General features: G+C 38.1%; 8 protein-coding genes and 4 long non-coding RNA genes across 12 annotated transcripts; 4 read left to right on the top strand and 8 right to left on the bottom strand.

Moving 5' to 3' along the window:
• Positions 1-9,085: 9,085 nt before the first annotated feature.
• LOC126599983 (uncharacterized) lies at positions 9,086-10,530 on the bottom strand. Its single transcript, XR_007615320.1, has 3 exons — positions 10,450-10,530; positions 9,594-9,972; positions 9,086-9,438 (listed from the first exon to the last, which is right to left on the bottom strand). It is a non-coding gene; the product is annotated as an uncharacterized LOC126599983 (long non-coding RNA).
• A 12,185-nt stretch (positions 10,531-22,715) lies between these two features.
• On the bottom strand, positions 22,716-24,391 carry LOC126599982 (uncharacterized). The gene is made up of 2 exons (XM_050266474.1): positions 24,156-24,391; positions 22,716-23,565 (listed from the first exon to the last, which is right to left on the bottom strand). The coding sequence occupies exons 1-2, from the start codon at positions 24,303-24,305 to the stop codon at positions 22,918-22,920; spliced, it is 798 nt and encodes a 265-aa protein (XP_050122431.1). The 5' UTR covers positions 24,306-24,391; the 3' UTR covers positions 22,716-22,917.
• Positions 24,392-24,772: 381 nt separating this feature from the next.
• Positions 24,773-27,316, top strand: LOC126600328 (uncharacterized). Its single transcript, XR_007615423.1, has 2 exons — positions 24,773-26,626; positions 26,664-27,316. It is a non-coding gene; the product is annotated as an uncharacterized LOC126600328 (long non-coding RNA).
• Positions 27,317-35,868: 8,552 nt separating this feature from the next.
• Positions 35,869-38,810, bottom strand: LOC126598470 (mitochondrial fission 1 protein A-like). The gene is made up of 5 exons (XM_050264835.1): positions 38,551-38,810; positions 38,229-38,367; positions 36,818-36,939; positions 36,313-36,376; positions 35,869-36,225 (listed from the first exon to the last, which is right to left on the bottom strand). Exons 1-5 carry the CDS (start codon positions 38,695-38,697, stop codon positions 36,143-36,145), a joined length of 555 nt encoding a protein of 184 aa, XP_050120792.1. The 5' UTR covers positions 38,698-38,810; the 3' UTR covers positions 35,869-36,142.
• A 4,437-nt stretch (positions 38,811-43,247) lies between these two features.
• On the bottom strand, positions 43,248-64,143 carry LOC126599333 (DEAD-box ATP-dependent RNA helicase 13-like). The gene is made up of 15 exons (XM_050265697.1): positions 63,897-64,143; positions 63,328-63,729; positions 62,244-62,422; positions 61,966-62,160; positions 60,398-60,574; positions 59,329-59,717; positions 48,044-48,224; positions 46,981-47,103; positions 46,779-46,895; positions 46,546-46,650; positions 45,083-45,223; positions 44,908-44,973; positions 44,026-44,184; positions 43,660-43,741; positions 43,248-43,541 (listed from the first exon to the last, which is right to left on the bottom strand). Exons 1-15 carry the CDS (start codon positions 64,063-64,065, stop codon positions 43,489-43,491), a joined length of 2,538 nt encoding a protein of 845 aa, XP_050121654.1. The 5' UTR covers positions 64,066-64,143; the 3' UTR covers positions 43,248-43,488.
• LOC126599336 (uncharacterized) lies at positions 49,991-57,241 on the top strand. The gene is made up of 3 exons (XR_007615074.1): positions 49,991-50,130; positions 52,245-52,721; positions 57,108-57,241. It is a non-coding gene; the product is annotated as an uncharacterized LOC126599336 (long non-coding RNA).
• Positions 64,144-83,001: 18,858 nt separating the features above from the next.
• Positions 83,002-99,232, top strand: LOC126599335 (uncharacterized). The gene is made up of 2 exons (XR_007615073.1): positions 83,002-83,077; positions 99,050-99,232. It is a non-coding gene; the product is annotated as an uncharacterized LOC126599335 (long non-coding RNA).
• A 762-nt stretch (positions 99,233-99,994) lies between these two features.
• On the bottom strand, positions 99,995-111,895 carry LOC126599334 (pyrroline-5-carboxylate reductase-like). Its single transcript, XM_050265698.1, has 7 exons — positions 111,533-111,895; positions 111,396-111,444; positions 111,081-111,172; positions 101,955-102,027; positions 101,044-101,164; positions 100,703-100,808; positions 99,995-100,336 (listed from the first exon to the last, which is right to left on the bottom strand). Exons 1-7 carry the CDS (start codon positions 111,728-111,730, stop codon positions 100,148-100,150), a joined length of 828 nt encoding a protein of 275 aa, XP_050121655.1. The 5' UTR covers positions 111,731-111,895; the 3' UTR covers positions 99,995-100,147.
• A 2,615-nt stretch (positions 111,896-114,510) lies between these two features.
• LOC126599012 (uncharacterized) lies at positions 114,511-116,862 on the top strand. Its single transcript, XM_050265399.1, has 3 exons — positions 114,511-115,585; positions 116,255-116,397; positions 116,479-116,862. Exons 1-3 carry the CDS (start codon positions 114,511-114,513, stop codon positions 116,860-116,862), a joined length of 1,602 nt encoding a protein of 533 aa, XP_050121356.1.
• Positions 116,863-123,425: 6,563 nt separating this feature from the next.
• On the bottom strand, positions 123,426-126,314 carry LOC126599882 (AUGMIN subunit 1). The gene is made up of 6 exons (XM_050266344.1): positions 125,930-126,314; positions 125,692-125,824; positions 125,384-125,518; positions 125,155-125,278; positions 123,913-124,050; positions 123,426-123,828 (listed from the first exon to the last, which is right to left on the bottom strand). The coding sequence occupies exons 1-6, from the start codon at positions 126,192-126,194 to the stop codon at positions 123,721-123,723; spliced, it is 903 nt and encodes a 300-aa protein (XP_050122301.1). The 5' UTR covers positions 126,195-126,314; the 3' UTR covers positions 123,426-123,720.
• Positions 126,315-126,978: 664 nt separating this feature from the next.
• Positions 126,979-131,487, bottom strand: LOC126599884 (DNA-directed RNA polymerase V subunit 5A-like). Its single transcript, XM_050266345.1, has 4 exons — positions 131,151-131,487; positions 129,558-129,734; positions 128,344-128,457; positions 126,979-127,315 (listed from the first exon to the last, which is right to left on the bottom strand). The coding sequence occupies exons 1-4, from the start codon at positions 131,421-131,423 to the stop codon at positions 127,190-127,192; spliced, it is 690 nt and encodes a 229-aa protein (XP_050122302.1). The 5' UTR covers positions 131,424-131,487; the 3' UTR covers positions 126,979-127,189.
• A 4,822-nt stretch (positions 131,488-136,309) lies between these two features.
• LOC126598354 (uncharacterized protein At3g28850-like) lies at positions 136,310-138,067 on the bottom strand. The gene has a single exon (XM_050264709.1). The coding sequence runs from the start codon at positions 137,681-137,683 to the stop codon at positions 136,469-136,471; it is 1,215 nt and encodes a 404-aa protein (XP_050120666.1). The 5' UTR covers positions 137,684-138,067; the 3' UTR covers positions 136,310-136,468.
• Positions 138,068-144,179: the final 6,112 nt, after the last annotated feature.

The raw sequence follows: 144,179 nt of genomic DNA on the forward strand, positions 1-144,179 counted from the left end.
TTAGACACAGAATCTGACCCTTTCTTAATAGTTTGCGAATTAGATTTCATCTGAAATATGCTGGTTCTTGAAATAGTAGATAACTGTTCTTTCAATCTATTCCAAATGTCACAAGCACTAGAACTACCAATAGCACAAGAAATGGTAGCAGGTGATAAAGTCATAGTAGTCAATTGCATCAATGAACGATCATACATTTTCCAAACAACATATGCATCATTCTCAATTTGAGAAGAAGAATTACCATATACTATACTAGATTCACTCGAATTAACAATAAATCGAAGAGGACAGAAATTAGAGCAATCAACAAACTGCATTATTCCATGACCTTCTAACAACAATTGCATTTGAAATTGCCAATTCAAGTAATTCGTATCATCAAGCTTAATATTCACAAAAGTAAGAATTGTGGAAATGAGAGCAGTAATTGGAGATTGAAGAATCTGAAGTTGTAATGTAGTTACCATATTTGCGATCTTCGAAGAAAAAATTTGTCACTTAGACAACAAAACAAACAACTGGTGTGCATCAAACCTTCAACACAACGTCAAAGATCTCAACTTGCAGCAAACCCTAGAAATTGAAAGAAGAAAAAGATCGGCAATCGTACAGAGAAAGGACACAATCGCGAGCAGAAGCAAACCCTAGAAATGGAGAGAAAAAGATGGGCAATCATAGAGGCTATATCAAATTAGAGAAACGGAAGCAACAGAAGGATCAAACAAATTAACGTTAGCTGATCCGGCGATTGATACCATGTTAATATGTATACAGATATATCAGAGAGAATTATCAAGAACTTAGAAAGAGAAAGTAAGAAGAGAGAGAGATGTATGTATTATTGTGTATATTTCTTACACAGGAAGTCGATACACTTAGACTTATATAGAAGCCAAATACATGTAACAAACTAACTAACTAAATGCACAATCTATTGACAAGTGTCATAATCTCATAACACTAATATATATCCTAACAGTGATAGAGTTTGAGGATTGAAAGGTAGAAATTGAAAATTCTAATAGTTATGCCTACATGATAGGGATTGAAAGATTGTATGGATCTTAGTGTCAACGTAATATTTTACCCTCGTAAAGTGGTAAAACATGGACAAGAGTTGGTTGACAATACCCCAAAATTTTGAAGCGTATACAGCTAGAATTAATTTGTTTTTGGATCAAGCAGTTGCAAATGGTCTTGGTCCTGATAAGTTTAGATGTCTTTGCAAAAGATATTGTAATCGATGTACTTTTGTTAGGAACACTATTGTTGAACATCTCATATTGTATAATATGGATAAAGATTATAAAAATGCTTGGTGGTGACATCATGGCAAGCAAAACATTGGAGAGCAAAATGTGGCAAATGGAGAAGAAGAAACATGAGATGAGATGATTGGCATGCATGATTTTCTTAATGATGTATTTGTCCACCCATTAACAGAAGAAGGTGTTGGGCCGTCTACTGAACCCCCTATTAGGGAAGGGTGTCCAGAAGAGGTGGAGACTTTGTTTAGGTTGCTTGAAGAGCCAAATCAAGATTTGTGGCCAGGTTGTAAAGAGTTTAAGAAATTGGAATCAGTTGTAAAACTATATTAGATCAAGTGTTTAGCGAGAATACCAGACGAGATCTTCACCACTTTATTGGAGTTAATTAAAAGAATGTTGCTTGAAAGGGAATGTTTGCCTGAATCCTATTATAAGACAAAAAAACTTATAAATGACTTGGGTCTGTCGTATGTGAAAATTGATGCATGTCCCAATGATTGCATGATCTATTGGAAATATACTTTGGATTTGATCGTGTGCTCGGTTTGTAAATAAACCAAGATATAGAATTACCAACGCAGAGGATAGCTCGAGAAAAAAAAATCGCAACTAAGGTTATGTGGTATTTTCCTTTAAAAGCACGATTGCAACGATTTTTTATGTCGAAGCATATGGTTGAACATATGAGGTGGAACGCAACTCAATGTCCTAAGGATGAGTTTATGAGACATCTTTCAGATTCTCCAGCATGGAAGCATTTGGATAATTTATATTCGGATTTTGCGTCAGAAATTCGAAATGTCCAATTAGGGTTGGCCAGTGATGGATTTAATCATTTTGGGAAAATGAGGCATAACCATAACACATGGCCTGTGGTGCTTTCTGTTTACAATTTGCGGCCTTAGATGTGCATGAAGCAACCGAATTTGTTGTTGTCTCTGTTAATACCAAGATAGCGCAGTCCTGGTAAAGAGATTGATGTATACATGCGTCCATTGATTGACGAGTTGAATGAGTTGTGGGAGGTGGGCACTCCCACTTATGATGAGTATTCCAACCAAATATATACGATGAAAGCTGCTGTCTTATAGACTATAAGTGATTTTCCAGCTTATGGAATGTTGTCAGGATGGAGTACACATGGCTATAAAGCCTGTCCACATTGCATGCATGATAAAGAATCTATTTACTTGCCGGCAAGTCGTAAGATTTGTTATATGGGGCATCGACGCTTTCTTGAAGATAATCATAGGTTTCGAAGGCAAACCATAACTTTTAATGGTTGCCGAGAGCATCGTAGTGCACCAAGGCAGTGGACTGGTTTACAATGTCTCGAAGAACTTTCTACATTGAGATTTACTTTTGGAAAACCAAACAAAGATGCTTCAGTTGGGCAACGCAGAAGAAGAACTTCAAGCAGTACAAGTAGTAACAATCAGTGCAAGAAGAAATCTATTTTTTATGAACTACCTTATTGGAGGTATCTGTTGATTAGACACAATCTTGATGTTATGCATATCGAGAAGAATATATGTGACAGTGTGGTGGGAACATTGCTGGATATAGAAAAGTCTAAAAATGGATTGGTTGCACGTGCAGATCTTGAATTCTTGAACATAAGACGTAGTCAACACCCACGTAGAGAAGGAAATAGAACATTTTGACCTCCAACATTGTTCACGTTGAAAAGAAAAGAAAAAACTACATTTTGCAAAGTGTTGTCTACTATTCGGGTCCTCGATGGATATTCATCAAATTTGTCGCAATGTGTGCACATGAATGAACAAAAAATACATGGGTTGAAAGGTCACGGTTGCCATGTTTTAATGCAGCAATTACTCCCACTTGCAATACACTTGGTTTTGCCTAAAGTTGTTACTATGGTATTATTAAAGTTGAGTGCAATTTTCAAACAATTGTGTAGTAAGAAGAAGTCTAAGGAAGGATTCAAGCAACTGAATTCAAGAATTACCTTGACATTATGTCAACTTGAAAAAATATTCCCTCCTGCATTTTTTGATATAATGGTGCACCTCCCAGTTCACTTGGCGGATGAAGCAACTCTTGCAGGGCTTGTTCAATATAGATGGATGTATCCAACTGAACGGTAATGAATAAATTTTGATAAATGTTTTACAATTGTAGTCATAACTTTAATTAATAATTATAATAATTTGTATTTTATTTTATAATTGTAGGTATTTGCAAACACTGAAGCGCTATGTTCGTAATAAAGGTCGTCCTGAATGTTCTATTGCTGAAGCATATTTGGTGGATGAGTGATTGTCCTTCTGTTCCATGTATCTTAGAGATGTTGAGTCTCATCGTACCCGTAGAGGCTAAAATGAAGAAGGTATTGGACGTGGAGTATCTGGTGGACTATCAATTTTTCACTCGAAATGATGTTATATGGGCTCAGGAGAAAATGTGGAGCTCAATCTAAATGTTCTTGATCAGTGCCATAAATACATTCTAAATAATTGTGATGAAGTTAGCCCATTTAGAAGGTAAGAACGTTTAATCATACCTCTTAATGTTTTATTGGTTTTCTTAACTTTTGAAAAATTAATTATTTAAATTTGGACATAATTGTCTAGGCAACATGAGGAATTCTTGAAAACTAAACATCGTCAGGAAAGGTTAACTATGCGACAAATTAAGGAGCTAAGCAAGAAAGAATCTCTAGAATGGTTCAAGCAACATTATTTATTTATTGTTTTGCATTTTAATTATAACATGTTTATAGTTATTCTGTCAATTTTTATCTTCATACTCATTACAAATGAATTCAAGATGTCATGCTAATGACACGTTGATATCTCAAAACTTGCATTGGCTAGCTAATTATCCTAGTAGGGTTGTGAGTAGATATAAAAGTCACATTGTTCATAGGTTCAGATTTCATATAAAATTTGTGGATGATAAGCATAAGAATCAAAATTGTGGTGTCTTTGTACCTGCAAATGTTCCTGGTGCAATTGGGCAAGTGAATTGTTATGGCAGAGTTGTAGATATGTTCGAGGTTAAATATTGTGGTCCTACTAAAGCAAGAGATAGGGGTCGAGCTGTGATGTTATTTAAGTGCGAACGAGTTAATAGTGAAAGTCCACAAGGAATGAAGACTGATCAATATGGATTTACTATGGTGAATTTCAATCGATTGGGATTTAAAGAGGATCCTTTCATATTAGCATCACAAGCATTACAAGCATTTTACGTGGATGACACAATTGAAAAAGATTGGCACGTAGCTGTTCAAACCCAGCTGAGGGATTTGTTTGACGTATTAGAGGATAGTGATGCAATTGATGATTATACCATACCTAACTTGGATGATCAAATTCTTGATAATGAAAATTTCCATACAAGGGTTGGCGTGGAAGAGACTCATTTTCTTGAATCATTACCGTTGCCTACCAAGTTCATTAATCATGCTAATGTTGACGACGAGCTAACAGATGATGACAGGGAATAAATATATTAATTATTTTATGTATTAATTAGACTATGTTTCAATTCGTGTGTGATGATATCTTATCATAAAATTATATTTATGTTTTTTATTAAGTATTGTATATAAGTTAAATTTTATTTATTAAAATATTATATGAGATAACATAACTGCTTATTTTTTAACTTTGGGTTAAACTTTTTTTCTTTTTAATGCTTGTTTCCTGTCGCTTTTAGCCGACGGCATATGTCATATGCATTGGTTAAAGTGAAATATTTTGGGCGGGAATTTTCCCGGTTTTTTTTTTGCACTCAGAAATGGATTAGAAGAGCTTTTTCAGTCAATGTCAGAGTTGGCGTCAGTTTTAACCGACGCAACCTCTGATTATTTCAACGCAAAGTTTTCTTATTTTGATGCCACATCCAATCACTGATTCACTGACATGTCTCTCAGACATACATCGATTTGAACTGACACAATATTACCTTATTTCAACGCCACTGGCCTTTTAGTCTCAAAAGTGTGTCAGGCCTTTCAGTCAAAAGTATGTCAAACTATGTGCATCTAGGTCGTGTCAGACTTAGTGTCAATTTGAACCAACGTGAAGTCGAAATATTTCGACGCCACGTACGTTTATGTCAGTGTGTCAGAGAAGGTGTCAGTTTTGACCGATGCAATGTGTCATATTTCGACACCACTTACAGCTACTGTCGGTGTTAACTGACGCTAACCTTTCATCTATATTTAAAGCCCCTTCTTTCCCATTACTTCTGTGCTTTCATTTCTCTCTCTCGTTTACTTCTTTGGTTTTGTCCCATGCGTCCTTACTCCCTCTCATTCTCCCATTTCAGCCTTACTTTTTCCCTTATTTCAGCCATACTCCTTCTCCTTCCACTAACTTTTGCTATGGATAATTCTAGTGAAGATCAACGTTCTGAGGAACTTCATTTGGAAGAGGAAGAGTTCAAAGCTGGTTCTTTTTTGAATTATTATTAATTTCAGTTTTTGTTTTGTGTTTAAACTAGTATTATGCTTAAAATGAAAATTTACATCTGTTTCCTGGTTTTTAATTGTTTTTTTTTTTTTTTGTATTAATAAGGAACATCTCAACGGAGGCACGGACCCTTAATTCCCAAATGGACAAAACAGCTTTGTTCATTTGATTATAGAAATATGTAGTAGGGGAGGTTAGAGATTATAGAAATCTCCCGTTGACGAGGAATTGGTGTAAGATTAAGGAAGAAGATAAGGAAGTTTTCTGGAATAGAATAAAGGTATAGATATTTTTATTTTTACTTAAAAATATAAGAATAAGTCAATGATTGTAATAATAATTAATTAGCTTGTTTTTTTCTTTTTATGGATGTTGGGAAATATTATTTTTGAAGATGCAGATATAGTAAAAATGCCTATGATCCGCCTTATGACGCTTCAGGTTGCGGAGCATGCGCACAAAGAGTATAGAAATAAGTTAAAAAAAAGTATTATACTAAAAGAACAGCCAAGGTGCGCAGCCACCCTCCTCGTGATGTGAATCTTGCACAGTGGATTGAGTTGGTGGCATACTGGAATAGAGAAAAAACAAGGGTAATCGTTATATGATTTATTTCGTTATAACTTTAAATTTGTCTAATAAATTCATTTTTTTTCTTCATGACGTTGCTGAAAAAAATAAGAATAATCGGCTATTGAAAACAATGAACCATACTACTGGTTCAAAATCTTTTGCAAGAGTGCGGCAAGAATTTGTATGGATTGTACATTTTGAAGAAATTTTATTAATTTTAAATAATCTATAGTTGTTAGAAATTTTATTTTTGATATGAAGTTTGCTTAAAAGTTTTTGTATGAAATTTTATTTTTGATAAAGCAAAAGAAGCATGGGAAAGAGGCAGATCCTGTTACTTTTTTTCATGAATGTCATACACGAAAAGATAAAACTTGGATTGATGAAACATCGGAGCGTACATGAGTAATTTATTTTTTTGTGTTAGTATTTCATTGTTAATAATTTTTATTATCTATAGCTTATTTTTCTGTTTTACGATTGTTTGAATTTTTATTTTTAAAAATTGTAATGCAAGGCAACAATGGAGAGTAATCTGCAAACTTTAATTGAGTCAGGCCAAGAGGATAATCATGAACTTAGGACCCGAGTTTATGTTGATACAATGGGTCCTGAGAGTCATAATAGAATTAGAGGATATGGTCATGGGGTGACTCCTGATATGGTGTCCTATGCATCTTCTTCATCTTCTACATCAAATTCCTCCAGGAGGTCATCTAGGAGTTCAATGGCACTGCTAATGACTCAAAACAATGAGTTGAGAAGGAGGGACGAAGATAATGCTAAACGGTTGGCAGACCTAGAGCTTAAGATTGAACAAACAGACAACCGGCAGAATCAATTGTCTATGTTGTTACTACAAAGACTTTAGCCGCAACCACTGCATAGCCCGGGAACCCAACAATCAGGCCAGAGTCAGCCTCCTCATCCTCAAGAGTCGGGCCAAAGTCAGCCTCCCCCTGCATATCCGTATGCAGGCCATAATCAACAACCTCATTCATATCCTATGTATCTGATGCCTACGCAGCCCATGACTTACATGCAACAGTCGCCCATGCTATATATGCAGTAGCCTCTCATGTCATACATGTAGCAGCCACCTTATCAAGTGCTAGTATATCGACCTGAGATGGTTGCTCCTAGTGGATTTTGTCCTGAAGTTCCAGCTGGGGGGTTTTCTGGAATGCTTGTGGGTGCTGGATTTGATGTGGACTTGACGAGGGTTTTTGGATCAGATAGAGGAACTCAAGGAGGAAAAGGATCTGGGCCACATTCAGGCTCAGATTCAGTTGTGTAGTTTATTCGGTTCGCTTTCTTGTCGGATAAATATGACACTTTGGTCGTTCTATCTTTTTGTTTTTGTATGTTGTGTATGTAATGTCGGATTTAGTGTTCGTTATGGCGGATGAGTTTTTGTGTATTATGTGGAATGTTGGATGTAAAATATTTGTATATTTTAGCACTATTTTTCTTGTTAATTATTTTTATTAATGTTTGTTTTGGCCTATACTTGAAATTTATTATTTTGGTTATATAATTTTTTTTTTAGTTACAATTAATTGAAAACAAATGCAGAGACAGATCTTCACATATTTTTGTTATTATTAACAAAGGTGGTGTCGGTTAAGACCGTTACTAGTTTGCATATTTTATTTATTTAATTGTTATCTGACGTCGGTTAAGGGATATTTTATTTGTTTAATTTTATCATGAAGTCGGTTAAAACCGATAGTAGGTTGGATATTTTATAGTTTAATTGCTAGTGCACGTCGCTTTAAACTGACGTCAACATTGGTGTCGCTTTCATGGCAGTTTAAGCGGACAAACCGACATTGAAGCCATTTCGTGACGCTAGCATTGATGTCGCTATTCCAATCCGACATTACATTGTTTTATGTCAGATTTTTGCCAAATTTGCAACAGAAATTGAATTTCTTGTCGGTTTTTGCTTCGCCGATGATAGTCTATATTGTAGTAGTGATCAATGGGGCCTATGCATTAAAAAAATAAACTAAAGTCATTTGACTTCATCTTTATTTGCTGTAAAAAAAAAGTTAAAAAGCGAGGAATCAAATGACTTCACTACCACGTCAATTATGACATCTTTTGGAGAAAACCTTGATGTCATTTAATCATAGTTGGCATATTTGACATTTCTTTTAGAGATGATCAAATATCATTCTTCGAGCTCTTATTTGGGGGCTTTCTCTGTTGCCCATATGCTTCCTTATATAGTGTTCCTTGATGCCCTCGATCTTCACCCATTCTCGTTGAAATATCTTCACTTTGTGGCTACAATGACAAGCTCACATTTACTACATTTTTCACCACACAATGACTGGTATGCCCATAATTATTCTCAAAGCTTTAGGGCTACAAATCAATATTGGGCTATCTGATAACATGACAAAGTGAAAGTTGCTTTATAAAATCCACTAGCTATTAGTATCCGCGCGTTGCCGCGGGTTTAAAAACAAGATCAAATACTACGTTCAAGACTTGAAAAAGTGTTATGCAGAGCAGCAACAACAGTAATAACAGACAAATTGGAAAAGCTTTATAGAGAAAATGCTGAATTCGGAGAAGACAGGAATAAACATCACAGTTATCGATTGAATTGCAGCAATTGCAACCATCTTTGGATCAGAATGATTATATTCAGATACAAAAAATTAGCGGATATTGTCATATGCATATACAAAAAATGTTATAGCAATACATTATACTTCAATAGCCCTATGTGCTCTGAAAGCTAAACCAACATTTGTATACAAAAAATTAGGAAATGCCGGTGTATGGAGGTGCAAAAAATATTGTCTGCTTATGAGCAAAAAATGATATTTACAAACCATTAAACAAAAGTCAAAACATTTTAGAGCAAAGTAGCTAAAGTCTTGGCGCAACACTATTGCCATTGAGAAAGCAAGCTACAGAGAGAAAAAGGATGGAAGACATCTAGACAGTGATTAAATCCACATTTGAATGGGTTTGACGCAAAAGATCAAGAAAGATGAAACCATACTTACCTAGTCCTTTTTTTAAGCAATGGCATCTGTTTTTGTAGCAGTCGGAGGTGATTTTTTTTAAATGACTTGATAAGGACCTCATCAAATTCTTTTGGATCAGCTTCTGAAATTTCCTCTGCCTCGCTGTTTTAAATGAGCATGAAGCATGAGCACATTTGAATGCATAAAAAATAAAAAATGATGGCTAACTATAATGGGGAGAAGATGTAAATTTTTTAACGCATGCAAGTAAAACGAAAGCATCAGATTTGATGACAGCATGGAATTCGAATGCAAACCTTTGTCTGCCGCCAATAAAAAAGCTCTCCTCACAGATTCCCACTTTTGTTTATACTATTGGCCGCTTGTTTCAGGTGTTGAGGTCGAAGATGACACAGTAGTGGAAGATATTGCGACTTCTCTTGACAACATATTTGAGGTTATTGGTTCCATAGTTGTATCGTCGGACACATTGTAAATCAGCACATTACTTGAGTTGAAATTAGTCCTCCTATTTCCAAACCGCAAGTGAATCAGCTTCTTTTGGCCAATCAGTCTCAAAAACCCATTTGGCAGCTGTTGTTGGTCGATCATTCATTGATACAAGACCAAATCTTTATAGGCCATACCAAAGAGATTTTCTCCAAATTGTCTTCAAGAACCAAATTAGCATTATACCTACATTTAAAAATTAAATTGCATGAGTATTTTGTGATTATAACTTATTGTTAACATGCAGAATAAAGAACTTGAACCAACATAGGTTACAAATTTGAACTCATTTTTCATTTGCAAACAAACACAGTGCAGCTGAAAATCCAAGAAAAAATGAAAAGAAACAAAACAATAAACTCGCATATTAAACGTTATCAAGGTATTGGAATTTGGTTGGGGTGTTTCTAACAAATGAGTTGTCTGGTCGTTGGGTGCTTATGCATTTGCTTGACACAGTTGGGGCAAGCACTATACCACCAATCATAGCGTGTGTCAAAACATTTCACATATGCCTTGCACATAAACGTATCATACTGCAAAATGTTTTATGACACATTTATATGACAAAGAGCAACAACAGAATAAATTTTTGTTAAGCAAGTAAAAAATGCAGGTACATGCTTTTAAGAAAAGATGGCAATGCATAATTCGTTTTTATACCTTGTGCAAATCATGATCTAAAAAGGCCAGCTCATCTATTGTTACTCTCCTTGCAGTGCGCACAATTTCAGCCTTATTCACCTACCTTGAAGGAGATAGTAGCAAGTTTAAAAACATAATACAGGCTGAGGAATTTTGAAAAATCAGCCAAGCCCGGGTAAAGGAGGAGGGGGAGGGTGTCAGGTAGTCGACAGCCGGCACTCCACAGTTACGTCGAATCCTTATGAAAATGAATTCAGAACGAAATCGCGGTAAAGCTAGGGCGTCACCCGTAAGTGGCGCGCTGTGTGGCCCGAGCACAGTAATAAGTGAGCAAGGGTCGCTGTATCTCCATAGGCACCCAGATGCAGTGTTAAATGAGCAAGGAGGCCATAGAAACTTCTTTTCAAACGACTCCACTCAAAGTTGTTTGGGAGCATATGCACCTATCAACTTTACACAGGACACACAAAAGAAGTACTTTGATTCCATTCGACGGGGGAGGGTGAAGAAGCTAGGACAGAAGGGTAGAGTTCAGGAGAGTAGAATGCGTTTAGGAACGTGGAATATAGGAACCTTAACGGGAAAATCTATGGAAGTAGTGGAAGTTATGGTGAGGAGAAGGATAAATATTATGTGCCTACAAGAAACTAAGTAGGTTGGTCTTAAGGCAAAGGATCTAGAAAACTCAGGGTTTAAACTTTGGTACTCGGGCACAAATAGAACGAGAAACGGTGTTGGCATCATCGTGGACAAGACCTTGACACAAGATGTTGTAGATGTCAAGAGGGTAGGAGATAGAATCATGGCAATCAAGATTGTAATAGGACAAGAACTTATCAATGTGATTAGTGCGTACGCACCTCAAGTAGGGTTGGATATGAGTTCGAAGGAGAAATTTTGGGAAGACCTTGGAGACTTGGTGCAAGGAATTGCTCAGAAGGAGAAGTTATTTATAGGAGGAGATTTAAATGGACACGTGGGCAGGGATGACAGGCAACTATGGAGGTTTTCATGGTGGCCATGGTTTTGGGGAGAGAAACGAGGATGGGGAAGCTATCTTGGATTTTGCAATGGCATATGATCTCTTCTTAGCCAACACCTTCTTTAAGAAGAGAGAAGAACATGTGATCACCTACAAGAGTGGGTCGTCAAAAACACAAATAGATTTTCTTCTAATGAGGAAAGGGGACCGTATAACTTGTAAGGATTGCAAAGTTATACCAGGAGAGAGCGTGGCTAATCAACATCGCTTGTTGGTGATGGATGTACATATCAAAAGAGTGAGAAAAAAGAACAAGACTTGGAAGTGCCCAAGGACTAGATGGTGGAATCTAAAAGAAGAAAAACAAGTCATTTTCAAAGAGAAAGTAATCACCCAGTGTGTGTGGGATAGAGAGGGGGAAGCTAGCCAAATGTGGGATTCCATGGCTAGTTGTATCCGAAAAGTAGCAAAAGAGGTATTAGGAGAGTCCAAGGGCTTTACCACACACTAAAAGGAATCTTGGTGGTGGAATGAGGAGGTACAAACAAAGGTGAAGGCTAAGAAGGAATGTTGTAAAGCCTTATACAAGGATAGGACCGATGAAAATGGTGAAAGGTATAGAAAAGCGAAGCAAGAGGCGAAGAAAGCTGTGAGAGAAGCTAAGTTAGCGGCTTATGACGATATGTATAAGCGACTAGATACCAAAGAAGGAGAGTTGGATATCTATAAACTAGCTAGAGCAAGGGAAAAGAAGACAAGGGACCTAAACCAAGTGAGGTGCATCAAGGATGAGGATGGAAAGGTTCTTGCTACAGAGAACGCGGTTAAAGATAGATGGAGAGGTTATTTTCATAATCTTTTCAATGAAGGACATGAAAGAAGTGCTTCTTTAGGGGAGTTGAGTAACTCAGAAGAGTGTAGAAACTACTCTTTTTATCGTCGAATCCGGAAGGAAGAAGTGGTTGTAGCTTTGAAGAAGATAAAGCATAGAAAAGCAGTAGGCCCAGACGATATACCAATCGAAGTGTGGAAAGTTTTGGGAGAGACAGGTATAACATGGCTCACTGACCTTTTCAATAGGATTTTGAAAACGAAGAAGATGCCAAATGAGTGGCGAACGAGCACTTTGGTGCCTATCTACAAGAATAAGGGCGACGTACAAAATTGCATGAACTATAGGGGTATTAAGCTAATGAGTCATACAATGAAGCTCTGGGAGAGAGTCATTGAGCATAGATTGAGGCAAGAGACACGGGTTTCGGACAACCAATTCGGGTTCATGCCAGGGCGCTCAACCATGGAGGCAATCTATCTCTTACGAAGATTGATGGAAAGATATAGAGATGGGAAAAAGAATTTACACATGGTCTTTATAGATTTGGAAAAAGCGTATGATAGGGTCCCAAGAGACATTATTTGGAGGATTTTAGAGAAGAAAAAAGTACGAGTAGCATATATCCAAGCTATAAAGGATATGTATGAAGGAGCAAAGACTGCCGTAAGAACTCATGAAGGATAAACCGAAAGCTTTCCCATAACTGTAGGATTACATCAAGGCTCATCCTTAAGTCCTTACCTTTTTGCGTTGGTAATGGATGAGTTAACATGACATATTCAAGATGATATCCCTTGGTGTATGCTTTTCGCAGACGATATAGTGTTGATAGATGAAACTCAGGAAGGGGTAAATGCAAAGCTTAACCTTTGGAGAGAAGTGTTGGAATCTAAAGGTCTTCGCCTAAGCCGATCAAAGACAAAATATATGGAGTGCAAGTTCAGTGCAAATGGAAGCCAAAACGAGTTAGGGGTGAGGATCGGAGATCAAGAAATACCAAAGAGCGATCGTTTTCGTTACCTAGGATCTATCTTGCAAAAGAACGGAGAATTAGATGGAGATCTCAACCATAGAATACAAGCTGGATGGATGAAGTGGAAGAGTGCATCTGGCGTGTTGTGTGACCGTCGTATGCCACTGAAGCTCAAGGAAAAATTTTATAGGACGGCAATAAGGCCGGCGATGCTGTATGGCACAAAATGTTGGGCGGTGAAGCATCAACACGTACACAAAATGGGTGTAGCGGAGATGAGGATGCTTCGTTGGATGTGTGGGCACACAAGAAAGGATAAGATTAGGAATGAGGATATCCGGGGTAAAGTAGGAGTAGCCGAAATTGAAGGAAAGATGAGAGAAAATCGGTTACGGTGGTTTGGACATGTGCAAAGAAGGCCTACTGACGCTCCGATTAGAAGATGCGACTATGGGACAGAGGTTCAAGGCCGAAGGGGTAGAGGAAGACCTAGGAAAACTTTGGAAGAGACTCTAAGAAAAGACTTAGAGTACTTGGATCTAATGGAGGACATGACACAGGACCGAGCACAATAGCGTTCAAAGATTCATATAGCCGATCCCACTCAGTGACTTGGATTTTCCAAGTCTCCAACCGAGAAGTTTTCCTCACTCGGGAAATTAAGGGAATACTACCTCAACCTACATGCTCCACTCACAAAGCTTCAACATACAAGCTTCAACAAAAGAAAATTGAGAGAACTTAGCGAAGAAGGCTTTGGTGTATTTAACACAATACGTTGAAATGAAGGAAAGCTATTTATTGATATCCCCGATAAGTCACAAATATGTACATATACATGAGTCAAAATAAACAAACAAGAGGGAGCCTTCACAAAGGTTGCTTAGGAGAAGTCTCAGCAGTCGGTAGAGCCTCAGAAAGAGCAAGCACTAGAGGAGGATCATTTGGAGCCTCAGTACTGGACAGAACCCTAGAAGGAGGAGGCAGCAGAGGTTGATCATTTGGAGCTTCATTACGCGGTACAGCCCCAGAAGACGAAGGCAATAAATGCCTTTGGAACAAACCCACAAATCTCTGATGATCAAGTAAAACCTGACCATCAAATTCCTTCATCTGGTCAAGCTTCCTCTTCATGTTTGTAGCATAGTCATGTGCGAGCCGGTGCAACTGTTTATTCTCATGCTTGAGCCCTCTAATCTCCTGTTTGAGACTCATCACTTCAGCCGCCAATGATTCAACTTGACGGGTTCGAGCAAATAGGCGTTGAGCCATGTTAGACACAGAACCTGCACACTGAACACTGAGAGCCAGAGAATCCTTAACAACCAACTCATCAGACCGTTTGGCAAGTAGTCTGTTATCTTTGGGAGTGAGAAGGTTCCTAGCCACTACCGCAGCGGTCATATCATTCTTCATCACGGAATCCCCAACGGTAAGAGGACCAGTAGGGGAGACGAAGGATGGGCGCCATATGTTGTCTGGAGAAGGCGTGGCTGCCTCTTCAACAAGGTTCAAGTCAAAACGACGGTCGAAGGGGCCAGACATTTTCAAAGGTGTTGAAGAGAGAAGAGGTCGGACAAATCAAGATCTTAGAAGTGCAAGAATGGAGCTTCTACTGGTGGAGATTCAAGTGTGCTTTGGAACTTAATGCCAGCCTCTATAAAAATCTGCACTCGACGGAGCTTCAGAAATCGAAGAGGCGTTTGCTTTCTCAAAAGCTGGGCTGCTCAGAGACCACGAGACGTTTGCTTTCTCAAAAGTTGGGCTGCTCAAAGACCACGAAGGCCGATCTCAGAAATCGAAGAGACGCTTGCTTTCTCAAAAGCTGGGCTGCTCAGAGACCACGAGAGCCGATCTCAGAAATCGAAGAGGCACCGACTTTTCCAGCTTTGTCAGCACCTGTCAGCTTTGCGGAAATTATGGGCATTATGTCGAAGATTTCTGGTGAAGTAGAAAGCACATGAATCTTACTGTTCAATCACCCACTTCCCACATGCAACATTAGCTCATGGGTACCACAGATAACTTTGCCAAAGTTCTCTGACAAAGTTGAGACACGTGAAGCTTGCAGCTCCCACTACACCGCTCTGACCAAGAAGGGTAAAAGAATAGCAAAGAAACAGCACTAACAAAGTTTAGACACATAAATTTTGAAGGTCTAGCTACCATATTATTACCCACAAGGGTAAAGGAACAGTACCACTGCTGGATAATTGGAAAGTCCCTGTGTGTCAACCTCTGTGCTTCGTGGCAAGATAGACTAGCAAACATGCCCAACCTTTTCTCACATTCGAGAAAACACTCCCAACAAGATTGCTTGCTCCAAAATCGAAGAGGCACCGCCCTCCGAATCTCGAGAGCCAGACTCCCAACATGATTACTTTCTAAAAAATCGAAGAGACACCGCTCTCCGAATCTCGAGAGCCAGACCCCTAGCAGGATTGCTTTCTTAAAAATCGAAAAGGCATCGTTCTCCGAATCTCGAGAGCCAGATCTCCGACAGGATTGCTTGTTCGAAAACCGAAGAGGCACCACTTTCCCAACTTCAAGAGCCGGATCTCCTTGGATAAAGCTTGTTTGTAATCTTTACACGCAACATCAGCTTTCCAGATACCACAGACCACTTTTTCAAAGTGCTCTGACAGAGTTAAAACATGTGAAGCTGGCAGCTCCCACTACCGTGTTATGACCAAGCAGGGTAAAGGAATAGCATTACTACTTGTTATTAGGGAGACTCCTATATATGTTGACCTCCATCCCCAACAGACAGGCAGACCTGCAAAAATGCTCAACCCTTCCTCATATCTGAGAGGGCACTCCCAGAGAAGCCTTTCGAAATATTCAGCTTTCTTTCCCCCCCGATAATACCTCTGTAAACAAGCTATACTAGAGCAAGAATATCTCATATCATCAGGGTTAAAAGCAAGAGTATCCCATATCATGTTTTTTCCCTGTCTTTTCCTTTGGCCTTGTTCTTACCTGCAAGACAAGGAGAAAGAGAGCAATCAGTCACCACTTGGAATCAAGCTTCCAGTCAGGAACTGACTGCCTGGAACCCCTTACTTGATTACTTACCTGGCATTGCTCTCGAGTACTCATCTTCAACATCTTATGCTTCTAGGGAAGATACCGCATCTGCCTGAGGAACATATAGGGCAAGTGAGAAGGATACAAGGAAGCATGTGGAGACAAGCGTAACAGCACACGTGCCGATACATCCACTACTCTGTCAAAAGCAAAAGTATCCCATATCAGCAGGGTCGAACGTACTATAGATTTGATGGACTTGTTTTGACCCTCAAATTCTTCAGTCGGCCTTATACTCTGGAGGAAACCGGAAAACCCTCCAGCCCAGTTCAAGAATAAGCCTGTGGAAAGTTACTTCTTCAAAAGAAAAAGTATCCCATATCATCTCTTCTCATTTTTCTTCTCTTTATCCTTCATGCTGCCTGCAAGATAGGGAGAATGTGAACAATCAGCCGGAACTCGAAATCAAAGTTCTGATCTGGGACTGATTGCTTGGAGCTCTGATTGCTTACCTTGTCTGTCACCTCTTTCAGCAGATCCCCTAGCTCGGCGACTTGGATGACTCCTACTACATGGTTGGTATCGCGCTTGACCAAGCCTGAAACTACAAGTAAGCTTCAAGTGAAATTGATACATTACCTTGTGCATCTCCACCAGTTAAAGATACCACCCCTGGATGGAGGAAGAGTACTTCCAGAGAAGATGTCACATCTACCTACGAGACAGATAAGGCAAGTCAAGACGATACCACACTCCGGAACTTAGAAGTTTCGTGATTACGAGATCATTCTCCCACAATATTTCCTAATGTCATTTGTATTAAATCATTCACTTGTACTCACTAAAAGAGAGCTTGAACCTATGCACTTGTGTAAACCCTTCACAATTAATGAGAACTCCTCTATTTCGTGGACGTAGCCAATATGGGTGAACCACGTACATCTGGTGTTTGCTTTCCTATCTCTATCCATTTATATACTTATCCACACTAATGACCGGAGCAATCTAGCGAAGATCACAAAAAGCGACCGTTTTCGCTACCTAGGATCTATCTTGTAAGAGAACGGAGAATTAGATGGAGATCTCAACCATAGAATACAAGCTGGATGGATGAAGTGTAAGAGTGCATCCGGCGTGTTGTGTGACCGTCGTAGGTCACTGAAGCTCAAGGGAAAATTTTATAGGACGGCAATAAGGCCAGAGATGTTGTATGGTACAGAATGTTGGACGGTGAAGCATCAACACGTACACAAAATGGGTGTAGCGGAGATAAGGATGCTTCATGGGATGTGTGGGCACACGAGAAAGGATAAGATTGTGAATGAGGATATCCGAGGTAAAGTAGGAGTAGCCGAAGTTGAAGGAAAGATGAGAGAAAATCGGTTACGGTGGTTTGGACATGTGCAAAGAAGGCTTATTGACGCTCCGGTTCGAAGATGTGACTACGGAACAGAGGTTCGGGGCCGAAGGGGTAGAGGAAGACCTAGGAAAACTTTGGAAGAGACCCTAAGAAAAGACTTAGAGTACTTGGATCTAACGGAGGACATGACACAAAACCGAGCGCAATGGCGTTCTAGGATTCATATAGCCGACCCCACTTAGTGGGAAAAGGCTTTGTTGTTGTTGTTGTTGTTGTAGCATCTTTCTAGGTTCAAACAGGAAGCACGGTTTTAGAGATGCACTCACACTGATTTGAATAAGTTAACCTCTAGAATGTTTGGGTCAATAAAAAAAGCGATGAGCCAGTACTATTCAAGATGATGTTGTCTACGGATCCCAAAAAACAAAAAGAAAATATAAAACAAACATTAGTAAATATTTTGAATTTGATGATGCATGTTTAAAAGGAGACAGAAATTGTAATGAATAGATTTAAAAGTTTGGTCAAACAATTTCAGCCTGTACGTCTAAAAATGAAACACAAATTGTAATGAACAGAGTCAAACAGTAGCAAATTAACGAATGAGAAACGAAACAAATACTCTCCCATAAAGAACATGAACCCAATAAACTAAAATCACATAATCATAAAACACTGGAATAGTTTATACCAAGTAATGCAAAAAGATAACAAAACAAAGACAGAAAAAATGGGTTTCCAGTTAAATGAGCTACCTAGGTAGAGCATGACTTTTAAACTTGTAAACATAACAACAATCGGCAAAGACAACGTCTGGACCGATAAAGAACAAAAAGCTTCTACAACATCTGCGCATAACGTAACACACAACCCTTCTTTTCTGTGCACAAAACAAATTAGAAACAAAGACTGAAATTTTTTGCCACCGTAACAGAAGAAATACTGTGAAGAATTTAGAACTGCAGCGGTCAAAACAAAGGAACAACCTGATATTCTCAATGTGTATATCACACTTCTTTGCTATTCTTTGATGAATTTGTTTTGGTTCCAAGTGTTGGACCACATTTATATGGCCAATCACATCTTACAATTTAAAAAGTTAATACAAAAAACTTGTCAAAACTCATTTCACTCAAAAAAGAACTGAAATGTTTTTAATCCATGCACATGTGCTCGCGCACACACACACACATATACAGAGACAGATATTCACGTATTAACATTACCTGTAAGAATATCAACTCTATTCAGGCGGGGATAGAGCGTGTTAAAATCTAGAAGAAAGAACGTGTGTCGAGGGATGGGTGGAAACACGCTAGAGAGTTTTTTAAACACTACCTTAGCGGTGAATATTACTTGGGTATCATGCGGTACCACTTTATACTACCCTCTGATTCTAACCGTGCGAAAAATTCATAATTTCATAGCAACTACCAGACTCAATCTTTGAGGTCACAAATTTGTAATCAATGTCCAATGTAGAGGCTTCAACTGCATTGTTCTTCATAATTGATCACACCCAAAAAATAAATAAGGAAAAAACAAAAGAAAAAGAGGGTAAAAAGGTAATGAAAAAACAGACGATAAAAGATATTATATTTTGATACAGATAGATTCAATTGCCACAGCAGGCAAATACACTCACTGAAAATAGCTAAACCATCTGAACTAAGAATAAAACATTTCACACATGTGAAAAAATCAAACTGGAAAAATATAACAGTCTAAATATAAATTAACAAACTAATATATGGGAAAAAACCATGACAAAACTATTACAGTTAAACTCCCTAATTAAAATCATAAGACAATGACCAATCACCATTTCATCAACCAAGATACAGTGCAGCGTCACTTATTTATGAACAGTTCCGGGAATGCTCAATTTTCATACCCTACACATACAAATCTTTATTTTGTCTGCTTTAGTGTACGGGTGCAATTGAGCAATAGAGGTCACCTTTACAGCCTCCATTTAACATGCCCAAAGCGTTATACAAATTTTATAAACTTAAGAATCACCGTAATACAAACTTGAAAACAAATACGAAAGGAGTGATTTGTTCCATTCCTAATTCAGCAAATTGTTAAATAGTTTCCAACATCACTGTTACAAAATTGATAACCACAACATATACTGCAAACTCCCAAAACACAAAGGACTCTAAAAAGAAATAAGTCAACTAAAAGCAATTAAACAACTAAATTTCACAAAGAAATACACTTGACATTATGACAGCAACACAAATCAACACGCGTTAACAGATGAGATACAACAACTATTATCAAACACTCAACATTTTACGAAAGCAGCAAAGTAATGGTTGCAAAAGCCAAACTAAAGAAGACACCAGATATTACAAAGACTAAAACATTACTTACAGAAAGTGGAACAAAATGTCAAGCACTTGTGCAAGCAGCAAAAAGCAGGGTAAAGAAGATAATCAGCTACTTTCCCACACTATAAATGCATAAACCAAAAAGAAAAATGCTTAGCAAGTCATTTTTAATAAGTTAACAAAAAAACAAAAGACTACTATCTTTCTCAGGTGGCATAGGTGGAAACTCATTTTTTGCTTTTCCATAAATATAACTTTAGAATAATGTGAAACCGCAATAAACAAGAACAAGAAAGGATTAGAGATTCACGATTCTTACTTAAATTTGAGCGTACCCATAACAAATTTAGTTTGTATAGCCTCAAATGAGCACCGCATACTTAACCAATTAATCAATAAAGCATTTGACCATCACATGACTAAAAACCTAAATCCTAAGCTCTATATAGTAATCTGCACCCAAAAGAACTAACCACGCCAACAAACAATATTAAAGTCTTCTTACTGCGTGCTTACTTTTCAAGAAACAAATAACATCATGTCAAAAACAAAACTATTAAACCAAAATTTACAGCTGCACAAAGTCAAGATCTTCTTAGGTCACATCACATGGACCGTACCATAGCTGGCCATAGGCACAATAACATCGTATTATTTGAGGATATATAATTCTTCTATTCACAGGCTATGCACGCATAGTATATTATCCAGACAAAAGACGTATGCAACAATATCTAAGTGAAGCTTAGATATAAGCAAGGAAAAAAAAAATAGAACTATTAGACCAAAATTGATGCCTCCACCGAATCAAGATCTTCTCAGGTGGCATCACCTGGGCTATCGCATACTAAACGAAACCTACATATAAGGGAGGAAATCCGAAAAATAGAACTATTAGACCATAATTCATGCGTCCACAAAACTGATATCTTCTCACGTGGCATCACTTGGGCCATCATATACCCAGCCACAACCACGATAACATCATGTTATTGAATGACATATAACCTTTCCACTCAGAGGCTGTCCACACACAATACGCTATCCGGAGAAAAAAAGTATGCATGAATATCTAAATTAAACCTATATATAAGGAAAGAAATTCAAAAGGTGCAAACATAATTGCTGGACAAAGCACATCATATTTTCACCTTCATTTCAACCCCCACCAACAATTTAATACTACGAAGTCATTCAAGTTCGAAAATAATATAAAAACCGACATGCCAAACTTGAATTAAGCAGTTATACGACATGAATACAGAATTAAAAAGAAATTATACTAAAAATTTTGAGCCCACTACCTTATCACTTACATCCCCTGATCAGTCAAAGCATTTCCAATACATTAGACCTGCGACAAACACAAACACACATCACTTTAATAATCACGATTGCAAACAAAGAACAAAACATATTCATATAAGAGATCAAACAAACAAAAAATTGAAAACACAAATGATAAATGCGAACTAAGAGCAAACAAATAGGTAAAAAAAGGGCACAAAACTGGAACCCAACTCTCTCTCTCAGACACCACGAACCCAATTCCCCGTCTCAAAGGTCTCTTTGCTCTTTAAAGAAGAATCCAGGTCCCTCTCTCAGACACCAAGAACCAAACTCTCTGTGTCAACAACTGTTGTCTTCTCCAAACAAAAGCCTAAATCAATTTAAAAAACATCTAAGCACAAAAGAATCCAATCCGTTTTTGTCTTGCATTCTTCCTATTTTGTTTCTCTCGTCCTCAAGTCCCTATTTCTGCAAATCACACACCTCTAGCTCTCTGTGCACTCCCCGCCTCCCTCAACAAATAAAAACCTTCGAACCCAATTCAATCCCTCACCAAGACCCATAATATCACCAAAACTATAAAACCCACACAAAAAAACGTAGCAAAACCAATATTTTTGTGGCACTTTCATTTTGTCCCTTTCTAAAGTATCAGTATTCAATTTTATTATTATATTTTGTTCAATGTTAAAAAGCTTCGTAACACACAAAACTAAAAAATGGCACATGGTTCATATAGTCAAATTGATTCCACCAAATATTTGATTGGAAATTTAGTGAGTGCCAAAATATTAACTAAATTGGTGAGAAATGATGTATAGGCAATTATTGTTTTTCATCATTGTAGTTAAGCTCATTTGCATACTTGTTTTTTAGAGCATCTCCAATAGGAGATACAAAATGTTTTTTTTTTAATAATCGATATTATTAATTAGAACCTATATTTCCATTTTTTTTACATCTTTTGGTGATGGATTCCGGTAATTAATTAGAGAAAATTTGATGGGATTTCTATTAGAGTATAATTTTTTTTATCTCAAACTTGAGTCTTTCGAGGATTGTTTGGTTGCAAGTACTGCCACGACAACACGCACTCGTTAGCATCTAAACTACATATTAATAGAACTTTCATTGTCAACCAAAAGAAGGTGAAATGACTACTTAGTCTTTTATCACAACAACAAAAATTAAGGGTAGTAATGTAATTTCACCAAACAAAGTTTTGTTATTTTTTGTTTAAGCATCACCTACATGTGATTTTAACATCTCTAATTTTTAAAAAAATTAAATTAAACCTCTCTCCCTACTCCCACGTTCTCTCTCATACGGTCTAGTGATATTCATCTTCACTTATAAGTCAGAGGTCTAAGGTTCGATTCTCGATATAGAAGAATTTAAACCACATTATTGCTAACATATTGTGAAGCTTAGCCTACTTCCCCACTATTTTAGTATAGATAATATTATTTGTTAAAAAGGAAAAAAAAAGTAACCACATTTATTTAAGCAATAAAGTAGGAAAAAAACATAATGTTGTTTCTCTTCAAATCACTTTTTGAACATGTGGCAAATAATTATTTGACCATGATGCCTCTGAAATTAAATCTTAGTTCCCCACTTTTCTAATATTGTGAAAAGACAGGCTCTCGACCTTACGTGAGAAACTAGAAATAGGAAAGCTTAATATTGCTTCTCCACTTTTCCAATTCTTAAATTGACTGGAAACTTGACAACCTTCTGACCATGATCTCCACCTTCATTCCAAGTTTGCTTAAATGCCTCGATCATATGACTACTCAAGAGCTCAACACCCTTTTCTTTTGCCGTCTGATATGCAGACCATGACCTTATGTATGTAAAAAAGCCATCCAAATCCATTAACTGCTCTGTCACGAACTCAAATGGTCCTGTGTTCTCTTCTCCGTCCACCGGCTCAAATGGAAATTCGATACTCTTATACTTGTCGTCAACCAATTTACGTGCTGGATCCCAGTAAGGATCAGAATCAACGGTGTAAAAACGATCAAAGACGGTGTCTACAATGCTGTTAACCCTAGGCACTGTATAGCACCATGCTGCAAGGACACCATTAGGTTTCTTCAGTACATGTTTCACTTGTTGATAGAAATTGGGGAGGTCAAACCAATGGAGGGCCTGAGCAACGATCACCAGATCAACACTTGATTTTGGTGTCAACTTTTGTTCAACCTCGGCTATTGACATGACAGGGGGGGTGTGTTCGTAGCTAATATTGGGCAGCTTGGGTGCCAACTCGAGTTGTTTTTGGCTTGTATCTGTGGCTATCACATTCTTGAAGATCCCGGCTAGCTGCAATTTAGTTTAGCATGTTACTTGTTACGGTTCGATATTCATGAAAGAACAAGAAATACCCATGTTTTGAAACAATAATTTTTTTGGTTAATTTTGATGAATGTACCCATTTATGTATATACACACACAATAGTATATTTATTTTTTTAATATTTTTAATCCCTCAAATTATGGTTTTTTTAATTTAAAATATCATTTATATAAACAACTAAAATTTCTAATTTTTAATTTCAAAAATATAGTAACGTACATAAAAATAAATTATCACATTAATTTTAGGGACCTCGATCAAAAATTAAAAACCAACAATGTTTCAATAAAAGAATATTCATAACTAAAGACCGCATCCAAAGTCTCCCAAGATTAAATGACATAAATTAACAGATGGTGTTTGGAAAGTAAAAAATAGTGTGCAGATACCACCACCCAAAATATATAGTGAAGGAGGTGCCTCGGCAAACCTAGGCAAAAACACAATACAGAACAAAAAGGTTTCAGATGACCTAAAGCTTAAATTTGTGCTATAATGGATCTATGTGTAAACCGCAAGAAGTGAAAGGAAGATGTTGGAAAGAAGAGAAACTTACGGATCGGGCAGCCTGGCCACTGCCGGTGCCGACATCCCATGCGAGGTCGTGACAAGGGGTCTTGGAGGCAATGTATTCAAACAGCTCTTCGGGGTAGCATGGCCGAGTCTCGGCATATTGCTTTGATTGTTTTATGAACAGCTCCGACATTTCTCACTGATTTCTTTACTGCAAGTCGATCGTATGAAGTTTTAGATAAGATCAATAATATTGGTTTGTAATTCTATTGGGTTCAATGCTACCAATTTAAACTGGTTTTCGGTTTAGACTGCGATTGTATTTTGGCCCAGGAGAAGAGTTCTAAACGAATCTCTCTGCTGAAGAAAGTGAAAGAGAAATTCGAAACGACTGATCGTGAGTGGTTAATAAAAGTGGGCCATCATTAGGAGCAGATGAGTTGGAACAATTCAACTTGGCAACTTCCCTCCAGCAACAAGAACGAAGACTTGTTCTCTTTGACTTGTTGTCTTATCATCATGCATCCACCCCATTTTGTGCCTATTTTATGTACAAAACTTGACGTTAATCTATTTCTTTCCAAACAAGAAACAATATATGCCAATTAATAGGGGAGTGATGACTACGCACCACCTATTTTATATACTGCAGGACAAACTTGACTTCAATCTATTTGTTCCCGAACAAAGAAATAATGTGTTAGTTGTAAAGGGGAGTGATTATTGTGGTAGCAAATTTCTGTCATCTTCAATTTTGATGAAAAAGTACTTACAAAACAATCAACACTTTTAATCAAAGACCAAAGCCTCATATTAAGGGTACAAGTCAACAAAACAATTACACATACAGTTAGTAAGGTTGTTAGTATTTGGTTAAAGTAGTTAGGATTTCTTTTATAAAAACAGTGTATGTAATCTTCATTTAGTCAATTAATACAAATCATATTTCTCTTTCTAAACTCTCTCTCTCTCTCTCTCTCTCTAATATCTCTGTATTCATCCTTTCTTCTTGATTTTCCCTTCAATTCCCAAACATTGCAATGTAGTTAACATGGTATCAAAGCCACCAGGCTCATGCCATGGATTCTAGTGGTTCCGTTTTTTTATTAGATTTCATCTTCTAGTTGTATTTTCTCTTCAAATTTTCTTCAGAAATTCGGTCAAGTTCTTCGGTGCTTCCGCGACCATCCTGTAACTTCTAGGTTGATTTTTTATTCTTGAATTTTTCGTTCTTAAATTCAGGAATTTTTCAGATTTTCATCAAGTTCTTCACCTCGAAAGAAGATGGAATGTCAAATAAATGTCAATGCTTTGGGAGGAAGACGACGACCATTGTTCCTTCACCACCGCAAACCTCACCACAGTTGAGTGCTGCCTCTGGGTGGTCATGTCGTTCATGACCTTTGGCTCTCTGCAATTCGTAATAATCGCCCCATCTGCTTTCGATCTGGGGTTGTTGCTGTTGTATTCCATAGTTCTATACATGATGGTCTGCAATCTTTCCATGCGAATGTCACTGCATTGGAGCATTTATTGGCTTATAATGATTATGGTCATCAATTTATGGTGTTTTTTCTTCAGTGCTTTCGATATTGTCTGCGAATTTGATATGTGCTCTGCTCTCTACTGTGGAAGAAAGTTTAGACCTTTGTGTAGTCCAAGTGTTTGTCGAAATACCCAGCTCAGAATTTTCATGTGAAGGTTAAGATTTTCAACCACTTCTTCTAAATTTCTTACGATGATTCTTTCAATATTTTGTAAATCAATTAGTTTGTTGTTGTGGGCATGAAGTCATTCAGTTGATATGTTGAGTATTAAAGAGCTCAGAGCTATCTTTCTTGTGAATCTTTTATGAGTTCTTCCAGTTGTTTGTGATATTTTCTTTGAAGATTCTTCATTGTGTCAAGATCAATGTTTGTGATATTTGGGATATTAGGATTCAAGAATATTGGTCATTGTTGGATTGTGCAATTTGTATGGTAGTGTCTAGTTCTTTCTCTGCTTCACTGATATTCTGCAAGTTTGTTGGGTTTGATCTTTGTGAAACTCTTGATATATTTGGAGAAATGGGTGTGAATTCTTGAATTCTGGCATGTACAATTTTGTGGTTGTTCAAATTATGGTTTGTGCCAAAATGAGAAGTGTAATGTCTGCGAAGATTGTTCAAAGTGCTTTTCCTTTCACAACTAAGGAGTGATTTGTGAAAAATGTCCTGCAAAAGAAGAAAATTGCAATGGAGACTTGGAGTTGAAGAGTTTATTGATGATGCATACAAGAAAAGAGTACCTGTTGTCGTACTGACAACCTATAGTAAGAGTGGGAATCAAATTGCCAGATCAATTGTTGAAAAGCTTGGCGAGGAAAGAGTTTCAAAGCTAAAGATGCATCTTATTAAGGAGTTTGTGCAATATATTTCCTTTCACAGCCTATAAGGTCGAGTCTAACCAACTCAGTTGTTAGCATGAATCTACAGTAAGTCTGGTTATACAATGAAGTTTGAAGAAGTTGTACACGGTAAATCCCACGAAGGGTAATTCCATGATGTGAATAGGTAAATCCCACGAAGGGTAGAAGAAGTTGTTACCGGTAAATCCCACGAAGGGTAATTCTGTGGTGTGAATAGGTAAATCCCACGAAGGGTAATCCTACATAGATGTTGATTTTCTATTATTGAAATTGTGAAGGTCAATGCCATTTAGGAGTAGTTGTTTTTGGGTAAAATCCACAAGGGGTGATCCTATGGTACTATAGTTAAGGTCGATGCCACACTATAATTTGTTAATTTTATGTTTTTAAAGGCCGAAGCCAATGTTGAATGAAGTTGTTGACAGTAAATCCTATGAAGGGTAATCCCACAAGAAATTGTTATAACCGGCATGAGGGTGTGTTACAACTTTATAAGAGGCTAATCAAGGCTTGAGAGTTCTTCACACATCTCAGCAACACAGCCATTCTTCCAGAGCTTGAAATCAGGGTCTGCGAAATCCGTGAAGGTTGTCACAAGAGCAATGTCAAAAGCAGCTGAGAACACTCCACTACCAGGATTGCCTATTGATTTGAGAGGAAATAGAGTGTTCGTTGCTGGTGTGGTTGACTCTCATATTCAACTTTTGCTTTTGAAATAGGTTTTGATATTGCATCATTGGTTAGAAAACAGTGTGTGTAATCTTCATTTAGTCAATTAATACAAATCATATTTCTCTCTCTAAGCTCTCTCTCTCTCCTCTCTCTCTCTCTCTCTCTCTCTCTCTCTCTCTCTCTCTCATATCTCTGTGTTCATCCTTCTGTTCATCATTTCTTCTTGATTTTTCCTTCAATTCCCAAACATTGCAATGTAGTTAACACCTCACAATTTCCCTGAAAAGAGTGAGTGTTGAAGGTTTTCTGTATGGCGAAAAGCTTACCACAATTTGGTGGAAACGGAGGTATTTATAGGAAGGTGTGGCCGGCCTAGGTGTTAGGGTTTTACCCTACACATGGCGGCATCCTATTGGCCATGGTGTGTCATCCGTTGGATGAATGAGGTAAGAATATTCCCAAGATATTAGTTAGGAGATAATATCTTGGGATAGTGATGAAAGTATTCCTAATTGATTGCAATAAGGATTTCTTACTTGATGGAGTTGATTTTCAATTGGAAATGTATTAAAGATAGGATTTAATAATTAATCCTAACTTTAATGCCCTTGATTTTTCCTTGCCACGAGCAAGGGAGGTTTGAACAGTCATAGTCTGCTGCTTGAACTTCCAGGGATGTTAAGTTGCGCATGGGGACGCTTAAGAACCTTGCCCATTTAATGAGGGAATCTTGTCTTTCTTGGGTAAAGGTCCATGTGTTGCCTTGTGGATTTTTGGGATTATTTTTTGCTCCACAAATGCTCCCACACCTGCTGGCATGTTGGCAGAAAAGGCCAGTAGGTATAGAAATCCCAAGCTGCTTAAGTAAGTAGAGAGTTATTTCCCAATTTGATGTAGATCTTCTACTTTGACTTAGAGATAAATTCTTCTAGGAAAGGGAAACAAGTTACCTCCAAAACCTATTTAAATCTACCTTAAGTAGGGAGTTAAATAAATTTGGAGAGCAATTTTTATCCCTACAAGAAAGAGAAAAAGCAAGAGGAAAAATTGATTCCCCCTTCCCTAGCCTTTTTCTTCGCTTTCCTATGCAAAGAATTGTTTCTCGTTGCTTTTCTTCTTCTCTGCGAAACACCAAGGTAAGAAAAAATTTAATTTTTCTTTTTCTTAATTTTCTGAAACTCCGAAGCTTGAAATTTTGGCTTAGCAGGGGCCGAGGATTTGAATAAAATTGGCTGGGAAGCCACGGTTTCTGCAAGGAATAGCTTGGGGCTGATGCAGACATGATGGCTCGAATGGGAGTCGAGGTGTTGGCTCGACGCAGCGCAGATTGGCTGGCTTACGCCAAGTACCGGCTCAACTCAAGCCGAAGAAGTGTTGGGGTACTAAGAAGGCAGGCTGGGTTTAAGATTATGCCAGCGAAAAAGAAAAAGAATGAGCGAGGTGTTAGGGCACCAGCCTCTTTTTCCTGTTGGATTAGGTCGTGAAGGCCTTTGTGCCAAGGGAGACTGAGAGCAGTGTCTGGCGTGCTAAGCCTCTTGGCGCGCTGGGGCATTTGGCGTGCTGGCCTAGTCCGTGGGGTGACCTAACGCGCTGCTCTACTTGTGTTTTCATTTTTTTTTTTTTTTTGGGCAATCATCTAATATTTTTTTTTCCTTGCACTTTTGTAGGAACTTTCTGAATATGTCTCTTCCAAGCTGTAAAAGTGATGGGTATCCTTCGCCTTTGTATCGTCAAGGATGATCTTCTAGTAATGTGGGCTAATTCAAGGCTGCTCATATTAAGACCAATTTGAATAGTTGTTCAAGGACTTCCACGAGGTGTACAAGCAGACGATTATGTTTAGGGTCCGCATGAAGCGTGCAAATGAAGAGCCATGAACCATGCAATGGGTTTCCTAATAAAGCCATCAAGTTTCATCCTTACTACCATGCCACACTTCTTCCCAGAGGTAATCCGCTCCATGAAGTGCGCTCCTACCCAGTGTTCTCCAAATGCAATTCACATGATGGTGGGATTCTTCAATCTTAGTAGTTTCTTTGACTTGGACTTGCCTATCGATGAGTTCTAGCACTTCTTCGACATAGGTCATATTGACGAAGTTGGACTACTGAGAACTCGTCATAGGCTCTTTGATCTCTTGAGCAAATTGGATCACGATTATTTCAAAGACACCTTAGAGATAAGCAGAGAGTGGGAATTCGACTCCTCCCTGAGTTGTATGTTCTGACTACCGTCATTGATGGTAAGTGATTTGTCTCATCTTTGGGCTATTTTGGGTTGCTTTGTGCTTTTGTTGAGCTGCTCTTGACTTTGATTTATTGAATGTTTTCTTCTGCTTATGTAGATTCAGAATTTGGCTCAACTTTAAAGATTTTGTTAGATATGAAGATGGTACATGTTGCCTTAGGCATACTTGCTGAGTATCGTGAGTGGCGGTGACTACTTAGTCATTTTCGTGAGGAGAAAGATAGGCTACTTTCAAGAGAAAAGATTAAGCAAATCAATGATGAGACGTTTGCTCGACCAATCACTGTTGTAGAGTTTACTACCAGTAGAGGTGGAAAAAAGAGATATTCCACTACTCGCGAGAGTTTGCTCGCTGCTGAGAAGCTGCTCATTCACTTGACTTCTCCTAAAGGGAGGAAAAAGACTGCTGATTTTGAGCTTTCAAACGTTGTTGTTCCGAAAATGGCTATAACTATGGCTAACAGGATTACATGGTGAAAAATTCCATCGTACCCTCAGCATCTGGGTCTACATCGAGATGTCCATCTGGAACTAATTTTGGTTTGGCTTCTGAGAGGCTCGCCGTTATGAAAAACGGGAAGGTGGATTCTGTTGCTAAGGTGGCGCCTAGGCATGTTCTCATTCTACTGTTACAACTGATATGCCTGCTGAGAATAAGAAAATTGATCGTGTGGGTAACGGTGAGAAATCCAACCAAGTTTACTTCTAGATAGTTTGTCGAGATTTGTGCCCTGCTAAAGGTTGACCTACTCGAGGACCTTGATGCTTACACTAAGTTCGTTGATAACGTCAGGAATGTGGTTTGCTCAAGTTCTTTCAGGAAATGTCCTGCCAACTATATGAGGACTTCTTTGCTTACTACGACGCAGAAGACTTTGATCTTGGTTACCAAGTCAATGAGTGTCAACCAGAATGTGATTGAGGCTGTTAAAAAAGTTGAGGCAATGATGGTAGCTCAAGCTCGCTCAACTGCTGAAAAGATTGAAAAGTTGAAATTTAAACTCATCGTTTTAAAGGGTCTAATGTCTCTGCCCCCACCTCTATGCAGCTGGAAGCCATCTTCCAAGAAGATAGTAGCTTGAAGGCTAGGCTAGATGCGACTCAGGCGATGTTGGAGGCTGCAAAAAAAGAAGTCAATCGCTACGTGCCTCAGATCCAAGACCTTGAGCGAGTCAATTCAAAACTTCGGTCAACCTACTATGCAAAAGACATGGAACTTATCTCCACTTATAATGATATGACTCATCTTCAGAAGGTTGCCAGTATACTTAAGTCCAAGAAAGTTGAGCTGCAAGATGCGTTGTTTATGAATGAGAACCTGAAGAATAAGTTGGATGAACTATAACACGCTCATACTAGGCTAGTTGAAGAAAATGAGCAGTTAAGGAATGAGAATGTCGGCCTCGAAGTCATAATTACTCAGGGTCAAGCTGATTTCTACAAGTTAGTCTATGTAGATCATATCCAGGGTAGACCGTTTGATTATGAGTTTTCTGAGAAGAACTTCAAGACATTCTCCATATCTCCAAATAACCTACTTGACTTTTCTTTCGAGGCTGCTGTTGGTAAAGCAGTTGATGATGGTGCTACCTAGGATGGGGTAACCAAAGGTAAAGTGCTGGAAGGTGTCGCTGCTGAGAGCGGTGCAGCTGCTAAAGACGTGGCGACTAAGTAGCCGAGAAGTGTCCTACAGTTGTTAGACACGTGATGGGCGTTGTTGCCTTGGGCCTGGGCATATTGGACTGGTGGTGCTACACCATGGGTCTGTTGCCCTGCAGCTCATTTACCATGGCCTGAAGGTGCACTGTGGACCACTGCAGTGGCGGCTGCCACTGCTTGCATGGTCACGGTGGTCCTAGTGGTGGTAAGGTTGAACCCTTCACAGTGATAAGCCTTGAAGAACGACGGCGTGGGGCCACGTCACGATCTCCATTATCCAGTCTGTATCCTTTAACATAAGATGTTCCGTTAGTCATGGTTTTAGAATTTCTCATCATCGTATTTCTTACAAATGGCTATTTCAAAGAATTTATAAAAACTTTAAGAATAGGAACATGTGGAAAAATTTACGTATAAACTAAAAATTTGAAAATTTGAAAACGAGAGTCTTCTTCGAGCGTTTGAATCAGGCTCTCAATGAAAGCACCAATTTGTGGTAGCAAATTTCCGCCATCTTCAGTCTTGACAAAAAAGTACCTGCAAAATAATCAGCACCTTTGATCAAAAAGCAAAGCCTCACTCCCCTACGAGGACCTCCGATGCCTAAGTTAGTCTCTCTGAAAAGAGAGTGTTTAAGGTTTTCTATATGGCAAAAATCTTACCAAAATTTAGTGAAGATTAAGGTATTCATAGGAGGGTGTGGCCGGTCTAGGTGTTAGCGTTTTTCCTACACATGGCGACATCTTATTGGCCATGGTGTGTCATCTGTTGGATGAATGAGTTAAGAATATTCCCATGATATTGATTAGGAGATAATATCTTGGGATAATAATGGAAGTATCCCTAATTGATTGAAATAGGGATTACTTAGTTGATAGAGTTAATCTTTGTCACATCCCGGCCCGGGCCCCCACCACATCCCGGGCTCTACTCCACCGTAGCACGATATTGTCCATTTTGGGCCCAACCACGCCCTCATGGTTTTGTTTCTGGGAACTCACACGAGAACTTCCCAGTGGGTCACCCATCCTGGGATTGCTCTCACACAAACTCGTTTAACTTTGAAGTTCCGATGGAATCCGAAGCAAATGAGCTCCCAAAAGGCCTCGTGCTAGGTAGAGATGGGAATATACATATAAGACTTACAAGATCCACTCCCCTGGGCGATGTGGGATGTTACAATCTTCAATCGGGAATGTATTAAAGATAGGATGTAGTAATTAATCTTATCTTTAATGCCTTTGATTTTTCCCTGCAGCGAACAGGGTAGCTTTGAGCAGTCATAGTCCGCTGCTTGAACTTCCAGGGATGCTGAGCTACGTGTAAGGGATGCTTGAGAATCTTGCTCATTTAATGAGGGCAATCTTGTCTTTCTTGGGTAAAAGTCCATGTGTCGCCTTATGAATTTTTGGCTCCACAATTACTCCACACCCTTTTTTTTTTCTTTTTTGCACTCTCTTCCGTCTAACCTTCTAGGCATTTGTTAACTATCGACGTTGCAAGTGTGGGGTCCATTTTTATTAACTTAATAGGAAAGATGTCATTTTTTATCAATAATAGCCAAAATTTAACACCCAATTTCATAAATATCATTATTTATAAATTCTTTCAACTATAGCCAAAATTTAACATCCAATTTAACACCCACTTAAATTGACCTAAATACCCTCATAATTAAAACCAAATAAACATAAGAGACAACACCCTATTAGATCAGAATGAAGAAAAAATGAGAGGCACATTTCGTGATGTCAAACCAACTGTAAATTGAAAAGAAAAAGAAGTCCTACGATGAAATTGAGAAACTCCATGTCACCAAGAAGAGAAGAAAAGAAAGACTTAAGAGGAGTACAAGAAACAACGAAGGCAAAAATGTTAGGACCCATGCTAGTTCTACCGACAAAAATTTTGATGCCAATGAGAATTCAAAGTCCAAAGCTGAGATGGAAAAGAAGAGTAGAGGGCCTAGGCTTGGAGGAGTTTGAGTTGTTGCGAACAAAATTAGACCATAGGGAGGTGGTACGGGATACAAGGATGTTCAGGGCTTCCATCTTTTCATTTCAAAACCTTGAGTTCCTAGCTCCCCAAATTTGCCCAACTTAACACAAAAAAAGAGGTCAAAATTTGGGGATGATATGTGAAACATGGACACGGATACGGCGATATGATACGACATGACACGATGATACGAAAAATCTCTAAAAAAATAGGATACAATACACAATGTATACGGCAATTACAATTATATAATAATAAACAAAGATAAAAATATATAATTTAGAACATATTTTGATAATACAAGTTCATCCAAATTCAAGTTCATTTGATTTGTTGGAGAAGAAAAGTTAAAAATCTAATTCCCTTGATATATATAAAAGAAGGGTGACAGTTGTATTCATAGTTTCAATTAGAGGTTGGCTCTTCATAATTCATATTCACTGATTTCAAATATAGCTATGTCTCTTATTAATTTTTTCTTTTTAATTTCTTATTTGGAAGTGTAAAAGTATTCTAAAAGCATGATACTTGTACCCCAAATGTGGGATATGTGTACTTGTCAAGTCAAAGTGTATCCGTTAACCATGATATGTATCCAACAAGTATCCAAGAGTATCCAACAAATATCATATCCGAAAAGTTCGGATACGGGATACACAACCAAACCAAAGTACCCGTGCATCATAGGGGATGATAGTTCCTCAAACAAAGATGCAGAGGAGATCTATTCAATTGTTTTGGTTTTTCTATGTAAATGGGTTTTGGATTTTGAGGGTATTTAGGTCTATTCATGTGAATTTTCTATTATATTTGAAAGATTTTATGAAAAGTAACATTTATGAAAGTAGATGTTAAATTTTGACTATTATTGATAAATTCTCGCCGTAAGGCAACTGGTCGTGCATGCTAACACATCAGCACAACGGATGTTGGTAATCGTTGACAGTGGCGAAGCCACGTGAGGGCGAGGAGTGGCTACCGCCACTCCCCTCGCCGGAAAACATTACTGGAGCCCTGGTTCAGCCCCTCCCCTCACTGGAAAACCCGACTGGTTTAGGCTTCAGCCTCTCTCTGTTCTCCGGTGATCTGGTTCTGCTGCTGCGCAGCAGCTGATTGCTTTTTTTTTTTTTTTTTTTCAAACATCCGGTTTGATGCGAATCTCGGCTTTAATAAGACAGCCATGGTTGCAGTTGCAAAGCTTAGTGCGGTAGCAGATTGCAAAGTTTGCATACCCACCATCGGAAAGAAGAAGACAAAAAAGTTAAAACCCTATTTTATTATAACTTAATTACACGACACCGTTTGAGTGCTTTGAATTTTGTTTACATTTTACACGTGGCAGAAGAACTGATAGCACTCTAATTGAAAGAAAATGATATACTAATCGACAAAATAGAAAGAAAGAACGATTATATTATTGAATTTTGTAATTATATTTCTTTTTTATTTTTTATGGTACACACTATCATATAAATATAATCACTATATCCTTTTTTTTATATGAGTTTCAAGTCACACATATACAATATAAAATAAATTCATAGATTCACAAAAATATTTCGTAAAGCTTTACGAACTCATAATCACTTGAATTTTTATCTCATACTATTAGATTTACCAAAGTACTAAGGAGAATTTTCAATATTTTTATATATTAATATTTTTATTATTATTATAATAAATAGGCATTTATTTATATGAATATAATAAATCAAGGTTATGCTTAGGCGCTAGGCATTAGGCTCTATGCCGCCGCCTCACTAAAGCCTAATGTCTTTTAGGACCTTTCTCATTATACATTTACGTAATGGACCGATACTATAAAAAATGATACTTATATCCTCCTTCAAATAAGACGGTTAATGCACAAATCCTCATTTGAATATTTCAAATACTCCAAATCCTCTTTTGAATATGTCGAATAGTCCAAATCTTCTCAATAAAATGTGCTTACTCAGTTGAATGAAATATCAGCTAACCTTCTAGCAAACCCTAAGACCTTGAATGATTATCTAAATTCTTTTGGAGCCTTTTATTCCTTTTTAAATTTCGCCCCTCCTGCGAATAATTCCTGGCTTCACCACTGATCACTGATCAATTGTCCCTTTTCAGTACTAAATAGTTGACCTCTCCATATGACGCTCTCCTAGCTAGTTATATTCGGGTAGGCCAGTAAGTGAGACTGCAAGAGGAGAACCAAATTCTATGGCAAGATAAACCCCCATTGTGGCATCTCGTGTCAATCAAACAACGTCATGTGAAAAACTCATAAATGACGTATGATTCACACGAGATACCACTTACCAGTGCTAAGAAAGTCTTTCTCATAAGAGACACATACCTCTCAACCTTCAATGTGAAAAACAAAAATGTTCATTTACCCCCAAGTAACCGATTCTTTTTCTTTTCGATCTAACGAAACAAAATTTCCTACATGATCCACTCATGTTGTAACCTTCCTTCCAAGCTATATACAGTAATGAGCTTATGCCTAAGCAGCACAAAGGGAGAAATGTTGGAAAAGTTTGATTTAACTCGAGCCGACTAAGCCAGTCCCCTGATGCCGCATAACCAAGTTTTACCAAGCTTCCCACAAATGTACGAGATAACTTATCGGCCTCCATCTGGTATAGTTGTAAAGACCTCCATCTGGTATGGCCTTACAACCGTTGAAGACTATTAACAGTATTGAACTAGATTGATAGAGTAACCAGAGTCAGGCCAACATACATAAAAGAATATTAATCGGACATCTTCAATAGCAACCAGCCAACTGACCAAAAGAACAAGATAGCAGAACTTTCCATATATATTTGCAGTGTAAACTTGCCGAAATGATGGCAAAACATAGTAAGCATTATCAAATTATTAACATAGCAGGAGGGAACGAACCTATTAATTCCCGCACAAAATACATTGGATTTAAAGTTACTTTTTCCCCAGAAAATAAAGGGTGTGGAGCTGGAGAATTTGTTACCCTATTCTCAGTCTGACAAGGGTAATTGATAGCAAGTCATTATGAACACTGTTGGCTTATGGCTGTCAGTATCACCTACGAACCAATGCGGCAATAATCCCAACTGCTATAAGCCCAACAGCACTAGCAGTAATGCCAATTCCAACAAAGCCATCTGCATTTAAAACAATGTGTTTACGATCCATCTGATTTGACGCTACAATGCAGCCACAAAAATATAAACTGGAATTCTAGTTAATACCTTTAGCTATTTTATCCTCGACGGTCTTCTTAAGGGTCAGAGCCTGTCTCCAATCAGGGGCAATCTGCAAATCGAGCATGAATATTGTGCAAACGTTAGAAATCAAAATAGCAGGAAAATGCAGGAAACTCATTTGTAAGCCAGCAAAAGGTCAAAGTCACAAAGTTTCTAACTACAAGACTGCGTTAAATAATAAACGACAAGTAAATATCACCATGTTAATAATCCGCTAATTACGAAAGATGCTCAAACACAGTGCACACTCAACGTTCCAGAAACGGACCACGCATTTGAAGGATACCTTCAAAATGTCAACTTTTATTGATGGTTCAATAAACAGATCCTACGTACAAATAGCATTGTTCTGGCTAGACTTTCACTGAATGATGGTCACCAATCATATGATCGCAAGACACATGAACATGTCGCGGGTAAGAGTGGTGACTATGTCCCTACAAGTTTTCTAGTAAAATTTGGTACAATCCAAAGAAAGTTAAGAACAAACCTCTAAGCATTGCTCCACTAGATGCCGACAAGTTGAATATTCCCCGGTTCTGAAGTATCCAACAGCCAGAAGGTAAAGCTTCTCTCTTTGATGCAAAGGGGAGCTACTGTTGGCCAATGAAGCTGTACTAACAGAAACATACTCAGGTCATATGAGAAATTATATAATGGGTCGGGATTGGAGGACAACTTTTTGACAAACATTTTGACACCCATTTTTGTAGGGTCCACTCTGTAACTTTTTTCCAACAATCTGAACCGTCTATCTTTTTAAGTGTTCCTTCAAAGATCATGTCTACTAAAAATTACCCAAATCCAAAATCATATGACCGTTGGATTAAATGATAGTCATTTTAGCGTTTCTTTGCAAAATCGTATTCGTCCATTTTCTTCACTACAAATGAATGTCTTAATGGTTTTGGATTTGCCTAATTTTTTGCAAAAATGATCTATGAACGATGAATAGAAATATAAACGATTCGAATCGCTGAAAAGCATTGCAAAGTGGGCTTAACAAAATGGTTGTCAAAATGTGTCTCCTAACCCATATAATACTTTAATTTTTCTTTTTAAATGAAAACGTTAATCAATGAAATAAAAGATTGGTAGAATTTTGGGATGCAGAAGTTATCAATTACAAGAAAAGGGGAAAGGCTCAGCTTGTTGTAGTTTATAAAATTTGTTGTGTCAATTTTTTAAGACAGAAAGAAGCAAAAATCAACATTACTATAGTTAATTTATGGTCCAACATATCCAGAAAATACGAGGCGAAAAACGTCTTCCCCCTTTCTCCTTCACACCTCTCTCCTCGTTTTCATCTCCATGTCCCCTCTCCTTCTTCAATAATTATAAAACAAAGACAAAGGGTCCATTTGATGAACATTTTGTTTTTGTTTCTGTGTTTGAGATATATAGGAAATACATGGAGAAATGAGGGATTTAGAAGAGTGGAAGAAGGGATAGTACTAGAGATGAATAAGAAATACATAAGGAAATGCACACAATTAAAAAACCAAAAATCATAAATTATTATGCGTTATTTTCACTTTTCAAGATTTTGTTTTTATTCATTGTTCTCTATTTCTTCCCCACTCTCCCATCACCCCTCTCCATCCCTCCTTTCCCCGTATTCTTTCCTCATATCCCAAACACAACAACTGAAAACGAGATGATTATCTAACCCAGCAAAATGTTGTATAAACTTGGAAACACTTTTAAACAATTAGAGATTAACCTTGAAAGTAAATCATGAATTCAATGGTCGAAGAAGAAATCGAAAACACCAGCTCAAAACCAGAAAATTAAATTAACAAAAGCAAAAAGCTTAAGCCAAATTTGCAGAATTAAATTAAAAATTAGATGCAATGCAGCTTTTGGCTATTAAAAATAATAATTATCAGCAAAAATGTTACCTTCAAGCATTGCAATTCCACGCTGCACATCTTCCGGTTGCCTTGAGTGAACAAGCGCCCATGACAGCCGCATAATGCTTTCGCTCTTGTGTTCATCCGAGTCACCCTTGTTGGCCTCTGCTACTTCTTTCTCACACCCCTAATAATTTTAATCAATTCAGAAAAGAAAAGAAAAAAGAACAAACGAATAATTTGGATGAACAAAGAGGAACCCAATAGATTAAAATCAAAAGAAAGAGGAACCCAGATCTCTGATTGGATTTTCTTTGAGAATTTTCCCGGGAAACAAACGGAAAATGAGCAATGTAATGTATGAACTCACGTGGATGACGTCGCCATCGCACCAGGGGATCTCATCGCCACCGCCACCGCTGAAAAGGTTAGCGACGGAGTCGAAGAACTTGTCGAACAACTGTTCCATTCTTGTGAGATTGTCAACGATGAAAAATGGTCGACTCTCAATTTGCATGAATGGTCTTACTTCGTGGGGATTGGTTTGGATTGGATTGCTATTTATAGGTTTCCCCAAAGATATTTTCGAATCATTTTCTAATTTAGATATTTAGAGGTCTTTTGAAAGAAAGGCTGAAATTTGTCGAAATTAATGTGAATGATCCACGTTGAAACAACGAAGAAATAGGAAGCACTAATATTTTGACTCGAAAAGTTTGTTGTATTCCGCTTTATGGCATGCACCAGAACAACAAAGAGTAATGAATTTTTCTCATTTTTCTAAGATTACGAAAGAAGATTGCTATTGAGAAAGCAACACTCACACTCACCACAAATTTTCGGTAGAGATTCTCTCACTCTTTTCTAATTCATAACACGTTATCACCGTGGTAGTAGTCGATTTAATTTATTTGAATGCTTTCCATAAGGGCATTGTTGTTGTTTTATACATCTCTTCATCACCAGCTATGTGCTCACGTCTTATTCCTATGAAGACATGAAAATGCTTTGTCTTCTCATAGTTTTTATGTTATTGCCTGCTTGTATGATTTCTTATTTGGTACCACCGAGTTAATTATAATGTGAATGGTGTGGTATTATCTAGGGGTGGGCACAATTCGGTTCGGTGCGGTTTTGAAGCCAAAATCAAAATGAAACCAAACCGTTTGGTTCAGTTTGGTGCGGTTTCAAAAGGTATCAGTTCGGCTTTTACGAAAAAATATACAATTTAAATACGAAACGCTCGTTATCTCACGCTTTACATGAATGCAATCAACAAAGAACCATTTTTAAGAAAACTTATCTACAAGAAAAGTAGTTTCTAGTAAGATCATAAATCAGAACTCGAAATGAAAGATTAGAACATATTATTAAGCATTTCTCAATCTAGACATGTTAGAGAGTGCTCTGAAAGAGCATAAATTAAACTTAAGCAGTAGCTAATCGAACTGCTACAAAATGTCATAAACCCGTATATAAAATGAAACCAATCCCTTATTAAAAACTAGTAAAAAGTCCTCACAAAGCAACCTTATTAGCTAGCTAGGTACCAATTGCCACACAAAAATTTAAGGCTTGGGAAGAAGAAATGAATGAACGGTTTGCAACTTTACATGCATACTCTATGCAGTAGATAACATGTATCAATGATCCAATGTCATGGACTCATGGCAGATATATATTATAACTGCCCAGCAAACATACTTGCATGGTTGCACCCTCAAATCTATGAGGAAGCTATGCATTATTTCCCTTGCAATTTCGATTTCTCAACGTCCTTTGTGTGGAACATTTTACCCATTGATCACATATCCAATGTAGGACAATGCATTCAAGTGCCCACCCCTACTGATGAGTGATGATATTATGTAGAAGAGAAAGAAAGTGATAAATGATGATATTCTAGTGTGGTTGAGTTCATACTAAATGTATGGACTCTTAACAAACAACCAATTAAAAGATGACATCTAATATGGGCATTTAATTAAATTCTTATTAATATTTACGGTGCGGTTTCCAAAAGTCAAAACCGAAACCAAACCGTTTCCTACTTTGTGGTTCGGTTCCAAAACCGAAACCATTCCAAAACCACAAAACCGAACCATTCGGATCAGTCCGATTTGGTTTGTGTTTCGGTTTTCAGTTTTAAGTGCCCACCCCTAGTATTATTGATCTTCTCATAAGATAACTACCCACACGTAGTCTTTTAATTGTACTCAAAGAAGGAAGTATAACTACTCAACTTTTAAGGGTGATTTCAAATTAGTCCAAACATTTTAAAACATTCAAAATAACTACTCAACGTTCTAAAAAAATGAATATTTATTAGGTCACTAGCGTTGAATTAATGATGGTATAAACAAATATTGAAGCATATTGGAACTCTCTCACTTGTGGAGCTTTGAATCCCCATCTCGAGCCCTTTTAGCCAATCAAAAATTAGCGTTTAACTGGGCTAAAGGGGCCGATTTAGAGCTTCAAAGATGACTATCAATGAAGACAAACTTCAACTTTTGTCCATGTTTGACAAAATAAAAAATAAAAAAAATTGTCCATGTTATTATTTAAAAATAATGACATCATCGCTTGACGTGGTAACATCATCCCCTTACATTGATGGCTTAACGAATGTAATTATTTAAAAATAATGTCTAATTTTCAAAATGTTATGTAAGTATTTTAAATGTTTTAAGAGGTTGGGGCCAATTTGGTTCAACCCCAAAGGTTGAGTAGTTATGTGTACTTAACCCTAAACTCAAAGCCATAATGATATACACAACTTGGATGGTGTTTTTTTTTTTTTTTTTTTGTCTCAAGGGGAAGATTTTATTAAAACATCAAACGCACACTTACAAACAAATAAAGGCCCAACTTACACCTATAAACAAACAAAAAAAGGGGCCTAAAACAAAGAAAAAACAAAAAGTGAGCCCAACAACAGGCCCAAAAACAACAGAACTTCCGAGAAGCATCTCTTGCTTTCTCCATTGCCAATCCGAGAAGCATCCAGCCATCCGTTCTTCATCCACCGCCGATCATCACCTCCTCAGACGCCACCTATGCACAGCCATAAGCAAGAAATAGTCGGCAACCAAGAGAGAGAAGCCAACCACATGTATGAAGCTCAGGGAAATCCCTAAGCTACACTGTGAAAAACGGCAGACAACAAGGAGAACGTGGTGGTGTTGGAAACACCCAAGTCAGTGAAAGCGCTGGAACTTCACACGAACTCAACATAAAACATGGCTAAAGATCGAAGCAAGGAAGAGTTGTGAAGAGGTATACTCGCGAGGTTGAGGAATTGGACGGCCTAGATTGAAAAATTGGGAGAACCACCAGTAGATGAAAGGAGAAAAGAAGGAAAAGAGTGAAAAGAAGACACAACAACATACCACAACCGAAGCTAGGGCCAGTGCCACCAGAGATGCTTAGATCTAAAAGTCTCACAGAAGCAGTGAGAACGACTCTCACTTCGGAGAGAAGTATGCTTATGGATGGTGCAATCATGCATCTATAAATACTAGTGTCTACGGCGAAAATTTGGAATATAAATGGTTTTTCCACATTACTGAGTTATTATTACTCGTACTTCTTGCAAAACTAAATAAGAGCCCAAAATGTACATAATGTTAGGAATGTTAAAATGAATAATGATAGGGAGACAAAAATTTTAAACCAACTTTATAAACTAAATGATATGTCAGTGTCACCAATAAGAAACAAAGCACGTTAATCGACACTTAATTAATAATTCAATCGTCTACAACCACATCATTTGGTTTGCAAATTTGGCTTAAAATTTTGGTCTCCCTAGCATTACCCTTTTAAAATTGCTAGCTATTAAACATGGGGGTGTAATATCCACACACCCCATTTTACTTCTCACACACCTTTTTAATTTTCGACCGTCGGATCGGATGAATTGAAGAAGATCAACGGACAGAAATTATCAAGGGGTGTGTAAGAAGTAAAATGAGGTGTGTGGATAACACACCCCTTAAACATGTGTATAATTTTCAGTTTATTGCAACAAAGGCTTGTAGCTTTCTTGATTGATTAAAAACATTTATCCACACCCAAAATCCTGTGTTTTGAGTTTTCAATTTTTGTGAATGGTTGGCAAGAAAAAATTGGCTCACGATGTTGGATGATCTATCGAAGGAAGTCTGGTGAAGGAAAATAATCAATTTCTTAGTAAACTCGATTTTCAAACAAAGTATCTAACTATTTGTTACAATTGATTAACTAAACACAGTCTTTTGATTAATTTTTTGCAAAGATAATCTTTACATAGTGATTTATAATATGACTGGTTATAATCATAAACACAAAGTCCTGTGAATCGGCCACGAAATTTTTTGAGTAGAAATTCCTACTCATCCTTGACTAGTCAAGTACTATTCAATTTCAAGTACTGTCCTAAAGTACTAGTAAAGCCTGTTGATAAGTTCCAACATAACAAAAGACACTATTTACTAAATATCATAATATACTTAGGTGACGTGTGGTGTTTAGGATTAAACTGGATAACTCACTCATTTGTTGAACGAAAAATAAACGAATGTCAACTACCTAAACACCAAACGAGGCCTTATAATGTCATCTCTTGTTCCTATACTTTGTGCAAGGCTGGGTGAGATACCTTCATCTTTTCCTTAAGTTTTGGTAGGATTTGGGCAACATAAGAAGGCAGGTCTTTGGTTGTTCGTGGGCGCTGTTCTAAAAAGCTAGCCTAAGCACTGTTCTAAAAAGCTTGCCTAGATGGGCTTAGGCTGTTGGGCACCATCTCAATTAGTCCCTAGACGTTTAAAAATTAAGAAAGTGCGCCTAACACTAAATCCTAAACACTAAACCCGCCTAAGCACTAGGTCCTAGCCCACAGCCTGACTAGTGCCTAGTGTCTTTTAGAACCTTATTCGTGGGGTTAGTTTTGGCAGATCCAGTTGAGACGTACCTCTAGTGCCGTCCCTTTGTGAACCGTGTGTTTTTGTTACCACAACAGCATGAAAAATACCTAACTGAAAGCTGAAATGATAACCCGAATAGCGACATTAAAAGCACTTCACCTTTCGAAAAGCTTGCATTGCATGCTCATCAAGCACATTACATTACCAAAACACAATGAGGAAATTGCCGCCGTTTACTTGGAGCTCCATTGTTCTTAATTCGCAATCTTAGTACAAATTTGAGATGATAACTCGTCCTAGGATACAAGGCCAGGAAGTTACTCCTGAACTTACAATTACGATACGTAGTTTGACCTAGATTATCAACGTCAGAGCTACAAAATTTCAATTAGCCATTCAGCTCAATCTCCTTCATTCATCTGTTTCTTCCGCTTTCTCCGTTGATCTCTCAAACCTGAAAGGTGTACCAATATCAACACAGAGTCAAACAGAGCCCACAGAAACCAAACACCAACCACCCCACACATCCTCCACCCAAAAACACACAGAAAGAAAAAGGAAGAAGAATGTACGTGTTTTCTCCTCTTTTCTTTTCCTCCTCAAAGTCACCATGTTTCTTCTCTTTTGAGCCACCTCTTTCCCATCAATGTGTACCTGAGTGAGAAAGAGAGAATAAAATACTGGAACCGAACGGACATAAAATAGAAAATGAAAGATCTTACTCTGAAGGCTTATTATTCACCACAATAAAGTTTGTTAAATGAAAGTAAATTCCAATAATTTTTCATGTAGTAATTTCAGTATCACGTTCTCATACATCTGCCGATAATCTTATGGTAATTATATTTTATCATGCATCATCAATTCATGCAATAAAACTTTAAAAATCAGATCACAAGGAGAATAAGTACAGACTGACTATAGCATCTAGATACTACCTTATGCCCAGCACTCCGAAGTGCCTGGAGTGGTTCCACGCAATCCTGACCAATAACTACCAATTTGCTTCTTTTCTTGTCTCCCAAGTCACTGCTATCACCAAATTTTTGCTTAGCCAATTCTTCGAATTGATGTAGCAGGAAGGGTGAAACACCAGCCTAAGAAAATAATAATAAAACAAAGGATCAATCGCATGTGCTCAAAACTAATGTGATTAGTGGCCATAGGTGCAAACACAACAATGCTGAATCCCCTTATAAAGTTACATATGTATCAATCAAAATACCCCTTGGTGGAGATCATACTCATATTATTTGGTGGAGCCAACCAATCAACAGTTCAATTCCAAAGCTCTCCAAAACCCCAAATGGGGAAAAGAAAGTTATTAAGAAATGTCAGGTTACAAACAGAAGTGATTAAGCAACTAAGAAAAAGGTAGGAAAAAAATGTACAGCGTTACTAAGATAGCCCAATATTAGAGAAAAAAATCCTAGTGCATTCTACATTAAATGGCCTTTCAATTATGAGGCACCATTATTTGGCCCTTCCTTCGCGAAACAGTCTATACTCATTTTCTGACCATTTCGAGGATACTCCATTTAATGCAATTAATCTCATTAGGTGGGTGTTTTGAGTTGAATGTTACGCTCTCGCTGTCAGTCAAGCTTTAGGCTGATATCCTATCTTTCCTTGTAACTCATCTTTCTTTTCATGGATATTAGTTTTTGTTTCTACATTTAAACAAAATGATAGCATGAAAAACTCATTCTGGCAAGATTAACAACAATTAACAACTAGCTTCTAGAAAGGGACCGTCAAAGTGAATAAGATCATTTCCTATCAAAAAGGAAGAAAGTCATTTAAGATCCTGAGATAGTTACCCCTGTCAAATAACGATGTGAAAATGACTTCGGTTGTAATGGGCACGAAAGTAACATCTTGAGCTCCTGCGTTTCCAAACAAAAGTAGATCAGCTGATATAGCTCCAAACCGTATGCATACTTAACAATCATAAGAGGCACTTTCAGAAATCAGAATGTTCATATTATTAGCAACCTGCTGCAACTTCTTTAAACTCGCAGAGCTGGCTTTCTTTTGCTTATGACTTTTCACCCTTTCCTCCTCACTGTCATCATACTCCACAACTAATTCAATCAATGCTGCATTTCTTTCGAACCAATTTTTCTTTGATTTCTCCTGAAAAATAAAATAAACAATAAGTCATCACGAGAAAATTTAATAATAGACATGAAGGGGAATTAAGAGCAGACTCAAAAATTAAAGCTATGCAGATGAAGCATAATATAGAGAAACGGAAAATAAATAAATAAATAAAAAAAAAGAAGAGAGTAATACGATCGTAATGATTTAGATACAGCAGAGCAGGTAAGGCACAAAGAAGAAAGAAGAATTAGCAGATTAATAACTTCTAATCTAAGAAAGAAAAACAACAAACACCCAGCAAGTCAAAGGACCAATAGAATGATACCGGTTAAGAAGATTGTGTGGGAATAACTAATCAATGCTTCAATACCCTCTTCAATCAATGCAACCAGTGTCCAGTTACAAGATAATAGGTTTCATTAGGACTGTAAAAATTAACCCAAGGCATGATTTCTGACCCAAGTTATTTTATTGATCAGGTATGAATGCATGGAGCTGGTCCAATGGCATACAAAAGCAGGACAGTCTATATCAAGTTGATTGAGACTGAGCTAGAGCCAGCTCAAACGGCATTAGGAACAACACAAGGCCTATTTGGTTGGGCCTTTTGTTGTGCCTATTGGGTTGAGTCTTACATTACAACATGTTGTATTTATGTTATCCTTAGATTATAAGATATAGTTTTGTTAAAGAATAAATTATTGTACAGTGATACCTTAAGTTATTTGTATTTGTTCAACAAATATTAGTAGTAACTTATTTCTAGACTAGAAACATCACATTCACACCCGTGTAATGAATGTGCAATGTGATAGACGTTTCTGTAGTGAGATGGAAGTTACAAATAAGAGAGAGAAATAGGATATGGTATGTGAGATAGTAATGGAAAGAGTTTGTTTAATACCATATTAACCTTCATCTTAAAATAATATCATTTAATAAATTTTAATGTACAAATGATATACCTGACATTTTCGATATTTAGGTTGACAAAAGATTCACGTTTTTTTTGGGGGTGGGTGTTTAAGGAGAGTTCACTTAGTAATAATCTAGATTATTTAACTATTTAATTAGTCGACTTTTTAATTAAAAAATGTTAAAAAGTCAGGTAAAGCTTTGTGAGTTCTAGGCTTGTTCTTATGGCCCATTCAATTGTTTGGACTAGGGCATTGGCCAAGCTTTTACTCATCTGGGTCAGAAATTTCAGCCTGAACAGGGTGTTGAATCTTATTGAACCCTAGGGTGGGTAAGGCCTAGCCCTTCATGCCTCAGGCCAAGTCAGACAGGACCAACCAATTTTGCAGCCCTGTTGAACACTAGAATTGCACAGTAAAAATCTAAATTGATGTAAATACCTGGGAATCTTTCTGCATAATCTTGTCTATTTGACGTGCAAGAGATAACCGTTTCATGACCTCAGGCAAGTATGCACTGTCCATGGGAAATCGCTGAAAACTTTCCTGGGTACGGAAGAAGAAACATAATAAGGACAACTGTGGACAGAAAGACTGAAAACATTAAGTGCTGTCACTGCTAAATTCAAAGTAGCACTTAATTTTTCCTTAATTTTTCCTTGATGTAATGCTACCTTGGAAAATGATTTGCACAATGAAGCAAATTTGGAGGTCTCATTTGGTGCAATTAGTGCAATGCTGCACCCATCAGCAGAAGCCCTAGCAGTTCTACCACTTCTGTGAACATAAACCTAGTGAACAGAAAAAGATCAAACCAGCCCAGTCAGAAAATGTAAGGACCTCATCAAACATGGCGAAAAGCATCCAGATGTTTACTTCTGCTGAATGTGGGAGCTGGTAGTGAACAACAGTTCGAACACCAGGAATATCCAGGCCTCTTGCTGCAACATCAGTGGCCACAAGTAAACCATGTTCATTTCCACGAAAACGATCAATTGCCTGCATTCAGCACCATCAAGAGCGGTAAGCCTTCAAGTCCATAACCAGGGATCTAGAATCAGGATATACTTTTGAGTTTTGACACAAAATCAAAGGTATCCAAAGAAAGAAAATACCACATCATAACTAAACAGAAAATTATGTCTGCATCTCCATGTGTCTAGAAGCACAGTACAATGTAGGAAGTTCACAATAACAATATTTTTCGATGAAGCCTTTCAAATTTTCGTTCTCTTTACCAAGCATGAAAAAGAAAACAAATAGTAACAGTTTACTATTCATGTACGATCGTTTATCATAAAGAAAGGAGAAAGGAAAAAAGCCATCAGATCTGTCCATAGTCATGTTGGCTAGGTCAAAATATTACACATTTCAGATCGAACTCTAGCAGGTTTGGTAAGATGATTGTAAAAGTACCTAAAGAAAAAGAAAAAACAAAACAAAAGAAGAACCCTTTGCATTTCATAGTTTGATTCATTGGAATTATACTAATTTAAAATAGGTATTTGTTTCTTCATATAACTGCTCTCTTTAAATTACACCTACTGGCATGTGGTCCAATATCCTAGTGGATAGGATGTTGAGTTTCTACCCATGTGTCCCAGGTTCGAAACTTCCCCTCCCCTAAATTATTGTAATAGTTTCAAACTCTTCCCCCTCCCCTAATAATAGTAAATTCAAAATAATTAAAAAATTACACCTACTGCCTTCAGCTCCTCAAAAACTTGAACTGAAAATGTTGAAATTCAAATTTTGTTTCCTAAATAACCATTTTAGTAGTATTGAATACAAACAATTTTTATCAAGCACTCACATCACCAAAACTTACACTGTATATCTGAATTTGTCTCTCACCAATAAAATTTAAACATAACTTTTTCTTCGCAATATATATCTGGTACAACCTTATTTAACTTAATTGGAAAAGTGAAAGTCAAACCTTCAAGCGAGCTCGCTGCTGCATCTGAGCATGCAGTGTCCAGACATTGATGCCAAGAATGCGCAGGAGTGATGATATGTGTCGCAAAGCTGCAACTGATGTACAAAATACGATTGTGCGACCTTGTCCATGAACACTTAAAATATAATACAGGTAGGCGTCTTTATCTTCTTCCTTGCATCTGCAATCCTAAAATGATTAAGTAACATTCCACTGAAAGGCTCATGAACTAAAACCAGAGAGACAAAATGAAATGGCTAAGCAACTTTATAGCACAATCCAAGTAGTCATCTCACTCAAATTGATATTTGGAAAGTCAACCACATGATAAGGGGCTAACAATAACACCGAGTTAAAAGCTTTGAGGAAAACTTCGTGATGTAGCGTAACAAAGGCCAATGCCTACCCAAACTTTGCAATAGGGTGCTATCTACAAAAGTAAATATTCGTAAAGATTATTCAATCTAACACACACACACCCCCCCCCCCCCACTGGCGCCCCAAAAAAAAAAGTTAGAAACAATACTTCAATAAAATAAAAAATAATCACTTGACTTTGACTTTGTAACTAATATGATTTCAGAGAAACATAAACATCTATAATCTATTAATCTCCCATGACACTTATCAAGATCTGACAATTTCACCCAGATAAATGAATCTATAATACAAGATTTAACTACATACATACAACTATTAGGCAACTGAGTAAGAAAGTTTCCTCATTTCATAGGCAATAAGAAGCCACGAAGGAGTGCAGGCACAATAGAGAGGCAAGAGCATATTGAAGGTACACTGGCCTTCTGATATGCCAATATTTGTTATCAGGTCCTCTCCACAAAAAAGTAGACACCCTTCCACGCTTTGCACTAGAGGAAACAACACTCAGTGTCCTAAGAGGACCTATTTAACACTTATTGCGTACCTCTGTATTAGAAAATTTTCTTTATTCTATAAACATTTGGAAAATATGAAGAGTATAGGAATCATAGTGAAGCAGATTAAAGTATAGAGCACTGTTTTTAGTCAAAAGAAGGGACATTTTTCCTCAGTATCTTGTGAAGACTCCTTTACAAAGTAACTTGGTGTAACAAAACTTCCCTTGTTTAAAAATGAAGGAAACTACTAAAGAGTGTAGTCATCATAGCGAGCCAAGAGCAGATTTGAATATACAAAGCACTGGTTTTCTGAGATGCCATTATTTGTTATCATGTCCTCTCTTAAAAAAGGAAAGAAGACAATCTGAGGCCTGCATTGGAGGAAACAGCACTCCATGTCTTAAGAGGACCACTACTTTGCCACTAAAGCTATTAGGCAACACATTGCAAGAAAAATCTCTCTATTTTTTAAGAAAAAGGAAAACATAAACTGTAGGCATCATAGCGAGCCAAGAGCAGACTGAAAGTACAGAGCATTAGCTTTCTGAGATGTCATTGTTTGTTATCAGGTCCTCTTTTAGCCAAAAAGGGAGCCACCTTTCCGAGGTCTGCATTAGCAGAAAGAGCAATCCTTGCCTTCCAAGGACCTTTTCTTGGGATTCACATTCTTACTATTAAGCATATACATACAGTGCAAACTTAGTGTAGGATATCAGCAAATGACAGGAAGACAACAAGGAAAAAGATGACCAGGCTTCACAAGTACGAATGAATGAAAACAGGGAGAGGAATTCTCTGTTTGAGCATCTATGTCTGATCATTGAAAGACCTATTGCCCATATCTTCTTGTAATTTAATTTAATTTAGGAAAAAATATTATTGCTTCCCATCATAAAATAACAAGGATGCAGGAATGGGAGATAAACTAAAGGAGAATGAAGGAAATAAAAAATGAAGAGAAAAAGATTACAGGAGGAGAAAACAAAAAGGGCAGAATGAGAAAAGGATAAATAATACAAGGAGACAGAAAAACTGGGATAAGTAACTTCAAACCAATATTTGAATACAACAACAACAAAGCATTTTCCCACTAAGTGGGGTCGGCTATATGAATCCTAGAACGCCATTGCGCTCGGTTTTGTGTCATGTCCTCCGTTAGATCCAAGTACTCTAGGTCTTTTCTTAGGGTCTCTTCCAAAGTTTTCCTAGGTCTTCCTCTACCCCTTCGGCCCTGAACCTCTGTCCCGTAGTCACATCTTCGAACCGGGGCGTCATTAGGCCTTCTTTGCACATGTCCAAACCACCGTCACCGATTTTCTCTCATCTTTCCTTCAATTTCGGCTACTCCTACTTTACCTCGGATATCCTCATTCCTAATCTTATCCTTTCTCGTGTGCCCACACATCCAACGAAGCATCCTCATCTCCGCTACACCCATTTTGTGTACGTGTTGATGCTTCACCGCCCAACATTCTGTGCCATACAGCATCACTGATCACTCATATATTTCATGCATTTATACCATTCATTTCTATAGTCTTTGTGATGTTTTTGTGTTATAATTGTGGCATTTTATTTTACATTGTGTTAATGTGCAGTTAAATCTCTTTTAGGATAAATAAAAAAAAAAAAAAAAGAAACAAAGAAAAGGGAGACTGACAGCAAGCAGAAAAGAAAAATAAAAGGAAGAAAGAAGAAGTGCATCACAGCAATACAAAAACCAGCGAGAAAAGCAGAAAACAGCACAGCAAGCAGAAAAGGAAAACAAAAGAAGTGCGCAGAGAGATGGGAGACAGATAGAAAGAAAAGAATATAAACTGCAAAGAAATAAAGAAGAGGGAGTGGAAAGACGTGGACTGCAGAAGGAATAAAAACAGAAAAGAGATGGGACTCGGACTGGCTGGCGAAGAAACGAAGCGGGACAGAGAGTTAATGGCAGGGAAAGAAAAGCATAAAATAAAAGAGACAGCGCGGATATAGACACGGGAGTGAGAGAGCATGTGCGGCGAAGAAAAATAGATATAGAAAAAGAAGCATAAGGCAGCAAGATGGAGACAGGATAGAGAGTGCACTGGCGGGACAGACTGACAGAAAAGAAAAGAAGAAGCAGCGTGCAGAAAAGAAGGAGGTCAGAGGGGGAGAGCAGAGAGAAGACTGACATAAAAAAAATATATATATATAGAAGTGAGGGACGGGATTTGGGGGTGGAGAGAAAGAAGAATAAAACGGGAAGGGAGAGACTAGGCAGGGATAATGACGTAAGGCGCGGGAAAGAAGGAGAGGCAGGTCAGAGTGCATGACACGGGGAAGGACTGGCTGAAGCAGCAGAGCACAGAGAGCAAGGCTTCAATCTAGTTCCTTGGTTTTATCTTCTCAAACCCATGTTTTACTTTTGGTTTAATTTGATAATAATGTGTAACTAATTTTTAGTAGTTAGGGGCTGTTTTGAAGCCCCAAATATGATTGTAAGTTTGTTGTGATATTTTGTTTGAATGACTTTTATGAAAGGATGAAAATTGTTTCACTACTTATGTCATTGATGAATTCTTTATGTGTTTCTATGAATGCATACATAGTGAGCATATCTAGGATTTTAATGCTATGAATATATGTATGTCTGCCCTTGTTGAATGAGGACCTACATATGTTCTAGAGTAGCACTTGTTAATTGTGGTTAACATGTGAACCGATTTCTAGGATAAGTAAGACAACGCCAGTACTTACGATGCCTTGTGATGACTCAAACTCTTTTTATTCTTAATGATTTCTACTTGTTAAATCTATGAACACACCATTCTAGATTGCATGCTAGGAACTAAGTTAAGTTGAAAACGTCATTCTCTTAACATACTACATAAGAAAGAGTAATAGGTTGAGTTCTAACAGTGAGCCAACTTGAGCATCTTCATCCGGAAATAAAAGGAATTTGAATGAAACATAACATGTTTACATGATTATTTGGTGGTGGATAGCATGTCCCCTAACTCGTTTTCTTAACTTGTGAATTAAAATCTATTTGTATTATTTAAAATCTGTTTCTGTACTGTTTTTGTACGATTTAATTTAAATAGCAAATCAACTCCAAAAATCCCAAAAATTTGTGAGACTGTCGTACTGTGTGTCTAGTTTATGTGTATAAAATTTCGTTGCATTTGGATAAGTGTAAGTTAGTTTAATAATTATTGTTCGGTGGCTGGTCAGTGGAGACAGCCACCCTGTTTTTGTGACATTTTTAAGTATTTGGATAAAACAATCTTCTGCGGGAAAGACCCTTATTTTCATATGCTACAAGTCATGTCCTCCGTTAGATCCAAGTACTCTAGGTCTTTTCTTAGGGTCTCTTCCAAAGTTTTCCTAGGTCTTCCTCTACCCCTTCGGCCCTGAACCTCTGTCCCGTAGTCACATCTTCGAACCAGGGCGTCATTAGGCCTTCTTTGCACATGTCCAAACCACCGTCACCGATTTTCTCTCATCTTTCCTTCAATTTCGGCTACTCCTACTTTACCTCGGATATCCTCATTCCTAATCTTATCCTTTCTCGTGTGCCCACACATCCAACGAAGCATCCTCATCTCCGCTACACCCATTTTGTGTACGTGTTGATGCTTCACCGCCCAACATTCTGTGCCATACAGCATCACCGGCCTTATTGCCGTCCTATAAAATTTTCCCTTGAGCTTCAGTGGCCTACAACGGTCACACAACATGCCGGATGCACTCTTCCACTTCATCCATCCAGCTTGTATTCTATGGTTGAGATCTCCATCTAATTCTCCGTTCTTTTGCAAGATAAATCCTAGGTAGCGAAAACGGTCGCTCTTGGGTATTTCCTGATCTCCGATCCTCACCCCTAACTCATTTTGGCCTCTGTTTGCACTGAACTTGCACTCCATATATTCTGTCTTTGATCGGCTTCGGCGAAGACCTTTAGATTCCAACACTTCTCTTCAAAGGTTAAGCTTCGCATTTACCCCTTCCTGAGTTTCATCTATCAACACTGTATCGTCTGCGAAAAGCATACACCAAGGAATATCATCTTGAATATGTCTTGTTAACTCATCCATTACCAACGCAAAAAGGTAAGGACTTTAGGATTGTTGATGCATAAAATCAGTGAGGACTTTGGTACAACAGAAAGTATTAAGTTTGTGATCTTCGCTAGATTGCTCTGGTCATTAGTGTGGATAAGTATGTAAATGGATAGAGACAGGAAAGCAAACACAAGATGTACGTGGTTCACCCAGATTGGCTACGTCCACGGAGTAGAGGAGTTCTCATTAATTGTGAAAGGTTTACACAAGTACATAGGTTCAAGCTCTCCTTTAGTGAGTACAAGTGAATGATTTAGTATAAATGACATTTGGAAATATTATGGGAGAATGATCTCGTCATCACGAAACTTCTAAGTACCGAAGTGTGGTATCGTCTTCACTTGCCTTATCTGTCTCATAGGTAGATGTGGTATCTTCTCTGGAAGTACTCTTCCTCCATCCAGGGGTGGTATCTTTAACTGGTGGAGATGCACAAGGTAATGTATCAATTTTACTTGAAGCTTACTTGTAGTTTCAGACTTGGTCAAGCGCGATACAAACCATGTAGTAGGAGTCCCCCAAGTCACCGAGCTAGGGGATCTGCTGAAAGAGGTGACAGACAAGGTAAGCAATCAGAGCTCCAAGCAATCAGTCCCAAATTAGAAATTTGATTTCGAGTTCCGACTGATTGTTCTCATTCTCCCTATCTTGCAGGCAGCATGAAGGATAAAGAGAAGAAAAAGAAGAAGAGATGATATGAGATACTTTTGCTTTTGAAGAAGTAACTTTCCACAAGCTTATTCTTGAACTGGGCTGGAGGGTTTTCTGGTTTCCTCCAGAGTATTAAGGCCAACTGAAGAATTTGAGGGTCAAAACAAGTCCATCAAATCTAGAGTACGTTCGACCCTGCTGATAAAGGATACTTTTGCTGTTGACAAAGTAGTGGATCTATCAGCCCGTGTTCTGTTATGCTTGTCTCCACATGCTTCCTTGTATCCTTCTCACTTGCCCTATCTGTTCCTCAGGCAGATGTGGTATCTTCTCTGGAAGCATAAGATATTGAAGATGAGTACTCGAGATCAATGCCAGTAAGGGGTTCCAGGCAGTCAGTTCCTGACTGGAAGCTTGATTCCAAGTGCTGACTGATTGCCCTCTTTCTCCTTGTCTTGCAAGTAAGAACAAGGCCAAACGAAAAGACATGGAAAAAGCATGATATGGGATACTCTTGCTTTTAACCCTGATGATATGAGATATTCTTGCTCTGGTGTAGCTTGTTTGTATAGGTATAATCGAGGAGAAAGAAAGCTGAGTATTTCGAGAGGCTTCGTTGGGAGTGCCCTCTCAGATATGAGGAAGGGTTGAGCATTTTTGCAAGTCTGCATGTCCGTTGAGGATGGAGGTCGACATATATAGGAGTCTCCCTAACAACAAGTAGTAATGCTATTCCTTTACCCTGCTTGGTCATAGCATGGTAGTGGGAGCTGCCAGCTTCACGTGTTTTAACTCTGTCAGAGCACTTTGAAAAAGTGGTCTGTGGTATCTGGAAAGCTGATGTTGCGTGTGAAGATTACAGACAAGCTTTATCCAAGGAGATCTGGCTCTCGAAGTTGAGAAAGCGATGCCTCTTCGGTTTTCGAACAAGCAATCATGTCGAGGGTCTGGCTCTCGAGATTCGGAGAACGGTGCCTCTTCGATTTTTGAGAAAGCAATCCTGCTGGGAGTCTGGCTCTCGAGATTCGAAGAGCATTGTCTCTTCGATTTTGAGAAAGTAATCATGTTGGGAGTCTGGCTCTCGAGATTCGGAGGGCGGTGGCTCTTCGATCTTGGAGCAAGCAATCTTGTTGGAGTGTTTTCTCGAATGTGAGTAAAGGTTGGGCATGTTTGCTAGTCTACCTTGCCACAAAGCACAGAGGTTGAGACATAGGGACTTTCCAATTATCCAACAGTGGTCCTGTTCTTTTACCCTTGTGGGTAATAATATGGTAGCTAGATCTTCAAAATTTATGTGTCTAAACTTTGTTAGTGCTGTTTCTTTGCTATTCTTCTACCCTTATTGGTCATAGCGATGTAATGGGAGCTGCAAGCTTCACGTGTCTAAACTTTGTCAGAGATCTTTGGCAAAATTATATGTGGTACCCATCAGCTGATGTTGCGTGTGGAAAATGGATGATTGAACAGTAAGATTCACGTGCTTTCTACTTCACCAGAAATCTTCAACAGAATGCCCGTAATTTCCGCAAAGCTGAGTGTGCATGTGACAAGTGCTGACAAGGCTGAAAAAGCAGGTGCCACTTCGATTTATGAGATCGGCCCTCGTGATCTCTAAGCAACCTAGCTTTTGAGAACGCAAGCACCTCATCGATTTCTGAGATCGGCCTTCGTGGTCTTTGAGCAACCGAGCTTTTGAGAAAATAAACGCCTCTTCGATTTCTGAGATCGGCCCTCGTGGTCTCTGAGCAGCCCAGCTTTTGAGAAAGCAAACGCCTTTTCGATTTCTGAGCAGGCGCCTCTTCGATTTCTGAAGCTCCGTCAAGTGCAGATTTTTATAGAGGCTGGCATTAAGTTCCAAAGCACACTTGAATCTCCACCAGTAGAAGCTCCCTTCTTGCATTTCTAAGATCTTGATTTGTCCGACCTCTTCTCTTCAACACCTTTGAAAATGTCTGGCCCCTCCGACCGTCGTTTTGACTTGAACCTTGTTGAAGAGGCAGCCACGCCTTCTCCAGATAACATATGGCACCCATCCTTCTTATCCCCTACTGGTCCTTTTACCGTTAGAGATTCCGTGATGAAGAATGATATGACCGCTGCGGTGGTGGCCAAGAACCTTCTCACTCCCAAAGATAACAGACTACTTTCCAAACGGTCTGATGAGTTGGCTGTTAAGGATTCTCTGGCTCTCAGTGTTCAGTGTGCAGGTTCTGTGTCTAATATGGCCCAACGCCTGTTTGCTCGAAACCGCCAAGTTGAATCATTGGCGGCTGAAGTGATGAGTCTCAAACAGGAGATTAGAGGGCTCAAGCATGAGAATAAACAGTTGCACCGGCTCGCACATGACTATGCTACAAACATGAATAGGAAGCTTGACCAGATGAAGGAATCTGATGATCAGATTTTACTTGATCATCAGAGGTTTGTGGGTTTGTTCCAAAGGCATTTATTGCCTTCCTCTTTTGGGGCTGTACCGCGTAATGAAGCTCCAAATGATCAACCTCCGATGCCTCCTCCTTCTAGGGTTCTGTCCAGTACTGAGGCTCCGAATGATCCCCCTCCGGTGCCTCCTCTTTCTGGGGCTCTACCGACTGCTGAGACTTCTCTTAAGCAACCTTTGTGAAGGCTCCCTCTTGTTTGTTTATTTTGACTCATGTATATGTACATATTTGTAACTTATCGAAGATATCAATAAATAAGCTTTGTTTCATTTCAACGTATTGTGTTAAATACACCAAAGCCTTCTTCACTAAGTTCTTTGAATTTTTCTTTTGTTGAAGCTTGTATATTGAAGCTTTGTGAGTGGAGCATGTAGGTTGAGGTAGTGTTCCTTTAATTTCCCGAGTGAGGAAAACTTCTCGGTTGGAGACTTGAAAAATCCAAGTCACTAAGTGGGGTCGACTATATGAATCTTAAAACGCCATTGTGCTCGATCCTGTGCCATGTCCTCCGTTAGATCCAAGAACTCTAAGTCTTTTCTTAGAGTCTCTTCCAAAGTTTTCCTAAGTCTTCCTCTACCCCTTCTGCCCTGAACCTATGTCCCGTAGTCGCATCTTCTAACCGGAGCGTCAGTAGGCCTTCTTTGCACATGTCCAAACCACCGTAACCGATTTTCTCTCAGCTTTCCTACAATTTCGGCTACTCCTACTTTACCTCGGATATCCTCATTCCTAATCTTATCCTTTCTCGTGTGCCCACACATCCAACGAAGCATCCTCATCTCCGCTACACCAATTTTGTGTACGTGTTGATGCTTCACCGCCCAACATTATGTGCCATACAACATTGCCGGCCTTATTGCCGTCCTATAAAATTTTTCCTTGAGCTTCAATGGCATACGGCGGTCACACAACACGCCGGATGCACTCTTCCACTTCACCCAGCTTGTATTATATGGTTGAGATCTCCATCTAATTCTCCGTTCTTTTGCAAGATAGATCCTAGGTAGCGAAAACGGTCGCTCTTTGGTATTTCCTGATCTCCGATCCTCATCCCTAACTCATTTTGGCCTCCATTTGCACTGAACTTGCACTCCATATATTCTGTCTTTGATCGGCTTAGGCGAAGACCTTTAGATTCCAACACTTCTCTCCAAAGGTTAAGCTTCGCATTTACCCATTCCTGAGTTTCATCTATCAACACTATATCGTCTGCGAAAAGCATACACCAAGGAATATCATCTTGAATATGTCCTGTTAATTCATCCATTACCAACGCAAAAAGGTAAGGACTTAAGGATGAGACTTGATGTAATCCTACAGTTATGGGGAAGCTTTCAGTTTGTCCTTCATTTGTTCTTACGGCAGTCTTTGCTCCTTCATAAATATCCTTTATAGCTTGGATATATGCTACTCGTACTCCTTTCTTCTCTAAAATCCTCCAAAGAATGTCTCTTGGGACCTTATCATACGCTTTTTCCAAATCTATAAATACCATGTGTAAATCCTTTCTCTCATCTCTATATCTTTCCATCAATCTTCGTAAGAGATAGATTGCCTCCATGGTTAAGCGCCCTGGCATGAACCCGAATTGGTTGTCCGAAACCCGTGTCTTGCCTCAATCTATGCTCAATGACTCTCTCCCAGAGCTTCATTGTATGACTCATTAGCTTAATACCCCTATAGTTCATGCAATTTTGTACATCGCCCTTATTCTTGTAGATAGGCACCAAAGTGCTCTTTCGCCACTCATTTGGCATCTTCTTCGTTTTCAAAATCCTTTTGAAAAGGTCAGTGAGCCATGCTATACCTGTCTCTCCCAGGACTTTCCACACTTCGATCAGTATATCGTCTGGGCCCACTGCTTTTCTATGCTTCATCTTCTTCAAAGCTACAACCACTTCTTCCTTCCTGATTCGACAATAAAAGGAGTAGTTTCTACACTCTTCTGAGTTACTCAACTCCCCTAGAAAAGTACTCCTTTCATGTCCTTCATTGAAAAGGTTATGAAAATAACCTCTCCATCTGTCTTTGACCGCGTTCTCTGTAGCAAGAACCTTTCCATCCTCATCCTTGATGCACCTCACTTGGTTTAGGTCCCTAGTCTTCTTTTCCCTTGCTCTAGCTGGTTTATAGATATCCTACTACAATTTATACAAGCAGTCTGAAAATAATAAGATACCAAAAATACACCAAAAGGAATACTTGAATAACATGACAACTGAAAGCCAACACAATAACAAATAGTAATAGAAATGACTCAACTCTAAATTGTAACGTGGAGATTAAGTTTGTGCTCAGGCCTAAAATAACTATACTTTCATTCTTTGCATCCATTATGAAGGCATAGTTACCAAGCATGAACCAGTTAAACTAAGGTATAGAAGTGATTTGCACTAGCCCTATCTGAAAGAAATAAAATGGCATCAATTGTACAATCACATATTTTTTGGGGGACAAATTACCAGATATCTAGTGTTCCGGGTAAAGTTAAAAATTGTGTGACCAACTTCTGTCGGAATAACTAGAAAACAAGTTAAGATATAAAGAAAACACAAACATATCAAACTTCACATAATTCAATCGACAAACAGAAATTTCAAAAAAATCAAAAAGTAAAATGGCTGAATTAATAAAGTGAATCGACTTCGAATAGACACTTCCAGAAACTATATTAGCTATCTCACAACGTGGTCAAACATCTAATAACTGAGTACATGCTACTACGTGGAGATTTGTAGCTCCAGAGGAGTGAGTACTTATATCCTAATACCTTCAGTAAAAGTTCAAACCCACTCCCCCACTTTGTACCAAGAAAAAAAGTACAATCTATTACTTATGATGCACAATGGGTATGTTAACCTACATATTGGATCTAAGGTGTAAGATGTCCTACTGTTAACTTAGTTACTAACGAAACCACCAACAGGCCTATGTGTATATATGTTACAGAAGTACGCATGAAAGTATATACATAAATATTTTATATATATATATATATATATATGTATGTATATATTGGAGAGAGAGAGATATATATAGAGAGAGAGAGAGAGAGTTGAATGGAAAAAAATAAATTGAAAACACTACTCTAAAATGACAAAGTCAGTAAGGTGAACTGTCTTCTCATGAATAAGAGTTCCACATGTCAGACAATAGATGGATAGGTTCTCATGAAAAAGAGCTCCTCATGTCAGATAATAGATGTAGAGGTCAAAGGCACGTACTCAATGAATGACTCCACAAGCTTATTTGCCAAAATGGATGTATTTGTCAGATCAATGATGGCAACATTGTCTCTCATCCCTGCTCGCTCACTTAGAGCTTCTATAGAATTCACCCCATCAGACATTGATTGGTTGGGTTTTTGTGAACTACGCTTTAACTTCTTACGGAAATCAGGAGAAAGTGCTATAGTAGCAGAGAAAACAAATGTTTGTCTTTTCTTCCTCTGGAAGTTGGAGATCGCAACAGAATTTTGTGCATTTTCAGAATGAGATTCAGTTGATGTATTCCTCACTGGAAGCATGTCAATTATTGACTGCATTTCATGAAAATGACCATTTTCTATCATTCGATCAGCCTCGTCCAGCACAAAAAAAGACAATGAATGTAACTGCAAAAGCAGAAGAAATTAGTCAAAAAACAGTTTATCTATACATGTCAAAGGTGTATGCATGCATGTAGCTCATTAATGAGCCTGAGCACAAACACTACTTGATACCACAATTGACATCATATTTTTTTTTTCTAAAATATGGACCAGTGAAAAAGCTAGAACAGGATAGCCTCTTCCAATCAAGGCCACATACATTAATATTAGCTTACATGTATGACATCACAAGTTACTTTAGAGTGATCAAACAAATGAAAACGTTCAACGTCGTACAAGCTCTGCTAGAGTTCATAATCCTACTAAGATGTTTCCAGTTTTCTTATTAAGTAATTACTTCCACCTTTTTTATAGTGGTAAACTTGTCAACCCGTGGTAACATAGTTATGCCTGATCAACTGGAAAATACAATCAGTACACACATGTAAACAAGTCTAACTAATCTTGAACTCCTAGGTCTAGTCTTTAGTAGTCCAATTTATAGAGAATGAAACTACTATTTGAATCATCACGCAAAAACAAGACATGCGAATACTAACAGCACATTGCACAATAATGATAATTCAGAAACTGAAAATACTGACATGCATCAAAACGGGAAAAAATGAAGGGAAAAGCAAAATTTATTGTGAGAAACGTCTTGTCTTGCATTAAGCAAATGTTATTCTTAGTTCAGTACTGACCTCGACGAGATGCCTTTCTCCACCAGACATAAGTTCCCATAATCTCCCCGGAGTCCCAACAACAATCTCAGGTCTACCTTTTAGAAGTCTCTCCTGCTTTTCCATTGACATCCCTCCAACTATTGGAACCACTCTAATATCAGTATCCTTGGCAACTGCCTTTAGATGATCAGAGACCTGGAAAAGGAAAAACGAAAAATCTCACATTAAAATCTCAACATGCAGATTCCGAATCGAACAAGGTTCACAAAAACCCACATTTTCAACTGATTCAAAAAGAAATTTCAGTATTGCTGTTAAACAACAATATGGCAAGGCATGAGCAAACTGTTGCTTCCCAAATAATGCGAAAATAACCATGAGATACATTACGCTTTTCAGAACCTTTAACAAACTTTTGTGGACGTGCTAATATAAGTGCCAAACAATCCTAACATTGGCTGCAGCCGAACTTTGCATTTTCTTACAAGCTGATATGAAAATATACACAAGAACACCAGTGGCAAGAAAAACAAACAGTGTAGTAGTTTATTGTTTCTTCAGTTGCTACTACATGTTCCCACCGTTGCATTGAGCAATGCGCCAAGCATTGTGCATAGATCAGGAAATATTATAGGAGCTACCGTACAGAAGAGTCCCTCTTGGAAAGCTCACAGGGCAAACTTATATGCTCTAGTCACTAAAAATGACATGGGGACAGAGAGCTACAGAAATTATATGAGGTTACTGCTTAGTGTATTTACTAGTTCTCAAATGGCATCTAAAATCTTTAATCCTCAAAACACAGTAATGCCCTTCTCCTTTGCTTGCATGAAGATTTTAGTCCCAATAACAAAATCCTCAATACCTGTGTCATGGAGGTGGCTTAATTAAGACAAAGGGAATAACAGATTGTAAGGGCTGATGTTATCAAGTCTAACACTATTAAGGAGATATATCTCTTTCAAGTTTTTAGGCTCACAAGTTGGGCTTAAACATGAGTGCAGCAGAATTGTAGACTTCTTGTTTGGCCATTATCAAGGGCCTTCGAATTGTAATGGCTTCTCTTCAAATTTACTTAGCCACTATGTCTGCTTCTTCCATCAAGCACATGTAGCACATAGGAATTACACTATCATTTTCTTCTATATCGTCGTACATTTAGTTCAGACATACAACTTAGGGGAACTTCAGGTACTTGATATACAAGCCTTTGTAGTTCCTACACTCATGTCTTGTTTTAGATACATGGAATTACTAACAACCACGGAATGAAGAAGTAGGTGGGTCAGGGTAGGTTGGTGGGCTGTTTATCATATACCCATTCCTTCTCATTTATTATAAAAGTAAGAAGTACGTAAACATGCCCTCAATGTTAACTTGAAATAAGGAAATAAAAAGACATATGGAGTACATGTCGGCCACACATATAGGATTCCTGATGCATGATTTGGGAATGGAAATCATTCATTCACTAGGAATGGACTTTCATTTATTAGAGAAACCAAACGCTTAATAAAAAGAGTTTCCAGAAAAGGAAAACTGTTGTTTTGTGGAAAAGTACATGAACAGAATCAACTGGCAATTACCTGAAGTGCAAGTTCTCTTGTGGGAGTAATGATAAGGGCCCGTAGAAGACCTTTTGGAGCAAACTTCTCTGCTTCCACCCCGTTTTCATCAAACATCTTTACAGCCTTTTCCTTTTCATCCAATAAGCGTTGCAAAATGGGCAAACCAAAAGCAAGTGTCTTTCCAGACCCTGTTTCGGCAGCACCAACAACATCCTGTCATATAAACCAATTTAATGAGTACCAAACAAGAAATGATCATTGCCCATTAAAAATCTTACATAACAACCTTAACCAACCTTCCCTTGATGAGCAGCAGCAGGAATACAAGCTTTCTGTATTGGCGTTGGGTTCTTGAACCCAAGCCTATATATTGATTTCATGATCAGATGATGGAGTCTCAACTCATGCCATGCATAATACTCATCTTCATCGAAAATCTCTTCGTCAATTTCTTTTTTTCCTTTGCTATCGTCATCTAGAATCACATTTCAGTGCAGAAAGTGATGAGAGAATCTTAACATAGCACGTCCAACAAGCATTGTCAAAATTATGTGTGCTTCAAGAAAACATACAATAAGTTCAAAAACTGAACTAAACGTGTGAATATTTTAATTTGAGTGATGAGAGTGGAAGGAAAAAGTGATCAACCTAATGGTGGTTCACCACCCAACCTGGCTAACCACGACCAGAAAGTAAAGAAATTACACAAGCTAGCATGTAGCTTTAGCTTTAGTATAAGACACATCAAATTTTATACATAAAAAATAAATCATCCATGGCATTCGCCTGAAAAATCAATCAATTGAAATTTGAAAGTGCAACTCTTATCAAAGAAAAGATAATGAAAGTGCAGTTCAAATTCTGAAGAAGAAAAAATCCCTAATTCCATAATCATTAATGCAGTTAATAAATATGCAAGAAGTGATGTTTGACAATAACATTGAATTGAGATTATCACCAATCCATCAACATATTAAGGGCACATTTCATAATTCTTTGTTATTTAAATTATGGATAAAAGAAGAAATTAAAAAGAGTGATGGCAAAGATGAGGGGAAGAGGAGAAACATCATATTGGACGGTCTATAAATAAAAACCAAAGCCAACTTCAAATAGTTGTTTAGTTTTAGTTTTAAGTACTTTCCCCCGTTTCTTCTTTACCTTCTCATCTCACTCTCTCCTTCCCAACATAAGTAACACAAACAATTTTGAACCATAAAATGCTCTAAAATCATACGAATTCAATCAAGTTTGTCGTGGCATGCCCAGTGCTAAATCTCTAACAAACAGCACGGCACCAATGCAGAAAACAAAACATAAACAAATAAAATAACGAAATCAGCACTAAATTTTCTATAAGTACAAAAATACTGGACTAACCAACTGTACTCTCCACATTTTCCAGGGTCTTCTTGGCCTTGCTCTTCTTCTTCCTGTTCTTCTTAGATTTCACATCCTCATCCTTACTTTTGTCTTCAACCTCATTGTCACCATTTCCATCAACATTCTCAATTCCCTGAGCTTCGTCCGGCTTCTTTTTCTTTTTCTGTTTCTGTTTCTTTTTCTTCTTTTTATTTAGCTCGTTATCATCCTTGCCCAATCTCTCTTCGCCATCCACCTCAACCCCATCGCCAGCACCCCCATTAACTCCGCTGCTGCGCTTCCGCTTCTTGGACTTTTCACTTTGCTTACAGTCTTCCTTGCTATTCCTATTTGCTACTTGTGGTTCAGGAATTTGAAATCCATATGCGGCCTCATCAATCTCCTCAAGCATTAGGAAACCTGCATTCATTCATATAACAACAGCAAACTTAAACCCATAAACCCCAGAAATCAACTTTCCCCTATCTTCTTTTCCAAATTTTCCCAGTAACCAAACAGAAAAACAAAACGCAAGTCGTTATCACTATTCAATCAATGGAATTGGATAGAGAGATGGCACGACAAACCTCCTTCGAGCTCGTCGTTGCCGACCAGTTGAGTGAAGGCGTTGTCGTCGTTCGGGAGAGAGGGGTTCCATGGTAGCGAATCGAAGCGCTCGAGCTCTGCGTCTTGCTGTTGAATTTGCTGCTTCTTGGCTTTTCTCTTCAATCCGCGGGAGAGAGGTGGTGGCGCCATTGTAACAGGAAGGAGGCAGCGAGTGAGGAGGCTGCAGGAGGCAGGGTACCTGGTTGAAGGGAGAGGGTTGGCGAATGCAAGGAAGAAAATATCGGTGATATCGGAAATATCGGTAGTCCGAAAATATAGAAATATCGGTAAAATATCGATATCGATAAAAATTACATGGAAACCACGGAAATTGTAAGAAAAACTTGGAAATTTTTATTGAAACTTTGTAGGATGTTTATTTAGTCAATTATCTATTAGTTTATCACAAAAAATTGGAAGGAAATGCATTGCATGATGGATTTAACATTATCAAGTTGATTATATAGTGATCTGACAAACATTATGAGTGTAGAAAATATGTAGTAATTAATGAAAGAAGTCTAAACACACCATAATCATTTATATATAATGAATTAGTACAATATTTTACACTTTAGTACCACATAGAGTTCCTATGAGGTTCAAATTTGTCACTATCTTCATCATCTCTATGTGTAGAATGAGTGTATTGTGAAGAGTAGTTATCAAATGATAAATCCCCAAAATAGTTTTGCATGTAATTGTTAATATGCCACCCATATGGATCTGAGATTGGTTGAGGTTGTCCATAAGAAAAATCATTTGAAGATTGAGGCTGGGATTGTTTCCATGAGTCGCTCGATTCCATCCCAACAGGAATGGGATATGAAGGGTAGGGAAATGGTTGGTTATGAGTATAACTATAGTTACTACTTCCCAATCCAACAGAGTCTGAAGTTCTAGATAACGAGCCATCTTCTTGACTTGACAAAATCCCTTTGCCTCTTTCTCTGCAAGTATAGTCCTTCCCTATGGCACCAATTCCTAGTCCTGCCCGCCTACTGCCATGGTCATCATCCTGTGTTGCATGCGTGAAATTTGCCTCACCAGTGAAGGGGCTCATATATCCGGGAGGTGGTGGTCCATAATAGTTTCCATATCCACCACCACTACCTCCAGCTCCACTACCTCCAGCTCCACTATGTCCTTCATCATTCCCACCTCCGGTGGTAGGTGAGTCTCCTGATCTTGTACTAGAGCTATCATTAGTATCAGCACGATGTTGTGGTTGTGTAGGATTGGAAAAAGGTGGAATTCCAGTGTTGCTTGGTCTTGGGTGCAAAAGTTCTTCGAAAGAGTCAGCGCTGCTAGATCTCACCTCCTCCTCTAATACTTGATGCGCAAAATAACTTGACACACAAATTAAACCCTCTTTTTGACAATTGTAGTATAGATGTAAGTAGGGTATCATTCTAGGCCGGGGATTAGGAGGGATTGCTAATCTATTCTAAATTAATTTAAAAATATTAAACAAGACTCAAGGACACAAAACTAGGCTAAAAACTCTAATAACTCGAAACACACTTAGAATGACTCAAAATAATGAAAACAATCAAATTAAACACTAGGAATTGAAATGGACGGAAATTGAATTAAAAGACTAACAACAATGAAAACTAATTAAATAATATAATTTAATAATGGGAGGGTTTGGTTTTGACGAGAAGTAAATTAACTTAAATAAATTACAGAATTGACAAAAGCATGAAATTAAGGTGAAAGGATAGGTGACAAACTAGCTAGAGGGTTCTTCTCCACACATGACACATATGCAACCTAAATTGATTTTCAGTTGTTCTTTCAATAAATTGTAAATCTCAACGCCCCAAATTAACCGTGAATTGCACTAATTAACCCTCAGTTTTTCCACAAGTTATTGGGTTGGATGATTGCATACGACAACCCAAAACATTCCCTACAAGTTCCCTACATGAATTGCATAATAGAGATACAAGCAAGAATCATTAACTTCTATGAAAAACATAAGCATTGACGAGGCACTCGTTACTATGATTTGCATGAAACTTATGCCAAGAATTTACTTAACGTGATTGTGACTAGCAATCTTCACTACTTGTGAATATAAGTTCATAACGATTAGGTGAAACTCCCTTATATTCTAGCATCGAATTCATGCATGAAAATTAAGCGTGCACTCTCAACCAACATACACAAATAAGTTTTTATACGAACGGATAAGTAAATTGAATTCACAACTTATAAATCACAACTGGATGTAATCAATTCATATTACAAATATATTCATGGCTTTGAATTAACCTCTAGCCAAAATTAATTTAGTTACACATTATTATAACATTTAACCAAAAGTAAAATATAAGTTGGAAAGTTTTAACCGAAAGAGGAGAAGCTTGCTGCTTCTGTTTCTGTCCGTGCTCTTTGAACCCCTGCTGAGGCTCACGCTGCTCCTGCCTTCTCTCTCTGTCCTCTCGCGCAAAGCAGCTCCTCGCAAGTCTCCCCGCAAGTCTCCGTGTTCTGCCAGTCACGCTGCCAAAGGCAGCTTGTGACCTCCCCCCAGCTCTTTCCAATTCCCCCTCTTATATTTCCTCTTCTTCGCACCTCACTGCACGTGTTCTCGCTCACGCTGCCAAGGGCAGCTGTCTCCCTGACTCTCCCTCTATCCCCGCTGCCCAAAGGCAGCCTTTTACAGACCCTTTTGCGTCTCATTGGCCTCCCCCTTTATTTCCTGCTTTTCTGAGCTGCCAAAGGCAGCTATTCTTTTTATTTTATTCTTTTCTCTTTTTCTCTGGCCAGCTGCAAAGGCAGCCCTTTCCATCCCCTTTCACGTTGTAAACCAGCTGCTCCGTCTGGGCTGCCAAGACAGCCCACTGCTGTCCTCTCACATGAGTTACTCTAGCTGCCAAAAGCAGCTCTTTTATTTCTTTATAATTTTTCAAGCTGCTAAGGCAGCTTCCTGCCTTTTTAATTTATGCCGCTGCCCATGTTTGGATTCCTTCATTTCCAGCTGCAAAGCAGCTTCCTTTTCTCTATATTCTCCTCCCGATGTTCTTTAAGACTTTCAGTATATAATCCCACTGACTGCAAACTCTGAATAAAGAGATACTGCATGCAAATTTCACACAAACATGTCAAAAATGAGTTTTTCATTAAATTACTTTTCAGTTTATGTTTTTGGCTAGATAGGAAAGACGTTAATTACTCTATGTACTTATTTTCAACTTATTTTAATGGAATACAATTTTGACGAAGTTATTACATAAAATTTCACTTATTCTATTTTTATTTTCTTTGCATAACAAATCCTATAAACACAAAAATAACGTAAATAGCTCAAAAATATAAGGAACTAACTAAGAAAAGACGAGTGAATTTGAAGTAAAAATATATATAAATATGATCCGATCAAATACCCCCATACTTAGCTTTTGCTAGTCCTCGAGCAAAACAAAGAAAACATGAAAAAGTACTAACATGAAAAACATTAGTTTCCCCCTATGTGACCCTCATAGAATTTTATTTGAGAACACAAATCATCAAGAACCATATCTAGCACCAAACAAGTTAATCCAAGTTCATCTTCCTTATTCAAATATTAGCAGTAATCTTTGAATCATCCTTGAAGTGTAGTGTGTGAGATAGTCATGCTAATGCAATTTCAAGTTTTTATTTTTAAAATCATCATATGCAAACTAGTAACCTTCTCACGGGATATACACTCAATCACATATGTGTTTAGTTTTAATGTGTTTCACTCAAAGAATCAAATGTGAAATTTCTACCATAAGCTTGCATAAAGATCACTTCTCCACAATCATAATTGCAAAACTTAAATCAAGAGGACTTTTATTGGATGTAATGAGGTTTAGGGAGAGGGTTATTGAAACGAAAGAATAGGAAAACACAAGTTCCAAGCTACATTGCAAGCAATTCTTTTGTTTAGATTTATAAGAACTCAATATTTCCAGCGATTCTTCTAGCACCTCCAACCACACCCTTAACTGAAACTTGAAAAACTTTTTATTTTCTTCGTATACAATTTTTTTTTTTTTTTTTTTTTTTTTTTTAACAAACATGAAATACCTCCACACTTATTCTTTTGCCAAACACCTTCAAAGTACTTCACAAACGTTTCTCATAAGACAATCTTGCATTGCTCGCTAGCTTGCTTGGAAAGGGTAAGGAAAAAAATTTCAGGCATAAGGGTAGACATATCTGGTGATAAGAAATAAAAGGCTCAACAAACACGGCTCAAATTGGCAATCTAATGATATCATTTTTCTTTGGGAAAACATGGTTATTTGGGCCATAGTGGTAAACCTAATGCCTCTATCATTTCCAAGTTCATGCAATCAATGACAAACATTTCGAAAGATCGTTATGCAAGTTCTAGAGACATCTCACATAAGTTCATCACACATGAAAGAATAGGAGTGTATGAAAAATGCACACACTTTCAATAGGCTCAAAAACTCACATAGGATATATATGGTCACTAAATTCACATATGAAGCTTTAAGTCATACTTTAGTTTCACATTAACAAGGCTATGTGCATTTGGTTTTTCAAAGATGATCAAACATGTACAAAACTAACAAGAGAATTAGGAATTTCACAAAAAAAAACATGTTAACTAAGTTCTTGATAATCATGATTCAAATTTGATCCAATTATATCATTGGGTCGGGAAACTAACAAAAATCTAATTCAAAACAATAAGGAAAACAAGACAATATTTTTGGATTTTTAAATTTTTCGATTTTTTTTTTTTTTATAGAGAAAACAAAACTAAAAAATAAAAAGCAACAACACAGAAACAAATGAAACCAGTTCGAAGTTGAAGGTACAAAAAATTTCAATTTGGTCATTTTTACCCTTTACCCCCATACTTAAACTGGACATTGTCCCCAATGTCAGAAAACACTATAATGCAAAAATAAACAAAATAAACAAAATAAAAAAATAAATAAATAAATAAAGCAATTGGACTGAAAACTTCCCTAATTTGCAGTAAAATCAAGCGATGACCCCCCAAGCTAAAATTCTGCAATCAACTTCAAGGGTGGAAATAACCAAAAGTTCCTGCAAAGAAAAGAAATAATTCAGTTAATGACGCAAGAAAATGTAGAAAAATGCAAACGAAAAATTGAAAATGAAAATAAAAGATAATGAATAGAACTAATAGGTGATCATTGGTCGCTTGTTGACTTTCCACAGCTTTCCTCTTGAACTGATTTGGAATTCTGAGCGAGGATTGCACAGTCTGCATTCTTCTCTGCTTGTTTCCTCTGCATGGCGGGCAGGCACAAGGTAGCTGTTTTGGTCTGATTCTTTCTTCAATCTTTCCAAGTGCCCACCTCTTGCTTTCTTTCTCCTTGTCCCTAGCTGAATTGTCTCCACATGCTTCGAGGTATCATTTTCACTTCCCTTACTGTCCCCCAGATAGATGTGGTAGACAAAGAGGAAGCACAAGATGATGAAGATGAGTACTCGAGAGCAAGGCTAGGTAAGCAATCAGGAAGGGGTTCCAGGCAGTTGGCTCCAGATCGGAAGATTGATACCAAATGCTGGCTGATTGCTCTCCTTCTCCTTGTCGGAAAACAAAGACAAGGAGAAGGACATGGAGAAAGCATGATATGAGATACTCTTGCTTTCAACCTTTATGATATGAAATACTTTTGCTTTGAATGGGTTGTTCGCAGGAGTATCCCAAGGAATGAGGAACACAGAGTGACTCGAAATGATTCTTTGGGAATGCATTTTCGGAGATGAAGAAGAGTTGAGAGGGTGTGCTGAGAGAGTGTGCTTTTGCTGTGGAAGGCGAAGGTAGAAACTTATAGGACTTGTCTTCACAACCGGAACTGTTCTCTCACTCATTGTCGGCAGCCGGTGGATGGATGAATAGTACAAATTACGCACTTTCTGACAAAGCTGCCCGTAATTTCCGCAAAGCTGCCAGTTGCATGTGACAAATGCTGACTAGGCTGAGAGAGACAGATGGTTGGAATCGGCACTTCGACAGACTGCCCGTGATTTTCGCAGAGCTGAGTTTGCGTGTGACGGGTGACAACACGTCTGGACGAATTGATCTTGCGAAATCCGGGGTTCGGCTCGTGGTTTATGAGCAAGCCCAACTTTTAAGAAATGAACGCCTCTTTTGAGAAAAGAATCCGGCTTTTGAGAACGGAAACTCCTCTTTTAAGAAAAGAATCCGGCTTTTGAGAAAGGTGCCCGACTCTTCGATTTGCGAGAGGACGCCTCTTCAATTTCTGAGGAGCGCCTCTTTGAATTCTTCTTTTTATAGAGGCGTTAATTTTGTTCCACAACATACTTGAGCTCCCTCCTGTAAACACTCCCTTCTTGCACTTCCGAAATCTTGATCAGTCCGATCTCTTCTTTCTTCACCACCTCTGAAAAATGTCTGGCCCTTCTGATCGTCGTTTTGACTTGAACATTGGTGAAGAGGCAGCTCCGCCTTCACCAGACAACATATGGCGGCCATCCTTCATATCCCCTACCGGTCCTCTTACCGTTGGGGATTCGGTGATGAAAAATGACATGACCGCTGCAGTGGTGGCCCGGAACCTTGTCACTCCCAGAGATAACAGACTGCTCGCTAGACGGTCTGATGAATTGGCGGTTAAGGAGTCTCTGGCTCTTAGCGTGCAGTGTGCGGGTTCTGTGTCCAACATGGCCCAACGCCTATTTGCTCGAACCCGTCACGTTGAATCGTTGGTGGCTGAAATACAGAGTCTTAAAGAGGAGATTAGAGGACTCAAGCATGAAAATAAACAATTACACAAGCTTGCACACAATTATGCCACAAACATGAAGAGGAAAATTGACCAGCTGCAAGACACTGATGGTCAAATTTTACTTGATCATCGGAGGTTTGTGGGTTTGTTCCAACCGCATCTTCCTTCGTCTTCTGGAGCGGCACCGCGTAGTGAAGCTCCAACTGATCAACCTCTGCCGCCTCCTCCTTCTGTGGCCCCGCCGACTGCCGAAGCTCCGCCAACTACTGAAGCACCACCTGACCAATGAATGCTATTAGTTTACACATCATTGTAAAATATTTTTAAGTTTATGTTTTTTTTTTTTTTTTTTTTTTTTTTTTTTTTTTTTTTTTAATTATATGTAAATTAATGTAGAAAGACTTTGTTTAACCTGCCCCTACACTTAAACTAAATAACACAAACTCACAGAAATCAACCAAATACACAACTAACTAAACAAAACAAAATGAAAGCAGTAAAGATAAGGGTGTAAGAATGCAAATCTAATCGGAAAAAGATTTGTTGAGCAATTTCAAAATCTCCCTTCGTTGAATGCTTGGGTTGCCTCCCAAGAAGCGCTTGATTTAACGTCTTTAGCCGGACGAAACTTTCCTTTAAACTCCCCTCGGCTCCAAAGCATGGAATTTATCTTTTAATGGGAGGTGATACTTGAAATGATTCGGCAATGGTTTAAATTCAAGAGTGGGTGCCTGAATCATCAAAATCAGAAAAATGTTAGTATAAATAAAAATTAAAATTGGAGAAGATGGCTTACTTTCTTTTTCCGACACAAACTCAATGACAAACACCACATTTTTGAACATTTCCGGGACTTTGAACTTGGCCAGGTTTACTATGATGGTTGTGGCTTGTCCCGTGTCATCAAACTCAACTGCTTTGGGCTTGATTGTCTCATGCACAGCCTCTTGGATGTATTCTTGATATGCTTCAACCACTTCATTTTCTTGAATCCCTTTTCTTGGTGTGCAAGGTTCTTTGAACGTTTCAATACCATCGGGAACTTGTTTTGGTGCACCAAGAATTGGGATATCACTTTGCACCTTTGGAAGAGCTTCCACAATGTCTTTTTCACTCTCTTTGATATTTGGAATCAAAAACCTGCAAGGACAAAGGACATTCGGTGGAATAATGTTAGAATGAAGTGAATTTAGAACTTCCTCACCTGAGTTGGATGACATAGGGATTTGAGGAGCTTGCAGCAAGAATTCTTCTAAACTGCCCAGGTCGTCCTCCTCCTCTTCTGCTTGCAGCAGCAATTCATCCATGTTCGGGTTGTGTTTGGATGGTTCTGGGACAGCTTCATCCTTCATGTCACCTTCCAAAGTGATGGCTTCATCGATTTCACTTTCTGCCTTTGAATTTGCAATGTTTGAGTTGGAAAGTTCACTTTGATCTCGAATCTGTGCCATGAATTCCACAATCTGCCCAACTTGCATCTCCAATTCGTCCACTCTTTTGACTCGGTCTTGCATCTCCTGGTTTCGATTTTCTACTCCCTGATTCAAAGAGGTGAGTAACTTATTAAGTGTATCATTATCCAAGGACGTACCTGAATTGAATTGGGTTGATTGTTGTGGTGGCTGTGACGGTTCATATGGCCACTGATAGAACTCTTCCGATGGCGGCAATTGTTCTTCTTTTCGTAAACCCTGCGCTACAGAAATTAGTCCTTCAAGAATTTCATTATAATTCATGGGCATACTTTGATTTGATTGGAATTGTTGTGGGGGATGCTGTGGTGGCTGCATAGGTCTTGAATAGAACTCGTCTTGCTGCCAATATCCACCTTGTTGAAATTGTTGAGGTTCATCCCACATATAATCTGAATTACCTCTCCAATCTGAATTGTAAGCGTTGGAAAATATGTTGCCCCTTGATTGGTTATGGCCTTGATATCCCCAAACATCTTCATTTGTATAAAATTGAGGACTTTGATAACCTTGCCCATAGGGCACATCAAATGTAGGGACACTTGGCAAGGTGGTCCGTTCGGCATTATGAGTCAATTGAGCAGTGAGCTGTGCCAATTGAGCTTGAATGGTCGCAAGTGCCATGTCTCGCTCCATTTGTACCTAAAATCAAAGAAAGAAAAATAAATCAAATATCAAAAGTAAAATCCACAAACACCAATATAAACATAAACAAAAACAAAAATAAAGGGATTAGCAAAGTTGCTAATCCCCGGCAACGGCGCCAAAATTTGATGCGCAAAATAACTTGACACACAAATTAAACCCTCTTTTTGACAATTGTAGTATAGATGTAAGTAGGGTATCGTTCTAGGCCGGGGATTAGGAGGGATTGCTAATCTATTCTAAATTAATTTAAAAATATTAAACAAGACTCAAGGACACAAAACTAGGCTAAAAACTCTAAAAACTCGAAACACACTTAGAATGACTCAAAATAATGAAAACAATCAAATTAAACACTAGGAATTGAAATGGACGGAAATTGAATTAAAAGACTAACAACAATGAAAACTAATTAAATAATATAATTTAATAATGGGAGGGTTTGGTTTTGACGAGAAGTAAATTAACTTAAATAAATTACAGAATTGACAAAAGCATGAAATTAAGGTGAAAGGATAGGTGACAAACTAGCTAGAGGGTTCTTCTCCACACATGACACATATGCAACCTAAATTGATTTTCAGTTGTTCTTTCAATAAATTGTAAATCTCAACGCCCCAAATTAACCGTGAATTGCACTAATTAACCCTCAGTTTTTCCACAAGTTATTGGGTTGGATGATTGCATACGACAACCCAAAACATTCCCTACAAGTTCCCTACATGAATTGCATAATAGAGATACAAGCAAGAATCATTAACTTCTATGAAAAACATAAGCATTGACGAGGCACTCGTTACTATGATTTGCATGAAACTTATGCCAAGAATTTACTTAACGTGATTGTGACTAACAATCTTCACTACTTGTGAATATAAGTTCATAACGATTAGGTGAAACTCCCTTATATTCTAGCATCGAATTCATGCATGAAAATTAAGCGTGCACTCTCAACCAACATACACAAATAAGTTTTTATACGAACGGATAAGTAAATTGAATTCACAACTTATAAATCACAACTGGATGTAATCAATTCATATTACAAATATATTCATGGCTTTGAATTAACCTCTAGCCAAAATTAATTTAGTTACACATTATTATAACATTTAACCAAAAGTAAAATATAAGTTGGAAAGTTTTAACCGAAAGAGGAGAAGCTTGCTGCTTCTGTTTCTGTCCGTGCTCTTTGAACCCCTGCTGAGGCTCACGCTGCTCCTGCCTTCTCTCTCTGTCCTCTCGCGCAAAGCAGCTCCTCGCAAGTCTCCCCGCAAGTCTCCGTGTTCTGCCAGTCACGCTGCCAAAGGCAGCTTGTGACCTCCCCCCAGCTCTTTCCAATTCCCCCTCTTATATTTCCTCTTCTTCGCACCTCACTGCACGTGTTCTCGCTCACGCTGCCAAGGGCAGCTGTCTCCCTGACTCTCCCTCTATCCCCGCTGCCCAAAGGCAGCCTTTTACAGACCCTTTTGCGTCTCATTGGCCTCCCCCTTTATTTCCTGCTTTTCTGAGCTACCAAAGGCAGCTATTCTTTTTATTTTATTCTTTTCTCTTTTTCTCTGGCCAGCTGCAAAGGCAGCCCTTTCCATCCCCTTTCACGTTGTAAACCAGCTGCTCCGTCTGGGCTGCCAAGACAGCCCACTGCTGTCCTCTCACATGAGTTACTCTAGCTGCCAAAAGCAGCTCTTTTATTTCTTTATAATTTTTCAAGCTGCTAAGGCAGCTTCCTGCCTTTTTAATTTATGCCGCTGCCCATGTTTGGATTCCTTCATTTCCAGCTGCAAAGCAGCTTCCTTTTCTCTATATTCTCCTCCCGATGTTCTTTAAGACTTTCAGTATATAATCCCACTGACTGCAAACTCTGAATAAAGAGATACTGCATGCAAATTTCACACAAACATGTCAAAAATGAGTTTTTCATTAAATTACTTTTCAGTTTATGTTTTTGGCTAGATAGGAAAGACGTTAATTACTCTATGTACTTATTTTCAACTTATTTTAATGGAATACAATTTTGACGAAGTTATTACATAAAATTTCACTTATTCTATTTTTATTTTCTTTGCATAACAAATCCTATAAACACAAAAATAACGTAAATAGCTCAAAAATATAAGGAACTAACTAAGAAAAGACGAGTGAATTTGAAGTAAAAATATATATAAATATGATCCGATCAATACTCTTTCTACATTTATCCCTTCATTACGTGCTTCTTCAGCAACTCTGGGAGCTGGGTTGCCTTCATCATCATCTAAATGAAGAGGTCTAATCCATTGAAAAAGTTGGTTACCCTCCGTATCATCATCTTCACCAACAATATCAAACACATCTAGTGGGTCACCACGGTCGACATGATCGATTTCTGCTTCCTTATCTCGAATTTGAATCTTCATGTTGTAGTAGCAATAAACTAATTTTTCCAAGCTACTATGAGCCAACTTATTTCTTTGCTTTGTGTGTATGAGTGCAAATGTGCTCCAATTTCTTTCACAAGCAGATGAGGAAGCTGTTTGTGATAATACTTTTATTGCTAACTTTCTTACAGTTGGTGCATCGGTCCCATACATGATCCACCATTCAGCTACAATGAAAAATAATGTTGATAAGCCTAATAACTCCAACAAATTCTATTATAAACTTATAGTGAAATATGTTTATACTCACTAGGAGACATATTTGTTCGAGCAGCAACTGATGTTGGTTCTCCAAATGTTCTTCTTGCATCTTTAAACCATGTTAGCTGAATACAATAAATTGTGTTAGTTTAATCCAACAAAGTAATTATTATAATTTAAGTAATTGTGTACCTCATTTCCAAATTGGCCAACTGCTGGTGATGCAGGGTCTAATTTAGAGTATACATTATGTACAGCACGTATAAGGTCACCATCATCTCCAACACCGGGTCTGTATTGGTATCGGGGATTCAAATAATATGTTGTTCAAAGAAACACATACTCTAATAAGATAAATAATACTTATGCAACTAAAGAAATGAATTGCAAATTATGACATAATTTATACCTGCTGCATGCAAATCGTGGTATAATGTTTTATACCATCGGTCTTCAATTATTTTTACGACCCACCTTGCACCATGTTTTCTTTCCAATTCATCCTTCACTACACGCATCAACTCATATACTGCCCCCATAGTAGGATACACTTCTGTGTCAACGATCCGTAAAACTTTGTAAAGAGGTTCAAACACTTGACACACATGTTCTGTTTGACTCCAAAAAGCATGATCAAGCACTATACTTTCCACCATATGACCTGTATTTGAGCGGCTGAAATTGTGGTTGGCCCAATCGTCACTAGTGAATAGTTGCTTCAACCCTGCTTTCTTCTTGAGTAGGCTGTTTAATGCAATATAGTTGGTGGCGAATCGAGTGGTAGCTGGACGAATAATTTATCCTCTGCAAAATTCACGCATCTTTGCCAACAACCAACCGTGATTGTAAATATAATTTGTGATCGTTCTAGCTCTTTTGACCACAGTAGCAACATTCTCTCTCTTCCCCATTGCCTCAAACATAAGATCAATACAATGTGCTGCACATGATGTCCAAAACACATTATGATGCTTCATTAATTTGTAAATATACTTGTAATTCTTTATATGGTCTGAAGCATCAACAGACTTCAAAAAAATTGTCTTTCCCTTGGAGTATACCATGAAGTTGATGATAGATAATCTGGTCGGGCCGGTCCATCCGTCACACATGATTGTGCAACCATTAGTTTCCCACTTTGACCTCAACTTGTTAACATACTCGCCAATGTCTTTATACTCCATATCCAAATATTTGTTTCTTATCTCATAGGGAGTGGGAGGTTGTACTCCAACACCGGCCTGTTGACATCCCACTACCATATTTTTGAAATGATGTGATGATGCCTTCGCAGCAGAGACATTTTCATAGATAAAGAACTTGCTAATTAGACGCCCCATTCCCTCCTTCACATTACCTCCCTTGAAATAACTCCAAACACTCTTTTGACGTGCGTTGGATGACTTATATAAACTTGGGGCTATTGGTGGTGTTGGTTGTGATTCTCTAAGACTGCCTCCCCGTCTCATTTGTGCACCACCACTTGTCCCGGAACCTTGTCCCCTATTAGGAATTTTATGAAGGTGTTCTCTTTCCCATGCTGACTGTTTGGAGGCACGTAATGCTTGTTTCAAACTGCGTCGTTCTTCAGGTCCCATGTCATCATCACATTCGTCCTCATCGTCATCATCATCACTGTCAACCGCTTGGCCATAGACTTCTCCCCGTAGCCCAGCTCGAATATTTTCCATTCCCTGTGTTATCTTTTCCTTCTGCTGTTTTTTATTTTTTAATAATGTGTTGATGAATGCCTTCACTTCTGGGGGGACATTATCGCATCGTTGGACATTTTTTGATGGATCTAATCCACTAAGATGATACTTCAGTCGTGTCACTCCGCCACTCTTCATTACCCGACCACAATATTTGCAAATTGTGCCATGTTTGTTTCCGTCTATTGGGTCTCCATGTTCCCAAGCTGGATCACGTTTACTGGACATCTTAAACGTACCTATATTTATTTTTCATGAAAATTAGACAATTATTTTTTGATACAAATAAGAGAACCTAAATAATAAAGTTATTATACAGAAGAATTAAATACAAAGTAAAGAAAATGATTGTAAAAATTTAAGTAATTATACAAATAATATGGAATAATAAAACCTAATATTAATGAATAATAATCCAATTTGATAATAATTCAATTTGTATAATAATAATCCAATTTGATAAAAAAAATCCTAATATAAAACATGGTGATAAATAATAATCCAATTTAATGAATAATAATCCAATTTAATGAATAATCCACCAATTTGATAAAAAAAAATAATCCTAATATAAAACATGGTGATGAATAATAATCCAATTTGATAATAATAATCCAATTTGATAATAATCCAATTTAATGAATAATCCACCAATTTGATAAAACAATAATCCTAATATAAAACATGGTGATGAATAATAATCCAATTTGATAATAATCCAATTTAATGAATAATCCACCAATTTGATAAAAAAAATAATCCTAAAATAAAACATGGTGATGAATAATAATCCAATTTGATAATAATAATCCAATTTGATAATAATCCAATTTAATGAATAATCCACCAATTTGATAAAAAAATAATCCTAATATAAAACATGGTGATGAATAATAATCCAATTTGATAATAATAATCCAATTTGATAATAATCCAATTTAATGAATAATCCACCAATTTGATAAAAAAAATAATCCTAAAATAAAACATGGTGATGAATAATAATCCAATTTAATGAATAATCCACCAATTTGATAAAAAAATAATCCTAATATAAAACATGGTGATGAATAATAATCCAATTTGATAATAATAATCCAATTTGATAATAATCCAATTTAATGAATAATCCACTAATTTGATAAAAAAATAATCCTAATATAAAACATGGTGATGAATAATAATCCAATTTGATAATAATAATCCAATTTAATGAATAATCCACCAATTTGATAAAAAAAATTCCTAATATAAAAGAATAATAATCCAATTTGATAATAAAAAAACCTAATATTAATGAATAATAATCCAATTTGATAATAAAAAAATCTAATATTAAAGAATAATAATCCAATTTGATAATAAAAAAACCTAATATTAATGAATAATAATCCAATTTGATAATGAAGATGGTAAGGGAAATAAAATAATAAATAATATTAAACATATTAAAATTATCCTAGGGAATAATTATACAACATTACTTAATTACTTAAAACAATTAACATTAACATTACTTAATTACTTACAAAAATTAACATGCAAGTATTAATTACTTAAAAAGATTAACATACGAGTCCACACAAATTTATTTGTTGTTGTATAAATTACAATAATATAAATTTAAGTTTGTAAACTTACCTTAAATATGGAAGCCTTTGTGTTCAAGCTTTGGAATGGATCTGAAATGACTTTGAAAATGGTAAGGAAAATAAAATAATAAATAACATTAAACATATTAAAATTATCCTAGGGAATAATTATACAACATTACTTAATTACTTAAAAAATTAACATGTAATTGTTAACATTACTTAATTACTTACAAAAATTAACATGCAAGTATTAATTACTTAAAAAAATTAACATACGAGTCCACACAAATTTATTTGTTGTTGTATAAATTACAATAATATAAATTTAAGTTTGTAAACTTACCTTAAATATGGAAGCCTTTGTGTTGCTTGGCTTTGGAAAGGATCTGGAATGGTTTTGAAAATGGTATGGGAAGAAGAAGAAACGAAAATTCTGTGAATGCCTCTGATACTCCACTGGATGAAAGAATGTAAGTATATAACAGACATTGACACTGTTTTGCATGTGAAAGACTCTTATTGACTGTCACACGATTTCATTATGAAAGCAGTATTATTTGTTGTCCATGTTCTGAAATTGCAAAAAGTTCTTTGGATCATTGGATCAGAGAGCTAGACATAGGTTTGGAATGATTTGGTTTTGAATAATTTGGAGCATTGGATGCTTTTTTTTTCTTACACGCCACCACTCAGACAGTCAAAAAGACTGAAGAACTCACACTCCACCACACACACACTTCGAGACCCCCCACACCACACCACACACGCACACCACACACGTACACCACACACGGAGCTCAGTCTCTCTGTCGATCATTCATTTCCCACTACCATATTCTCGAATCCTCTCAATCTCTCTCTTCTCTCTTCTCTCTCTCTGAGGTCTGAGCCTTCGTTCTCACTGAGAACTTCTCAGTCTTCTCCCTCCCTTCCCCCTTCTCCAGTTCTTCCACACACACACAGAGACATCATCTCTCGAATCTCGATCCTCCTCGTCCGTGTCTCCGTGTCTCCCTGTCTCCCTCTGCTCCTCCCATCTCACCCGCCCTAAACCCAGCCGTCGACACCACTCGATAACCGCCTTCTAAACCACCTTGATCCATGGAGATCGACCGGAAATCATCGTAGTCCCAGCCGTCGACACCACTGAGGAGCACGACGTTGTCCCAACCGTCTTGGATTCGTGAGGAAGACGATGTTCCCAGGCTCCTACTTCTCTTCTTCTCGGCTTTTACTTTAAATTTTTGTACAGATTTCAATTTTTCTGCATGTTGCACCTTTGTTGTACTGAAATTGATTTTAGGGATTTAGGAATTAGGGTTTCTATTTTTGTACAGATTGCGATTTTTCTGCATGTTGCTTGATTTTTGTACTGAAATCGATTTTAGGGATTTAGGAATTAGGGATTCAGTTCATTTGCTTTGAATTCGAATTTGGGGATTTATGGATTCGGTTCATTTGCTTTGATTTTTGTACTGAAATCGTTCTTCTCGGCTTGTAAATTACAATTTTTGTACAGATTTTCTGCATGTTGATTTTTGTACTGAAATCGATTGTAGGGAATCCTGTATTGTAGATTCAGTTCATTTGCTTTGAATTAGAATTTGGGGATTTAGGGGTTCGGATTATTTGCTCCGACTATGTTCTCCGATGAGTCCATACCAAATATCGTGATAGTTTCGAAAATATCGCGATATTATCGATATTATCGAAAGTATCGCGATATTATCGATATTATCGATAATATCGCGATATTCTGCCGAAAACAAGTTGGATAGTTAATAAAATATCGGGGTCCCAAAAAAACGATAATATCGGCGATATTTCGCCGATATTATCGATATTTTCTTCACTGGGGAATGCTTATAATTTTGGGTTTTTGCATGATTTTCACTCCACAATTTTGAGATTTATTTCATTTTGGTCCTTTTAAACTTTTTTCCGTCCTAGTTGGTCCCTGTATTTTCATTTTGGTCCTTAAATTTCCCTCCTCAATTTGAGCTCTAATACTTTAGGGGCCATCTCTAATCGAGAAAGGTAAAGGTCTACAAACCAAAAGATGGATTGATTTGTCTAAAAATTCATCTCTAATTGATGGATAGGCTGTTACTTAGGGAGCTCACCAAGTTATTATTTGGCCAAATGGGCATCAAGCTGACCAAATGTAGTCCCCCAACCCTTTTTAAGGATACAGCTTCTCAGTTGCAATAATTTATTCAAATGAAAACTAATGAAAAAGGCTTGAAAACATTGAGTTTTTAGTGTAAAAATGCTAAAGTGAATAGTACTATGATTGACTTTTTAGTGTAAAAATGGTTTTTCGTTAAAGTGAATAGTACCGAGAGCTTTTCGTTAAAGTTCTCTTTATTCAAATTTAACAACTAATTTTGAAAACATCAAATGGTAGTTTAATTAAATTAATCAAAAAATTTAAAGTATAAACTTAAAACTAATACTTTATTGAGGAGGTTTTATTTAGCTTTTTCGGTTTGAGATAGTATATGAGTATTGCTTGACATTGTTCATTTAAAAATAATTTTTTGCAGGACTATACTTAGCCATTTTTATTTCAATTAGGGGACATAGATTTCAACTTGAGTGCAAAGGGAATGTGTAAAATTAGAGTGCATGTGGCAACGGAAACTAACAAATCAATCAAGTTGGACTAGCTTGGCTTTAAGTCTGGCAAACGAGTTGTGTTTGTCGTGTTCGTGTCATTTTTGTGTAATACATGTTATCTGAACAAGTTGTGTCGTATCATACCCATTATTATAACGGGTTCTTAAAGGGTCGTATCATTTTACTTGTTAAAATTAACAAGTAAAATGACCCGACCCGATAAGACCAGTTAAGAAAATAAAAAATTAAAATTAACGGGTCGTCTCAAACTTTGTTCTTCATTATATCTCACTATTGTCGTGAATGGCTATTTCTCATTCTTTATTTTCGTCTCTATAAATTCAAGTATGATTAAACTGAAATGCACCATCATTCTTTAACAATAAACATTGACATGTACTAACACAATTTATTCTCAAATTGCCACATAAGACCATCTCCAACCCTTGGGCTAAAAGCCAAATTTTTTAGCCTGGAAAATTTGGCTTTTAGCCTAGAAACATCTTTTCTGCTCCAACCCTTCTGCCCTACAATTTTAGCCCGGAATTATTAAAATATGAACTTAGGCTAATTTTTTTCTTAAATCAATTTTTTTTTAAAATAAATAAATATGTAGATTATTGTAAATTAATTTTATGAACATTTTAATCTAAAAAAAATTAAATTACGATAAACATTTGGCATTTAGCCCGAGGGGAAAGTTGGGGGGTATTTGGCCCAGAAATAACATTTGGCATTTAGCCTAAAATTTTAACATGGGTTGGAGTGTCACAGCCCGTTCTGGATTTTTATATATCGGGGACGTGAAATGACAGAATTACCTTTGGCGGGTATTAAGGTATGCGTGTGTGTGACATATTGGACATATTACATTCATTCCTAAGCTTTTGGAAATAATTTAGGTTGGATTAAAAATGTTGAGTTGTATGTTTTGTGTGGTTAGGGAGTTAGGAAAAAAGAAATGGATGGTGATGGGTTATGATGGACCACACACACACAGTCAATCCTTTTCTGTCCCTCCCCCGTGCCTCTCTCTCTCCTCCCTCACGGCTTTCTCTCTCTCTCCCTCTCGAATTGTACGGACAAGGGTCAATACCCTCCTGAATCGTTTGGTATTAGTTTTAGGACGTGAAACCTTCGAAATCACATGATACCCGAACCCCCATTTTATGTCACTATTCATGCAATCGTAATATGTCGATTTTCAAGGAATTCTAAGCTTGTAGTGAGCTTAGTGAGGTCCCAAGGAAGCTCGGAGTGCTTCGTTTGAAGGTTTTGGACGTCGAGATCACTGGATTCGAATTTGGCCAGTTTTCTTGGAATTTCTCCGATGAGATTTTGTAGTTTTTAGAGCCTTAAAGTAGTATAACGTGAAACTACATGCTTAGGGCTTCATTTTGATATAAAATACGAAGAAAATGGTTGAGAAACGACGGAGAACAAGGAGATTGAAAAACCTCCAGTTTTCCAGCGAGCCGAGGTAGGAGACGCGCGTGGGGAGCGCGTGGGTCCGTGGCCCTCCCGGCGCATGAAGGCGCGTGCGGTCTCAGAAATTTTTTCTAAAAATTTCTCGACGTCCGTGACGTCGAGTAGGTCGAAGTGGTATATTCATATACCCAAATTGAGCACCGTATGAGAAGTTATTTCAAATTGTCGGTTATGTGCTTAAATTAACGTTTTTATAGTTGTTTCACATATAGGTGACACCTATCCCGAGGACAAGCGCATCCAGGGACGTCATGGGGGTTACGACCCATCGACTTACCAGTGAGTGGGCAATTTTGTTTTTGTATATGCCTATATACTATTGATTTTCCCAGAAATTGAATTTAAATGAAAGTATGTTTTAAAATGCCATGCATGCATATTTTGAATTATATGATTTGATAATTGATGCATATATATATATATATATATATATATATATATATATATATGTGTGAATTGGTGATGTGGACGCACAGGTGAGTATCAAGTGAGTTTATATGGTTTATATGAATTAATGATGATGTGATTTGTGTTGAGAGCTCATAACCTGCACCCCTGGTGTTAGTGCTTATATTATTCACCACACCGCACGCTCACCTTGGATCCAAGTAGGTGCATGTCGTACAGACCATAAGAGGGTTCCGACATGCTAGTCGTACAGATCACTTGAGGTGGTTCCGACTAGTAGGTGACCTTAGATTACGCGCGCAGATGATTGATGAGAGAAGCACTAGAGCGTATCATTACACCATCCTTGTCGTACAGACTACTTCAGGTAGTTCCGACTTATGTGCAGAGTATTGCCGTACAGGTCACCGTGGTGACTTCGGCTGGGTTGGATATTGAGCTATGGAATTAACCGTACAGGACTAACTGCAGGGTCTCCGGTTGATTCATTATGTCACCTGTTATTGTGATGCATCCATGTTTTGTTATTGACATTTATGGCATGGCATATTCCTGAATTTGTGATAGATTGGTGATTTGTGACGTATGAGGTTTTATATACTATTATGTTATTTTCTGGGAAAGTATACAGGTTTTACAGTGAGGGGTTAGAAATGTTTTTAATGAAATGTTTTGGAAAACTTTGGTTTTACTGACCCACTCAATTTTGTTTTTGCGCCCCTCCAGGTTCTAGTTAGCGGTTGGTGGCTCTCGAGGTTTTCTTCGGCATTCTGACAGACTTCCTGCATGTAGGACTCACCTGCAAGTGTTGTAATTTAATTATAGTCCTACTTGACTTCACCTAGTTTTTATGCTCTGAAATTGTGTACTGCACACTTAAACTCACTCTAGCATGCTAGTTTGATATTACTGCTAGTAGTTGGTTTTTATTCCTTCGTATTTCTCATATCCTTTGCTTCCGCATCGCACTTTTGGTTACGTCACACTCACGTGACGGCTAGCACGTCTTGATTCTAGGATCGGGGTGTGTCAGTTTGGTATCAGAGCCTAGGTTGCAGTCCTGTATAATTGTTAATGCTCTAATGATCTTTTGATGTTTTCTGTCAGAATTATGCCGCCTCATAGGGAGTCACGCCGTGCTTCTGAACCTAATTTCCCTGATATAACTCAATTAAGGGAAGCGATGGCCTGGGCCTTTCAGAATGCAATCCGCCCTCCTCCTCCTCTTCAGAGGACACCCCTGGAGACTATGTATAATCTGAAATTAGATCGTTTCATGGGTAATGAAGGTCATGAAGGGGCAGAAAATGGGCTAGACCATATTGAGATGACTTTTCAGGTGATGCAGAGTCAAGGGAATTTTCCTGCTAATAGATGGGTTGAGACCACTACTTGGTTTTTGGGACGAGAGCCTGCAGCTTGGTGGAGAAATCAAACTTAGTTTATGTCCCCTGAGATGGCAGCTGATTGGGAAGTATTCAAGGAAAATTTTAAGAAAAGATTTGTCCTTCCGGAGTACATTGATCGCAAGAAGCAGGAGTTCACTCGATTGAAGCAAAAGAATATGTCGGCGCATGAGTACTATAGGAAGTTTACAGACTTGTCTCGTTATGACCCTGATACAGCTGGTAATCAGGTAGAGATGTTTCGTCGTTTTAAGCTGGGAACTAAGAGGAAATGGCGGACTTTTGCCAGTGCGCTTCCTTGCAACGATTATTATGAGTTTTTCGAGATTTTGGTTCGGATGGAAGATTTCGACAACCTTCCTAGTGACAGTGAGGATGATGAGGACAAGAATGATAGTCAGAAGAAAGATGATAAGGGCAAGGGTATCTCCCCTCAAGGACCCCGTAAGACGCAGAATTTCAAGAAAAGTGGAGCGAGTTCGAGTTCTTCCAATGGAGGATTTAGTGTCACAAGCCCGATGAGAGGTGGAAGATTTGCTGGCGGGCCCAGATTTCAGAGACAGAGAGATTTTGGTGGTGTTGGTGGTTCTGGTGCTCCGTTGTGCCGCCGTTGTAACTTTAGACATCATGGGGAGTGTAGGAGAAGTGGTAGTGGTGGTGCTTGCTACACTTGTGGACATATGGGACATAGGGCTGCTCAGTGTCCCTAGAGTCAGTAGAAATCTTAGCAGTCTGCTATGCCACCTCCAGCGCCGATTCAGCAGAACTTTAGATCAAGCAGTTATGGTCAGACGGGTCGTGGTAGTGCTTACCACTATCAGGGGGATGCTGCTCCCTATGCTTCCGGACAGTATCAGTATTCCCAGGATCCTTATTCTCAAACTGGGTATTCCCAAGACCCTGGGGGTTATCCTTCTTATTCTTCCATGCCTGCCAGTGGATCTCAGTGGCATCAGGGAGGTCAGCCCCGACAGGGAGAGGTTGTTGCTAGTGGTGCAGGATCATCTAGGCAGTTTAATTAGTCAGGTCAGGGACATGCTTCTCAGGGGCGAGGTAACCAAGGCAACAGAGGTCGTGGTGGACGACAGCAAGCTCAGGGACGTGTTAATCACATATCACTGCAAGATGCTCAGAACCATCCAGATTTGATCATGGGTACGTTAAATATTCTTGGTCATTTTGCTAGAGTTTTGATTGATTGTGGTGCGACACATTCTGTGATTTCTCATACGTTTGCTCAAATGACTCAACCTCACCCTTCGCCTCTAGGATTTGATTTAGAGTTTACCATGCCTAGAGGGGACAAATGTTATGTTGATAGTGTTTATCTTGGATGTCCAGTGATGGTAGAGGGTGTAGTTATGCCAGCCAATCTTATCCCGTTAGATATTGTGGATTTTGATGTGATTCTAGGGGCAGATTGGTTGCATTATAATCGTGCCCATATAGATTGTTACGGGAAATCTGTTACCTTTTATCGTCCTGGATTATCAGAGGTTACTTTTGTGGGTGAAAGAATCGGGGTGAGACATGGAGTTATTTCTACAATGAGAGCAATGAAGTTATTATCGAAGGGTTGTCAAGGATACTTAGCACATGTGGTGTTAAATGATGTTGTCCCTAACAGTGTAGAGGAAGTTGGAGTAGTCAGGCACTATCGTCCTGGATTATCAGAGGTTACTTTTGTGGGTGAAAGAATCGGGGTGAGACATGGAGTTATTTCTACAATGAGAGCAATGAAGTTATTATCGAAGGGTTGTCAAGGATACTTAGCACATGTGGTGTTAAATGATGTTGTCCCTAACAGTGTAGAGGAAGTTGGAGTAGTCAGGCACTATCCTGATGTATTTTCAGATGATTTTCCGGGATTGCCGCCAGACAAAGATGTGGAATTTTCTATTGATTTGCTTCCAGGTACAGATCTTATATCTTTAACTCCGTACAGAATGGCTCCAGCTGAACTGAGAGAGTTGAAAATTCAGTTACAAGAATTAATTGATAAAGGTTTCATTCAACCTAGTACTTCACCTTGGGGAGCTCCGGTATTATTTGTGAGAAAGAAAGATGGAACTCTGAGATTATGTATTGATTATAGGCAATTGAATCGGGTAACGATTAAAAACCGTTATCTATTGCCTCGCATCGATGATTTGTTTGATCAGCTGAAAGGTGCATGTGTATTCTCTAAGATTGATTTGAGATCTGGTTATTATCAATTGAAGATTAAAGACGAAGATGTACCTAAGACGGCTTTCAGGACCCATTACGGACATTATGAATTTCTGGTGATGCCATTTGGATTGACTAATGCACCTGCAGCTTTCATGAGGTTAATGAATGCGGTATTCCAGCAATATCTTGATAAATTTGTTATTATTTTTATCGATGATATTCTGGTACACTCTAAGTCTAAAGCAGATCATATTCGACATCTTAACTTGGTATTAAAGAAATTGAGGGAGCATCGGTTGTATGCCAAGTTCAGTAAATGTCAGTTTTGGTTGAATGAAGTGGCATTTTTTGGGCATGTAGTATCGGCACAAGGAATTCAAGTAGATCCTCAAAAGATAGCAGCAGTGGAAAATTGGGAACAACCACGAACCGTCATTGAGATACGGAGTTTTCTTGGTCTAGCAGGTTATTATCGACGGTTTGTTCAAGATTTTTCTATGATTGCTTTGCCATTAACGAAGTTAACCATGAAGGATGTTAAGTTCGAGTGGGATGAGAATTGTGAGCAAAGTTTCCAGCAATTGAAATATTGCCTCACTCATGCTCCAGTATTGGTACTTCCTGATGATAGCGGTAACTTTGAGATTTACGGTGATGCCTCTTTGAATGGTTTGGGATGTGTTTTGATGCAGCATAATAGAGTGATCGCCTATGCTTCTCGACAGTTGAAGATTCATGAAAGGAATTATCCTACTCACGATCTTGAATTGGCAGCCATTGTCTTTGCTTTGAAGATTTTGAGGCATTATCTCTATGGTGAGAAGTGTAAGATCTTCACAAATCATAAGAGTCTTCAGTATCTATTTACTCAGCATGATCTTAACCTTCGTCAGCGAAGGTGGATGAAATTGCTAAGTGATTATGACTGCACTATTGAGTATCATCTGGGTCGTGCTAATGTGGTAGTTGATGCACTGAGTAGGAAACCTCAAGGTCACCTCAATGCTTTGTATGCTTGTCGTGTTCCTCTTCTTGCAGAACTGAGAACTACTGGAGTAAAGTTAGAGTTAGAAGATCGAAGAGAAGCTTTTCTTGCTAGTTTCCAAGTCAGGCCAGTTTTGGTTGATCATGTACTTGAAGCTCAGATGGTTGATGAAGAAATTCAAGAAATGATTCAATTGAGAAATGAAGGGAAAAAGAAAGACCTCAGGATTCGAGAATCAGATGGCATGCTTATGCAGGAGAACAAAATGTATGTGCCGAATAATGAGGAATTAAAGAAAGAAATTTTGGATGAGGCACATTGTTCAGCTTATGCAATGCACCCAGAAGGAACTAAGATGTATCATACCATTCGACCATTTTATTATTGGCCGGGTATGAAAAGGGAAATTGCAGAATATGTAAGTAGGTGTATTGTTTGTCAGCAAGTCAAAGCGGAAAGAAAGAAGCCTTTTGGGTGAATGCAACCACTTCCTGTTCCTCAGTGGAAATGGGAAAATGGGAAAATATAACTATGGATTTCGTGTATAAGCTCCCTCGTACACGAAATGGATTTGATGGTGTTTGGGTGATTGTAGATCGGCTTACCAAGTCAGCACACTTCATTCTAGTGAGGGAAAAGTATCCTCTGAATAAATTGGCTAAGTTGTTCATCACGAAGATTGTGAAGTATCATGGAGTTCCAGTGAATATTATTTCTGATCGAGATCCAAGATTTACTTCTAAGTTTTGGGTAGCTTTTCAGGAAGCTCTTGGTACAAAATTGCTTTACAGCACTGCTTATCATCCTCAAACCGATGGACAATCAGATAGGACTATTCAGACGTTGGAGGATATGTTGAGATCTTCAGTATTACAGTTTGGTGATTCTTGGCATGACCGTCGAAACCTGATGGAATTTGCCTACAATAATATTTTTCATTCGAGCATTGGTATGTCACCATTTGAGGCACTTTATGGTAGAGCTTGTCGTACGCCATTGTGTTGGTCAGAGGTTGGCGAAAGAGTGTTAGAAGGCCTAGAGATTGTGGATGAGACTACTCAAAATATTCAGGTGATTAAGTCTAACCTGAAAGCGGCCCAGGATCGACAAAAGAGTTTAGCAGATAGACATGCTACTGATCGAGTTTATGATGTGGGTAATTTGGTATTCTTGAAATTGTCACCTTGGAGAGGTGTAGTGAGATTTGGAAAGAAATGCAAATTAAGTCCTAGGTACATAGGACCTTATGAGATCACTGAGAGGGTCGGTGAAGTTGCTTACAGGTTGGAGTTGCCTCCGGAGTTATCTAAGGCACATAATGTGTTTCATGTCTCGATGCTTCGACATTATGTCTCAGATGCTTCACATGTGATTCCTCCTCAACCTTTGGAGATTAATCCGGATTTGACGTATGATGAGGAACCAGTGACTATCTTGGATTGGAAAGACAAGGTTCTAAGGAATAAGACAGTGAGCTTGGTGAAAGTATTGTGGAGGAACCATTCAGTAGAAGAAACTACTTGGGAAACAGAAGATCGAATGAGAGAGATGTATCCAAGGTTATTTTATGGGTATTAAGCGGATTGTTTGGTCGTATGAATTTCGGGGACGAAATTCTATAAGGAGGGGAGATTGTCACAGCCCGTTCCGGATTTTTATATATCGGGGACGTGAAATGACGGAATTACCCTTGGCGGGTATTAAGGTATGCGTGTGTGTGACATATTGGACATATTAAATTCATTCCTAAGCTTTTGGAAATAATTTAGGTTGGATTAAAAATGTTGAGTTGTATATTTTATGTGGTTAGGGAGTTAGGAAAAAAGAAATGGATGGTGATGGGTTATGATGGACCACACACACATAGTCAATCCTTCTCTCTCCCTCCCCCGTGCTTCTCTCTCTCCTCCCTCACGGCTTTCTCTCTCTCTCCCTCTCGAATTGTACGGACAAGGATCAATACCCTCGAACTTTCATGGATCGACGCCAAAAAGGTATGGTTCTTCATCCTTTCGACCTCCTGAATCGTTTGGTACTAGTTTTAGGACGTGAAACCTTCGAAATCACGTGAAACCCGATCCCCCATTTTATGTCACTATTCATGTGATAGGAGCATATTTATGCGACTTAATTAGCTTGTTTCCTTGCATTTACGTTGCTAGTACTTAGTAATTTTAGTATTTTAAGCTATTTTCGTGCAATTTCAGGTTTTAAGGACAAAGTATGCATACATGTGCATTTTGGAGCCTTTTGGAGCAGTTTTGGGCATCAAATGGATTGCATATGCTTGGAGGTAAGAAGATGGACGAAATTGAAGATCAAATGAGCATAGGATTGAATGATGATATGAAGAATTGGATTCAAGACAAATAAAGAATGAAGTGTTCAAAATTGGAAGCCAAAGTTTCTAAAGTTGGAAGATTCTATTCTTGGAGGTTTCCATTCTTGATAGTTTCTATTCGTGGATTGGAAGTTTCCTAATCTTTCCTCACCTATGTTCCAGCCACAAAGGGATTCCAAAACATATTAGGGAACTTAATTGGTTGTTCTAGAAGCCCTAAACCTTCCTAAAGTCCTTGCCGCACAAAAGCATCATTTCTTTCCTATTTTCTGATCTTAAGACCACATTCCCTTTTATTCAAGCAACCAGCCGCACCTTTCCCCTCTTTCTTACCTATTTTCTGACCCAAAATCACATTCCCCTTTGTTCTAAAGCCTTGCCATACAAGGGGATAGGATTCTTACCTATTTTGTGCCCCAAAACACATTCCTAAATCTGCCCTACAATCTTTGCCGAATTTCCCTTCCTTTTCTCTTTAATTCCTGCACCTTACTTGCCTATTTTCCATTGATTTCTTACTTTTAATTATAGGACAAAATAGCTAAGTTATTTCTTTCCCTAAAACTCATAAAAACCGTACCCTAGCCCTATATAAAACCCTTTTTGCCGCAAACTCTGGAGCTCTCTTCTCTTCTCTTTTCTTTTCTGACCATCCACCACTCCACCCTTCACCATAACCAACCTATATCCATCCACCACCACAAATCACCACAAAAACCTTCAACCATCCCTTGTGCCGCAGCAAAGAAGAAGGAAGAAGACCCTTGGACGTGCTTGCCATTCAAGACGTTGGATTGTTGGAGCGTTTCTAGGTGTTTTCATTCTTTGTTTTCAATGTCTAAATTTATGTATCTTTGTTTTGCGTTTATGAGGAACTAAGCCCTTCTTGGCTAGGGGGTTATTAAATACCATGATTATACTTGCATTATGAATTGATTACCTTCAGTTGTTATTTCATAAGTTGTGAATTCAATTTGCTTAACCGTTTGATTGATAACTTATTCTTGTATGTTTATTAAGAGTGCACACTTAGTTTTCATGCAAGGATTTGAAGCTAAAATATAAGGGAGTTTCACCTAATAGTTACAAACTTATATTTGCAAGTAGTGGAGGTCGCTTATAAACAATCGTGTTAAGTGAATTCTTGGCAAAAGTTTCATGCTTTTCATAGTTACAATTGCCTTGTCAATGCTTATAGTTTTCATGAAACTTAATGATCTTTGATTGTACCTTTATTGTGCTTTTCACGTAGGGGACTTTTAGAGAATGCTTTGAATTGTTGTATGTGCTTTCCCATCCAATTCATTAACTTAAGGAGAACTTGAAAGTTAAAAAAGTGCTGTCACAGTTAACCTGGAGTATTGAGTTTCATGACTTATTGAGAGAAGCAATTGGAAATCAATTTGAATGCAAGTGTGTCATGTGTGGAGAAGAACCCTCTAGTTACCCCATATCTCATCAATTCACCTAAATTTGCTTAAGAATCTGTTTAAATTGTTCTTGTTTTAATTTACTTATTTTCGTCCAAAACCAAACCCAACTTTGTTAAGTCATATTAGTTAGAACTTGTCTTAGATTGTGTTTTTAAGTGTTTTGAGCCTTTAGAAACCCAAATTTCGTCCAAATTGTGTTTAGAGCTCAAAATTGCCCAGTTTGTGTTTTTAGGCAGTTTTGAGTGTTTTTAGCTTGTTTTGAGTCTTTTGAGTCTAGTTAAGTATTTTAAAGCTTAGTTTTATCTATTTGAGTCAGTTTAGAGTGTTTAGCAATCCTTCCTAATCCCCGGTTTAAGAACGATCCCTACTTATACATATACTACAATTGTCAACAAGAGGGTTTAATTTGTGTGTTAAGTTAATTTACGCATCAAAATTTTGGCGCCGTTGCCACGGATTAGCTACTTTGCTAATCCCCCGTTGTTTCTTTTTATTTCTTTTGTGTGTCTTTTGTTTTAGTTACTGATTTTGTTTTGCTTTGTTTTATTTACTTTTGATATTTGATTTAGTTTTGTTTCTTTGATTTCAAGTACTAGAGAAGTAAGACATGGATTTTGCTAACATTCAAGCTCAATTGGCGAATCTTACTTCTCAATTGTCACAGATTGCCGGAAGGACCACAATGCAAAGTGTCCCTACATGTGGTGTGTCCTATGGGCAAGGATATCCAACTCATCAATGTTCTCAATTCGCTGCAAATGAAGATGCTTTGGGTTATCAATGTCATAGCCAATCATGGGACAACATGTTTTCCAACGCTTACAATTCGGATTGGAGAGATTATTCAGATTACATGTGGGGAGAACCTCAACAATTCCAATATGGTGGATATTGGCAACAAGAAGAGTTCTATCAATGGCCATATGCACCATCACAGCCACCACAACAATCTGCCCAATTCAATTCAGGTACGTCTCTGGATAATGATATGTTGAATAAGTTACTCACCTCTTTGAATCAGGAAGTAGAAAATCAAAACAAAGAGATGCAAAATCAAGCAACGAAGACGGGCAAATTGGAGGAGCAAATTGGGCAGATTATGGAGTTCATGGCACAAATTCAAGAGCAAAGTGAACTCTCCAACTCAACTATAGAAAATTTGAAGGAAATTTTTGAAATCCATGATGCTATCAGTTTGGAAAGTGGCATAGAGGTTGGAACAAGCCCAAAAACGTCCAAACCAATCCAAAACATGGATAAACAGCTGTTGTTTGAAGAAGAAGAGGATGACAAGGCCACGGCAAGGGAAGAACCACCCTTGCCGCAGCCTACCCTTGCCGCAGCCTACCCTTGCTCCACTACCCTTGCCACAGCCTCCCAATGCTCCACCACTGTCCAATACAGGTAAGTTGGGTCCAATTTTCATTAATTCTAACCCTATTCCACCCAATGTCCCTTTTCCTCGTAGGTTTTTTATTCCCAAGCAAGAAGAGAGTGAGAAAGACATTGTGGAAGCTCTTTCCAAGGTGCAAAGTGATATCCCAATACTTGGCACACCAAATCAAGTTCCAGATTGTGTTGAAGTATTCAAAGAACCTTGTTCACCAAGAAGAATGATTCAAGAAAAAGTAGTGGCTGGAGAATATCAAGAATTCATCAAAGATGACGTATTTGAAACAACAAAGTCCAAAGAAGTTGAGTTTGATGACACGGGACAAATCACAACCATCGTAGTAAATTTGGCCAAATTCAAAGTCCCTGAAACTTTCAAAGAAGTGGTGTTTGTCATTGAGTTCTTGTCGGACAAAGCAAGTAAGTCACCTTCTCCAATTTCCATTACGTTTTATACGTACATGTTGTTAATGATTCAGGCACCCACTCTCGAATTTAAACCATTGCTGGATCACTTCAAGTATCACCTTCCATTCAAAGATCAATTTCATGCTATGGGACCTAGGGGAGCTTAAAGGGAAGTATCGTCCGGTTGCAAGACATTAATGAGCTTAAAGGGAAGTATCGTCCGGTTGCAAGACGTTAAAGCAAGCGCTTCTTGGGAGGCAACCCATGCATTCAACAAAGGAAGCCCTAGGAATCACTCCAATTCCAGATTTGCGTTCCTCAAACCCTTCTCTTTGTTGCTGTTTTCTAATCTGCCCTGTTTAGTTATTTAAGTTGCTGTTTGTTGGTTTCTTTGTGTTTTGTGTAACTTTATGCTTGAAACATTGAGGACAATGTTTGATTTAAGTGTGGGGGGGGGTAACCAAGTGTTTTTTTAATGCAAATTCGTGGGATTTTATCACCCATTACTTATAGACTTGTTCCTTGCTGTTTTTAAGTAGTTTTGGTGTGTTTTAGTGTGTTTTGACATATAACTCCGAAAATCACATAAAAATTTGAAAAAAAGTGTTTTGGAAAAGCCTAAAAAGAGTGTTTTGATTCGTTTTTGTGTGTTTGTGTCTTAGGGTACCTTCCAACACAACGATGAGGATTCGGTTTGTAATTGCATGGCTGTTAAAAAGAGTTATAAACATGGATGAAAGTTTGATTGACTCTTTGTTTATGCTTGGTTGTGGTTATAGCTTATGAATTCACATGCAATCATAAAGAAAAAAATTAGTTTTTGTAACATGCTTGAAGGAAGGAACTCAAACAAACGCTACAACCTTGTGAGACTTGAGCTTAAACGTTTATTTGGAGAGTTAAAATATGTGCATTATTGTTTTCTAAAGTCGTTGCATGATCTCATTATTCCTTGCTTGGTTACTACTTAGAAGGCGTTTCATCATTATAGATCCAAATACTAGAACTCATGCCCGTTCCATTCAAAGCATGATATTGAGTGCATAACACATATTCAAGATGAAGTTGTTTAGTTACCACCAAAGCCAAAAAGCCTATCCCTTTTGTCATATGTTTTGTAGGTTTAACCCCCATTGAGCCTTCATTAGCCTATTTTCTTTGTTAACCACATTATCCCTACCTAGCCTAGATTAGGACTATCCACACCCTTGTTCTTAAAGAATAGTGAAGCATGACTTAGAGGGAATTTCTTTTGATTTTTGTAGAAAAACAAGTGTGGGGGAAGGGTTTTCAAAGTGTGTTTTATGTGCCAAAAGAAAGAAAAGGGCATAAAAAAAATAAAAATAAAAATAAAAATAAAAGAAAAAAAATTCGTGGAAAAAGAAAAAGAAAAAGAAAAGTGAGTGAAAAGAATGAAAAAGAGTTGAAAAATAAGTGAGAATGAACTCACATGTGTTGGTTGTTGAAGAAAGGGTCCAAAAGTTTGAATTTGACCCTAAGTGTTGCATGAATCTTCCCTTGTGTTTAAAAGTTGATTTTTGCATTCAAAAGTGAATTCTAAGTATCAATTTCCTTACTTTGCTTACTATTTCTTTAAGAACCTTTGTTTATCATTACCTTTCTTTGTTAGCCAATACCCTTAGCCCCGTTACAACCCTTGACTTCAATCTTGAGTGTTGTGTATTTCAATATGTGGAGTTTGGAATTGGTATGAGCATATGATATCACTGGTTCTCGCTTCTAAGTAGTAGCATTCCGTTCATGAGATCATATATATACATGCATTAATATTCCAGAAAAGTGCTGTCTTTGCTATAACATATGTGACTACTAGTTTTCATGTGTACATCAATCTTCTCACATATACCTAGTGTAGGGTGTGTAGTCAGAAAATCTGAGTGAAAATTGAGTGCATATCTAGTAAGGAATTGAGGGAATTCTCTAAGGCATGTTACTACATTCAAAAATGTTGTTTTAATGGATTATATGTGAACTAGTGAATGGTGACTACGATTAAGTATGTGCTCGAGGGTAAGGATGACTAAAATCTGTGTAAGTAATGATTTTTAGCATGTCATATGCATTGGAAATCCCTAAGACAATTGTTGGAAGGTCTAGATTGTGTTTTGTTTTGTTTTGTTTTGCTCGAGGACTAGCAAAAGCTAAGTGTGGGGGAATTTTATAGGAGCATATTTATGCGACTTAATTAGCTTGTTTCCTTGCATTTACGTTGCTAGTACTTAGTAATTTTAGTATTTTAAGCTATTTTCGTGCAATTTCAGGTTTTAAGGACAAAGTATGCATACATGTGCATTTTGGAGCCTTTTGGAGCAGTTTTGGGCATCAAATGGATTGCATATGCTTGGAGGTAAGAAGATGGACGAAATTGAAGATCAAATGAGCATAGGATTGAATGATGATGTGAAGAATTGGATTCAAGACAAATAAAGAACGAAGTGTTCAAAATTGGAAGCCAAAGTTTCTAAAGTTGGAAGATTCTATTCTTGGAGGTTTCCATTCTTGATAGTTTCTATTTGTGGATTGGAAGTTTCCTAATCTTTCCTCACCTATGTTCCAGCCACAAAGGGATTCCAAAACATATTAGGGAACTTAATTGGTTGTTCTAGAAGCCCTAAACCTTCCTAAAGTCCTTGCCGCACAAAAGCATCATTTCTTTCCTATTTTCTAATCTTAAAACCACATTCCCTTTTATTCAAGCAACCAGCCGCACCTTTCCCCTCTTTCTTACCTATTTTCTGACCTAAAATCACATTCCCCTTTGTTCTAAAGCCTTGCCATACAAGGGGATAGGATTCTTACCTATTTTGTGCCCCAAAACACATTCCTAAATCTGCCCTACAATCTTTGCCGAATTTCCCTTCCTTTTCTCTTTAATTCCTGCACCTTACTTGCCTATTTTCCATTGATTTCTGACTTTTAATTATAGGACAAAATAGCTAAGTTATTTCTTTCCCTAAAACTCATAAAAACCGTGCCCTAGCCCTATATAAAACCCCTTTTGCCGCAAACTCTGGAGCTCTCTTCTCTTCTTTTTTCTTTTCTGACCATCCACCACTCCACCCTTCACCATAACCAACCTATATCCATCCACCACCACAAATCACCACAAAAACCTTCAACCATCCCTTGTGCCGCAGCAAAGAAGAAGGAAGGAGACCCTTGGACGTGCTTGCCATTCAAGACGTTGGATTGTTGGAGCGTTTCTAGGTGTTTTCATTCTTTGTTTTCAATGTCTAAATTTATGTATCTTTGTTTTGCGTTTATGAGGAACTAAGCCGTTCTTGGCTAGGGGGCTATTCAATACCATGATTATACTTGCATTATGAATTGATTACCTTCAGTTGTTATTTCATAAGTTGTGAATTCAATTTGCTTAACCGTTTGATTGATAACTTATTCTTGTATGTTTATTAAGAGTGCACACTTAGTTTTCATGCAAGGATTTGAAGCTAAAATATAAGGGAGTTTCACCTAATAGTTACAAACTTATATTTGCAAGTAGTGGAGGTCGCTTAGAAACAATCGTGTTAAGTGAATTCTTGGCAAAATTTTCATGCTTTTCATAGTTACAATTGCCTTGTCAATGCTTATAGTTTTCATGAAACTTAATGATCTTTGATTGTACCTTTATTGTGCTTTTCACGTAGGGGACTTTTAGAGAATGCTTTGAATTGTTGTATGTGCTTTCCCATCCAATTCATTAACTTAAGGAGAACTTGAAGGTTAAAAAAGTGCTGTCACAGTTAACCTGGAGTATTGAGTTTCATGACTTATTGAGAGAAGCAATTGGAAATCAATTTAAATGCAAGTGTGTCATGTGTGGAGAAGAACCCTCTAGTTACCCCATATCTCATCAATTCACCTAAATTTGCTTAAGAATCTGTTTAAATTGTTCTTGTTTTAATTTACTTATTTTCGTCCAAAACCAAACCCCTTTACTTTGTTAAGTCATATTAGTTAGAACTTGTCTTAGATTGTGTTTTTAAGTGTTTTGAGCCTTTAGAAACCCAAATTTCGTCCAAATTGTGTTTAGAGCTCAAAACTGCCCAGTTTGTGTTTTTAGGCAGTTTTGAGTGTTTTTAGCTTGTTTTGAGTCTTTTGAGTTTGTTTTGAGTCTTTTGAGTCTAGTTAAGTGTTTTAAAGCTTAGTTTTATCTATTTGAGTCAGTTTAGAGTGTTTAGCAATCCTTCCTAATCCCCGGTTTAAGAACGATCCCTACTTATACATATACTACAATTGTCAACATGAGGGTTTAATTTGTGTGTTAAGTTAATTTACGCATCATCATGCAATCGTAATATGTCGATTTTTAGGGAATTCTAAGCTTGTAGTGAGCTTAGTGAGGTCCCAAGGAAGCTCGGAGTGCTTCGTTTGAAGGTTTTGGACGTCGGGATCACTGGGTTCGAATTTGGCCGGTTTTCTTGGAATTTCTCCGATGAGATTTTGTAGTTTTTAGAGCCTTAAAGTAGTATAACGTGAAACTACATGCTTAGGGCTTCATTTTGATATAAAATACGAAGAAAATGGTTGAGAAACAACGGAGAACAAGGAGATTGAAAAATCTCTAGTTTTCCAGCGAGCCGAGGTAGGAGACGCGCGTGGGGGGCGCGTGGGTCCGTGCCCCTCCCGACGCGTAGGGCCGCGTGCAGTCTCAGAAAATTTTTCTAAAAATTTCTCAACGTCCGTGACGTCGAGTAGGTCGAGGTGGTATATTCATATACCCAAATTGAGCATCGTATGAGAAGTTATTTCGAATTGTCGGTTATGTGCTTAAATTAACGTTTTTATAGTTGTTTCGCATATAGGTGACACCTATCCCGAGGACAAGCGCATCCAGGGATGTCACGGGGGTTACGACCCATCGACTTACCAGTGAGTGGGCATTTTTGTTTTCGTATATGCCTATATACTATTGATTTTCCCAGAAATTGAATTTAAATGAAAGTATGTTTTAAAATGCCATGCATGCATATTGTGAATTATATGATTTGATAATTGATGCATATATATATATATGTGAATTGGTGTTGTGGACGCATAGGTGAGTATCAGGTGAGTTTATATGGTTTATATGAATTAATGATGATGTGATTTGTGTTGAGATCTTATAACCTGCACCCCTGGTGTTAGTGTTTATATTATTTACCACACCGCACGCTCACCTTGGATCCAAGTAGGTGCATGTCGTACAGACCATGAGAGGGTTCCAACATGCTAGTCGTACAGATCACTAGAGGTGGTTCCGACTAGTAGGTGACCTTAGATTACGCGTGCAGATGATTGATGAGAGAAGCACTAAAGCGTATCATTACACCATCCTTGTCGTACAGACTACTTCAAGTAGTTCCAACTTATGTGCAAAGTATTGCCGTACAGGTCACCGTGGTGACTCCGGCTGGGTTGGATATTGAGCTATGGAATTAACCGTACAGGACCAACTACAAGATCTCCAGTTGATTCATTATGTCACCTATTATTGTGATGCATCTATGTTTTGTTATTGACATTTATGGCATGGCATATTCCTGAATTTGTGATAGATTGGTGATTTGTGACGTATGAGGTTTTATATACTATTATGTTATTTTCTAGGAAAGTATACAGGTTTTACAGTGAGGGGTTAGAAATGTTTTGGAAAACTTTGGTTTTACTGATCCACTCAATTTTGTTTTTGCGCCCCTCCAGGTTCTAGTTAGCGGTTGGTGGCTCTCGAGGTTTTCTTCGGCGTTCTGACAGACTTCCTGCATGTAGGACTCACCTGCGGGTGTTGTAATTTAATTATAGTCCTACTTGACTGCACCTAGTTTTTATGCTCTGAAATTGTGTACTGCACACTTAAACTCACTCTAGCATGCTAGTTGAATATTACTGCTAGTAGTTGGTTGTTATTCCTTCGTATTTCTCATATCCTTTGCTTCCACATCGCACTTTTGGTTACGTCACACTCACGTGACGGCCAGCACGCCTTGATTCTAGGATCGGGGTGTGTCATAGAGAGTGTTTGGGGGGGGGTAATTTGGCTTTTAGCCCAGGTTTGGAGATGGTCTAAATATATTTTATAGTATGTTTTTTAGTAATTTAAAATTATTAAATTAATATTTTTCTTATCGTTAACAGGTTACCCACGTGTATGCCTAAACCGACCCGTTATTTTAACAGATGCTTATTGAGTTATCTGATAACAACCCAATTTGTTAACGTGTGTAGACCCGAAACTTGTTAATTTCATGTTGTTTCGTGTCGAGTTAAATGGTCGTGTACGAAATTATTAGACCTACGTAGCTCAAACTAAGCAGGATAAGAATAGTGAAGTGTTTGGTATTAGGTCTCAGACTAAAATATTTTAGAACCAATGTTTTTGTTAATAGGACAACGAAAAATTATGAAACAAATACAACGCCAGATTGAATACAAGATTTTCAAGGCTAACTACCTTTGAAATCAATCATAACTCCTCATTGCTAAATCAATCACAACTCCAAGATGCAACCTTTGAAGTCTCATGGCCAACCCTAGCTTAGTTTAGGCACTACAACCTAGGGTCGGCCATGAAATAACATGTTGGCCGGGAAAAGTCTCAACTCTAATCGCTGACATGAGCTTGAAATTGCATCCGTGGCGCTACGGTAATGAACACAAAACCAATAAGATGAGTTTATTATTACTAATCTTATTTTAGCTCTGGAACGATTTGTTTATCCCCAAGCTATGGAAGAGAACAAAAACTGGTTTTCATTGCGATGACAGGAATACGTGCTGAAATAAGAATGTCACTATCTATGTCTAGCTCTTCGAAAATTCTTGGCTGCGCTTGGCAGCAGCAACGACCGCATTCATCAATATTCCACGGAATCCACCCTTCTCCAGCTCATGAACCCCGGCAATGGTAGTTCCACCAGGTGATGTTACATCATCTTTTAGCTGACCTGGATGCTTCCCAGTATGACAAGCCATAGATGCTGCTCCAAATACCTGGCAAAAGACGCAAAGAATCGGACCTCCCCACAACTCGGAATTGAAGAGAAATAAATCGACAAAATGTTGAGGAATTCACAAATGCACTTCTGATATTCAAGCCACCAACATGAAGATCCAACTCCAAAGGAAATTGAGACTTGGGAGTAATAATATATTTCAGGTTTTCTATACACCTTTGTTGGTAAAGGTTTAACTTTCAAAAGTAACGTGATTACATGTAGCCATATATTTTATGCCCCTTTTGAGGAAACCGAGATCTATACTGTTAGTTTGTGAGAAATAGAGACACATTGTGTGATGGTTTGATGATGCAAATGACTTCTTGAGTACTAAACCAGCAAACAATACAAATAGACTCACAGTTTGAGATGCTAGACCCAATGCAAGTTCTCGAGGTAGACCTGCAGCAACTCCTCCATCTGCCAAAGCCTCTATCGCCAAATATATATATGCAGGACCACTGCCACTGTATGTTAATAAAACGTATTAATCAACCCACAATTTATGAGTCCACCTCTCACGTTATAGGTACAATTATTGGGACAAAGCTTTATGGTTGACGAACCTAAAAACTTCTCTGTAAGCTAGGGTGCCAGGGTACTTTAAAGGCAAAAAAATGACTCTAATTTCAGTAGAAGATAAGTAATGTTTTGCAGTGGTGTAGGGATCAGAATCATTTTATGATAGACAAAGTCACATACCTCAGGCCAGTAACTGCGTCGAAGTATTTTTCATCAGCTTTCCATGTCTTGCCTATTGAACTAAATACTTTAGCTATGAGGTCCCCATCTTGTTCTGTTGCACCTCCTCCCAAGCTCAAAACTATTTCACCAGAAGACAGAGGTGCGTGAAATTTTTCATCCATTATACAAATATTGGCACACCAAATTACAAATAATATGAAAACAAACCAAGGAAAATGCGCATAAGATAGAGGGAGACTTGAGGAATTCTAAAATACATTGACTAAACATAACTAATCAGCATTTCACAAGTCTTGTCACGATCGCATGTCATAGCAGCATGATCTACAGTGGCCAGATATCATATTCCAAGCTTTTATCTAATTAATACTAAAAATATACTTCTCTTCAGTATGCAAAAAGTAGATATTTTATATAGGGACTTCTATAGGCGAGAGAAAGTATTAACATAAAGCTTATATTGGGAGAGTTCTATAGGCGAGAGAGAAAGTATTAACATAAAGCTTATAAAGGGAGAGTTCTATAGGCGAGAGAAAGTATAACATAAAGCTTAGTAAATATTACTTTAGAATGGCTCGCCAAAAAGAAAATATTACTTTAGAAAAAAAAAATCCTACCAACAACATAAACCGCCACTATATCTTAAATTTTTGTTTTTTGTTTTTTTCAAAACGAGCCATTGGCAAGGAATTGATGCACAGAATCCGCTGCTATTGAAGGAATTACCAGCTTTCACTGAAAAGCTGATAACTATATGGACCATATAATTGTATGTTAGCATTGTACATGTTAACTTAAACAAATCAAACTGTAGCAAGCACAGTTTACAGGCCATAAAGAAAACGATTATCATACATTTTTAACATTCAATATGAAAGACTAAAATATTAAAAGGATAACAGAAGTACCTGAAGCTGCTGCACCGACAGCTGAAGGAGTATTTGGCATTACCCTAATAAATCGGCTGTGACCTGCCCATTCCTGAAAAGGATGGAACAATTTTGTTGAAAAAATAGATGAAAAACTGGACGTCAAGAAAGACAGAAAAGGATGTACTCATACAAGTAGGTATTATAGAACTTAGAGAACGGAGGTCAAGAAATAGCAAGAGATAGTGGGTACAATATATTGTAGTTATACGAATTCACATTATTATTTGCAAAGTATAAACTGATAAAATTATTTATTCCAAACAAATTAGATACTTGAAAGCCATTTCCTGGATCACTCCTCCCTGGTAGCATTAAGAGCTTCCAACCCAATAATTATTTAGAGATAAATGGACCAAAACAAATTATTCTGTTCCTGAAATCATAAAAGTAGAAACCCCAAATTACTAAAATGGCTCTAGATATTTCGAAAGTAAAGGGATAAGAAACTTCATTTATCATTACTGTGTAGTCACAATTTGAAGGGTGAAAACAGGTTAAATTTAGGAGTGGCTAACTATTATAAGTGTAGGCAATTGATTCACGTTGTGGAAAGAGAGAAATGCCTTGTCAATATCTCTCAGAGTCAGCAATGTTATTGTAAAAACAGCAACATACTCTTTCTGGTTGTTGGCACATTCAAAAATGGGATTAATGACCATTACACTGTTATTGACACTGACTTGCAAGGAAAGCAAAGGAGGAGAAATACAACAAAGCCTTTTCCCACTAAGTGGGGTTGGCTATGTGAATCCTAGAACGCCATTGCGCTCGGTTTTGTGTCATTGCCGACCTTATTGCCGTCCTATAAAATTTTCCCTTGAGCTTCAGTGGCATACGACGGTCACACAACACACCGGATGCACTCTTCTACTTCATCCATCCCGCTTGTATTCCATATATTCTGTCTTTGATCGGCTTAGGCGAAGACCTTTAGATTCCAACACTTCTCTCCAAAGGTTAAGCTTCGCATTTACCCCTTCCTAAGTTTCATCTATCAACCTTATATCGTCTGCATAAAGCATACACCGAGAAATAACATCTTGAATATGTCCTGTTAACTCATCCATGACCAATGCAAAAAGGTAAGGGCTTAAGGATTGTTGATGCACATAATCAGTGAGGACTTTGGTACAACAGAAAGTATTAAGTTTGTGACCTTCGCTAGATTGCTCCGGTCATTAGTGTGGATACGTATGTAAAAGGATAGAGACAGAAAAGCAAACACAAGATGTACGTGGTTCACCCAGATTGGCTACGTCCACGAAGTAGAGGAGTTCTCATTAATTGTGAAGGGTTTACACAAGTACATAGGTTCAAGCTCTCCTTTAGTGGGTACAAGTGAATGATTTAGTACAAATGGTATTAGGAAATATTTTGGGAGAATGATCTCCTTTTATAGAAGAGAGTTTCTAGCCTTGTTCTGACATTGACACGTGTCGTGTTGTGATTGGTTTCAGATGTTGACACGTGTCGCGCTATGATTAGCTTCTGATGTCGACACGTGTCGCTCTGTGATTGGCCTCCTGGTTGGAGAGGAAGCTCCTCGGTTGGGGACTTGCAAGATCCAAGCCGCTGAGTAATCACGAAACTTCTAAGTACCGAAGTGTGGTATCGTCTTCACTTGCCTTATCTGTCTCATACGCAGATGTGGCATCTTGTCTGGAAATACTCTTCCTCCGTCCAGGGGTGGTATCTTTAACGGGTGGAGTTGCACAAGGTAATGTATCAATTTCACTTGAAGCTTACTTGTAGTTTCAGGCGTGGTCAAGTGCGATACAAACCATGTAGTAGGAATCCCCCAAGTCGCCGATCTAGGGGATCTGCTGAAAGAGGTGACAGACAAGGTAAGCAATCAAAGCTCCAAGCAATCAGTCCCAGATCAGAAGTTTGATTTCGAGTTCCGGCTGATTGTTCTCATTCTCCTTTATCTTGCAGGCAGCATGAAGGATAAAGAGAAGAAAAGGAAAAGAGATGATATGAGATACTTTTGCTTTTGAAGAAGTAACTTTCCACAGGCTTATTCTTGATTTGGACTGGAGGATTTTCTGGTTACCTCTAGAGTATAAAGCCGACTGAAGAATTTGAAGGTCAAAACAAGTCCATCAAATCTAGAGTACATTCAACCCTGCTGATATGGGATACTTTTGCTGTTGACAAAGTAGTGGAAGTATCGGCACGTATTATGTTACGCTTGTCTCCACATGCTTCCTTGTATCCTTCTCACTGGCCCTATCTGTTCCTCAGGCAGATGTGGTATCTTTTCTGGAAGCATAAGATGTTAAAGATGAGTACTCGAGAGCAATGCCAGGTAAGTAATCAGGTAAGGGGTTCCAGGCAGTCAGTTCCTGACTGGAAGTTTGATTCCAAGTGCTGATTGATTGCTCTCTTTCTCCTTGTCTTGCAGGTAAGAACAAGGCCAAAGGAAAAGACAGGGAAAAAGCATGATATGGGATACTTTTGCTTTTAACCTTGATGATATGAGATATTCTTGCTCTGGTGTAGCTTGTTTGCAGAGGTATTATCGGGGGGAAAGAAAGCTGAGTATTTCGAGAGGCTTCGTTGGGAGGGCCCTCTCAGATATGAGGAGGGTTGAGCATTTTTGCAGGTCTGCCTGTTCGTTGAGGATGGAGGTCGACATATATAGGAGTCTCCCTAACAACAAGTAGTAATGCTATTCCTTTACCCTTCTTGGTCATAGCACTGTAGTGGGAGCTGCCCGCTTCACGTGTTTTAACTTTGTTAGAGCACTTTGAAAAAGTGGTATGTGGTATCTGGAAAGCTGATGTTGCGTGTGAAGATTACAGACAAGCTTTATCCAAGGAGATCTGGCTCTCGAAGTTAAGAAAGCGATGCCTCTTCGGTTTTTGAACAAGCGATCCTGTCGGGGATCTGACTCTCGAGATTCGGAGAACGGTGCCTCTTCGATTTTTGAGAAAGCAATCCTGCTGGGAGTCTGGGTCTTGAAATTTGAAGAGTGGTGTCTCTTCGATTTTTGAGAAAGTAATCCTATTGGGAATCTGGCTCTCGATATTCGGAGGGCGGTGCCTCTTCGAATTTGGAGCAAGCAATATTGTTGGAAGTGTTTTCTTGAATGTGAGTAAAGGTTGGGTATTTTTGCTAGTCTACCTTGCCACGGAGCACAGAGGTTGACACACAGGGACTTTCCAATTATCCAACAGTGGTGCTGTTCCTTTACCTTTGTGGGTAATAATATGGTAGCAAAACCTTCAAAATTTATGTATCTAAACTTTGTTAGTACTGTTTCTTTGCTATTCTTTTACCCTTCTTGGTCATAGCGATGTAGTGGGAGCTACAAGCTTCACGTGTCTAAACTTTGTCAGAGATCTTTGGCAAAGTTATCTGTGGTACCCATGAGCTGATGTTGCGTGTGGAAAGTGGATGATTGAACAGTAAGATTCACGTGCTTTCTACTTCACCAGAAATCTTCGACAGATTGCCCGTAATTTCCGCAAAGCTGAGTGTGCATGTGACAGGTGCTAACAAGGTTGAGAAAACAAGTGCCTCTTTGATTTCTGAGATCGGCCCTCGTGGTCTCTGAGCAGCCCAGCTTTTGAGAAAGCAAGCGCCTCTTCGATTTTTGAGATCAGCCCTCGTGATCTTTGAGCAACCCAGCTTTTGAGAAAGCAAACGCCTCTTCGATTTCTGAGATCGGCCCTCGTGATCTCTGAGCAGCCCAGCTTTTGAGAAAGCAAACGCCTCTTCGATTTCTGAGCAGGCGCCTCTTCGATTTCTGAAGCTCCGTTGAGTGCAGATTTTTATAGAGGTTGACATTAAGTTCCAAAGCACACTTGAATCTCCACCAGTAGAAGCTCCCTTCTTGCACTTCTAAGATCTTGATTTGTCCGACCTCTTCTCTCTTCAACACCTTTGAAAATGTCTGGCCCTTCCGACCGTCGTTTTAACTTAAACCTTGGCGAAGAGGCAGTTGCGCCTTCTCCAGACAACATATGGCGCCCATCCTTCTTATCCCCTACTGGTCCTCTTACCGTTGGGGATTTCGTGATGAAGAATGATATGACCGATGCGGTGGTGGCCAAGAACATTCTCACTCCCAAAGATAACAGACTTCTTTCCAAACGATCTGATGAGTTGGCTGTTAAGGATTCTCTGGCTTTCAGTGTTCAATGTGCAGGTTCTGTGTCGAATATGGCCCAACGCCTATTTGCTCGAACCCGCCAAGTTGAATCATTGGCGGCTGAAGTGATGAGTCTCAAGAAGGCTCAAGCATGAGAATAAACAGTTGCACAGGCTCGCACATGACTATGCTACAAACATGAAGAAGAAGCTTGACCAGGTGAAGGAATCTGATGATCAGATTTTACTTGATCATCAGAGGTTTGTGGGTTTGTTCCAAAGGCATTTATTGCCTTCGTCTTCTGGGGCTGTACCGCGTAATGAAGCTCCAAATGATCAGCCTCCGATACCTCTTCCTTCTAGGGTTCTGTCCAGTACTGAGGCTCCGAGTGATCACCCTCCGGTGCCTTCTCTTTCTGGGGCTCTACCGACTACTGAGACTTCTCCTAAGCAACCTTTGTGAAGACCCCGTCTTGCTTGTTTATTTTGACTCATGTATATGTACATATTTGTAACTTATCGGAGATATCAATAAATAAGCTTTGATTCATTTCAACGTATTGTGTTAAATACACCAAAGTCTTCTTCACTAAGTTCTTTGAATTTTTCTTTTGTTGAAGCTTTGTGAGTGAAGCATGTAGGTTGAGGTAGTGTTCCCTTAATTTCTCGAGTGAGGAACACTTCTCAGTTGGAGGCTTGAAAAATCCAAGTCACTGAGTAGGGTCAGCTATATGAATCTTAGAACGCCATTGTGCTCGGTCCTGTGTCATGTCCTCCGTTAGATCCAAGTACTATAAGTCTTTCTTAGAGTCTCTTCTAAAGTTTTCCTAGGTCTTCCTCTACCCCTTCGGCCCTGAACCTCTATCCCGTAGTCTCATCTTCTAACCGGAGCGTCAGTAGGCCTTCTTTGCACATGTCCAAACCACTGTAACCGATTTTCTCTCAGCTTTCCTACAATTTCGGCTACTCCTACTTTACCTCGGATATCCTCATTCCTAATCTTATCCTTTCTCGTGTGCCCACACATCCAACGAAGCATCCTCATCTCCGCTACACCTATTTTGTGTACGTGTTGATGCTTCACCGCCCAACATTCTGTGTCATACAGCATCGCCGGCCTTATTGCCGTCCTATAAAATTTTCCCTTGAGCTTCAGTGGCATACGGCAGTCACACAACACGCCGGATGCACTCTTCCACTTCATCCATCCAGCTTGTATTCTATGGTTTAGATCTCCATCTAATTCTCTGTTTTTTGCAAGATAGATCCTAGGTAGCGAAAGCAGTCGCTCTTTGGTATTTCCTGATCTCCAATCCTCACCCCTAACTCATTTTGGCCTCCATTTGCACTAAACTTGCACTCCATATATTCTGTCTTTGATCGGCTTAGGCAAAGACCTTTAGATTCCAACACTTCTCTCCAAAGGTTAAGCTTCGCATTTACCCCTTCCTGAGTTTCATCTATCAACACTATATCGTCTGCGAAAAGCATACACCAAGGAATATCATCTTGAATATGTCCTGTTAACTCATCCATTACCAACGCAAAAAGGTAAGGACTTAAGGATGAGCCTTGATGTAATCCTACAATTATGGGGAAGCTTTCGGTTTGTCCTTCATGAGTTCTTATAGCAGTCTTTACTCCTTCATACATATCCTTTATAGCTTGGATATATGCTACTCGTACTCCTTTCTTCTCCAAAAACCTCCAGAGAATGTCTCTTGGGACCCTATCATACGCTTTTTCCAAATCTATAAAGACCATATGTAAAATCTTTTTCCCCTCTCTATATCTTTCCATCTTCGTAAGAGATATATTGCCACCATGGTTGAGCGTCCTGGCATGAACCCGAATTGGTTGTTCGAAACGCGTGTCACTTGCCTCAATCTATGCTCAATGACTCTCTCCCAGAGCTTCATTGTATGACTCATTAGCTTAATACCCCTATAGTTCATGCAATTTTGTACGTCGCCCTTATTCTTGTAGATAGTCACCAAAGTGCTCTTCGCCACTCATTTGGCATCTACTTCGTTTTCAAAATCCTATTGAAAAAGTCAGTGAGTCATGCTATACATGTCTCTCCCAAGACTTTCCACACTTCGATTGGTATATCATATGGGCCCACTGCTTTTCTATGCTTCATCTTCTTCAAAGCTACAACCACTTCTTCCTTCCTGATTCAACGATAAAAGGAGTCGTTTCTACACTCTTCTGAGTTACTCAACTCCCCTAAAGATGTACTCCTTTCATGTCCTTCATTGAAAAGATTATGAAAATAACTTCTCCATCTGTCTTTAATCGCGTTCTCTGTAGCAAGAACATTTCCATCCTCATCCTTGATGCACCTCACTTGGTTTAGGTCCCTTGTCTTCTTTTCCCTTGCTCTAGCTAGTTTATAGATATCAAACTCTCCTTCTTTAGTATCTAGTCGCTTATACATATCATCATAAGCCACTAACTTAGCTTCTCTCACAGCTTTCTTCGCCTCTTGCTTCGCTCTTCTATACCTTTTACCATTTTCATCGGTCCTATCCTTGTAGAAGGCTTTACAACATTCCTTCTTAGCCTTCACCTTTGTTTCTACCTCTTCATTCCACCACCAAGATTCCTTTTGGTGTGGAGCAAAGCCCTTGGACTCTCCTAATACCTCTCTTGCTACTTTTCGGATACAGCTAGCCATGGAATCCCACCTTTGGCTAGCTTCCGCCTCTCTATCCCACACGCACTGGGTGATTACTTTCTCTTTGAAAATGGCTTGTTTTTCTCCTTTTAGATTCCATCATCTAGTCCTTGGGCACTTCCAAGTCTTGTTCTTTTTTCTCACTCTTTTGGTATGTACATCCATCGCCAAAAGCGATGTTGATTAGCCAAGCTCTCTCTCAGTATAACTTTGCAATCCTTACAAGTTATACGATCCCCTTTCCTCATTAGAAGAAAATCTATTTGTGTTTTCTAGATCATATGCCATTGCAAAATCCAAGATAACTTCCTCATCCTCGTTTCTCTCCCCAAAACCATGGCCACCATGAAAACCTCCATAGTTGCTTGTCTCCTTGCCCACGTGTCCATTTAAATCTCCTCCTATAAATAACTTCTCCGTCTGAGCAATTCCTTGCACCAAGTCTCCAAGGTCTTCCCAAAATTTCTCCTTCGAACTCGTATCCAACCCTACTTGAGGTCCGTACGCACTAATCACATTGATGAGTTCTTGTCCTATTACAATCTTGATTGCCATGATTCTATCTCCTACCCTCTTGACATCTACAACATCTTGTGTCAAGGTCTTGTCCACGATGATGCCAACACCGTTTCTCGTTCTATTTGTGCCCGAATACCAGAGTTTAAACCCTGAGTTTTCTAGATCCTTTGCCTTAAGACCAACCCACTTAGTTTCTTGTAGGCACATAATATTTATCCTTCTCCTCACCATAACTTCCACTACTTCCATAGATTTTCCCATTAGGGTTCCTATACTCCACGTTCCTAAACGCATTCTACTCTCTTGAACTCTACCCTTTTGTCCTAGCTTCTTCAACCTCCCCCGTCTAATAGGATCAAAGTCCTTCTTTTGTGTGTCCTGTGTAAAGTTGATAGGAGCATATGCTCCCAAACAACTTTGAGTGGAGTCGTTCGAAAAGAAGTTTCTATAGCCCCCTTGCTCATTTAACACTGCATCCGGGTGCCGATGGAGATACAGTGACCCTTGCTCACTTATCACTGTGCTCGAGCCACACAGAGCGCCACTTACGAGTGACGCCCTAGCTTTAGCGCGATTTCGTTCTGGATTCATTTTCATAAGGATTCGACGTAAACTAGGAGAGCCGGCTATCGACTACCTGACGCCCTCCCCCTCCTCCTTTATCCGGGCTTGGGACCGGCAATGTAAGATAAACTTACATAGGCAGAGTTCAAAGGAGGAGAACTACAAGTCCCCAAAATTTAATTCAATAACGGATGATAAGGTGATGACATTTGATGCACACATGATATATTGCTCTTCCGGTTCATCAAATTATAGTGTGTACGTTTTGTTTTATTTATTGCTCTTTCATCCTCTGTATAGTTATCCAAACATTGAGGACTTCACATTTCTCCAAAATAAAAAAGCCCGTCCTACTTTGTTTTCTATGTCTACAATTTGGTGAAGAGTAGCATCATATTTTCCATTCACTTGACACTGCAAGGAAACCAAACGTGGAACAGAACAACAGATATATTCATCTATGGAACTAGACAAAGAAAAGAGCGACTCTTGATGTTCTATGGGAACAAATGTCCTCTTTTACTGTCATCTTCTAATCAGATCCATAGGGCAGAAGCAGAACTAAGAATTCGCTCAGCAGTCAAAAAGATTATATGCATGAAAGACTTACATTAGCCCAGCCCAGCTCTTTCATCCTCCCTTTTCCCCTTCGCAAAAAGTTAATTTCCGACTCTCTACCATTCTGCGACCACACCCTCTGACCCAGCCCTCTCATAGTCACTCTAGAGAGTTGCAAAAGGGCAGAGATGCAAATGAGGGTTGGCCAGTGTTGAATAACAGAGAATAAGGGGAGCTAATTTTACTGGAAGAAGGGGTATGGCTTGCCAATGTGCTTGCAATAATGTGTTAAAAAATAAAGTTATACATGTAATTTTCTTCTATGAAAACAGTTATAACCACACGAACTCTTAGCTATACCTTGCATTGTGTATTTTTCTTGTTTTCGCTTGCCTTTTTGTGCCCGACAACCATGTTAATCTTTTCTTACGTAGTACTAAGAGTAGAGCTTATTCAAAAACTTGGTTACTCTATGTGCAACACTGGAATCAGCAGTTGACACATGTAAAATGCTTAGAAAATGATTTCATTTTCCTTTCGGATTCCTTTCAGAAGCTGAATAGAAAACAATCAAAATTGACACACTAAAATTGGAAGATAGAGGTTCAAAAATGAAATACAGAGTGTTTTTGGCCAATCCATACAGTCAATGTGGATAAAAGTAAGAAGAGTTGTAAGTGAGAGACCTGCAGATCTTTCAATTTGACACCAGCAGCAATTGAAACAAGCAGCTTCTTCCTGGAAAGCAGCGGCCTCAACTGCAAAACTACATCTTTAACTGCACGAAATCAAAACCGCGACGATATCATTATCTAGTAAACAATCACAAAATCACCACCAAGACATTCATGCCCATATACCTCTACAATCAACCCACATTATTTCAATCGTCCAACACCAAAATAAAAAATAAATTAAAAAACCAATATATAAGAACAATCAAATCTTCCAATTAAAATCATTTTTCCAAACAAATCCGAGACGATGGAAAGTGGAAATACCAACTTGAGGTTTGACCGAGAAAATGACGACGTCACTCTCTTCGACCACCTGCAACGACGCAACTTCAGTCACTCGGCCAATTAGATACAGAGAAGTGTAAAAACAGGAAAATGGGAGGGCGGGAAAGGGGTCGAACGTCGTCGTTTTTGGAGAGGAGATGGACTCCGAAGGACTCGAAGGATTGGCGTCGACTGGCGTCAGGGTGGAAGGTAGCGATGCGATTGGGAGGGAGAACGCCCGATCGGACGATTCCTCTGGCGATGCTCTCGGCCATTTTACCAGCTCCGACAAACCCTAGCTTGTATGTTTCCGTCGGGATGGGTACCGCCTCCATGGCTGCAATGCGACGTCGTATCGTTGCAAAGTCCTCTGATTCAGTTTGCTATGTAGAGGCAGAGGCCCGAGGAAGGGAGGGAGAGAGTAGTAGTCAGTCGCGACTGGTTTGCTTCTTTCATTTTTTTATTTTTTTCTCAAACGATACCAACAGAAACAATGGACGTGGTTTAAATTTATTTTAATGGGAATTGAACTTAATATATCTATCTCTCCTATAGGTGAAATAAAATATAATTACACGTAGTATTTAGTGGCGTCCACACGTATTACTTAGTGGCGTCACGGCTAGTTTGTTGTTTGTTTGTTTTGGAATGATCCTCCAACCCAAAACTAAAGGAAATTTGATTTGGTATTGGATTAATGGATTGGATGCCACGTGAAAGCATGGGCATTGGTGGGACGATGATGTGTGACATGTGTTGTTTTGTTTGACGTTGGATTTAAATGTCAAGTATGCTTTTCATCTGACGTGTGAGGAGAGTAAATTGGTTGATTTTCTTTCCTTAATTTTCGTATTTAAAAGTTTTTAATTTCCTTCAGTCTCCCATTTTTATTGAACAATTATCATGGCATGGTTGCTAATTATTAATTTTTCTTCTTGCTATTTAGTAGTACGATCTAATAGTATTCATTTTTACTGGTAAGTAGAAGGTCCTAGGTTCAATTTTCATCAAAGGTAAATTTGAATCACATTACTGCTAGCGCATTGTGAGGTTTAACACACTATCTGACCTCCTTAGTGTAGATGATTTTGTTTGTTAAAAAAATAATTAATAATTAATAATTAAATCATTAGAAAAAACTATTAATTTTTAGTTCTTAATTTCCATCTTTGTATATAGAGGAATTGAAGATGATGGAGAATGCAAGTGGATTGTTAAGAGTATTTACCTTTGCTCTCGAGGTTCAATATACAATTCTCCCCTTTGTGTAATTTAAATGAATGTAATGTAGATTATCCTATTAAAAAAATGGGGAGAGAATAGTAGTAGATTTATAAGAGAAATGTATAGAGAATAAATCAAGTGGGTGAAAGATTCAGTATCAACTCGCCCTCAACCCTTAGATTAATAGGGCAGACCCCACATCTAATAGGTGGGTAGCGCTAGCAAATAACCTTAAAGGTAGATGACTAAACAAAATGATCATCAAATGTCTTAATATTTGAGCATTTCAACTTCTTGTCAACTAATTTTGAGGTGAATACTCCAACTTGACATGGTGTTGGAGCAGAAGATCTACAATTATTTTTGTTATATTTCGTTAAAATAATCAACTTCACATGGCATTCAAATATACATTCGAGCACTAGGCGAGGACTCAAACAATGAGCAACACGTTACAATTTTATGTGAATGGTTAGTTTCCAACATTCAGATAGAGTTTACATCGTATTTGTCACGACACCACAAGCAACCTTACTATGGCTAAAATTAACATGTGGAAAGCGAAGTCATAGGTCAATCTCATGGCTATGCTTAGTCGTAGCAACAATCGCATGCGTCATGCTTGCACAAAATGCACTATACTCAAGCTCATGAATCCCGACAATGGTGGTTCCTCCTAGTGAAGCAACTTGATCTTTCAGTTGACCTCGATGTTTTCCTGTTTTCATTATACCATGGATACTGCTCCATAGAACTTCAGCACAAGACAAGACAGATTGAAATGAGAAACTATAAACCAAAGGCTCAGGTTGTAGGCAAAAACTGTAGCATATCATGAATCTGCCTAACGTTTTTTACTTAAAAAACGGGCTTTGGCAAATAACTGCAACTACTATGATCATGCGGTTTATGACTGCTTATTGTCTATCGAGTTTCCTCCCAGTTCTATTCTTGAATAAAAGTTTGTAACCTGTTTTCTTCATGTGTATTTCCCTTGTTTTAAACTTTTTATTTCCCAAGTGTCAATAGAGTAGCAAGAAACTTAAACCAAAGGCAAATATGTGCTTCTTAGGTGTTCTGGATGCAAATTTTTGTCATCTCTTGATTTGACGAAAATGCATCCGCAAAATAATAACACATTTTATTAAGACCAAAAGTCTCACGCGTCCACGATGAATGGGGGCTTTGGCCGAAGAACACTAGCGGAGCCAATGCGGGGGCATTGGGCTCCCTTGACCCCAATGGATCTATAATTTGTCCCTTTAAATAAAAATTTGACCCCTTTAATAGCACTGCAACAGCAGCTTTGCAGCAGCTCCAGCAACAGAAAGTCACAATAGCAATCTTGATTGCGTGGGCCACATTGCCAAGAAATATTGACCCAAGTTCAAGTTGGGTGACCCAACATGAAACATGTGAGCCCACATGTAACCTCTTCGGCTAACCAGCAACAATATATAAGAAAATAAAAAATAATTTTTAATTAATACTTTTTCTATTTTAACATTCAACAGTTGGTCCACCACAACACATTTGAGGTTTTCTTTTCCGTCTGCTTGCGCGACTCCACCATAGCACCGGCGCCATATCAATTCAAATTTCAAGTTTCTCTGTTCGTCAATTAATCAGGTACCTCCACTCCAAATTTCCAATCATTGGTAATTTTGTTATCTTAGATTTCTTGTGATTTTTAGGGTTTCATTCAATTTCAATTATGAATAACATAAGGATTAGGTCTAAGAGTAATTCCAGTTTAGAATTAGGTCTGAGATGGGCATAGTATCATCCTCGTATATCCATTTATAACATCGGGCATGAAAAAAGTTCTTGAATGTAGTATAATTTAGTTATATTATGTTGTTGACTCTTTTTGGTATTATTTAAAACAGTTATGGATAGGTATTTTAAGAGAAAATCAACCGAAGATAACATCTCACCCTCTACAACGGATATTCCTGAAAGTTCAAATGAAAATAACATAGAAAGTATACTGGAAAATCTTCCAAGAGATCTTGGGCTTCGACTCCGGATATCAGAATATGATCCAAATATTAGAGATCAGGTTCGAAGAGCTTATTTACAAAGGGAATTGGTTCAACCTCGAACCCATCAATTTCCATATACTTCATTTGCAGGAGTACAACGCCGTTTCAATCCGAAATGGTTCGATGACTTTCCTACTTGGTTGGAGTATAGCATATCCAAAAATGTTGTTTTTTGTCGAAGTTGTTATCTCTTCAAGCTAGAGATTCCAGACCAAGCAAGTAATGACAATTTTACTAGTAAAGGTTTTCATAATTGGAAGAAAAAATGTCGACTTCGAGTTCATGTTGGAGGCCCTAATAGTGCTCACAACCAAGCTTTACTTCATTGTGAAGCTTTAATGAATCAGAATCAACATATTCAAACAATTGTTCACAAGCAGTTGGATCAAGCACGTATTGATTATCGCACTCGTTTGAATGCATCACTTGATTGCATTCGCTTTTTATTGCAACAAGGTTTTGTTTTTCGCGGTCATGATGAAAGTGAAGATTCAAGCAATAAGGGTAATTTTCTTGAGCTTTTGAAGTTTCTCGCAGATCATGATGAGGGTATTAAAGATGTGGTGTTTAAAAATGCTCCTGAAAATCTCAAGTTAACATCACCTGATATTCAAAAAGATCTTGTGTATGCAGCAGCATGTGAAACCACTAATGCTATCATATTTGATATTGGTGATGATGCTTTCTTTTCTGTTTTGGTTGATGAATCGCGTGATATATCAGTCAAGGAGCAAATGGCAATTGTACTTCGCTATGTGAATACCAACGGACAAGTAGTTGAAAGATTTGTGGGCATAAAGCATGTTCCTAATACCACTGCTATTTCACTTAAAGAGGCAATTGATCAATTATTCTCTATAAACGGATTAAGCATATCTAGATTGCGTGGACAAGGTTATGATGGGGCTAGCAATATGCAAGGTGAGTTTAATGGCCTTAAGACACTTATTTTGAAAGAAAATGAAAGTGCATTTTATATTCATTGCTTTGCACATCAACTTCAACTTGCTCTTGTAGCCGTGGCGAAAAATCATATTCAAATTGGCTCTTTTTTCTGCTTGGTTAATAATGTCGTTACTATTGTCGGAGCATCATGTAAACGTCGAGACATGGTTAGAGAAAGACAACAAACCAAAGTTATGGAAGCTATTCAAAATTATGAGCTTCCAAGTGGGCAAGGCTTGAACCAAGAAACTAGTCTTAAACGTGCAAGTGATACACGTTGGGGCTCACACTATGGTACCTTGGTAAGCTTGGTTAATATGTTTTCTTCTGTAATTGAGGTGCTTGAGATGATTGTAGATGATGGTGTGAGTCTTGATCAAAGATGATTGTTGTTGAATCTTTTGCAATCTTTTGATTTTGTCTCTAGTCTCTTTTTGATGAAAGAAATATTGGGAATCACAAATGTGTTGTCACATGCATAAAAGAAAGATCTCGATATAGTGAGTGCTATGGCTTTTGTCAAAGCATGTAAGCAACAACTACAAGCGATGAGGGATAATGGATGAGATGCTTGGCTTGATAAAGTTTCTTCTTTTTGTGGCAAGCATGATATTGATATTCCTGATATGAATGACATTTTTGTAGCTCGAGGGAGGTCACGACGTAGAGTTGAAAAATTGACAAACCTTCATCACTACCGTGTTGATCTCTTTATTGATGTTATTGATAAGCAACTTCAAGAGTTGAACAATCGTTTTAATAAGACAAGTACAGAGTTGCTTCTTTGTGTTGCATGCTTAAGCCCAGATGACTCATTCTCAGCTTTTGACATTGAAAAGTTAGTTTGACTTGCTGAATTTTATCCAAAGGATTTTTCTGATATGGAGCTCACACTTCTTGAAGATGAACTGAAGAATTATATATTTGATATGCGTTTGCATAATGAATTTTCTGCGTTGAAAGGAATTAATAACCTTGCACAGAAGTTGGTGGAGACAAAGAGGGATAGACAGTATCCCCTGATGTACTTGCTAGTGAAATTAGCATTGATTTTACCTATTGCGACTGCTTCAGTTAAAAGAGCTTTTTCGGTGATGAAAATTGTGAAGAATCCACATCGTAATAGGATGGGTGATCAATGGTTGAATGATAGTTTGGTTGTGTACATTGAGAAAGATGTATATGATTCTATTAGTAATGATGTTGTAATACGACGTTTCCAAAATATGAGAACACGTCGTGGACAATTATGAATGAAAGTATGATCGATTTTTTAAAGCTATTTTTTGACCCCATTGTCTTAAATTCCTGGCTTCGCCACTGCCGAAGAATCTCTAATGCCAAAGTTAAAATTCTGAAAAGAATGTGTTTAGGAGTTTGTGTGTAGCCAATAGCTTAGCATTTTAGTAAGATAAAAGGGGTATTTATAGGAGGATGCCCCTAGGGTGGAGAATGGCCGGCATAATATCTTGCAATTAATATGGCAATTATTTTTAAATTAAATAGGAAGTTTTAGGAGTTACCTTTTGAATAAAATCAATAAGGGATTGATGAGATATTTGAATAAATACCATATTGATCACCTTTGACTATGTTGCATGCACGTGAAAATCCCAATGTGCCTCGAGGGTAATTTTGTCCTTCTTACCCAAAAGTCCACGTATCACCTCTATAATTTTTTGGATTATTTTTTACTCCATAAATGCCCCCACATCTACTGGGTTGTTCACAAGAAAGGGCAGTAGGTGTAGAGATTTCCAACTTTGATGCAGATTTCCACTTGTACTTAGAATTAGATTATTCTAGGAAAGAGAAATAAATGGCCACCAAAGCCTATTTAAGCCTACCTTAAATAGGGGATTAAAATAACTTCGAAGGGCAATTATTTATCCCTACAAGAAAGAGATAAAGCTAGAGGATATTTGTTCCCCCTCCCCTAGAATTCATCTTTGCTTGCCGTGCAAACAATCATCTTCCATTGATTTCTTTGTCCTATCCTTGTCGCACCAAGGTAAGAAAAACTTAATTTTCTTTGTCTTTTTCTTAGGTGCTGATGTCATGGGGCAGTCGTTGGGGTGGTGCGGCACATCTAATGGCAAGGGCAATGAGTCTACTCAACATGGGCTGATGAGGTGATGTGGCAAGGGCCACGGCTTGGTCGAAGCCAAAGGTTGGCTTGGCATAGGTCGATGAAGTGGCGTGGTATGGGCCACAATTTAGGCTGCTCGGCTTGGTTAGAGCCAAAGGCAGTTACGTAGCTAAGGCTGCAGCTTGAGACGCTGATGCGCAATGTTGGTATATTAGATTACTTACTGGACCTTTAGTTGAGAAGAAATCATTCGGCTGCTAAAGACGCGTCAAAGCCTGCTGCTTTTGCTGCTGCCACGTCTGTGCTGCTTGCCAAGAAGAAAAAAACTGCTTGAGTTTGATTTCTCAGTTGTCGTAGATGGAGCAATCAATGATGGTGTTGCCAAGTTCAGAAATGCTGAAGATAAAGTGTCGGGTGAGCAAACTACTAAGTGCAAAATGGCTGCTGGAGAGCCCAAGGTCATCCAAGCTGCTAAATGTGTAGTATTCTCTGTTTAGCTTGTGTTGAATTTTGGCAACCTTCGTATAAGTTTATCAATCTGCTAGAAATTTAATAAACTGCTTTCTTCACTTTACTCTATCTTTGTTTTTCTTGAAACTTTTCTTGCTTGAAGCGATTGCAAAACGTTTAGCCATAGAACCTTCGGTCGAGCACACTGCTTCGAAAAAGGCTAACGATCCCACAGAGTCACTATGGCCGTGAGTTTTGGCTTCTTGCAGCGTTGAGTTGTTGAGTTTATCATCGGCTGCTACCTCCCGACCAATTACTTAGCAGGTATTTAAGTATTCAATCATATAAGTTGTGTGGCCTGCATCACAACATGATAAAGATCTGTGAAATATGAAAATCTTTAACTAATCACATCAAAATGAGTAGTTGTGTGGAAATTCACGAGCAATTTTCCCCCTTCTATTGAAAAGTAGACCCACATGGGCGTCATAGAATTAGTTTAACCCTTCGCATTGGAGAGTATACCTAGATGGGTGTTAGGGAATTGGTTTATCCTCTATCATAAAAGAGCAGACCCAAATGGGTGTCAGGGAATTAGTTTATCATCCCGCACTAGAGAGTTTACCCAGATGGGTGTCAGGAAATTGGTTTATCCTCTCATCCTAGAGAGCAGACCCAAATGGGTGTCGGGGAGTTAGCTTACCCTATCGCACTTGGGAGCTTACCCAGATAGGTGTTGGGGAATTGGTTTATCTTCTCGCACTGGAGAGCAATTAGTTTACCTTCTCGCACTGAGAGCTTACCCATATATGTGTCGAATGATTGGTTTACCCTCCGCATTATAAAGCTTACCCTGGTTGTCGAGGGATTGACTTACCCTGTCGCACTGGAGAACATATGCAGATGGGTATTAGGGAATTGGTTTACCTTATCGTTTTGGAGAGCAATTAGTTTATCCTCTTGCATTGGAGAGCTTACCTAGATTGGTGTCGGTGGATTAGTTTACCCTCTCGCACTAGAGAATATATAAGTCGTTGTTGTGAGCGCAACTGAGGAAAGTTGGATTATTAGACAACTGAAATAATCCTCAACCTGTGAGGTCTTGTTCGGTGATCTACTTAAGACTTCGAACTGTTTGTAGAGCCACGTAAAGGTGTAAGTGGGAAATGCAATGTGCTGCTCCCCAAACCATCGTGTGTTCTTCTGAGGCTTGGTTGATCATTAGCTGAAAATTTAAATGAATTGCAAGCTTCTTCACCTTTAAGTCTTTCGCTAGTAGGGGCTGTTAACAAAGCCTCATATTCTACTTCGTTATTGGATGCTTTGAAGTTTGAAGTGTCGTGGGCTTGGTCGGTGTAGATAGGAGTCTTAAGGTGGCACGACTGGGAGCTGTAGTGCATGATCAGCACGGTTGGGAGCCATGGTGATAGATCAAGGGCAGCCGAGAGCCATGGAGCAAGTAGGCACGACTTTTAGTGTGGAGTTGTGATGAAAACAAGACCTGCCTCTGGTTCTTGGTGGATGGGCTGGTGTGTCCTTCTGGTACCCATCTACCCCCGACGTTTGTCAAAACAAAAGTAATCATTGTATCCGCCAGTGTATGTAAGATGGCTCAATTTGCTTGATCTTTTCAATGAAAGGTGACCTGCTTAAAACCAAAGGCAAATATGTGCTTTTTGGGTGTTGTGGATGCAAATTTTTGTCATCTCTTCCTTTGACGAAAATACACCTGCAAAACAATAACATCTTCGATTAAGGCCAAAAGCCTCACGCAACCACGATAAATGAATGGGCTTTGGTTGAAGAATCTCTGATGCCAAAGTTAGAATTATGAAAAGAATGTGTTTAGGAGTTTGCATGTAGCCAATGGCTTAAGATTTTAGTGGAATAAGATGAGTATTTATAGAAGGATAGTCAGCCCTTAGGATGGAGAATGGTCAGCCATATATGGTGGTACTTGGAGAATAATTGCTTGATATTATGTGAAATAATATCTTGCAATTAACATGACAATTATTCTTAAATTAAATAGGAAGTTTTGGGAGTTACCTTTTAAATAAAATCAATAAGGGATTAATGAGGAGTGATGAGAGGTATTTGAATAAATATCATATTAATCACCATTGACTCTTCCTTGATTGGGCCGTTATTGTCTGTTCCATGCGCGTGGGAATCCTTATGTGCCTCGAGGGTAATTTTGTCTTTATTACCCAAAAGTTCACATGTCACCTCTATAATTTTTTGGATTATTTTTTGCTCCACAAGTGTCATTGCAGATAAGACAAGCATGAGAAAATTCATATGTTATAGAAAGCTTCAATTTTAGAAACATGCATCAAGTACAACATATAAATCTCTTGCTTGAAAAATGACAGCATAACAAATGTGAGAACAAGGAATAATTGTAACCTAAAACTACTTCAACAATGACTGCAGCGGTACGAGGGACAACAAATTGACCATGACTAGCCCATTCCTAAGTAAAAGATTTGAACAAAGTAATCAAAATGTGAAAGTTAACTTTACTGTAAACTAAAATTAATGATATTAGAAAACTTTTACAAGCACATCACAACAACGTTAGGGTAAGTTCCTCTTTTACTTACTAGATACTTGATTCGTCATTTTCATTGTTACTGTGCCTATTGAACCGTAGTAAAAATATACAAGAATGACTTTCAAACATGAACAAAATAGATTTGTCTATCAAGTCATACAAATTGATTTTGGAAATTGGTCAAGGAACAAGCCCTTCGATTTATAACAGCACCTATCCACCAAATAAAACTGTAACAGTATAACATGTATATTTTAGCTAAAAAAATTCTAGTGTTCATGAACTATCTAATGGTCTAGGCTGATTCGCAATTAGATAGTAAGCATAACTTATTACTGTTGGGTATGGAGAATAGCAATTTAGCATATCCAATTTAAGAGCCGATGCATAAACTTGCCCTTAAAAACCAACTTGTAAGGAAAGGGTGCCCATAGAGCTTTTAAACCACTCGAATATATGTTATTTTTCTTGTGTGGGATAATGGGTTCCTAATGTGAAAACCAACAATAGTGTAACTATACACTAGCCCAAGATCAACAAATCAACAAATCAACAAATAAAGGTGTGAAGAAGAACAAGCTAAAAAGATGAATCAAAACACTCCAATTTCTATTTTCTACAGAAAAAATATATGGTATTGGGAGGATCTATTCCAACCTACAAGCAAAGCCCAGAACGAATTTAAGGGGCGAACAACATATATGTTGCATGAGTTTCTCTCTCTGTTTGATTTTATCATTCTTCCAAATAACTCTAGGATGATCGATTCTTGTTTAAAAGTTTTGGTTTTAGACACATGGATGCTAGTTAATTATATTTATTATTACTGAAGATTTGCGCAAGTGTATGTTGAACAAGATCATCTCACTAGCTATAGGTAATATTCTTTTTCTCTTAATTATTTATTGATTCGGATCAAATTTTGATCAACTTCCAAATTAGACTTGTTAATGAACTGGAACTTGATCAAAATTTGATCGGAATCAATAAATAATTAAGAGAAAAAGAATATTACCTATAGCCAGTAAGATGATCTTGTTCAACATACATTTGCGCAAAACTGCAACAATAATAACCATAATTAACCAGCATTCAAGTATGTAAAACCAAAACTATTAAACAAAAAAATTGATCATCCTAGAACTATTTGGAAGAATGATAAAATCAAACAGAGAAAGAAACTCATGCAACATATATGTTGTTCGCCCCTTAAATTCGTTATGGGCCTTGCTTGTAGGTTGGAACACATGAACATGAAATTAGAGATTGCGAGCGTGCCACTACTAGTTTTCGCTAATAGATGGTGAGTGTGTGATAGAAATTTCGCTATTTAGCTTCTAACAAATAGATTGTGTCATTAGGTGAGAGTGGTTCAACCTTAGATTCTTTCTTTGCCTTGCTTATTAACGACTTTACATATATAGAGGGTTAAATCACAAATATGTAAAAGAGGAGTTTAGGTTTAGGTGGCTTGCCTTGATTTTGAGAGAGTTGAGATAATGTAAACTGCTACTTGATATTGAGAGAAAATTAGAGAAGCAATGATTTAAAGAGGATTACTTGTGAAGACACAAGTTATGATGAACTGAAAGGGAGCTTGCTAAATTGAATAAACCTTTGAATGGAGAGGATGCCGCTATTGGATTTTGAGTAGTGTTGTTTGTTTGATTGAATGTCCCCTTTTTTTCCCCTTACTCTTCTATTTATAGTGCTCCTCGTACCCTAGCTTTCATCATACTCACCAAAATATCTTCTTTTGTGGACTACAATCAAGAATGCCTCACCACCACATGATTTTTAACCATAACATGACAAGTTTGCCCCTAAGGCTATAAAAGCATCTCCACCCATCCCCCAATTGTCCTTTCAATTAGGTTGAATTGCCCCAAATCCAAAAAAAAATTGTTCTAGCAGAGGAAAAACCGGACGGTGTTTGGGCCTATAAGGTTGCTGCCCTTTCAACTACCCCTGTTGAAGCTGCCTAGGCTTAAGCCCATTAGCTACAGAAGTTGTTACTGTGTGACCCACCCACCTACGTGCACAACCCAGAAGTGCTGCCACCCCGCTCTTGCTCTCACAGCCGTTGAATTTCCGACGTTAAAAAAATTAAAATTTTTAGATTGTGCCACGTGGCACAATTTGGTGCCTCTGATTTTTTTTAAAAAAATTGAAAATCAACGATCAAGATTAATCTAAAAGTAAAAAACCCAAAAAATTACCAAAAAAAATTAAAACAATTTTATTTCTTCAACATGCTTAAAGTTAAACACACTTAAACAAATTAACTAAATATTTTTAATTAATTATGTTTGTTTGTAATGCTACGTGTTGCTTTGTATTCAAAATAAAATTATCAAAGTTAAACATAGAGTTTTATTTTCAAAAAACAAACTTATTAAGGGCAATTTCACTGCCCTTGCCCTTGCCTCCTAAAACGGGTGGATGCTTTAAGCCAAATATTTACAAGGTTGTATAAAACATAATAATGATTACAACGTATTTTTAGGTTTGTTGGTTAAGAGGGTCAACATTTGCACCCGAGGTCCCGACTTCAATACCCCCTCTTCTATTATCGCTTGTATTGAAAATAATCTGAGTCATTGTCAAGTAAAAATCAAAAGAATAACATGTTTTCATTGTAATCAAACGAATACAAAGAAACGTGAAACTAAGGGTACATCCTTCTTTAAGCATATCAATAAAACTCTATGCAAAGACAATTTCCATCAACTTAAGGTATTGGCTAGAATACATACATGTATATAATACAATCACAATCTAACGGTCAGATACACTCATGTGAATATAATACAATCACCATCTAATCGTCGAGATCGTGAATCCATTTAGTACATGTACGTATGTTGTAGCCAAATCCCCAAATTTAACTCTATCTTGTGCAACAATCATCGGATCAACAGAAACGCTGACCCGTTTACAAGTTCTCAAATAACGCAAACAAAACCATATATAATTTTACAGACGCAATCATACAGCAATAAGTCTAGTGGTGCATTACTCTGAAGTGGCTAGAGCTGAATGCAATACATCTTCGAGATACTTCTCCGCAGCAGCATATTGTCTTTTCTTGTCCTCGATTGCTAAAGCAGCCAAAGCTTTATCCTGCACACATACATATCTCATAAACCTCCCCATCTTTCTAGGACCTAAATAAACTGTGATCAATTAACCAAAGTAGAAAACTACCGGAGGCAAGTCTTGGTAGCTTCTCAAAGTATCAAGGACGGGCTTTGTCTTCTTCTCTAATTCCTTTCTGTGCTCGGCCAATTCAACCAGCACCCCATGGCTAATCTCTGGGGTGTAGCCCACGCGATTAAGAGTTTCCTGTCCATTAAATTTACAGCACAACTCTTTTTAGGAATAAATAAAGAAAATTGGGTTTTTAAAAGCCCTATATTTTACACCCAAAAAAAAAAAAAATTTGGATGAGAAAATGCATTCTTCTTGTGACTTAAATATGAAATTTCAATATACTAGCCAATAGAGACACAATTATTGCTAATTTTGTATCATCTACCAAGCAGAAATTTGCTGGCTACATTCTACCTATAGCATGATTGCTCCCAAACTACGCTACTCTTAGGCAATCACCAAAAGTAAGAATTGCCAAGCTGCGACAGGTTGAACTCCCAAATTTTCTATCAATCGTCACCATTCATAGAAAGCCCACCTTTCTTTATGATAAAGGCAATGCAGATGCTTTATGAAATGCACATTTTGTCATGACCCTGATTAGTTCTGTGTTCCAGCATTCTGGAAACATGGGCATGCATTAAAAAAACCAACAATATAATTTGTTATCAACTTCATGCAACTTGAGCTTAATTATTTTCACAGTTATAGAATTGTAAATTTATAAGATCCTGGAATACATATCAAAGTTCTATGCGCCATTAACTATATATTTTCTTTTTCCAACTCCAAATTTTCTTTTCACCTCATAGGAGGCATATCTTTATTTGTATAGCATATCGTCTCCACTAGCACCGCCCAAAAACTCATGCATGCATGAATATTATATATATTGGCACCACTCCACTAAAACGGTGCCAAAGTTATTGCTTCAGTTTGGATGTATAACAAGATAACTCTTCAGATGATGCAATTTGTTCTATACTCTTAGATACTAATGCTCAAGAAATATCCACCCATACAAACTGGAACATGCAGATGATGCAGTTTGTTATATGAGCCTCTTACCCAGAGATTCCTTATAATCACCTTCTACAACCACCTCCTACTATTTACACACCTAAAAACAAATGGTAACAGTACCATCTACGTAGTCTGTTCCATAGACTTACCCATTTCATGTTATCTCACCATAAATGAATTTGATATGAGTGCATGACAATCTTATATTCTCTACAAGTCATTAACCAAACTTTGACACCAACAAAACAAAGTGCAGGAGCCGAAAATAAATACCTTGAAACGGACGGTCTCTTGATTGTACTGTTTCTCCTTACCAAGCATGAGCGCTAAGTTGTTCTTCCAATGCTCAACATGCGCCTCACATTGGCCTGCATCATCTTCTAGTTGGGCAAGTGTTCTACCAAAGTTTGAAAACTCAGCACATTCAGAAAAACCAAAATCCCACATTAAAATCCATACTCTTAACTTTACAGTTCTTGGAATATATCCCACAAGATCGTACCTTTTCAAATAAGTTAACCTGGAAATCGCCTTTCGAGTGTAATCAAGAAGAACATTAGACTCTTTTTGCACTTTAGCCCTCTTCTCCTCCACACCCATCTTCCTCAACGATATATCCCCCATCGCCACAAGAAAACTAAAAAGCAAATCTCTTATGTCAGTCCAGCATTCAAACAATGTACAACCCACCTTTCATATGTCATTTCAGAATTCAAACAACAATGTAATACCCACATTTCTTATCTTTATTTAAGGTGAACGAGTCAGTATTCAAAGCAAAATGTAAACCCGGAATTCGAAAATACACACCTGCTGAGCTCAGTGTCTCTTATATTCAACAAATTGGCTACATTGGCTAAAACCTGAGCTGAAGACACCACATTCGATGGCAAACCCTCCTGTGCCAAACCCACACTCTCCAATATCTCTCTGATCCTCGCAGCTAACGCCCACAAACACAAAATTTCAAATTTTGAAAAGAAAAACACGTACAAAATATACAAATTAAACAATATATGTATAGGAAGAAAATTGAAGCAGCAGATACCTTGGGCTCGGTATTCGGAGGCTTTGAGGCGGAAATCGGAAGCGAGGATCTTGGAAGCTTGAGTTTGGGCTTGGGAAAGAGTGGCAAGGTTGTGTAAATAGGCCACCGAACGAGGGGTATATTCGAAATCGGGCACTTCTTTTCCGGCTTGGGAGAACTCTTGAGTGAGCCATTGCTTTACGTCGCCGATTCGAGATGCGTCCGAACCGCCACCGCCGGCGCTGCTGCTCTTCGACGTCGTATCGCTCACAGAGGAGTCGGTCATTGCGGAGGGATTGCTGAATCGATTTGCACCGTTGGCTCGTTCGTTGGTTTTTAGATTTGGGGAATTATTTGATTTGAATTAAATTGAAACTTTGGTATGTTTGCATTTTAATTTAGGAAAAATAATGAAAATGGTTTGAAAACTTTGAGTTTTAACGATAAGGATGAAATAAAAGGTAAAGTAAATAGAACCAGGTTTGATTTTTTAGCGTAAAAATGTGGTATTCAGTTAAAATAAACAGTACCGTGAACTTTTCGTTAAAACTCATTTTTAATTTTTACAAGAGTATTTCACACCACTCGACTCTATTTCAAAGGGAGGAGCCATACTATTGGCGGAAATAACGATATGTAAAATTACTCATGGATATATTGATATTTGTTGATTTGCTCGAAAAGAAAATTTAAAATTCGAATGTCAAACACTGATTTAGACAAAATATAAGAGTATTTTCAATATTTCATTGATGTTATCGAAATTTAAAATGAAACTTTAGGTAATGTCAAACATTTATTTAGACAAAATGTAAGAATTTCTTCGATATTTGACCGATATAACAAAAATATTGACAAAATCTATGGTTTTCAGGGTGAAGAAATATTGACATTATCGAAAAAATTTAAAACACTGGGAGGAGTTCAATTTTGTAATTAAAAGATTGTTTTCTAAAACATGGGTGATGTTATTTTAATTAATACGTACATAAAAGTATATGGTGGTGACAATGAATGTGTAACTTGAATAGATTGAGGTTAATTGTATAATAAGCAAAATTGTCATGTCATTGGAATTTAAATTTGGGATCAACCATTCATTAGCTACGGCCGGACCGAGAAATGAAATTCTTTATCCATATGACAGACATGATACGAAATAAAAAGGTTTCTGATCGTCAAGGTTGAAAATACATGACATCACATAAACTAGACACTGGAAACTAGAAAGGCCACATTCCTCAAAAGGATATGATACAAAAGTGCACCCAGAAGAAGGCATCACCAGATGCAACGGTATGTAACATGAGACTCGGTAATATCACCACTGTAAGTAACTTTCACTACCTGCCCCTTCTCAAGTCCGTAGTACCTTGAAATTGCATCTTTTCGTGACAGTCGGGGAAGCTGCAGCAGAACAGTTGATGAAATTAAAACAGCGCAAACATTACAGTTTAGGTACCAGTCAGAAGCCAACCAACCATCTACGTGAAATGTAATAGTAACATACAGTTTTTTTACACTATAATGCAACATTTGATGTACGATTATACCAAAGCACTTCCAATACAAATGTAGGTGATTCTTCTTACTGGGACAGTCCAATAGTAAAATTGACCGTTTCAAGGAATCACGGTGGGTGGAAAGAGTGAGAAACAAGACTGCTAGATGACTACCATAAGTTAACCAAAGATAAGAAAGCCTCCAAAGCTCGAAGGTTTATATGACCAAAAGAAGGGAGATCCATGAATCGTGAGGTAGGGACAGTCAGAGTTTCCTCAAATTGGGGTCAAGGAAACCAGTTCACCATAGTTTGCTCTGCATAATATACGTCTATGGGCACAAAGTAGTATCAGTTGCCATTTCGATATGCGATCTCAGCTGAAGTTCCCAATAGAACAATATAATGAGATAATCACATATTGATCAACAATAACATTAGAGAATTCCTTCAATATGTGGCCACTTAAAATATGCGCACTTGAACGTTTATGTGTCAAGTTTTAGTCTGTACTTGTATTAAAGTTTCAATTTAGTCAACGCAATTTCAATTGTTTTAATCAAGTGTTCCCCCTATCATAGTATCATGGATGCATCAAAGATGTTAGACAAATTTATGTGGTGATTTGATCATTGTCACCATTTATATTTCCTTTATCTAAATATGGAGTTAATAAGAATGACATAACATATAAATGGATCCAACCCAATTCACTCTCCAAACCATCCCTACCAACCACTCACACATAAAGTCGTAACACTCTTTTCAAACAACATATCAGAAGAAATTTCAAACAACAGTGGGCAACCACAGCAAAGTCAGATAAGCAATTCAAAACCATTCAAGATTATTCAGAAATTCAGAACGATATGAAGGATCTCCAGAGAAAGAAAATCAGAGTCTGGTTTTTCTTTACTTGAGTTAATAAAATAACCTGCTTTTCTTCTATGTTGTACTTCTTTAGGAGTTTTTGTTTCTCTTTGTCCGTCAGCACCCTATGCTTTGGCTTCAAGACATGCTTCGTGATATTAACAAGCAAGTCGGTAATCTGCCAAACAAAAAAAGATATTATGACAGGAGTGAGAAGGAGAACTTCTAAGTGAACAAACCATTAAAAAGAAAAGGCAGAAACACTTTTACAGTTAACAAGGAAAAAATAATAATTTAATATGCTATGAGAAAGTGAGAACAAATGTCAAGTGAAAAACAAAAGGCTAAAGAAACTGTTAAAAAATCATATTGTGAAATGCTTTCCATGAAAACCTAAAGAAATAACCAAAACACAACCGTACATACCTTGGTAAAAAAATTAACCAAGCAAATAATTGAGGAATTTTCGTATACCAAAAAAAGGGCTTATTTTTAGCTATGACACTTGTACTCTTCACTGAATCTCAATAGCCCCTACGCTCTACATTGGCTCACTTTAACACCTACAATCTTCCTCAATGTCCCACTTTACCCTATTTCGTCAAATACGTTCAAAGGAGCAGTTGATTTGCTAGCGTGGCATGGACAATCTGGTCTTTTCAACTATGTTAGTAAGACCTGTGAGTGCAAGGATGTGGGCTAAACTAAAACCAGGGTTTGATTTCTTCATATTAAGGAAAATAAAGAAGAGGAGAGCGATGAGGTAGAGAGTCTCCCTAAGAATCTTTGCAAAAGGATCCGAATACATTGAAATTGATTCACGAATCTTGAAATTCAACCATCTCTTTTTATATTTTTTCTCTTAGCCTGGAGAAATCAAACCCTCATGTGAGTTTAACCCACCTCCCATTACCCATGGGTTCCACTAACATGCCACGTCACATGCCACATAACCAATGTAGTTGAAAAGACTAAATTGTCCATGCCACATCAACACAATTAACGGCAGTTGACCTCCCTAAATCACCTTCCCCATTATTCTTGATGCCTAGATATAAAGAAGCCAACTTTATCACTGCATTTTGATCCTTAAAGGCTTAAACGGCACTTAGTTCATCAATTGTATCTTCTAAGAGAGTGCTTATAATGCCTCTCCAGTCATAAGCCATCCATAAAGCTAATCTAGAGAATAAGAAACGTAGTCAAATGTAATCGCCTTGCAGGACTTGTTATGTAAAAGAATAAAATGCAAAACGTAATTGACATTCGGAAACAAACCTGGAATATTTCAGTTTTGAACGGATAAAGCTCCAGAGTTTTTAGAGCTTGGTTTGTTACTTGGTTTTGGGTAATTAATATGAGCCCCGTCAAAGTGTCCTTATTAGCAATCTGAGAATGTAGCCCACGAATCACATTAACCTTCACGATACCAGGGCCACAGTAAATGACCAGCATCTGCAATCCAAACATTAATGATAAATACCAATTGCTCATAAGTTATTACTAGGATCACTCACACTTATTTCAAGTGAAGAGCATAGCATATACATCAGTGCTACGGTTTATGCCTTAGTCTAGCATCCATGCATAATACTTTAACATTTCAATTCGATGGTAAGTAGGAGAAATCACATTGACTAAAGTGTAAGGGAATTGTGGAAGCAACCGAGGTTAAGTAATCATATCTGGTCTGGATAAAGTCTGCATGCATATCACTAACAAGTAACAACATATCTAACATCCCCTTTAAGCTGTTAGCCTGTAAGGAGGACCTTCCAGCAGTTCAGTTTGTACTTGGCGGCTTGGCCACATCATTTACTTTATATTAGAATATGACACTAGAGATGATACCAAAGCATGACAGCATACTAATACAACCACATGAAGTATTACAGAAAACAAAAAATTGTTAACTTGTCGTGACTTTGTTCATATGAAAGCCAATCAGGGAGTTGTAACTTGTAACTATTACTTAAGATGCAATTTTAAGGACAAATCGGAAATTTATTATGAACTATAACATAGATCTGTCCAAATGAACAAAGGGTTTAGAGATGTAGTATAAATATGGGAAAGAAGATCAAGAAGTATACGGAAAAATAGATTCTGAAGTTTATGGGGACAGACATCCAAAAGAATAAATAATCACTTTGCAATATGATACAGACATCGAACTCAAACAAGCTTCTAAAATATGAAACACACACTCCAAATTAAGCACATGAACTGCTTGCCAAACAACAAACAGATGCTAAAAAACAGTATCCAGATCTAATCGCAAACCTCTCACCAATGGTAAAACCTCAGTTAGCAGATTAGCTAAAGCCTGGATTTTGATCAAGTAATTTCATATCCTCCACAGGAAAATCCAGCATCTTTTCTTTTCACATAACTTTTGTAAATTCCCTAATCTTATATCATTTATTGCAACCTTCAAATGAAATTAAGCCATCGGTGGCCTGGTAAACATCTAATTACAACTGCGCCTGCATGCATAGGTTGTATTGAGATTTATCAAAAACAGAAAAGACACACAGGACCAAAGAAGTCACAAGCACTGAATCAGCTTTGCTTCTTCTTTTAGAACCATAAACACAAAAACCGCAAGGAAGCAAACGAACAGTGCGTACTCATTGGTAGTGCAATCCTACACATATTGCTAAAACCCTAAACCCTAATTGTTTGCTAAGCCTCAAAATTTCCAGAAGTTGTAAGCACGTAGATCATGAAATCCGACACAATACAAGTACAACAATAGACCAAAACGACCCAGAACCAGAAATTCTTCTTTCTATTCCCTTCCATTTTCAAGTAAATAAAAATACATAAAATAAAATAAATTCAAGAAAAAGAAAGTCATGAATTATTTACCCTGTCGGAAGGGTCGGCGCAATGAGTGGCGGAGAAGCGGAGGCGCTCGATATCGGGAGTTGGGCCGTGGAGGAAGCGGAAGTCTTGGAGAGAGAGGTCGATTTCGGAGGCGGGAACAGAATAGCCTCTGTCCCTCAGCATCTCCAGCACCGTTCTCCGTGACAGGTAGTATCGGTGGCTCTCCGCGCTGCCGTCGTCCACGTGGCTGGTCAAGCAAGGCCCCAGAATCTCCCCGTTGGTTTCCCCATTCGCCGGCTCTCCCTCCACTTCCATCTCTCTCTCTCTCTCTCTCTCTCTCTCTCTCTCCCCCCTGAGACCAGTCTTAAAAGACTTGAACTCAACTGAGAAAGTACACTCTTGCTTTTGGGGTTCTGGGGAGTGGTACAGTGAGGTGAACCTTACGGGATCTTATCATGTGTACGTGTTTCCTTTTGTTCTTGGGGTTAAGCAAGCATTTCCCGGGTCAAAACAATCCCAACCGTTGCTGAGTTATTACAATAAATCAACCGTTCAGATTTAATACTAAGTCTGCTAACCAGTAAACTCTTGATATGCGCAGGAGAGTTATGGGCGGGCCGCGGATGCGATCAGTACTCTTGATATTCTGATCTTTTATAGTAATTTCCTCAAATTATGTATTTTGTAATCATCTTTTGTATTTTACTGTTAATTTTGGGCACCTATTATTCATTGTTTTATATTAAAATACACTTATATATTAAAAAGGATATACATAGTTTACCAAAAAAATTAAATGAATTTATACATGGGCTCAAATATTAAGAGAGAACAATATTGCATGTGGTCTAATATCTTAGTGGTTGAGTTTCCACCCATGCATCCCAAGTTTGAAATTTCTCATTTCCTAAATTATTGTAATAGTTTCGAATCATTCCCTCCAGTTAATAATAATATTATTAATAATAAATTAAAAAGAAATAACAATAAATTACATATACGAAAATATTCAAAATCTATCAAATATACAAAATTCTAAATTATGTTACGAGATTTTTTTACTACAAAAATTTTGAATTTGAAAATTGAGATGAGGTCCAATCCAATTCTAAAATTTTGGAATAGAAATTGGAAATGATGTTTCTAATCTAATTCGTCTGAAAATCACCCATATTTTGGTGTTAAGGACTTCTTCCTTAACTCATTATGTCCCATGTTCAAATTATATTCCCTCCATTAAGTGTGGATTAATTAATATATGATATCACTTGTAACATAAACACTTTGTATTGGACTTGAACATGTCCCCTCCCCAAATTAAAATTAATTAGTGTTGAATAACGCTTTGTATCAGACTCGTTGCTTCGTTGGAACTCGGAACTTTATTCTATTGGCAGGTCATTCGCATTTCACAGTGTTGATTTGTTATTATGATCTACTAAACTTTGTAATTAAGTCTTAATTATTCGTTACAGATATTTAAGAAGCCAGTAATACTAAGTAGACTAAGTCTAGATATTTAATAATACAATCATCAACTTTCATGTTATTTAGTTTACAAAATTTGTTCTGCAAATTTAGTTCTCCTAGCATTACCTTTAAGAAGCATGTGAATGTTAGTTTTTGTATAACTGTATATTTATATTAAGAGGGTGAGAAAATATATTAATATCGAATTTGTCATTTATAAAGTTTGAACTTAAGAACAAAAATACCATTGAACTGTGGTACATTCAATCATGTTTTTCTAAGGTTCTCATTTTGAGAACCTGCGAGGACCGAATATATATTAACTACAAGATTATATTCGTGTAGATCCAAAGACTTAAAATATTTGACATTTTAAAAAAGTAAAACAAGAAAATGAGTTTTCTTATGGTTTATGGACTTTAAGTTGGTTTTACTTTCTTAAGTTGCTAAATATTTGAATACTTTGGCTCTAAACTAATATAATCTTATGGCTAATATACATTTGGTTCTACTCAGAATGAAGACCTTAAAAGAGCAGGACTGAATGTACTACAATTAAGTAGGATTCCTTTCCTTAAGTTTGAGCTATATGAACAACAAATTCGATATTGATATATATTCTCACACTCTTAATATAAATATACAGTTGTATAAAAGAATAATATTTAAAACGAAAAAAAAATGTAGCCTTTAACATTCAATTTCAATATACCCTTCTCATTTAAAAAAATATATATATCAATTCACCATTTAGCTTCAAGGCAATTTCATCGTATCAAAGATATGTTTTTCCATTGATTTAAACACTACAATCATGAACAAAAAATTTCTCTCCCCAGCCGGGTGAGAGCTGTTCTCTCTGAGTGAGAGTTTTCTCACTGTATGTGAGTGTTCCCTTTCTTAGTCTCCAGTTCAGCCGTCGGCCTTAGTTTCGGCCACAATCAATGGCCGTCCCTTTCGTTTTTCATTTTCTATTTCCTCCCTTCTGTTTTCAGTTGGAACCACTCTTTGCCCTGATCGGAAAACTTCGTTTCGTTGTCTCCTTTTTCTTCTCTCCACCTTATTTTCCCCTCCATGCATTCACTCTTTTCACCTTCTTTCCTTCCCACATGTGATCGCTCTCTATCAATTTCACTTTGGATCCAATCTGATCCCACTTTGTTCCACTGTATTCAACGACTTTATCGGAAGATGTGTAGAGCCTCAGCTCGGGTGTTCACATCACCACCTTCCACCTGTGGGTCAATCTCGGCACTATTGTCAGTGGTTCCATTGACTTCCTCCCTGGTTTTATACCATTGGTGGGGGCGGATTTTTTCTGTGTGTAGTTCAACAGATGACATCGACGTTTGCTTCTCTTTTTATTGTTGGGGCTTGGTTGGTTTTCACCTCTGGTGTTTGTTGGGTTGCTGGTTCATGGTCGTCAGAGCTTGCTTTGATGGCGGCAAGGGAACTAAGCGGCTAGGATTTTTAGTTTTTTTCTGTGTCTTTCTTTTTAGGGCTCAACCCTTGGGTTGGGCTGTTGTTGTGCTGGTCCATTTTTGGTAATGAAAGTTTACCTTTTATCAAAAAAAAACAAAAAACGCTACAGTCAAGTATGAATTTGGTAATAGAATTCGCAAGAGTGTTAATTTTTGAGCAAATTGAGATTAAGTACTAACTGAGACACTGATTTTAAGATTAAATTAAATTAAATCAAAACAGGACCTTTGAAAAGTGTTCCAAACTTGACTTCATACCGCTAGTGTTTAAAATATCGATATTGTAAATTTGTAGAAATATTAAGGGATATGTCAAATATCAATATCGATTTCGATTGCTTTCGATGGAAATGATGAAAATTTAAAATGAAACTTTAGGAATTGTCAAACATTGATTTGGACGAAATATAAGAGTTTTTTCTGAAATTTAACAAATATGTTAGAAATATCGATAATATTTTAGTCTAAACTTAAAAGTTTTTCGTGAAGTTTAGATTTCACCCTACTTCCATATCTTTCTTTGACTTTTTGGATATTTTCTTAGAAATATCGATCGTATTAAAAAAATTGTAAACACTGCATACAACCAACCAAGCATGCATCGCTCGGATTTCTATCCTTGGCCTGGAGCAATTAACTTCCTGTCCCATATTCACATTTTCTTCACACCGTTTCACATCGATTTCAAAATAGTGATTCCACCATTAACATCCGTTGCCCGTGATCAAGAATTTGGATTACGCTATTTCCCAAGGGACAATACTTGGTACTCACTGAGAGTACCCAAATTGCTAACCATCTTACGTGGACCACTAAATTCAAGGAAAGGACCACCTTCGGATTCCTTTCATTAAATTCATCAAATCCCTAAATTCAGATTTTGAAATTTGATTTAACGATTACAAACAGATGATTTCTTTAAAAATTATATTAATTTTAACTGTTAAATTAAATTTCAAAAACCCGATTTAAAGATTGGGTGGAAGGAATCCCTTTCCACCATCACCTCCCTCTCCATTCTCCGAAGCCATGAAAGCTCCACGCCCTCAAATTTCACCAAACCCATGACAGATCAGATCCATATTGCTAACCCTATGAAGGATATTTCACCCAGAAGAAAAATGATGAAGGAGGTTGAAATTATTGGGTAAAATTTCGAGAAAGTTGGTGTTCGGTAATGCCATAGATTCCACGATGGAGATTTCGATGAAGACGACAGGGTGCTGGTATGTGTTCCACGAGAAAGAATAGGATGATTATGGGACGACATCGACAGGGAAAGGATGGAGGAGAAGTGAGTTGCGCCGACGAAGGAGACGAGGAGTGAGGATGGAAGGGGAGGCGTAGAGGAAGAAAGGAGGTGTTTGGGGGTGGGGATAGTATTGTGTTTGGTTACTCGTGTACTGGGCCATTTCATATTGTCAGTTTTCAGTTTTTTGTGCTTAAAATACGAGAAAGGTATAATGGAAAATAGAGTGACGAATAAGGACGGTGAGAGGGTCAGAAAGAAAAAAAACAAAATAATGAATAAAAACAAAATCTTGAAAGTAAAAATAATTTAAATAATTTTTGTTAAAAAAATTCTTTACATCTTTTCTTGTATCTTTTCTCACTCTGTTTTATCTCTCATTCCTCCAAAATCTTGAAAGTAAAAACAACTTAAACAAAATAATTATTCAACGGACTTGGATTGTCTGCCCTCTAATTGTGGTGCCCTCCCCGTGCCCTCCTGTTTTTGTGGTTACGGTTAAGCCACGTCAATATTTTATATTACTATTTCTTTTTGTTTTATTATTTTTATAAAAAAATAATATAAAATATTAACGTGGCTTAACCGTGACCACACAAAACAGGAAGGCACGGGGAGGGCACCGAAATGGGAGGGCAGACAATCCAAGTCCTTATTCAACGGACGCCAAATCTGTTCCAACATGGCAAATGATTCATTTTATAAACCATACTCTGCTCAAGGCAATAAGGTAAAATTAAAATAAAAGAATGTTCCAATGTGCATCTGTTTTCTCTTTTGACACAAACGATATTGGGAAAGGAGGATTCGAACACAAAAGCTCGGGTTCAAGGGAGGAAGCTCTCCACCAACTAAGCTACAAACCCTTTGCCACTGTGTATCAGTTTTTCGATACCAATTGCAAAAGTTAAGGCTGAAGGAGCATTGCAAATTGGTACAAACAAGTTTTGGTACGTACTCGAACACAAAATCGATGTAATTCAAAGAACTGCAAAATTGAATGTCATGAAAATATGAAATTTATTGCATATTGTTCAAGAAGACAATGAACACAAAGAACCAAAATCCTAACAAAAATTAAACAAACTTGAAACAAAATCCCCTAGGCACTTAAGAACAATAGCTATACGCAATCAGTAGTTGGCATACCAGTACCACATTCACAAGCAGCAAGCAGGGCACCTAATCAACCCGTTTTCGTTGCAATCCTGGCATCTCCTCAGTTCCCCTTCATCCTCATCAAACAGCTTTCGGCTGCCATTACATGTCGGGCACGGTGCAAACCTTGCATCCCCACATCCTTCACAAACAAACCCGCCATCCCTCACCGGAAACCCCCTCAAAAGCTTCCCCATTTCTCCGGCCTCGTTGAGTTGCTTAACCTCCTCTGCGCCTCCAACATACTTGCCTCTAACAAACACTTGTGGCAGACTCACCGCCTTGTCCCCAACCGCATTTTGCAACTCTTTCCTGTACTCCGAGTCCATTGAGACGTCCCTCTCGTCTACCGCTACTCTAAATCCCCTAAATATCATCCGAACGGCGCAACAGTCCTCGTAAGTCTTTCGAATTCCTCTCAATGTGGTGAAGTAGATAACGATTTTATCCTCAGCGCCCGGAAGACAAAAACAAGCATTTGAAAATGGGGAATGTAGCAAAGGTGTACTACTACAAGTGAATGATCTTACAACATTGCATCGGTTGTTGCTGCTGTCGCCCAACTGTTTAGAGGACAATGCTCTTCTGTAAGTCAAGACCACATTGGGGTCCATTTTCGACAACAACGATTCCTCGGCTAAATGCTGCCACAGAGGCTTTGAATTCGACGAAGAAGATGAAAGGGCTGGCAATGCGTCCTCTACCTTTACTTCCGAGTATTTCGCCGATTCGAAAGAATCAAACGGTCTTCTTGAGTCCCTGCAAGAACTGGCCTTCTCGGGAAAATCGATGGGGCGGTCAGAAATGGGGTGTTTTGCAGAGAAATGGGTGTGGAAGTCGGAGTCGTTGAGACCATCCATGAGTTCCCAGGTGTTGATGACGGAGTCGGGGGAGGATGTGGAGTGTTTTGGGGGGTGGGGGTGATGTTCAGGAGAATCCTGAGCGTTGAGATTGAGGAGGGGGTTTAAGGGAGATGGAGGGTCGAGACGGAGGGAGCCGTAGGTGGTGGAGGTGAGGGAGACGAGGTGGTGAGTGTCGCCTTTTCGGAGAGGAGGGTGGTGGACGAGAGGGGCGGAGGAGATTGAGAGAGCTCTTCTGGACGTGGAGAGAAGTGGGGAGGAATTGGAAGAGTCTTGGAAGGAAGTAGGAGCAATTTGTGAATTCTGTTCTGGGTTTTTGGTTAGAAGGGTGAGGGGTCTTGAAGCAGAGCACCCCATCTCTCTCTCTCTCTCTCTACTCTCTCTCTCTCTCTCCCTCTGCAGACACACAGAGAGAGAAGGAGACTTTTTGGTTTGGTTTGTGCCCTGTTTGTTTTCTGAAGGGAATAAGATTGCTTCTAGTTCTAGAGAGAGAAAGAGAGGAGGATTGTGGAGGTGGGTTTGGGAGCTTTTAGAGAGAGAGAGAGAGAGGAGGATTGTGGAGGTGGGTTTGGGAGCTTTGAGAGAGAGAGAGGAGAGGAGAGGAGAGGAGAGGATTGTAGAGGTGGGTTTGGGAGCTTTTAGAGAGAGAGAGAGAGAGAGAGAGAGAGAGGGACTAATGTTTTGGTGAGGAAGAGATTTCAAGAAGGAGAAGGGGTTTGGGTAATTTGAGAAATTGAGTGGGAGAAGGGAAGGTGAAAAAATGAATGAAGGCACAAAACGTGGTTCGCTTCTAATTAGGAGGTTTTTTTATATGAATTTATTGATAAATAAATATTAATTTTGTAATTAAACAAATTTGTTAAAGCGCCCTAGTTGTACTAAATTTGGAATCATTCGAGGCAAAACCTTGGATTAAGGAAATCATTAATTTTGGAAAGATTCAAGAATCATTTGCAGTAAAGGAACCGGTATGATTTGTCGCAGTCTGCATTCATGTGTGCGGATTGACATTTGGACCAATTTCTGCGTTCGTAAGGGTAAATAAGGAAAGGTGTTTCAATGCGCATGAAACGTCAGTACATACGTCATTGTCATTATACGAGTGGAATGATAGTTGAAAAAATTTCTTCTACTTGTACAATAACATGCATATCGTCCTGTATTTTAGCCATATTGAAAAATCTCTTATAAATAAGATAAACGTATCAATCCCAATATTTATGGTTAATTGCAGTTTCCCTATATATTTTGCATAGATATAATTGAAGATTTTCTTTAGGTTAGCGGGGGAAAGTGATTCGAAGTTATGAAAGCATATTTGGTGTAGGTAATAATAGTAGTGTAATATGGTTATCTTCATGTCTGCTTGTTACATAATGCTTCAAACGAGTAATTTTTGTAAGGTTTGACCTCCATTGCTAATAACAAACTAAAACACTTATCACAAACAACCAAGTTCTGATACAATTTGACCCATATAAAAAACACCACGGTCTTGTTTGCTTTGAATTTGAGCCAAACGCGTGACCAACACATTGACAATAACCTTTGGATATGGGTCGTGGAGGAGCCAAACATATCATACTGTTAGGTAAGGCTTCAATTTCACAATGCAGGACATGACCTAGTTTGATGCTTCAAATGTTATAGAAGTGAAGAGTATTACATGTGCAATGCAGGTTAGAAAACTTGCATTGAAAGCTCACTTTCACATTTAATATTAAATTTGGTTCTTTAATTGTGTATCGTGTTGCAGGACCAACTTTTCAACGATCTTTATATAACAAATTATCACCCAAATTGAATGGTGTGAACTCAACGACCTCCACCAATTGTGATAAATAAATAAATAAATAAAAACTACCTCCACCAATTTTTTAATACGAAAACATAAATAATTGTAGATACAACAAACAAAACAAAAAGTGGAAACTTGGCTATGGACGTAGCTGACTTAGGCCCAGCGGGGCCGATGCCCCCCCCCCCTCAAATTTTTTTTATTGAAAAAAAAAAAATTTAGTTGCTTGTGACATTAATATTAATTCTTTTATGCATTATTGTTATTGTTGAAAAAATATATTCAGTCATAAAATTTTTGAAGATCGATTGAGAAATTGAATGAGAGATCAATGGATGAATAATAACATGATTATTGTTTATAGAGAGATTTGATGGTATTAGTAATGAAGTTGTCATGCAACGTTTCAAAACATGAAACGCGTCGAGAGATATTGTAATAAGTTGTATAAAAAAACTTATGGATTAATATATAAGTGTTTTGTTGAGTACATTTTTGAACTTTTTAATTTGTGACTTTGTTATTTGAGGATGCCCCCATCCATGCAGATCTCTAACTTCGTCCCTGTCACACATCGACCATTTAACGCTAAGATATATGATATTTTCTATGTGGTTAGTTGCATATCTAATCGTTAAATGGTAAATGTATCAACGAAACTAATGGAATATTTGTCTGTCCAAACTTTGAAAAGGTGTAGTACAAATTGAATTTTACAGCTTAATCTCGTATATTTCATAATTCTGGTTAAATAGGTACATACAATCCTTGTTGTAAAAGGAAACAAATAAATGACATATTGTCCTTCCTAAACAAGACTCTAATAATTACAGAATATTTACATTCCATTTCTCCTAAATATTGACTTATTCCAATACTCCCCCTCAAGTTGGAGCATAGATATTACTCATACCCAACTTGACTAGTGAATCATCAAAATGCCTACGACACACGACATGGGTAAGAATGTCTACAAGTTGTTCTTCTGAGTTCACAAACGGTATTGACACAATCTTCCTCTCCAGCTCTTCTTTGATAAAATGCCTGTCAACCTCCACATGTTTAGTCCTATCATGTTGTACCGGATTCTCAGCTATTTCTCTGGCGGACTTATTATTACAATACAACTCCATTGCTTCTGTCTGTTTAAAACCGAGACTCCAAAGTAACTTCTGTAGCCAAAGAATCTCACACACACCCTGTGCCATTCCCCTATACTCGGCTTCAGCAGAGGATCGTGATACTACATTCTGTTTCTTGCTTCACCAAGTGACCAAATTACCTCCAACAAATGTAAAATACCCATATGTCGATCTTCTATCAGTCACATCACCTGCCCAATCAGCATCGGTAAAACCCTCAATTCTCATATGTCCATGACATGTGTACAAGATCCCTTACCAGGTGCAAACTTCAAATAAGCCAAGATCCTCATTACTACTACACTTACAGCATAGGCAATATCCAGACAAAAGTGAGACAAATAAATCAGTCTCCCTACCAGTCCTTGATACCTACCCTTGTCAACTGGTTCTTGATTTGGATAAATCCCCAAATAATGTTTTTCCATGATGAGAGTGTCCACCGGTTTACATCTTAGCATTCCTATTTCCTTTAATAAATCCGTAACATATTTACATTGAGACAAGAAAATACCTCTAGATGATCGAGTGACCTTCACACCAAGAAAATATTTCAAATCTCCCAAATTCTTCATCTCGAATTCAGCAGCCAGGTTTCGTTCCAGCCTCATCATCTCTTCTGTATCATCACCTGTTATGATCATATCATCTATCCACATAGATAATTAAGGCCGTCACTTTTCCACTTCTCCGTTTCACAAATAACGTATGATTCGAGTGACTCTGATAATACCCAATTCTTCTCACCACTTGAGTAAATTTTCCAAACCATGCACGAGGTGACTGTTTAAGTCCATAAAGTGACTTTAACAATTTACATACTCCGGTTTTCCCTCCGATATTAAACCCTGGAGGAAAATCCATATATACCTCTTCTTCCAAATTTCCGTGGAGAAAAGCATTTTTTACATCAAATTGTTTCAGTGGCCAATTCAGATTTGCAGCTAAAGAGATTAGAACCCGTACCGTATTCATTTTCGCCACTGAGGAGAAAGTTTCATGATAATCAACACCATAGGTCTGAGTATAACCCTTTGCCACTAACCTTGCTTTATACTTGTCTACTGATCCGTCTGCCTTGTATTTAATTGTAAAGACCCATCTACACCCAACCGGCTTCTTTCCTTTAGGTAGCTCCGTTACCTCTCATGTATCATTCTTATGTAATGCCATCATTTCTTCATCCATTGCAGCAGCCCATTTAGGATCCTTCAAGGCCTCCTCAACTTTAGTTGGTGCTTAGATTGCTTATACATTATTCACCCAGGCTTGGCGTTCCGAGGCAAGGTTCGAACACGACACATAATTAGCTATTGGATACTTCACTTTTCCTTCAGGAGAAAACCTGTCAGGAGGAACACCATGATTTTGCCTTGGTGGCAACTTATATGTACTCACAATGTTATCTGGATTAGGTACATGAGTATCAGTAGTACTTACCTCAGGGATATTCAGAGGAGATACATTGGGTGGCACTATCGAAGTCGAGAGAGAGGGGGTTGCAGATTCGATAGGTAGTGAAGTGACTGGGTCGGCAGCTTCAAGCCGACTTTATTCAGTATCCACGGTAAGCTGTTGTCGAGAGGACTCATGTGGCTGAATAACACTCCAGTGTTCGGCAGGCTCATGTGGAGAGCCTGCACGGTTCCTTTCTGCAGTATGCCGAGAGCTTTCACAGCTCCTTTCTTCAGTACACTCTATCCCTGAGCTACATATTTCCAACCACCTAAGATCACCGATAATATTCTCCCTCTGGTGATCAGAAGGTGATGGACTCAAACCATAGAAATATTTGGACTCTGAAAAAGTAACATCCATGGTCACATACATATGGCGAGTTGCAGGATGGTAGCATTTATACCCTTTCTGTTGAGGAGCAAAACCAAGGAAAACACACCAGTGGGCACATGGATCCAACTTACTCCGATGAATCTTATGAATATGAACATAAGCTACACATCCAAAGACACGAGGAGTAAGAGTACGAGTGGACATGACTGGAACAAACTATGTTAACACTTGGAGATGTGTACGAAAATCCAACACCCTGGATGGCATATGGTTAATGACATATACATCATAAGTAACCGCATCATGCCAGAACTGGGTAGGTACAGATGCACCAATAAGCAAGGCACAGGCAGTTTCCAAGATATGATGGTTTTTTCTCTCTGTAACTCCATTTTGTTGTGGGGTATGAAGACAAGTAGTTTCACGCAAGATTCTGTGATCCCGGAGAAAGAGAGACAACTCGGCACCAATATATTCAATATTCACCTCCATTATCAGAGCGGAGAACTTTAATAACAAAGGAATATTGTGTTGCAATCATTTTGGAGAAGGACTGAAACACCATACTCACATCACTTTTATTTTTCATCATATAAATTCACATTATACGTGTACAATCATCCACAAAGGTAACAAACCATTTAATGCCGGACAAAGTACTTACAGGAAAGGGACCCCAAACATCAGAGTGCACAAGATCAAAAGAGAATAATCTTTTATTCATACTAGAAGGAAACGAAGCACGATGACTCTTCACGAGAATACATACTTCACAATGTAAGTCTGATTCTTTTATTGAATGAAATAAACTAGGCAACATACGCCTTAAATAACCAAACGAAGATGTCCTAACCGACAATGCAATAGCCAAACTTCTTGAAAATTATTGGTACGGGATGCTCGAACTGCATTAGCTCTGCCAAGAATGATGTCATCCACATAGTATAACCCCTCTCTCTTAGTGCCACGCCCAATTATCTCATTGGTCTGAATATCCTGAAGTAAACAAAACACTGGATACATAAGTACAACATAATCTAATTGCTCAGTAACTTGAGGAATAGATAACAAATTATGAGACAATGAGGGAACAAGAAGGCAATGATAAAGAGGAAGGGCCGGCGTGAGGTGCATAGTGCCGGCCCCCAAAACCGGTGCTATTTTTCCATTGGCAGTTGCAATACATTTCCGGGAACTCATTGTCATACTAGTAAATAAATTCTTATAAAAAATCATATGATCGATTGCACCCGAGTCTAGAATCTAACCTGTATGATGTTCCGTATCAGAGGCTAAAAACGCATGCCTCGTACTACCTAGAATGGCCGAGGTTTCACTAGGAGTAGTCCTAGTCAGCAAACTGTGACTTGGATCACTAGAAGGGGTGGCATTCTTAGGAGCAGTGGCCATGGATGCACGACCGCCACCTGCTCCACCAGCACCTCGTTCCTTTGCACGCAACTTTTTCTTCAATTCCGAAAACCATTATGGTACTCTATGTTTCTGAAAACATGTATCTTTTGTATGACGGGTTTGCCCACAAAAAGTACACTTCAAGTCATCCTTATTTTCCCGAGTGAAAGGCTGAAAAGTTGTTGATGATGACGGATTAAAGGTCCGACTACCTGAAGGTGGCCAGGACACCATAAGCACGGGAGAGATTCCCCCTGATTCCCAACGCCATGACTACCCATCATTGTTGCATGGCGTTGCGCTTCCCGCCTCACAATAGAGAACATTTCCTCCACAGATGGTAAGGTTGTGATCTCAAGATATCACTATGCACCTTATCAAATATATCATCAAGCCCTGCTAAGAAGGCATACACACTATCTAGTTGGATTTCCTCTCGAAGTGTTTTCAAGTCACCAGCACATTCCATCTTGATTGGTCTCATCTGATCCAATTCTTGCCAAATAGTTTTGAGATCGACATAGTATACACCGATAGGCCTCCCTTCTTGTCGAAGTCTGAATGACTTCACTTTCAACTCATAAATCTGAGAAATATTAAACCCATCATAATATGTTCGAGCAACTTCTTCCCAAACTTCTCTAGCAGTACGAAGATGGATGAAAAACCCCATGATGGTAGGATCCATGGAATTAATCAACCACCCTTT

The sequence above is a fragment of the Malus sylvestris genome, chromosome 14 (assembly GCF_916048215.2).
Source record: "Malus sylvestris chromosome 14, drMalSylv7.2, whole genome shotgun sequence".
Classification (NCBI taxonomy): domain Eukaryota; kingdom Viridiplantae; phylum Streptophyta; class Magnoliopsida; order Rosales; family Rosaceae; genus Malus; species Malus sylvestris.

Bases quoted from the DNA above. Each gene is read 5' to 3' on its own strand.
- LOC126599884 (XM_050266345.1), bottom strand. From the start codon at position 131,423: ATGGAAGTGGAGGGAGAGCCGGCGAATGGGGAAACCAACGGGGAGATT. The intron at 129,735-131,150 runs GTAAATAATTCA...TTTGGATTGCAG, and splicing joins GCGCCGACCCTTCCGACAGG to ATGCTGGTCATTTACTGTGG. The intron at 127,316-128,343 runs GTTATTTTATTA...GTTCTGCTGCAG, and splicing joins ACAACATAGAAGAAAAGCAG to CTTCCCCGACTGTCACGAAA.
- LOC126598354 (XM_050264709.1), bottom strand. From the start codon at position 137,683: ATGGGGTGCTCTGCTTCAAGACCCCTCACCCTTCTAACCAAAAACCCA.
- LOC126599882 (XM_050266344.1), bottom strand. From the start codon at position 126,194: ATGACCGACTCCTCTGTGAGCGATACGACGTCGAAGAGCAGCAGCGCC. The intron at 125,279-125,383 runs GTACGATCTTGT...AAACTTTGGTAG, and splicing joins AGGTTAACTTATTTGAAAAG to AACACTTGCCCAACTAGAAG. The intron at 124,051-125,154 runs GTATTTATTTTC...TTTAATGGACAG, and splicing joins AAGAGACCGTCCGTTTCAAG to GAAACTCTTAATCGCGTGGG.
- LOC126599334 (XM_050265698.1), bottom strand. From the start codon at position 111,730: ATGGAGGCGGTACCCATCCCGACGGAAACATACAAGCTAGGGTTTGTC. The intron at 100,809-101,043 runs GTATGTGACTTT...ATTAACATACAG, and splicing joins GACGCAGTTACTGGCCTGAG to TGGCAGTGGTCCTGCATATA. The intron at 100,337-100,702 runs GTGAGTCTATTT...GTCTTTTGCCAG, and splicing joins TGGGTCTAGCATCTCAAACT to GTATTTGGAGCAGCATCTAT.
- LOC126599982 (XM_050266474.1), bottom strand. From the start codon at position 24,305: ATGTCGGAGCTGTTCATAAAACAATCAAAGCAATATGCCGAGACTCGG. The intron at 23,566-24,155 runs GTAAGTTTCTCT...ACTAAATTGCAG, and splicing joins GTGGCCAGGCTGCCCGATCC to CTAGCCGGGATCTTCAAGAA.
- LOC126599333 (XM_050265697.1), bottom strand. From the start codon at position 64,065: ATGGCGCCACCACCTCTCTCCCGCGGATTGAAGAGAAAAGCCAAGAAG. The intron at 59,718-60,397 runs GTCAGTACTGAA...CTGCTTTTGCAG, and splicing joins GAGAAAGGCATCTCGTCGAG to TTACATTCATTGTCTTTTTT. The intron at 44,974-45,082 runs GTTGCTAATAAT...TTGGAAACGCAG, and splicing joins GTTTAAAGAAGTTGCAGCAG to GAGCTCAAGATGTTACTTTC.
- LOC126599012 (XM_050265399.1), top strand. From the start codon at position 114,511: ATGGATAGGTATTTTAAGAGAAAATCAACCGAAGATAACATCTCACCC. The intron at 115,586-116,254 runs GTGAGTTTAATG...ACATTTTTGTAG, and splicing joins TGGGGCTAGCAATATGCAAG to CTCGAGGGAGGTCACGACGT. The intron at 116,398-116,478 runs GTTGCATGCTTA...TTTTATCCAAAG, and splicing joins GTACAGAGTTGCTTCTTTGT to GATTTTTCTGATATGGAGCT.
- LOC126598470 (XM_050264835.1), bottom strand. From the start codon at position 38,697: ATGCAAATTGAGAGTCGACCATTTTTCATCGTTGACAATCTCACAAGA. The intron at 36,940-38,228 runs GTAACATTTTTG...CTGTTAGTACAG, and splicing joins TGGAATTGCAATGCTTGAAG to CTTCATTGGCCAACAGTAGC. The intron at 36,226-36,312 runs GTATTAACTAGA...TTTTAAATGCAG, and splicing joins CGAGGATAAAATAGCTAAAG to ATGGCTTTGTTGGAATTGGC.